This window comes from Sapajus apella, unplaced genomic scaffold (genome assembly GCF_009761245.1).
Source record: "Sapajus apella isolate SASKATOON/1434 unplaced genomic scaffold, GSC_monkey_1.0 scaffold71, whole genome shotgun sequence".
NCBI classification, from domain to species: Eukaryota; Metazoa; Chordata; class Mammalia; order Primates; family Cebidae; genus Sapajus; species Sapajus apella.
The window spans coordinates 5,305,988-5,450,166 of record NW_022437011.1 but is presented as its reverse complement, the minus strand read 5'-3'; the positions used below and the strand labels follow the sequence as shown (position 1 = coordinate 5,450,166).

Below are 144,179 nucleotides of genomic sequence, written 5' to 3'. Positions count from 1 at the left end.
AGTGATCCTTGATTTCCCTTCACATGCACGTTTCTTCCCTCCTTTGCTGGGCTCAGATGCCAGCTGTATATTGCCATGGTCCGAAGAAGGACCTGTGGGTCTCCCCTGGCAGATGCTGCCACTGTTTTAGCCTGAGGGCCCTGCAGGCAGCCCCTGGCAACATTTTTAATTCAACATCACACTGCAACTTGAAATTTGAAAAAGAGGGGGAAAAATGACAAGATGTCAATGTCTCAGAACCTGGCAAGCGAGGCTTGTAAGTGTACTCAATTTGGATTTCTTTGAGCTGGGGGAAGTTTCTCCTTTTTTTTTTGAAAGAAAGAAAGAGAAAGAGAAAGGGGGAGAGAGAACAGGAGTCTTGCTCTATTGCCCAGGCTGGAATGCAATCTAAAAATAGGTATTAAAAACCTCTTTTATGCTTATAATTGTGCTTAACAGCAGAGACAGGAAGGAATAAGGGAAGAAAATAACAAACAAACAGCCAACCAATATTTCATTTAAATCTGTGAAATGCTATGCAAATGCTGAAGAGTGATTTACTTCCAATTATGTGGTCACTTTCAAAATAGGTATGATACTGAGAAAAATGTATGTTCTGTGGACCTGGGGTGAAAAATTCTATAAATATTCACTGAGTTTACTTGTTCCAGGTCTGAGTTCAAATCATAGATGTCCCTGTTAATTTTCTATCTCATTGATCCATCGAATATTAACAATGTGGTGTCAAAGTCTCCCGCTATTATTGTGCGGGAGTCCAAGTCTCTTTAGAAGTCATTGGGAACCTGTCTTATGTATCTGGGTGTTCCTATATTGGGTGCATATATATTTATGATCATTGACTCCTGTTGTTGCATTGATCCTTTTACCGTTATGTAATGTCCTTCTTTGTTTCTTTTAGTCTTTGTTACTATTAAAGTCTATTTTGTCAGAGACGAAAGTTACAACTCCTGTTTTCTTTTTTTTTTTCTCTCCATTTGATTGGTAAATCTTCCACCAACCCTTTGTTTTGAGTCTTTGCATGTCATTGCTTATGAGATGGATCTGGATACAGCAAACTGATGGGTTTTGACTTTTTATTCAATTTGCCTGTCTGTGTCTTTGATTGGGGCATTTAATCCATTTAAATTTAGGATTAATATTGATATTTGTGAGTTTAATATTGTCATTTAATGCTAGCTGGCTATTTTGCCCATTAATTGATATAGATTCTTCATTATGGACATACTCGTTACCTTTTGGTAAGTTTTTGGGATGACTGATATTGGTTGTTCCTTTCTATGTATAGTGCTTCTTTCAGAAGTTCTTGTAAAGCAGGCCTGGTGGGGATGAAATCTCTGAGTGCTTGCTTGTTCACGAAAAATTTTATTTTTTCCTTCATTTATGAAGCTTAATTTGGCTGGATATGAGATTCTGGGTTGAAAATTCTTTTCTTTGAGGATATTGAATATTGACCCCCACTGTCTTCTAGTTTGTAGGGTTTCAGCTGAGAGATCTGCTGTGAGTCTGATAGGCTTCCCTTTATGGGTAACCTGACCTTTCTCTCTAGCTGCCCTTAGAATTTTCTCCTTTATTTCAACCCTAGTGAATCTAACGATTATGTGTCTTGGAGTTGCTCTAATTGAGGAATGTCTTTGTGGTGTTCTCTGTATTACCTGAAGTTGAGTATTTTCCTGCCTTACTAGGTTAGGAAAGTTTTCCTGAATAATATCCTGAAGAATATTTTCCAGCTTGGATTCATTCTCTTCATGACATTCAGGTACACCTATCAAATGTAAATTAGGTCTTTTCACATAGTCCCGTATTTCTTAGAGACTTTGCTCATTCCTTTTTGCTTTCTTCTCTAATCTTGTCTTCTTGTTTCATTTCATTAAGTTGGTCTTCGACCTCTGATATCCTTTCTTCTGCTTGATCAATTCGACTGTTAAAACCTGTGCATACTTTGCAGCGTTCTCATATTGTATTCTTCAGTTCCATTAATTCACTTATATTCCTCTCTAGATTGTCTGTTCTCATTAGGATTTCGTCAAACCTTTTCCCAAGTTTCTTAGTTTCTTTACATTGGGCTAGAATATGTTCTTTTAACTCACAGAAGTTTCTTATTATCCACCTTCTGAAGCCTAAATCTGTTAATGGAACACACTCGTTCTCCATCAGGCCTTGTTCCCTTGTTGATGAGGAACTGTGATCCCCTGTAGAGGGAGAGGCATTCTGATTTTGGGTATTCTCAGCCTTTTTACGCTGGTTTCTTCCCGTCATTGTAAATTTATCCACCTGTCGTCTTTGTAATTACCGACTTTCAAATTGGGTCTCTGAGTGGACGTCCAACTTGTTGATTTCCAGCACCAGAATCTGAGCAACCCACTGCGCCGGCCAAAACAGTGGCGTTAAGATTCGTGGTGCTTTTCTACCCGGGAATCTCCGGTCTGGCTTCCTTCTTGAGTCCCTTTTTCAATCAGTGAATAGGCGACTTTGCCTTCCCGGAGCTCCAAATGTCGACCAAAAGGGAACCCAGTCCCGTTTACTCTGAACCAAGAACCACCACACCGGCCACAAGAGTTGTGCTGGCGACCGGTGGGGCTCCTCCACTGGGAATCTCCTGGTCCGTGAGCAACAAAAATTCATCTGAAAATGTGGCGTCCTCTCGTTCTCTGCGCTTACACTGGGAGCTACAATCCTGAGCTGCTAGTAATCAGCCAACTTGGATCTCTCTCCGGAAGTTCCTCATTCTTTGCAGCCCCTGGGAGTGACTGAACCCCATCAAGGAGACATTAAAGGATGCTGGAAGAGCTCAAAGGGGATGGTCCATCTTAAGAAGAGAGCTCCAGATCGCGTCAGAGAGCCTTTTAAATAAGGCAGGTGGCATGCTGGCCAGGACACATTCTTAAATCAAAAAGGCAGATTGCAAAACAATAAAGGTCCCATCTTTCGGGGGAAACATACATGTGTGAAGGCACACCAAAAAGTTTGGAAGGCAATACCCCGTAATATTTAAAATCTCTTCTCAATTCTTTAGTGCCTGAACTTTTTGTTTACAAAGATCCTTTTCAACACTATCCTTTCTCTACAATGATCTGGTTATAGAAGATTACTTTTACATACTTTTATATTTTTGTTACAAAGATCTGGTTATAAAAATTTACTTTTATAACCAGAAAAATGCTGTTTGTATAACATTTAAAAATAAAACAGATAACAAAGCTGAGTTCCCATTCCCTCAGTACGCACAGGCTCCTGGAACAGAGCATAGCAAGTCCTCCATTGCCCAGGCAGCTAGGCTCAGTGCTTCAACCTCCAGATACGGTTCCAGGGGCTAGTTCATGTAACAAGGTACCTGGCACAACATGAGCAGCAGTTCTGCCACAGCTCCCAACTTCCATCTGAGCAGACCTTTACGCTACCCTTGCTTTCATCATTTCCTTTCACACCCACATCACGTCTGGAAAGTACACGGAGCCACTATTTTTATTCTCAACTTGCAGATAAAGAAACTGGGTCTCAGGGAACTTTAAGAGGGAAGCAGTGCACTTGGACTGAAACCTTGTCTTCTTGAAATCCACAGCTTTTACTGCCACATGCTTTAGGGTGTGTGTGCACTGGGAGTGATTTTGTGGATTTCTGACCATACACTGTTCATCCGGGTGGTGATGAAAAAACTTTTCTCTAGAACCAGAAATGTAAACTTGGGACTCATTCAGGGCTGATGCATCTCAAGGTAACACTACATTATCACCCCTGAGATTTACATTGCCCAATAAAGACCTTGCTGTTCACTGAATTGTGCCATTCTACCTGGCCACGAAAGATGATTTTGCAGGATTTTAAGGGGCTGAAATTCTGGCAGGGGCTGTTTCTTGTTCGCCAACCTAGCTCTGGTGCCTAGCACAGTGGGTGAAGCATTGTGACTCTCTGTTTTGAAGAACAAATGAGTTTGGATCAGAGCTTTGGGAGCATCTTCCTTCTCTTCTCTAAGCTCTGAGTCTGGTTCTCCCTGTGGCGCACTTCGGATCCTCTCTACTCATCTTCCACCACTGACAACCTGTCTGTTGATTAGAACTTTCACTCAGAAATAAGTGGAATGGATAGTAGAGGTGAAGGTTTGTGAGGAGTAGAGAAAAAAAAGCATTCTAAGAAGAGAGTGGTGGGTAGTAAATAAAAGAACCCTTTGCTCCCCATCCCCCTGAAAAGAAATGCAATTTCCCCTCAATTCTAGCTGCTCTGAGCACTAGCTATAAAAATAAAAAATGAGAAATAGGATCGGTTGTTGTCATTTCAAATACAAATGGGCATGTACATTCAGCCTTTATGGCTAGATAACTTCCACTTCCAGTGCTCAGTATTTATTGGCTTTGACTTATTGATAGAACATCCTGGGGCCTGAAGTCCTCCTTCCCACAGAGCAAAGACACCATCAGCAAACGCTTTCTCCTCTCAACCCATGAATAATAATGTGAATAATGATGACGGTGTTATTATTATCATTTGGTATTTAGCCAACGTCTTTCCCCGAAGTACTTAAAGCACTTTATAGGCATTGCCTTATTATTCCTCACAATACCTCCCTGGAGAGAGGGCAAGAACAGAGATTTGATTTCCATTTCACTGAGAGGAGAAGCAGAGACCCAGAGCAATGAAAGGGCTGCCCCAAGGTCACCTGGAGAAACTGGGCTGAGGTTAGGACAAGAACCAAGGGCTCATAATGGCTGTTTAAGGGCGCCTTCCCACCCACCACCGGGGAGGATGAGTCATTAGCCATTCTCTGAGTTTGATGTGTAACAAGACATTAAAAGGGAAAATTTGGCGAGGTACCCTCTAAAGGGAGTTGCTGGAACAAAATACAAACATTTTCAAAGTAGGTACTGAGAAACCCCTCACTTACCTCAAGGGTATAAAAGGGCCAGCAGTTGGCACTCAGAGGGTTTTTGAAGAGGATTTCTTCACCCCAAGGAGAGGGGTGGGAGCTGCACTTCATCTCAAGCCTAAGGAAAATGACTTTAAGCAGATCACTCAAAGGGCTTAAAATGAGTCATTTGCTGTTTGTGGTATACAGTGGACAAGTGTGAGTTGTGCCTGAGAAATTTAAGGATGGGAAATGAGGTTGGCTAGAGTGGCCTCTGGCCCCTGAATGGAGGGCTGTGGCTTGGGATATAATTCCTCTCCTGGAGTTTAATGGAGCAAAGAATGCATGAGTGTTTCCTGTGACCAATGTGGACCAAGTGCAAGAGAAAGCCAGCATGGGGCCATCTTAGATGTTACCCAAGAGGACCACCTGAAGAAGCAAGGGGAGCTTGATAGAAAGGAGCTGGAAGTGGAATCCAAGATGCCCGGGGGCTATGGTTGGAGCCACAAGCAATCAGCCAGAATAGGAATGCATTCATTCATGTCAAGGAAACTGAAGCGAGCAATCTGCATTGATGGGGGCCTCCCAAGAACCCATGAAAGCCCCTGCAGAGGACAGTCAGCTTCACGCTTCTGCCCACTCTAGGGAGCACTGTGCACCACTATTGGGAGTGAGAACTCTACTGCTCCCCTACCCTGAGGAGTTAGGGATGGAGTGGAGAATTAGAAGTACTTAAAGAAGCCTAGCACAACCCATTCCCCAAATCAAGGCCTAAGTGGGGGCAGTAGAGGTAAACATAAGGCCTGTCTAAATTGTCATCCAGAGGCCAAACTCTCTCCACAGGGCACATTTAAATGGATAGAGGAGGCAAGAATTAAACTGTACAGTCATGAAATATGTTCATTCAACTTATATAAGTTTTCATGGGGCTGGGTTGTGCCAAAAAACACTGAAATGTAAAGCTGTGTTGCTTGCTACCATTTATACCCAATTTTATTCGCTATCACAATAGCATCTACGTTTTTTTTGTTTTTGTTTTTTTGAGACAGGGTCTCTCTCTGTCACCCAGGCTGGAATGCAGTGGTGCAATTACAGCTCAGTGCAGCCTCGATCTCTCAGGTCAAGCGATTCTCCCACCTCAGCCTCCTGAGTAGCTGGGACTACAGGTATGTGCACCGCAGCCAGCTAATTTTTAAAATGTTTTCTAGAGACGGGGTCTTCACATGTTGCCCAGGCTGGTTTCGAACTCCAAGACTCAAGTGATCCTTCTGCCTCAGCTTCCCAAAGTATTGGGATTACAGGCATGAGCCACTGTGCCCTGCTCAGCTACAGTTTTTAAGCAGTGACTATGTTGGGCGCTGACAAAGCACTTCACATACACCATTTCATTTAGTGCTCTCAGTTACTCTATGAAATGGATATTTTCTCCAATTTTCTAGATGAAGAAACTGAAGCATAGAGAGGAAAATAAACTTGCCAGTAGGACACAGCTAGTAAGTAGTTAAGCTAGAGTTAAACTCAGGTTTTCCCACCTCCAAATCCTTGCTTCTAAGCCATGCTGTGTCCCCTATTTCAGAATCACACGAGCTGGTCTGTGCCCCCTTTAATGCCCAGAGCTCCTCTGGTCACAACGCATGTGTGACTTTTCCCTCCTCTGCATGTCTATCTCACAAAGTCTGATCCGCTCTGAGTACCCTGAGCTCAGTACATTGCCTTGGTACACAGCTGACAGTCAATAAGTAGCTATTGACTGACTGATAACACTTACATTAAAATGTGAGCTTTGGAGTCACACCAATATCTACTACTTATTAGCTGTGTAGTCATGAGTAAATTATGTTACCCTTTCAATCTGTTTCTTCATCTGTGAAATGGATTGATAATGTCTCCCCAGCAGGGCAGCTGGGTGGACTGAATAAGCCCACTATCACCCTGTATACCTTCAACAATTATTTGTTGAATGCATCACTAAGTCAAATTATCTCTTTCATTTTTTCTTATTCATACAGGTAAAGCCTAATTTCCAAACAGATCAGGGGCTTCTTAATGGCATGGGTCAGCTCTTAGCCTCTGCACAAGCATTAGCCAGACAGTGCTGGATGGACACCAGCTACTGATTGACATTGTCTTTGTCATGGAAGACTGCATGGTCTGGAGGCTCTCCTGTGGATGTAAAATAAAACATACATTTCTAATGTAAAATATGTATAAAAAATATACATTTTTTTACATCCACAGGAGAGCCTCCAGACCACGGAGGGGAAAATACATTTAAGGAAAGTAAAGTAAGGGCACATGGCTAATATTGGTGCTTAATTAAGTTGTTTGATGATTTAAAAAAATATGTTATGAGCTAGTGCACATTTTAAGTGCTTTATATATCATCTCATTGAGTCTTCATACAACCCTATAAAGTAGCCATTATTATTGCACTTTTTTTTTTGCTTGAGGAAATTGAGGCTTAGAGAGGTTAAGTAACTTACCCATAATCACACAAGTGTTACAGGGATGGTGGTATTGAAACCCACTAACTATTACTGGACCTAGGAAGTCTACCCTTGGTGATTCCCACTTCTTATCTCTTTTATACACCATTCTAGCTAGGGCTAGCTTAGCATGAGGTTAATCGTTTTGATGTCTTTTCTTACCTAGCATTTTGTAAGCATTTTTAGTGCAGGGACCGCGTCCTCATCTTTGTGTCTTTCCAGGGCCTTGCTCAGAGTGTGCACTCAATGAAGCCCTGTTAAATACACTTTTGGTTAGATCCATTCCCAAAAAATGTATCAAGTCTGGTCACTTCTCTCTAGCTCCCTTGCAGCTCCAATGCAAACTGCTAACACCTTTGCCCTGGAGAACCGCAAACCAGCTTCCAACTGGTATCTTTTCTTCTATCCCCTTCCATTTTTGCACTGCAATAGGAATGCTGTTTTTCACTATTTGTAACAGGAATAATAACTTTAAAATATTAAACTGGTGTGTCACTCTTTTCCCCATAAAGGAGGGTCTCAAACAGCCAATCTGCCCCTGCAGCCTCTGCTAAGAGTGAATGGTGATGTTACTTCTGGAGGAGGGAAAAAATGATGCAGGGAGTCCATACCAGAGGTTGAAGAATAGGGAAACCAACTTGTTTCACTCCAGGGGACTGAGGGCAGGATTAGGGGACATAGACAGTGAAGCATATGTGCTCCATCTTCCCTGTTAGGTAGATTAGTCAATTTTCTGATTTGGACTCTGAAAGGAGATTGTCTTGCAGTATGTCATCTATGTAAAAGTGGAACAGCCTCAACAGGGTAAAACTGGTGGCATGGCAAGAGTAGGTAGAGTTAAATCACAAAAGTCTACCCTTTCTTCCTTACAGCATGGAAAGTGGCCAGAAGTTCTCATGTGCTCTGTGGAGGGCTATAGTGGAACTGTTTGGAAAACTTACTGACCATGGAAAGCTGTGAGCTACCAGGCTGAGCCTCAAGTCAAGGGTTAAATGAGAGCCAAAGGCAAACTGCAGAGAGCTTTGTAGTTCTGGCAAGACCAAGTTTGGGGCAAGTTCATGGGGCTGGGGTGCTGGAGGTTTGGGAACACTACTAGGCCTAAAACATGCAGGCTCAATTGCTACAGCTTTCTCCAGTAGGGAAACAATGAAAGAGTGATAGGGACAGGAGGCAGGGAAATTTGGGACAGAAAAGGGTGGGTTCCTGGCAAGGGTACCATCCTCAAGCCTAGAACTGAGGCCCAGGTGAGAACTTGCATCCTTGTTTTCCTGCTCGAATGTTGCCTTTCCCAAAACCACTGATGGCTCACCACCCCCAATCCTGTGCCCATAAAACCCCAGGCTCAGCCAGAAGCAAAGGGAGGAGAAGCAGCTTGGACTACTATGGTTGGATGTTGGAGAGAAGTGGTCTGACTTCAGAGGAACAACTTGATGGTGTAGCTTTGGAGAGGAGTCTGGCCCAATTTCAGGGGAAGATTACTTTCTTGCTTCATCCCCTTTTCAACTCCCTTTCCCACTGAGAGCCACTTTCATAGGCAATAAAATCCCCTGCATTTACTGTCTTCAATTCATTTGTGTGATCTCATTCTTCCTGGACACCAGACGAGAACTTGGGTACCATGAGTGCAGTGCAAAAGACTGTCACACTGACCCTCCACTGAGCTGTTAACACTTAAGCTGTCCTTGGACAGCAAAGCTAAAAGAGTGCTGATTGTAACACTCCCTCTGAGTCTTCAGGGGTCACAGGCACCCTCCTAGACATTGCCACAGGGCCCCCACACAAAGTTCACCCTGGCCAGCACCTAAAAGTGCTCACCCATGCTCCTGCACCTGCTCACTTGTGTGCACCCACCTGTGAGGGGTTGAACACAGCAGTTTGAGTGTGGAGTTTGTCCCTGTTGGTGCTGAAGCAGCTGGCTAGTTTCAGTGCCCACACTTCAGTTCCCACCTGTGAAGGGGTCAGGGAAATATCCTGCTTCAGGAGGGCAAGGGCAGAGGCTAGAGGGGACTCTGAGACCCTCACAAGGACATCCACATAGGTCTAAGGCCCTCCCCAGGCCACCACAAGGACTCGTGTGTAAGTTCTGCATATCCCAGGGGCCATCTTGGGGGAGGAAATGGACCAAATCCTGGCATGTCTGGAAAGGTGATTGTGTAGACCAGAAGAAACTGAGATATGAATCTGGAAAAGTCAGGTTTCTATTTAAGTTGGGAAATGTCTAAGACTGTATCCATATGAGGAAGCCAAGAAACCACATTTTTTTTTGCACATATGAATGTGGTTGAGTAAAATTTCAATCCAACTGTATAACATTCAGCTGACATCAATGTCCTGCTTAAACATCTTCTAAGGTTTCTAGTTGCAAGTGAATTAAATCTAAGGGCCCTCCCATAGCCTATAAGACTTAGTATTAACTGGTCCCAGCCAGACACCCTCAACTCATCTCTGATCTTGCATCAGTCCTCAGAGCATACAAACCTCATTCCAGGGACCTGAATTTGCTGCCTCTCCCCCTGGAATCCTCTTCACCCTGCATTCTTACCACTGAATCCTCCTCTCTCTTCACTTCAGGCCCTAGCTTGAAAGTCACTTACTTAGAGAAGCCTTCCTTGACTACCTAACCTAAAATAGGTCTCTTTCCCCACCATCTGTTATCCTCTCCCATGGTACTCTATTTCCTTCACAATGGTCACAATTTAGAATTATTTTGTGTTCACTCATTTACATGTTCATGGCCTGTCCCCTTACTTAGACTCTAAACTCCAGGAGGATTGGTTTACTAATAAATGTCTGTTGAAGGAAAGAGGAGGGGAAGGGAGGGAGGGAGGTAGGAGGAAGGGTGGCTCATTAAGGGATGTCACTAGCCTGAATGGAACTGCTTAATCATTCCAGCACAGAGCACCCATCCCCCAGATGTTGGCTGCTAGCGGCTCACATGCTTGTTCATTTATTGAAAGCACTATCCTCAGTTACAAAGAGCTTCTTGGTGGGAGGTGCCTGGGACATTTTACCCTACCCTGGGGCAGCACATGGCACATTTGGTTGATCGATAGGAGAGTGTAATAGCCCAGTGTCTTTAGCTGGCCAGGACAACCTCTGAGATGCAGCAGATGCTACGGAACTCCCAGTGGGACCAGGTCTAGGCTAGACTTTTCCTAAACCCCATCTTTGCCAACCTCCTTCCCTTGCCCCATCCTGCTTCTCTCCACATCCTTACCCCCCTCACTGTAGGTTTCTTCTCAGGGCTTTCCTTCAATTAATCATTTGTGCAAGAATCTCATCTCAGTCTCTGCATCTAGAGAACCTAAGACAAGCCCCTTTCATGGACAGTGTGCTGGGCATGGGAGATGGAGGAGGGCATCCAGAGAAGAAGGGAACAGGGCTGAAGCCAGGACAGGGACCACAGCCGTGTCGCCTTACTCTACTCCGTCCTTCCCCCTGTGAATTCTACTGTGCAGATGCCATGAATGTGCCACTCAGAATGCATCAATTATTGAAGCAGCTCCAAAAGGAGGGAATGTAAGTGAAGATGAAAGATTCCAATGGAAGACAGACAGGTCCCACTGCTTGGGGAGCACCTAAGCTATCATGTCTGGGAAAAAAGCATTTTAGTTTCCTGCTGTGAGAAAGCTCCAAATGCTTTGGAGGCTGAAGACGCGGCTCTGACAAAGACAGGAAAGTGCGGGTGGGGCTGACGGGTCTTTTTCATCTCCCTGCTTTGCTGATCAAGAGGCAGTGCTGTAAAATGACGGCAAGGCCTGAGATGGTAGCAACCCTCTTTTCTCCCCTGTTGTTTTATTTTGGGGATGGGGAGGAGTGGGAAGCCAGTCGAGAAGGTGACAGCTTCCAGAATGAGAGGGGCCAAGCCCGAGGGAGTCTAGCCCTGGTCCTTGACGACCACAGGGAAGGATGGAAATGTGTGGGAGGCATGAGATGGCAGTCCCTTCTGAACCATCTTATGTTATGTCGGGCACTTGCAAGTGCAGGGAGAAGAAGAGCCAATGCAGATCAAGAGAAAAACCAAAGCTGAAATGCCATTAAAGGGCTGTTTAAATAAAGCGTTTTCATTGGAAGCAACTTTCCCCCTTTTCTCTTTTGAAGGCTTCACTGTCAAACAACAATTCCAAATACCTTTAAGGGACTTACAATGATTCAGCCACTACACTAGGCATTAAAATAAATCCCAGCCCCCAACTCAGAAATCCTCAGTGCTGATCTCAAACCAGCCAGGAAATCTAGTTATGCCCAAGACGTGGCCCTCCTACCACATCTGTGGGTGAAAGTCCAGGTTTGCAGTTCAGGTTTGATAGGGATGCTGGGTAGGTAATAGGCGCCATGAGACTGGAAGCCTGCTCTGTCTCGTTTCCCATGGTACTTCCACTGTGGGAAGCAGCACTCGGCACCTTGAGGGGCTCAGTAGATGTCTGTGGAATTAAGGAATATTTCAGCCAAGATTAAGTGTGTGACTTTGATTTCAGTGTATAACCCAATTCCTTTTCTCCTTAGCAAGATTTCTTGGGTAAGATTTCTTTTTTGGGAGGGAGGTGGACAGAGTCTCACTCTGTCACCCAGGCTGGAGTGCAACAGTGTGATCATCTCAGCTCACTGCAACCTCCGCCTCCCAGGTTCAAGCAATTCTCATGCCTCAGTCTCCCGAGTAGCTAGGATTACAGGTGTGCGTCACCACGCCCAGCTAATTTTTGTATTTTTAGTAGAGATGGGGTTTCACCATGTTGGCCAGGCTGGTCTCGAACCCCTGACCTCAGGTGATCTGCCTGCCTCGGCCTCCCAAAGATTTCTTGATCTTTCTGAGTTTCAGTTTCCTCATCTACAAAGTGAGGGGGAGAAATAGCGTCTGCCTTCTAGGTTTGCGATGAGTCTTGAACAAGCTGTGATGTTCATAGCACAGAGTAAGCACTACCAAAAGGCAGTTGCTCTTATGATTAAGCCTTGTATATTTCTTATGACAAATGAACAATAAAAACAGAACCCTTCAGGAATAAAAAGTGAGTTCCAGGAACTAAAACAAGGCATTGAAATCCCAATTTTCCTGACCAGTCATTGAAATAAATAAATAAATAAAACAATTTTCGGTTGTCAAGAAAACTAAAATAGCAATTTTGAAATAAAGGAAGTGGTAATGTGTTACAAAATCCACTGTGTCTATTCACATCTATTTCAAAAGACTGGGAATTAAATGATCATAAAAAGGTCTTCAAGAAATACCATTAAGGGAAGAAAGCAAGTTATCTAATTATGTATTGTATGAATTACATCTAATTTGAATACAAATTTAATATAAGTATATTCATTTACAATAAAAACCTAACGCTGATTTAAAAGCATCCTACTCAGCTTTGATTTTGAAGTGAAATACTTATTCTCTCACAGATTTGATGTGATATGTCTAAGAGAGCCTATGAATATTCATAGCCAGCATATGAACTACATGTCCACATCGATAAAGTAATACACTTCTTACCCAAGCTGAAAGATGCACCCTTTTTCTTCTGGAAAGAAAATAATGACAGTATAGTTGAAAAATGGAAAGGCCAACAGTCCCTTAAATAAAAGTTGCAGCATCCAGAGGGGCTGCCAGTCTAATAAATTGCTTGTTTAACGGGTTTGGGATGATGAGGTTGACAAGCCAACATGAAGCTTAAAAAGGAAATCTGCCAACGTGGCCAGTATGCCTGGGGCTCAGGCTGCCTCTGGTGCCCCCATCAGGCATGCTGAAATCCTCAGAAGCCCCACATGCTCTGCAGGAAGCAAAGGCACAATTCGCTGACCGGTGTCAGTCAGAGATCTTGCCCAGCCCCATTCAACCGCAGGCAATCCTGATCTTGGGGCCCAGGAGGTTCTTCACTTAATGCTGCATCTGGCTGCTCCATCTCTCAGAGGATCGCAGGTAAAGACGTCTCAGATAATAGTTTGGGGTCCTGAGCAAGGGCGTGCCTATACACAGGTGCCTATACACAGGTGCCTATACACAGGTGCACTACCTTGTATTCATTAGCTGTGGTCTTCAAAATACTTTGTGTGTCAAAATGATTTTTCTAAGTTGCCTATTGTTTTCCACACACAGGGGAATATAATGTAAGAGAATCCAATAGCAAATTCTGTTGTACAATAAAGAATGCTTTTGGATATCCTGGGCAACAATAAGAGACCCTGTCTCTATAGAAAATTTAAAAAATTAGCTGGACACAGTGGTGTGCACCTGTAGTTCCAGCCACTGGGGAGGATTATTTGAGCCCAGGAGTTCAAGGCTGCAGCAAGCCATGATTGTGCTACTGAACTTCTGCTGGGTGGCAGAGTGAGAATCGTCTGAAAAAAAAATATTTTTTTAAAAAAGGTATGCTGCTGGGTGTGGTGGCTTATGCCTATAATCCCAGCACTTTGGGAGGCTGAGTTGGGCAGATCACTTGATGTCAGGAGTTCAAGACCAAACTGGCCAACATGGAGAAACCCCGTCTCTACTAAAAATACAAAAATTAGCCGGGCATGTTGGCGGGTGCCTGTAATCCCAGCTACTTGGGAGTCTGAGGCAGGAGAATTGCTAGAACCCGAGAGGAAGAGGTTGCAGTGAGCTGAGACTGCACCATTGCACTCCAGCCTGGGCAAGAAGAGTGAAACTCCGTCTCAAAATAGACAGATAGATAGATGATTGATAGATAGATAGATAGATAGACAGACATAGATAGATAAAGGAATGCTTTTGGAATGCTACCTTCTTTTTTATAATTTTGGAGTGGAGTCTGGAATTGGAGTTTAGCACACAGTGAGCACTCAGCAAACACTGGGATGGCATAGCAGTGCAGTGCGTGGGCTCTGGAGTCATACAGCCTTCATTCGAGTTCAGGTTCTACCACTGAGCTGGGTAGGCTTGTTTGTCCCTGCTAAGCCTCTAAGTAGAGGAATGTGGGGCTAATTCTTCTGGCTCTCTATAAAGGAGCTATAAATGAGCAAGGGCCTAGTGGTACAGGCAGCACTCACTAAACGTTTCGGTTGATCCTCCTTGAAGTGGGAGGCACACTCATAGGAATGTCCCGAGCCAAGGCTGGGACTAACACAGGGTTGAAGAGGAGGGGAACCTCCAGGCAGATCTGACTACTCCTTTGCTAACTCCAACTGCCTTTGCTTAAACCTCTATGATCTATTGCACTCTCCCCTTGTTGTTTGCGTGGCTATTTTCCCATACAAACTGCAGCTCATCAAGGGTCTTATTAGATGCTGTATCCCTAGGACCTGCCCAGTGCCTGGCATATACTAAGTATGGAACTGACTTAGTTTAAAGTACAGTTTTAAATATCTTCAGGTGTGACTTTGGGCATCGTGAAAAGAGAAAAAGAAGACCATGTAAATTAGGATTCTTTTACTTGTCAGTACAATAAACCCAATATAAATGGGCTTCAACACAGGTAACTGAAAAGTCCAGGAGTAGGGTTGGCTCAGATGATGCCATCAGAGCTTGGTTTCTCTCCCTCTGTCTCTTGGCATTGCTTTTTCTGGTCGGCTTCATTTCAAACAGGCTTTTTGCTTCTAGCTAGCAAAATTACTGCATAGCTGTAGACCTAATGTCTTCCCAGTTTCCAATCTAATGGGGGAGAAAAACCATGAGGTTTTGTCCCAGGAAAAGACTTATTGCAACTTCAGTGTGGCCATGTGTCCATTTCTGAGACAATCACGATGTCATGTGTTGATTGGCTTATACTTGAGTTGTATACTTTCCCCTGAAATGCAGGTGAGAGCCACTCCCCTTTAATAATAAATCGAGATTAGAGTTGGGCTGAGCCCTCAAGGTTAGTACTTATTTTAAAATGTACTAGGGAGTTAGAGAAGGAATAGTGTAAACTGTTGGGCAGAATTAGGATTGCATGGTTTGAATAATTTGGGTGGCCTCCAGGTGAAATGGTAGTCCCTGGTTGTCTGGTACCTGGCCCTTGGGTGACTTAGGGCAGAGGGATAGTGTCCTGGACTGCAAGAGCCTAATAAAAGGAGGTAGGTGGGGAGATGGACTAGGGATTGGTTGGTTTGCATATCACAGGGGTGCTTAAGGCAAGTTTGCTATCTCCAGGAATAAGCTACCTCTGGGATGGCCAGTCCCTCCCCAGGTCCACCAGACCCCAAGATGCCAAAGCATCCTAAAACACAGAAAATAAAAAATATGATTAATACAGTGCTGGGTGGCAAAAAACTACAGATATCTATTACAAAGACCAAGGTCTAATATTAGTATCAAGAAGCAATGTCATTTATTTAGCCATTCACTAATTCATTCACTCATTCATTTTTTCATTCGACATTCTTTTAGGAGTGAATCATTCACCATGTATTAAAATGTGCTAGACACTGAAGTAGGTGCAAAGAACATAGAAGTGAATAAGCCAGACCTGGTTCCTGCTAATTAGAGCCATTGATCCAATAATTACACATACATATATCTACATCTCTATCTATCTATCTATCTATCTTTCTATCATCTGTTTTCCTATTTATCTATCGATCTGTTGATCGATCTATTTATTTATCTATTTTTTTCTGTTGCCCCAACTGGAATGAAGTGGAATGAACATAGCTCACTGCAGCGTCAACCTCCAAGGATCAAGTGATCCTGCTGCCTTAGCATTCTGAATAGCTGGGACCACAGGCACACGCCACCAAACTCAAGTAATTTTTAAATTTTTTTGTAGAGACTGGGTCTTGCTCTGTTGCCCAGGCTGGTCTCCAACTCCTAGGCTCAAGTTATCCTCCCACCTTGGCCTCCCCAAGCTTTGGGATTACAGGAGTAAGTCACTGCACTTGGCCTAATAACTATAATGCTCAAGGACCTATTCCAAATGATACAGGATCCAGTAATTCATTTTTAAAGGCTTTCGTTCACCTACTTATTTTAGGCTATGGTGATTGTTGGGCCTGTCAGCATATTCTGGGCCTTTGGAGAAAAGATCTGATGCTCATAAATAAAAATGCTCCACGAGTGAGAATGAGTTTTCATGACTTGTATGGCATTTTAGAGATTACAAGATGCTTTACGTATTCTCATTTATTCTTCACAATCCTTGTTAGATATAGACTATTATCATTCCATTTTTCAGCTGAGGAAGCTGAGGCTTTAAGGAAGTGCGGTGACTTGCTCAAAGATTAACAATCAACAGTGGCCAAGCAGGGCTCAAAACCAAGTCCAGTTCTTTTTCCACTTTATTGGTATTTTCAATTGTGGGGCCCCTACCAATGGCTCGTAGATTATCAAAATGGTGACCTCAATCAGTGAGAAATATATCTCCATTTCATAACTCCCTCAATCCTTTCAGCTCTGTCAAGGGCAAAGTCACACAGTTGTGCTAATTTGTCTTTAACGCTTTTTCACTTGCTAACTTCTCTCTCTTTCTCTCCTTAGAAATCAAGAAACCACAGGACTCTGGCTCAGAACCGTTGGCAGGCACAGCTGAGACGCTAGAAACTAATATCATTGTTTTGCTTTATTTATGACAAGCAATATTGGTTTTCCACTTATTGTTGAGATATTAAGTTTCCCTTTGAAATAAATGTATTTTTGAAGTTAAAACAGTGTTGATTGAAAACAAATACTAAATAAATAATAAGTAGCTTGTGGGTATGTGCAAGTCATGAAAACGGTGCCTGAATTACTGCAATGTGGGAACACCGCATAGACCAAGCAAGTAGGAAGAGGCTCCTGGAAGAAAAAATGTGAGTTCCTCTCTTTTCCTGGCCAGGGAGGAAAAGGACTGGTTTAGATCCTGCTCCAAATAAAAGATATGATCACAATCCTCTAAATGGTGGTTTTCAGTCCAAGGCCTAGAGACCGATGCTAATCCAAAGTGATATTTTCAAATCATTTGTGAGAAGAGAAAAATAAGGACAGTGTATATGTCAGTGCAAGAAGACCAATTGTTCTTTCTTAGGTAAGAAGGTATTTTATTCTGAAACTTTCTTATTATTCATTTATTCTTGTATGAGTGCATGCGTGTTATAAAACCAATGTAATTGGTTTATGATAATAGATGGCGATTGCTTATTGTGATTGTTCCAATAGCTTTACTTGGAAAAACAAAAAGCTAGTGACCTTATCCTACCAAACCCCCTCTTCCCTATTTTTTTTCTATCAGTGAACTTCTGTTCTAGGAGACTTCAATTGCAGGAAACAGCTTGCCTTCTATTGCTAGAGGAAAAAGATATTGATAGGCCCAGCATTATAATTGTGGTTACTAGCAATGCAAACAGCAAGCCATAAATCCTTATTGAACTCAGGCGCTGCTGTTTACCATTGAAGAGACCCTTCTTTCTCTCCAGTGTAACTAAATAAAGAAGAGAGGCCAGAGAAATAAGATAGCTGTTAAATTAAAGAGGAAAAACGTTCAAGTTTCAAGGAGGCTGTTACGAAAACAAAGAAGCATACAAACCAACCAACCCATAAACTCCTAGACCAGTATCTACCGCTCAGTGACCTTAGACCATCTTAATTGAGATGGGCAAGCTGACAGCCCATTAAAAATGACAGCCCCACCCCTCTTACATACTGATGATGGAGCTGTAAACTGGTATATCAGGCTAATTCTTTGACATAGCAATTTCTTTTTCACTCATTTGTCAGAGAAAATATCATAGTTGGGCACAAATAATGATTTGGTTATGAAGATGTCCGTTAAAATAATCATTTATTGTATAGAAAAGCTAGACACAAATATTGAATGACAAGGGGTTGGCCAGGTAAATCATAGCACATTTATATATTGGAATACTACATAAATGTATAACAATATATTGTAGAAAAATACACAATCTTATGCAAAATGGTAAGAATGCATTGTTAAATGAGAAAATTATAAAAAAGCAAAAGAATAAAATAAGAATATTGGATACAGGATTTTTTTTTTAATTTAAAAGATGGAGGATGGAGGATGGAAGGAGGGAGAGGATCAGGAAAAATAATTAATGGATACTAGGTTTAACCTGGATCATGAAATAATCTGTACAACAAACCTTCATGACACAAACTTGCACTTGTACCCCTGAACTTACAATAAAAGTTAAAAAAAAGTCTCTTATAAACAGCAAAAAATAAAAAATAAAATAAAAGATGTATAATATATGATAGGTCTGGGTGGTGAAATTATCCCTCTTTTAGTGTAAGGGTATTTTTTTTTTATGTCTACAATGAAAACATACTACTTTTACCTTAAGAAAAAAAAGAATTCCCTTTAAACTGGCCCCATTTAACCTGTTTAAAATGGGTCAGCAGCCCTATGCATAAGCTTAAAGTGTGTATTTGTGGACTTGCATTTTGCAGTGCTGACGTGCTTCCCCTAGAACTGAAGGGAGACACGAAACCTCTCTGCAAACTCTTTGTAGATTCCCATCTGTGACTTGATAAATATTTGATGCAGTGGCCAGTCAACATCCCTACATTAGTGAAACTTCTGCCCAGGAGCAACTGCACAGCTCTCAGCAATGAGATCGGAGTAAGTTAAAAAGAGTGTATTCATTAGCCACTTCAAAGGCTTTGGTTTTTTTTAGCTGGAAATTTTGCAGGCTGAATTATTGGCCCTGCTGTCTACCACATGACGACCAAAAAACATACTACTGCAAGGAGGAGCCTGCTTCTTTCCTTAACAACATTTTCTTTCCTTTGTGTTTACAGCCCAGGAGGCAAACACACTATGAATCACCCTCCTCTCTTCCCCTTGGTTAAACAGCTGTGAATATCTTAAGAAGTGAGTTTAAGATCTGCCTGGTAACTTTAATGCCAAAAACCTGGAGTCTGGTTCACATAGCCTGTGGTGTAGTTTTGTATAATGGGGATGGACCCCTTGTCCTCTCTACATCTCCAGTGATTACCGTTGATAATTATAAATCCAGCCTTTTGTCCTGAAATATCCTGAATCGACAAGAAGAATGGATGTGCAACATATAGCAGAGCAGAGAGGGGATCTGATGAAACCCACTGAAATTAATCCTGAAGCTAGCTGCATTAGTTTTCAGGAGGACCTGAGTAAATTTCTACTCATTTTTCAAATCTTGATTTAAATGTCATCTCTTCCTAGAAAGCTACCAAGATCCAAGCCTGGTGCCCCTCCACAGAGCTTCCGTAACTTCTGTACTTCTGTGAGAGCCCGTAAGCTGTACTAGAATTACCTGCTTGTTTATGTCTCTCCTCAGCAAACTATGAGTTTTGGGAAGACTGTCCTGTCCACTACTGCCTAGCATCTGGCACTTAGAAAAGTGCTGAATAAACATTTATTGACTTGAGTACATTTTTTCTTGACACTCATGCTTCAGAGGAGTAACAAAATTTCAGGATTATAGGGCATCACATTTGATAGTTTCTGCCATTCATTGATTGAAGCCCACCGCCCCTGTTCCCGACCCATAGCTCTCAAAGCAAGCAGCTGTCTCATCTGCTTGCACATTTCTAATGACAGAGAGTTCACCTCCCTTCAAAACAGTCAAAGGTAGAATTTGAAATGACTAAGAAAGTTGAGTAAAATAAAAGACCATCAGGGCAGGTCCTCAACTAAATTGACTAAATTGGTAAATGCAGGTAACCCAGGTGCCTTGTTACTTCTAGTTCCTCCCCTCTCATCATTATTGCCAATCTTATTTTTATTTTTTTTAAATAGAGACGGGATTTCACCATGTTGGCCAGGATGGTCTCCATCTCTTGACCTTGTGATCCACCTGCCTCTGCCTCCCAAAGCACTGGGATTATAGGCGTGAGCCACCATGCCCGGCTCATTATTGCCACTTCTTGAGGCCTTTATTCTCTTTCCCATTTTCTGCTGGGCCTTACTTTCAGCTGAGGGTTAAGGAAACTCCATAGTGGTGGCCAAACGTGCTTCACAAACCGGGAGACCAGAAAGTATGCCACGGAGTCCTTGAACTCCAAGATGAACATGGAGTCTATTGTGAAGCATCGTTTTTATTTGAAGAGCTAACATTTTTATGTTAAATATATATACAGTACGGAAAAGCATATAGGCATGGTTTTAAATAGCACAGGACTTTAAAGAAATTGATCAAAATCTTTTGGGCTGAGTCCTCAGACTCCTGGGGGTTAAGAATTCACTCTTGGTTTGATGAGTTACTTTGGTGGAAAATACAGGAGAAGTAATACTGGCTTAATATGCTGTCGTCTTATACCCCCGGGGGCATTTGCATTTCTATTGGTTTCTTTTGGAGACTGAAAAGCCTTTAAAGCCAAGAGGAATCAATGCGTAATGGTGGAGTTTCAGGCTGCATGAATTGGGGTAGAGGGACAGATATTATCCAGCAGAGACATTGCATTCATAAAGAACATTTCCTAGTGATCTGTCAGCCTTTAACGAGCAATCCCATTTCAGGATAGGTATAGTAAATGCTTTGACAATGTTTGGGCAAGTAACTTAACACTTCTAAACCTCAGTTTCCTTAGCTATAACATTAAATTAACTCATAGAGGTGTTGTGAGCTACTGTATAGAAAGTACTTTGGGCTGGGCGCGGTGGCTCACACCTGTAATCCCAGAACTTTGAGAGGCCAAGGCGGACTGATCACGAGGTCAGGAGATCAAGATCATCCTGGCCAACATGGTGAAACCCCATCTCTACTAAAATACAAAAAATTAGCCCGGCGTGGTGGTGTGCGTCTGTAGTCCCAAATACTTGGGAGGCTGAGACAAGAGAATTGCTTGAACCCGGGAGGGGGAGGTTGCAGTGAGCCGAGATCATGTCATTGCACTCCAGCCTGGCAGTGCATATAATAATGTTTATTATATGTTGGGCACTGAGCAAAGTGCTTTTTTTTTTCAAGTACTTTGCTCAGTGTCCAACATATAATAAACATTTAATAAACAGCAGTTCTTACTAGCACTAATCATAAAGTTAACATATGTTTAGTCAGACCTACCCCTACATCTGTGGGCCTAGTGCAAAAATATAAATGGAGAACCATAAGCTCACAAACTGTTAACTTTTTTGTCAACAAACAAGCTAACAGACTGTTAAAAAATCATAAAATATGATGTATACTTCTACTTTTGAAACAAAATTGAGAACTAATTTTTCTATGACCGAATATCAGCAAATTTTAAAGTTGACTGATCTTTAATTTTCTGCACATAATTGGCAGTTCTGTTGTTTGGCTGATGTTTGGATACATAATAACAAAGGCATGCATAATTTATACATGACTATATGTTTACTATATAAAAATTATTTTTTATTGTGTTTATTTTTAGCAAAATTACAGTTATGCTTTTACAATCAGGATTTTTACATAATTTATGTTCAAAGATAGTAATACCAAATTCGACATCCTTTCTCAGCCATTGTATTCTTATTTTTAAAGTAATTTCAACATGGAGAAAACTTACTGAATAGCAGCCGAAATTGTCAAAGTTATTGTAACATTTACATCCAGAAATTGGCAATTGATTTTACATATAACGTTCAAATACTATGATGGGATCTTATAATAAATTATTGTTATAATAGAAAATACTACAAAAATTTTTAATTTCATGATATAAATCTATCCTTTACATTGCAGTTTTCACCTTCTCTAAAAACAATATCTAGATCCACGAACTATTTTTGATAAGTTCTTTTTTTTAATTTTTAATAACCCTAAAGTGATCACAATAGAAATCAGTTTAGGGATTATTTGTATGTGCACATTCTCTTTTATAGTGATGTAACACTTTTTTAATCTTTTTTTTTCTTTTGTTGTGATATAACACTTTTGTTTACTTGTTCTGGTTTTTAAATATTTTATAGGAGAAATGTCACATTTGTTACATATTTTACATGCAGTTTATTTCAATTTAGAGTAACTATTTTCTCTAAATAAAAAAATTTAATCGTAAAAAGGTAAAATAGACAAGCTCATTATTTGGTTCAAGTTTTTGGTGTTTCCACAAGCTTTTGTACCATCATTAAAAACAACAGTTTCTATGAAATAATTGTAGATAGTGCAGATTCAAAAATAATTCTCTACCAAAGATCATTTCTTTTTTAGCCAACTAATGCAGGAACAGAAAACCAAATACTGCATATTCTCACTTATAAGTGGGAGCTAAATGATGAGAACTCATGAACACAAAGAAGGAAACAACAGGGACCGGGAGGGGTGGCTCAAGCCTGTAATCCCCGCACTTTGGGAAGCTGAAGTGGGTGGATCATTTGAGGCCGGGAGTTCAAGACCAACCTGACCAACATGAAGAAACCCTGTCTCTACTAAAAATACAAGATAAGCCAGGTGTGGTGGTGCATGCCTTAATCCCAGCTACTTGGGAGGCTGAGGCAGGAGAATCGCTTGAACCCAGGAGGCAGAGATTGTGGTGAGCTGAGATTGCGCCGCTGTACTCCAGCCTGGGCAAGAAGAGCGAAATTCCATCTCAAACAAAAAAAGAAAACAGCAGACACTGGTGGCTACTTGAGGGTGGAGAGTAGGAAGAGGAGCAGAAACGATAACTATTGGGTACTGAGCTTAATACCTGGGTGATGCAATAACATGTACAACAAACCCCCATGACACGTTTATCTACATAACCTTTACATGTATCCCCAAACCTAAAATAAAATTTCTAAAAAAAGATCATGATTCTTTTTATTTAAGGATTCTCTTTTATTGCTCATACTCTTCCAGTGCATCTTGTTATCTGGTGTAAATAAAATTTTGTTGTTTTAATAGCTTTTCGTCACCGTTCCTTCTGTGTGCCCAAAAGTGTTTGTAGTGACAAATATAACAGGGTTTTCAAGTTGTTTCATCTTTGGGCAGATACAGAAAATATCCTATGTAATTGTTGAATTGTTTTAAAGATGCAATCACCTATTTGGCCCAGCTGAGAACATGTCCTTTAATAAGAAATTCAAACTATGCATCATACATGGCTCATAATAAATGGTTGTTTCTTACCAATTGCCATTATCATTAGCTTGCCGTCATTATTCTTTTAAATCAATGCCTAATCTTCAAAGTTGCATTTTCAATTCTACTTTTTACAATAGGTATAAAACCAGTAACATACAAAATTTTGACTTCAATTTTTATCATTTGATGGTTCATCAGATGACAGTTCATCAGATGATAAATATTAGTTGCTCAGTATGATTTTGTCCTAATATAATTTATCTAAATTGGTTACTATTAATTTAAAAATTGTATCTATAATTTCTTTTGTCACTTTTAATAATATTTTGAATTCTCCATTTCAAGAAATATGATCTTTCAAAATTCAATTCTTTTTTTTTTTTTTTTGAGTCAGGGTCTTGCTCTGTTGCCCAGGCTGGAGTGCAATGGTGTGATCTTGGCTCACTGCAACCTCTGCCTCCTGGGTTCAAGCGATCCTCCCGCCTCAGCCTCCCTAGTAGCTGGGACTACAGGCATGTGCCACGATGCCCAGCTAATTTTTTGTATTTTTTAGTAGAGACAGGGTTTTGCCATGTTGATCAGGCTGGTCTCGAACTCCTGACCTCAGGTCATCCACCTTCCTTGGCCTCCCAAAGTGCTGGGATTACATGTGTAAGCCACTGCACCTGCCCTAAAATTCATTTTTATCTATATATGTTTGGCTATTTTAGCATCAAATTTGAAAGTTATTTTTTCTACCAGACTAGAACATTTCCATTGTTTTCTATGAATATTGCACTGTTACTGTTCCATCCAAGGCTTGCCTAAGTATGGCACATCTGAGACTGTTCTCTTAAGAGTATCATAGCAGGCTTTGCAGATGCCACTGCCTCCTGGAGACTTGTAGTATCAGCCATGGTCAATCCCACCGTGTTCTTCGACATTGCCATCGTCGGCGAGCCCTTGGGCTGCATCTCTTTCGAGCTGTTTGAAGACAAGTTTCCAAAGACAGCAGAAAACGTTTGTGCTCTGAGCACTGGAGAGAAAGGATTTGGTTATAAGGGTTCCTGCTTTCACAGACTTATTCCAGGGTTTATGTGTCAGGGTGGTGACTTCACACACCATAATGGCACTGGTAGCAAGTCCATCTATGGGGAGAAATTTGATGATGAGAACTTCATCCTAAAGGACACAGGTCCTGGCATCTTGTCCATGGCAAATGCTGGACCCAACATAAACGGTTTCCAGTTTTTCATCTGCACTGTCAAGACTGAGTGGTTGGATGGCAAGCATGTGGTCCTTGGCAAGGTGAAAGAAGGCATGAATATTGTGGAGACCATGGAGTGCTTTGGGTCCAGGAATGGCAAGACCAGCAAGAAGATCACCATTCCTGACTGTGGACAACTCGATTAAGTTTGATTTGTGTGTTATCTTAACCACTAGACTATTCCTTCTGCAGCTCAGGAAAGCAGCCCCCACCCCATTTGCTCGCAGTGTCCTAGATTCTTTGTGCTCTCGCTGCAGTTCCCTGTGAGTTCCATGTTTTGCTGGTTCGCTTCCATGCCTAGCTAGGTTGCAGAGTAAAGTTTATGATTATGAAATAAAGACTAAATAACAAAAAAAAGAATATCATAGCAATATTGTATATTAGTATTTACTTATTTGTGGAATACTATTGATTATTTGTGTTGTTTCAGCCTTTTTTTTTTCCTGTTCTAGTATTTGCACGTACATTTTTTGGGGGCAGGATGCAAATAACATTTTGTATTCTTTTGAAAACCTAAGCATTTCCAGTCACAGATTCTTTCACTGGACAAAGCTGACTGTGAAGATAGACTGAAATATGTAATAATAGTGACAAAATATTTTGTCTTTTAATGCAGAATATTTTAAAAAGTTTATACAGTTTCTTTCTCTATGGGGGAAAAAACTTTACAATAATACAAAATATTAACTTTTCTGCCCAGTTTGTTCAGTGAAAAATTTATAACCAACAACTTAAATCAACTTACATTTTTCTGGAAATGTTCTCAGATTTCAGGAAACTGTGACAAACTTTTCTAGGATCCCCTTCCAATAAACAGTAAAGAGGTAAAAAGTTTTTAATCCCTCTTGTCAAATTTGCCAATTTCCCAATTTCTTTATCGTCCAATGGGTAGGCCACACTTGCCCATTGGACTTCACATCCCATATTCGATATAAAAATATGAGTTGTGAATTTGATATATAAGTATCTTTCTCATTGTCTTGTTTTCATCATGAAAGAAACTTCATGTAAAGAACATGAAGTTACAGGTGTTTTATCTGATCTGTTGAAGTTGTAGATTTGCTCGGCACACTTTTCTTGCTTATTTTTGCTGTTTTTCTCGGTAACTAAATCTTTCCTGAACAAGGAATTTGTAATGTTTGTTTGTGAATTGTATGTGGGCCATGCTCAGAAAAAAATTAAAGCTGACCGCCTTCGTGAATATGTTTTTTCTTTTCCATCCTTATTTTTCTAAGCTTCACTTTCATATTTTGTAGTTCTATCACAATCTTGTTTTCAATCTCAGTGATCTAAAGAATTAAGATAAAATGTAATCATGTTCAAAGGGTTCCAAATTTGAATATATTTCATCAAAAATGTAATTAGTGTTAAAATACTAGAAAATTAAAAACATTTCCTATATTGTCCAAAAAGTTATTTTTCTGCTAAAATAGCCAAAATTATTGATTCAAGCTTAAAAGTAAAATACAAATAGTAACTAATGAATACTGATATTTAAATAAAAATTTCAAATAAACTTAGTTTTTACTTAGCTTTAAATTTACTCATTATATATTTTCATAAACATTATCTGCTATTTTTACATTTAATGTTTGATGCTTCATTTATGCTATATCTAGACAATGTATAAAAAATTAAAAGTAGTATTTTTTAAATTGCAAAAGGTTCTTTAGCTGCCATGTGTAACTGCTGCAAACACTGCAGTAATTTATAAGTACCCACAAACTGGAACTTGAAGAAAGCAAGAAAATGGATGCTCATTACTCCTGGGAAACGCTACATTATTTTCTAAGAATCTACAGCATTCATGACATCTGAGAGGAAAGGTTTGACAAATATTATTAATTTGTCTTTTCTCTTCCCTAAGTGCTTCCACAGCTTAGACTCTCCTTGCACTCACATTCCTCAGCAATGTCCTTTCGTGATGCTGGCAGCAGCACAGCCCGTGATTCTTGAGGACATTTGGGTAGTCACCTTTTGTTTCTGGGACAGAGGAACATTTTCCATGGTTTGAATGGTGTTAGTCACCAGAGTGGCTGTTTAGGGTATCTTCAGTGGCCACCTGATTTCATATATTCTTTAATACATTTGTCTTTTTACGTGTCTTTTCTAAACATGAGGTCTGAGGTAGGGCTTCCTGCTGATGAGACCTAGGGCTGCCCTGAGCTCAGTAAAAAAATTCAACACTGCTTATACGTACAACCCACATGTATAAAATAGAAATAGGTTCTCCCCACAAGTACTTGAATAAATCGCTATGTAAACAGTTTGTTGTTTATTTTTCCAGACTTAAAAAAATACTAACACACACACACACACACACACACACACACACACACACACACACACATATTTTTTGAGACAGAGTCTCACTCTATCACCCAGGCTGGAGTGCAGTGGTACAATCTTGGCTCATTGCAACCTCCCCCTCTCGGATTCAAGCGATTCTTGTAACTTAGCTTCCAGAGTAGCTGGGATTACAGGTGTGTGTCACCACACCCGGCTAATTTTAGTAGAGACAGGGATTCACCATGTTGGCCAGGCTGGATGCACATATTTTACACAAAATTTTAAAAAATATGTAAATGAGATCATGATATGAAAACTTGGGGAAGTTTCTTTCCCCATTTAACAATGTATTATGCACTGTTTTCTGTTGCTTCATGCAATTTATTAACTTTATTTTATTCCTAACTAAAGATTACGCAATTTTTTTTTTTCTGAGACAGGGTCTTGCTCTGTTGCCCATGCTGGAATGCAGTGGCATGATCTCGGCTCACTGCAACCTCTACCTCTTGGGTTCAAGCGATTCTCCTGCCTCAGCTTCCTGAGTAGCCAGGATTACGGGCACCTGCCACCACGCCTGGCTAATTTTTTGTATTTTTAGCAGAGACGGGTTTTCGCCATGTTGGCCAGGCTGGTCTCAAACTCCTGACCTCATGATCTGTCTGCCTTGGCCTCCCAAAGTGCTGGGATTACAGGTGTGAGCCACCGTGCCCAGCCAAAGTTTTGTACTTTTGGTAGAGATGGGGTTTTGCCATGTTGGCCAGGCTATTCTAACTTCCTGACCTCAGGTGATCTGCCCACCTCGGCCTCTCAAAGTGCTGGGGTTACAGGCGTGAGCCACTGTGCCCAGCCTGATTACACTGTTTTTTAAGCCAATTCCTTTCTGATTGTCATTTGGTTATTCTCTATTCTTTAAATTTTTGTCACCATAAAAACCCTACAGCAAATGTCCTTGGATAGGTTACTTGGTTTTCACTATGTTTAAATTCATGACTGCATTTGGTCAATACAGCTAATTTATGTGTTAGAAATAAACTACACGTATCTTCTATGGGATCACTTAGTCCCTACTTCTATTTTACATATTCTGAAAGTTTTCTTAAAGATATTTCTGGGCAATCTAGAAAAAGTTCTAGATGAAAATTTTATACAAATGTGCATTGTCTGCAATCCAACCCAAGGCAGTTTGATACATTAGTGTATTAAGCTTTCTTGCTCAGAAACGGCAGAAAGATCTATATTAGTTAGGAATGGCAAATGGAAACTCAAGTATATATATTTATACATTTAATTATTTTTCTTTTAAAATAAATATAAAATACCTTCTTTTATATTTATTTTAATGTATTATGAGATATAAATCCATCTTATTGTCATATATATGATCTACATGAACAATTAAGATGGATACATATACATCTCCGTATCTGTGTGTGTGTGTGTGTGTGTGTGTGTATACAAGCTTTGTTTGGAGCTAGAAAGTAGCAGATCCAGGATTCAAATTTGGATGTGCCTGTTAGTCTTGCCAACATACCATGCCAGTCGTCTTGCCACCATATCATGCTTTGTAGTAGGTATTAGAGCTTGGTGGTAGAGGGCAGGGGTGACTTCAAAGAACATCTAGTTTTTTTTCAATGTAAGAAAAAATATTTATAAACAGCAAACTTATCACAGTCATTACATTTAGGGAGTGGAGAGGCATTGACGAGAAGAGAAAAGGGAATTTTGCATTTCTATATTGCTTGACTTTTTAAAATAATGAGAATGAGTTCGTGTTGTATTGTCAGATTTCAATAATTAATGAAAAATAATCTTGTACATAGTTGGTGGCAATGGCAAATAATCCAGCCATGTTTGAAAACAGTTTGGAAGTTCTTTGTAAAGTTAAACAACCCATATGACCCAGCAATTAAATTCTTAGACATTTACCCAGGAAAAAATGAAAGCATAGTCCGCAAAAAGATGTGTACACAAATATTTAAAACAGTTTTATTCATAATCACTGGAAACAATGCATACATCCATCAATTGATGATTTGATAAATAAGTTGGGGATACGTCTAGTCCGTACAATGGAGTATAACTCAGTTATAAAAAGTAACAAACTGCTGATATATGCAACAACATGGCTGAATCACAACAGCATTTTGCTAAGACTGACACAAAAGATTACATGTGTGATTCTACTTATACGATATTCACTGAAAGGGACAGCTAAAGGGACAGAAATCAGATCGGTGATTGCTGGGGTTGGAAGAGGGTTGGAAGAGAGCTTTGACTACAAAATGGCACTAGAGATCTTTTCGGAGTGATAGAAATATTCTATATCTTTATTGTAGTTACACAACTGCAGACAATTTTTGTTTTTGAAATGGAATCTCACTTTGTCACCCATGCTGGAGGGCAGTGACGCAATCTCGGCTCACTGTAACCTCCACCTCCTGGGTTCAAGTAATTCTGGTGCCTCAGCCTCCCGAGTAGCTGGGATTACAGAAGCCTGCCACCACACCCAGCTATTTTTTGTGTTTTCAGTAGAGATGGGCCAGACTGGTTTTGGACTCTGACCTCAGGTGATCCACCCACTTCAACCTCCCAAAGTGCTGAGATTACTGGCATGAGCCACCATGCCAGGCCAACTGTAGACATTTGTTAAAACTTATTAAACTCTAAGTCGAAAAGGGATTATAGTTTGTCATAAATTATAGCTTGCATTATTACTATTATATAAATATATATTACATAGTTCTTTTCTATCTAATTTTATTATATATGTATTATCTGTTATTATATTACCTAATTATAGGTAAAATGCAGGGCATGTAGCTATTCAGTATGGCTGTACAGAGGTAGCTGAGAGGAGGGTTCTTCAACTCCATCCTCCCCAAATACTGAATGATAGGCCCTAGATGGTAGAATCATATAGGTATAAATGGAATCAGTTAATTACAGTGGCAGCTGAAGCTGAATAATCAGCTGGGTTCTCAAAGTTAATGGTGACAAGAGAATCTGAAGAAGCATATGATGTTCCAATTCAGGGCTCAAAAATATTTGTTAAATAGATGAATGAGCAAATGAATCAATGGAGGAAATTATGAAAAGATGAGAGCATTGAGGTTTTAAAATCTTCCCCAATGCCCCTGTCCCCATAAAAAAAAGAAAAAAAAAGAAAACTCTAAAATCTGTCCCAAAAAACAAACAAAACTCTAATAGCAAAATCCAAGGCCCAATGTCAACATCTTAATAAAATCTAAATGAACAAGATGTTCTCATGAACCCCAAAATATGAGCAGGAGGAGAAAAACCACCAATAATAACTAAAGATCCACATTGTCTATGCAGGAGAGAGGAATGAGGCATCTGACAGACCTGAGACAAGAATTTTAAAGCTGGTAGTAGGTACTCACTAAAAAGCAAGTTGGACCAATTTGAGAAGAGGAACTGAAACTGGGAGGGGTTTTTGCATACTCCAATGAAGATGTGGGTGTGTGGGGCCTAAGGTAAGATCTAAAGGAGCTGAAGCTTGGCTTTGTGGACCTTTATAATTACAAAGCTCTATTGGAGAAGAAAGCCTTACACCAAGAGTAGACTTCTGAGAGCAGAATCCGAATGGAAAAGCATGTGGTGACAGAAGTAAAGAGAAAAGAAGGTCTAGATTAAAGAGCAGAAGAACCATATGTCAAAATGCACAAGGCCATAAAAATACATTTTTTGGCTGGGTGTAGTGGCGCATGCCTGTAATCCCAACACTTTGGGAGGTGGAGGTGGGCAGATCACTTGAAGCCAGGAGTTTGAGACCAGCCTGGCCAACATGACAAAACCCCATCTTTACAAGAAGACAAAAAAATTAGCTGGGCATGGTGGCATGCAACTATAGACCCAGCTACTCAGGGGGCTGAGAGGGGAGGGTCACTTGAGCCTGGGAGGTTGAGGCTGCAGTGAGCCATGATCACACTATTCCACTCCAACCTGGCGACAGACCCCGGGAGGTTAGGGCTGAAGTGAGCCATGACCACAGCACTACATTCCAGCCTGGGCAACAGAGTGAGGCCCTGTTTCAACAACATCAACAAAAAAATATATATATATATATAAAGAACATAGAAGAGTGAGTTCTAGATCAACGAAGCTAGAAAAGTTATTAACCCATGCTTCCTTCATAAAAGAGAACAAATTTATATAAAAATGAAGACTAGAGTAAGATTGTGTTCAAATTCAACACTAAGTTATAAAAAAAAGGTGGAATAATAATAAAAGCATGTCAGAAAGACATGCTTTTGAAACTGTTGAAATAGTATGACTTACTATTTCAAAATGAGCTAAAAGACTCACAAAATAACATTAGATAGAAAAGAACTATACACATCAGAATTAGAAAATCTTAGAAATGATGTAGGAGAATCCAGAATTAGAATTAATATTATTTCAGAAATAGAAACTAAAATAGAAGATACAGAACAGTGAACAAATTCAACAGATAATGCCTTACATAGGAGGTAAAAATAAGAGTTTCAATACATTCCAGAGAAATGAAGGATTCCAAAGGAAGTGGTTGATATAGAAAGTAAGCAAAGAATATTCAACATATGTATGATAGAAGAGCCACAAAGAAAAATTAAAAATGGAAATATAAAAGTAATTTAAATTCAAAAAACTGACACTCAAGAAAATTTCCTAAAATAAAAAGAGATTGAAGATGGGTGCTGTGGTTCATACCTGTAATCCTAGCACTTTGGGAGGCTAAGGTGGGAAGATTGCTTGAGCCCAGGAATTTGAGACCAGCCTGGGCAACATGGCAAAATGCCATCTCTACAAAAAATTAAAAAAGGAAAAATAGCCAAGCATGATGGCACACGCCTGTAGTCCCAGCTACTTGGGAGGTTGAGGTGGGAGGATCACTTGAGCTGGGGAGGTAGGTTGAGGCTGCAGTGAGCCGAGATTGAGCTGCTGCACTCCAACCTGGGTGACAGAGTGAGACCTCATCTCGGAAAAAAAAAAAAAAAAGGAGAGCGAGACTGACATGAGTACCTAGCAAAATCAATCCAGAATGACCAAGGTCAAGATAAAACAATTTGAGCTTTATAGAAAAAGAAAAAAATATTTGGGCATCTAGTCAAAATCTCAAGTCACTTACATAGGAAAGAAAATAAGATTATTATTAGACAGTATTCCAGAAGGAATGAAGTAACATTCCTTAAAGATACTCAAGGAAAGAAAATATGAGCCAGAGATTTTATAGGTAGCCAAATGCAACAGGCTTTTATTTATAAAAGAACCAGAGAACACTGCTCCCATGCACCTTTCCTGTGGAATTTACTAAAGAAAGATTTTTTTTAGGCAACCAAAATGGAAAGGCATTGGCCTAAGAATGAATGCTGAACATTAGATGTACTTTTACTCATAAAGCTATGATGGTTATAAGAAGGGTAGACACCCAGGCAAAGTAGACACTGTATAATAATTTAAAGGAGAGAATGGTGAGAGAGATAAAAAATAAAATATTCTTGTTGACTGTTTTATAGTTACTGATGTGGTAAAAGGATGCTTATTCAAATTAGATATTGGTGGATAGGGATGAGAGAGTAAAATAATTAATTTTGATATTGCTGGAGAACCAATAGATAACAAAAATAAGATGGTGGGAACTAAGGTTATTTTAGCATCAGTATAAAAGTAACCACTAAAAATAAAACCCTTCCAAATACCATACACTGAGAAAACAAAATAAATCACATAATGAAAAACTAGTGCTATAAAAGGCTTGCATATTTATAACATAAAACAATATAAAGTGAAAAAAGTAATGTGGAAAAAAATGCATAGATATTTGCGTTTAAAAAGGCAAAATAGCAATATATGTGTGTGTATGTGATGGTTAATTTTTTTTTTTTTTTTTGAGACAGAGTCTCGTCCTCTAACCCAGGCTGGAGGGCAATGGCGTGATCTGGGCTCATTACAACCTCCGCCTCCCGGGTTCAAGTGATTCTCCTGCTTCAGCCTCCTGAGTAGCTGGGATTACAGGCACATGCTACCATGCTTGGCTTATTTTTTGTATCTTTAGTAGAGATCGGGTTTCCACCATGTTGGCCAGGCTGATCTCGAACTCCTGATCCCGTGATCTGTCCACCTCGGCCTCCCAAAGTGCTGGGTTTATAGGCGTAACCCACCGCATCTGGCCGTGATGGTGAATTTTGTGTCAACTTGACTGTGCCACGGAGTACCCAGATTACACATGATTTTTGTGAATGTCTCTGTAACAGGTTTTCTTGGACGAGATTAACATTTGAATCAATGGACTCAGTTAAGTAGATGGCCCTCCGCAGTGTAGGTGGGCATCATCCCATTAATTCATTGAGGGCCTTCCCAGAACAAAAAGACGGGGAGGCCAGGTGCTGTGGCTCTCGCCTCTAATTGCAGCGCTGTGGGAGGCCGAGGCTGGCGGATCACCTAAGAACAGAGGTATGATTCCCTGTCTGGAGCAAAGAAAGTGAAAAATAAGCCTGGGGCTTCCTCTGCTAGAGAATCATGAAAGAAGTAAAGAAGTACTCAAAATCAGTGGGGTATGTCAGAAGGACACAGAGACCAGCTGGAAGGGGCTCCCGTTGGCCTAATTTGGGACAAATTGAGAATCCAAAAGAAAGCCGATGGTAATGATTGTTCTTAGTTCACAGTGATACTCGAGAACATTCAAAGGTGAGTATGAGAGAAGAGAGAGCATTTTCTTAAACAGCAGAATGCCAGCTTATAAACGTGGAAGAAATGATAGGAGTAGAAAAATTGTGATTTTTGCAATCACCAACAATATAATTGATTCAGTCAAAATTTATTAATGGATGCTAGCACATGGGATAAAGTTGTGGGGGAACAAAATATTTTCATATTGTCCCATCCCAGAGATCACTTATTAATTATAAAGTGGGGAAATACACCTTTACAGTGAAGAATTCTAGCAGATAACACCTTAATCAGAGGATGAAATTTAGCATCACCTATAATAGGGCACAGTGATATCATGTGCCTCTTGTGAATGCTGAGAGGAACCCAACATCACTTCTGTAGAAGATTTTGCTAAAAGTCTTTAACTAAATTGTATTCTGAAGAAATAGCCAGATAATCCAATTTGTGGGACATTCTATAAAAAGAACTGACCTGAAGGCCCTCTCCCCATTTAGGCAAGAGAACTGTTTTAAAACAAAATCAACTATAGAGATGAGACAGCTAAACCAGCATGTGATTCTTGATGAATCCTGGATAAAAACAGATACAAAGGCAAAACCAAGACAAGACAAAACAAAACAAGTAAAGCTCCAAAGGACGTTACTGGGGGGAAAGCTACATATATTTCATAAGACTTTAAAAAAATTAGATAATACATCAATGTCAAATCTATTATATTGACAATTTGGTTATATAGGAGAATGTCCTTGTTTCTTTGGAGATAAATGCTGAAGTACTCTGGAGTGAAGCATCATAGTTTTTAATGTACTTTCAAATTTTCTGCCAAAAAACCACCATCCATCCATCTATCTAACATCTATCTATCTATCTATCTATCTATCTATCGATCGATCGATCGATCGAAAACACCCATATATGTATATAGAATTATGTACAATAAACAAATGTAGCGAAATGTTAACAATGGGTGTTGTAGGTGAAGGATATTTGAGAGTTAATTGTATTTTCTTTTGAAAATTTTCTGTAGGCTTAAACATTTTCAAAATAGAAGGTTGGGAGTTAGGGAGGCATAAACATGTGGACTGCTGGCAGGTGCCTGGCCTCGAGGCAGTCACCTGCAGACTCACAACTTGAGACCCAGGACCTAAGCCACATGGCCTGAAAAGATGAGCTATTCTGTAACAGTCAGGATCCTGTCGGCTTCAAGTAACAGGACACCCTAGTCAAAGTATCTTAAACTAAGGATACCTCGTGTAACAAGAAGTCTGAAGGTAAATGGCTCGAGGGCTGGTCAGTTTGTCAGCTCAAGGATGGTGATGCCCTCTTCCGTCAGTTTCTCTGTCGTTCTCTTGGTTTTGCCTCATGATTGCGCAATAGTTACAACAGCGTCATGCATCGTGTCCTCATGTGACATATCCAAAGCAGGTGGGACGTGGTGGGCCAGCTCCCCTCAGGCTTTATTCTCTTGTATCAGGGATGACACTCTTTCCCATAATCCATCCCCCAGCAAAGGTTCCCTGACATCTCAGCGCTCTTACAAACCAATAACATATTCACCACTTGGAGTTGTTCACCTGAACAAACCTGATGAGGAGGGTAGTTGCTGAGCAGGCAGTGTTTGCCACATGAGCCAACCAGACTCCCTCACTTGGGAAACTGAGCCTGGACACCCAGCTTGTGTTAGCAATCCAGCTGATGGTGAATGGACAAGAAGTTGAGGACATGAGCCACGTACAAGCCAAGGTTAAGACAAGAGAAAACACTCTTTCTCTATCCCTATAGTGATAGAGGGTGAGGAAGCCATTTGGCAGGGAATGTAGAATAGAGCACATGGGCTGTGAGTCAGTGAAGCTGCCCTAGAAACAACTCCGTCAACTGCCTGGATCCCTGATGTCTTCTGGTTATGATTTCGGTTCCAGGACACACGGAATGGACCAGTGAGAACTCCTCATTTGCTAGTAACAGAAAAAAATACTGTCACGGCACCAAAGGCCAATGAGTCACAAATGTACAGGAATGTCTTCCTATCCAAGGCAAGAATTGTAGGAAGGGTCGCCAGCCTTAGAAAGTGCTAGCACCAGGTGGCTTCTCTTTGACTCTTGTCTCTGTGTTTCTCTACTGAGCGTTTTATTCCTATCTCTGCCGTAGATAAGCGGATATCTTTGCATCTGGTCTCCATGTTATTATCATACATCCACCCACATCTCCTGAATTCTCATTAAAGTTTTGACCCTGCTAAGAGCCCATGTGGTAGTCACTCCCTCAGTCCTACTTTCAAAGTCCCAGAGGAGAGAAGCTGAGAGGTCTAAGTTGGGTCAGATGTCCAATCCATCACGTCTGTGGGCTTCAGGTCACAACAGGTAAGTAGGGAGTAAGGAGGAGGAGTATTAGGGGAAAGAGGCGATTGACGTGAGACGGAAAGATATCCCAGTGGCAACCACTATGATCCTCTTAAAGTACTGGTTCTCGAGATTGGGGCTAGAAATTCCTCCCTGCCCCCTCTTTTGGCAATGTCTGGAAGCATTTTTGGTTATTACAACTTGGGGGGGGTGGATGCTACTTGCATCTAATGGGTGGAGGCCCAGGGTGTTGCTAAACATCCTAGAATGCTCCTATGACAGAAAATTACTTTGTCCAAAATGTCAATAGCATTGAGGTTGAGAAACCATGCCCCCCCTTTTGATTCTGTAACGGGCCTTTCCACCAGATGGAGCATCGGTACTTTGTCGGACAGAGGGTGAGTGAAAATACCATTCTAAAACAGGGTGGACTCTGACTCTACTGCTGGCTACCTGGGTTCAGGGTGCACTCTGGGTGAAGCCATCATGGGAGCTCACCAAGGCAGGGGATGGTGAAGTTCTTGCTCTGGGGAGTGGAAGGTGGGGGTGTTTAAAAGACAAGATGGAATAAGCAGAAACAGATACAGATGACAGACCCGTAAACGCACGCACAGCTTGCTCTTGCAAGTACTTACAACACATGCAGCAGCTGCTTCTCTGGTGCCTGCCCCTCCCACACACCATAAGGGAGAGCTGTCAATCCTTAAGTCCTGAACAGCTGTAGGCTATGATGTAAGCATCTTTTCCTTACGAACTCGCTGGGCAGGCAGGTACAGGCTCCAGGCCACTGGGTTTCTTTTTTGGTTTAGTAGATATACCTGCTTTCATTTCTTAGGGAGCATTGTCAGCCTGAAATCTTAAAAAAACAAAAATACCTGTTGATGATTCAGAGTGAAGACAACTCCAGAAATAAGGAGAATGAAGAGTTTGTAAGGCTGAGTATTTCCCTAAAATTCTGATAACCAGAGTCTACTACTACTGAGCAAAGGGGAATATGTTTTCTGAAGTTTTTTGGCGGAAATGCCAGAAAGGTTAGATAATGCAAAGTCTTTGCTGCCCTCTACTGATTAAAATGAAGACTAACGTGTTGTTTGAGAGAGAGGTTTTTCAATTGACAATGATTCCATTTCTTCCTTTCCTTTTTCAGCATCTGTTTACTCAGCTTATACTCGTGCAGGTGATGTGCAAAGCATTGAATACAGTAGCAAAAAATACAGACCAGGTCTCTTTTGTCGTGAAACTTACAATCTGGCAAAGGAGACCAATTTTGTATGTCAACAAACAGGAAAAAATTTAAGGTTTTTGAAAGTAATTAACAGGGTAATGTGGAGATGGGGGTGGGGGCCATTTAACAGTGACCTGTGAGCTGAGAATGGAACTGTGACAAAGCCAGCTGTGCTGAGAGCGGCCAAGAGCTTTTCAGGCAGAGTGAGAAGTGGGTGCAAACTCCAGAGGCAGGAAAGCTCCTGGGTCCTTGAACTCAGTGAGGGAGCAGAGAGAGGGCTGTGCGGAGGGGAGGCCAGAGAGGAGGGCAGGAACCAGTTCACAGAGGGCTCTAGTATTTTGCCCAGGAGCTGGAATTTTGTTTGGGATAAATTTTATTCAGAAGAGGAAGCTATTGAACATTTACTATTTTTGTCTTTAAAAAACTATTCTCTTTAGTAGCGTACACTCGCTGCAGGGTATCAATAAAGATTTTTTTCCCAGAAATATCAGAAATTTTAAAAAGTGCATACATTAAATAACTGTATTAACATCTAGAGAGGCTGGGTGCAGTGGCTCACGCCTGTAATCCCAGGACTTTGGGAGGCTGAGGGGGGTGAATCACTTGACGTCAGGGGTTCAAGGTCAGCCTAGTCAACAGGGTGAAACCCTGACTCTACTAAAAATACAAAAACTAGTTAAGTGTGGTGGCACGCACCTGTAGTCCCAGCTGATAGGGAGGCTGAGGCACGAGGATTGCTTGTACCTGGGAGGAGGAGGTTGCAGTGAGCGGATATCGTGCCACTGCACTCCAGCCTGAGTGACAGAGCGAGACTCCATCTCAGAACAAAACAAAACAAAAAAACCATCAAGAGGATTATTCTGTCTCCTGTGTGGATGACGGACAGTAGAGCAGTGGGGCAAGAAGAGAAGACAGAACTAGGTGGCACTGTGTAGGAGTTAGTGAGGGAAGATGGACAGAAATGAATGGGTATGAGGTGGCTTTGGTGATCTCACCTTCAGGACCCGCTGGTGGGTTGGATGTGGAGGACAGTGACATGGAGAGAGCTGCCAAGGCTGTGAGGATGAGAAAATCAGCTATGACACACGTTTAAAGAACAGTGGCACCTGCAGTGTTCATTCCCGGCTCCTTGCTGGCCCATGGGCCAGGGCCATTTGTCTGGGCACCGTGCTCTCTCCTTCTGCTCAGTCTAGGTGATTACACCTGACAGGGCTCAGAGAGGCATCCCTCATAAAAATGGCCATAAAGCCTTTTGCTAATATGAAGCCTCCCATAAATGTCAGGTGATGAGAATTACAGCCCCGCAGGCTCATAAAAGAGAGAGCGTGTCATGGCTTGAGGAAGCCACAGCGACGATGAGGGCACCGGGCTGTCTTTCCAAACTGTATTTTAGTTTCAGGGAAGATATGACTGGAGGAAATGGAGTGCTGGCTGAGGCCAAAGTGCTTCAGAACCTTTAGTGAAAGGGCCAGTTATCAAATCTGTCAGCAAATCTTCCTTCCCCTGGCCCAGGGCTCCTTCAAGGTGAAGTGGAGTATATTCTGAGCTTGTAGAACTCAGCCAGGAGGAGCAGGGGCATTAGTGAACCTGGCCTCAGGCAGCCTCTGATTCCAGGGAATAAACAACATACTGTGTCTTACTTTTTCCAATCCTTGACCTACCTGTCAGCTAATTAGCACATAGCCCAGGTGTTCTCTCTGCCTTGAGCTGCTCCCCTGCTTACCATCTGTCTAGCAATCTTTTGTTGAACCCCATATGTCTCATAGCCCTGACCCCCAACCTCTTTCTTTCTCTCCCTTTCTTTCTCTTTCTCTTTCTTTCGTATGTAGTCAACATTCAGCTCAAAATCCCTGGTATCCTATGATAAGCATGACATTGTGCTGGGAACCTGGACTCTAGGCTGGGGGCAAAGAAATATGATACGAAGACCCCATCGAGAAGAAGTTATACATCTAGCTGACAGGCAGCTAGGTAAGTAACCTCTTCTGGGAGCACATCCACACCTAAAAAGTAAAAAAATAAGAAATAACTGTGGCCAGTATCTATATTGAAGGCTGACTGCATCCCAGGTACCTGCCAAGAAAGGGCATTAGCTCCTGTGGTCCTCGTGATAACCCAGTGAGGTGAGTACTACTGTGATTCTCATGTTCAGATCAAGAGGCTGAGGTTGGGGAGGTGGGGACTTTTGCAGGGTGACATAGCCTGTGACCTTTTTACATTCAGGTTGGCATGATCCTGAAGCCTGTACGCCGCTCTGCCCTGGCACATCAACCAGGATAAAACGAGACTCCTAATAGCATGGGCATATCCTGCATGCTGCTCCAGTTCTGGGGCCACTCTGCCTTTTGCTCTCAACTTTTCTTTGGCACATACCACATACGCATGTGCACACACGCATCTTGATCCATAGCCCCATCCTGACCCCTATCCTTTGGACCCTAATGACATTTTGACATTGAATAAAAGTTATGCAAAATTCTTGCCTGTTCATTGAGAGAACAATTTCAGGAACAAACACCGAGAACCCCAATAAATTCCAATAAACTCAACATAATAATCAGCCTTAATAAATAATAAACACCAATACATTTTTGAATCAATTTTTATATTACGTAATATTGTTTAATTTGGGAGATTAATTATTTTTGGTTTCCTAAAATGATTTCTGTTTTCCTTTTTTTTGAAACAGGGTCTCACTCTGTTGCCCAGGCTGGAGTGCAGTGGCATGATCATGACTCACTGCAGCCTCAACCTCCTAGGCTAAATTGATCCTCCCTATTCAGCCTCCCAAGTAGCTGGGACTACAGGTGTGTGCCACTATGCCAGGCTAATTTTTGTATTTTTTGTAGAGATGGGGTTTCACCATGTTGCCCAGGCTGGGTCTCAAACTCCTAGGCTCAAGTGATTAATCCACCTCAGCCTCCCAAAGTGCTGGGATTTCAGGCATGAACCACTGTGCGTGGTCCTAAAGTTATTTCTGACCATTCTTTATTTAAATTTTACAGTGAAAATTTAATCATCTAGAGTTCTTTCTGCATAAAGTTTTACCAATTTTAGTATTTTTGTGTGAGGTTTCTTCAGTGACTTTTTTTCCTACCAGATCCAACTTTCCTGGGTCAAATTTTGCACATCTGCATTTCAAGATTTGCTCTTCAGTCCATTTTTAGTCAATATCGCATTTTTACCACATGCAGTCATAGCCATTTTCAATTTTAATTTGTGTGGGTTATTTTTGCCAGAACTATCCATTATCAATTGAACAGCAGATCATATGGTTTATTTATTGATTTCTCATTCAACCAATGAGAAAATTGAACAACATTAGGCAACAGAGAAAGCTAGGCAAAACAGAAAGACTCAGAGATAAAGATAGCAAGAGGAAATCAAATTTTAAGGGTGAAAATTGTATTTATGGTAATGGTAATAGCTAACGTTTATTGTGTGCTTCCTATGAGCCATGTTCTAAACACTTTAAGTGAGCTTATATTCATTTAATCTTCACAGTAACTCTTTTCTTTTAACTTCTAAGTTCAAGGTATAAGTGCAGGCTTGTTACATAGGTAAACTTGTGTCATGGAGCTTTGTTGTACAGATTATTTCATCACCCAGGTATTAAGCCTAGTACCCATTAATTATTTTTCCCGATCCTCTTCCTTTTCCCACCCTCTACCCTCTGAAAGGCCCCAGTGTGTGTTGTTTCCCTCTATGTGTTCTCATCATTTAGCTCCCACTTGTAAGTGAGAACATACAATATTTGGTTTTCTGTTCTTGTGTTAGTTTGCTAAGGATAATGGCCTCCAGCTCCGCCCATGTTCCTGCAAAGGACATAACCGCCTTCTTTTTTATGGCTGCATACTACTCCACGATGTATATATACCACCTTTTCCTTATCCAGTCTATCATCATTGTGCATTTAGGTTGATTCCATGTTTTTGCTATGTGAATGGTACTGCAATGAACATATGTGTGTATGTATCTTTATAATAGAATGATTTATATTCCTTTAGGTATATACTCAATAATAAGATTGCTGGGTTGAATAATATTTCTGTCTTTAGGTCTTGGAGGAATCACCACATTGTCTTCCACAATGGCTGAACTAATTTACACTCCCACCGACAATGTATAAGAATTCTTTTTTCACTACAACCTTGCTAGCATTTGGGTTTTTTTTTTTTTTTTTTTTTTGACTTTTTAATAATAGTCATTCTGACTGGTGTGAGATGGTATCTCATTGCAGTTTTGATTTGCATTTCTCTAATGATCAGTGATGCTGGCTTTTCTTCGTATGATTGTTGGCTGCATGTATGTCTTCTTTCAAAAAGTGTTCATGTTCTGTGCCCACTTTTTATGTTTTTTTTTGTAAATTTGCACAATAACTTATAATAATAATTGTGCAGATGTAAGTATTTCTACTTTAAGATGGGGAAACTGAGTCACAAAGACTGGAAATAACATCAAATTATACAGCTAGTAAGAGGCAGATTGGGGCTTCACACCCAGGCAGTCTGTGACGGAGAGGCTGCAGCTGTGCTTGTATACTGTTGATTGCTTACTTCTTGGTACTGCAGCATCCAAATGTCCTCTGGAACAAAGTGGTGAGGTGAGTCAAAATGTTCTTTCATTCTATGCTTTTCTGCCACCTGAAATGCCCTCCCACACCTTCTGTGCCTAACACCATTATATGCTTCCTTAGGGAAGCCAGACTGACCTTGAGAAGGAGGGGACCATTGCCACCTCCTTCTGACCTGGGTCTCTTGGCCCTCTACTGGGCCTCCCAGCATCTGACCTGGGTCTCCTGACCCTCTACTGGGCCTCCCAGCATCTGAGCTAACTCCTGTTGGAATGCTTATCATCTGTGCTGGAATTCCCTTTGCTTCTTAGTCTTTCCCATTACAGCCTAAGATTCTTAAGAACAGGAGTTGGCTCTTATTGCCAGTGTTTCCATTTCCTACTATAGGATTGGTACAAATTAGGAAGGGTATGAGAATTATTGAATAAATGCTTCTTGGCTTTTTGGCTAAGATCAAGTGAAAATTATTGAATAAATGAATGTGCAGTTTCACTAATAAGGAATTCCTCTAATAGTTACTTGCTTTATTATTTACTTTTAAGTATGATTACTTTGGCCTAACAGGTTCTTCTGCATTAAAAAAACTTGTGATCTTTCATGACAGTTCTGGAAATTTATTCAAAGCTCATGAAGTTTTGATGTTTTGATGCAAGTGACTGAGTTATGGATAAATCATTTAATTTCTACATTTTTCTACTTTGTTCTGTTTTCTAACAATCCCATAATATCTGGTGATAACAGAGTTCACCAGAAAGTGAGTTTGGATGTGATATAGCATAAGCCAAAATTAAAATCAGAATAAATCCATATAGACTATGTCTTGATTGTATTAGGTTGGTGCAAAAGTAATTACAGTTTTTGCCATTAATAACTGTAGACTTGACCTATAAAGTAGATAAGTTATCCTAATGTATTAACCCAGGCTGCTGAAGTCAGAAATCTTAACACTGCCTGTTCTACTCAAATCCAATCCATCACCCAGTTTTGTTGATTCCACCTTTTAAATAGTTCCTGAATCTGTCTCCTTTTCTCCATCTTCACTGTTATTACCTTTGGTCAAGGTCTCATCATGGTTAATCACATCAACTTTCTACTATCTCCTCAATTGCAAGCTTGCTCTGTTCTAATTCATTATTCTCACTATAGCCTCTGTAAGAAGCAAATCTAATCATCACTCCCATACTTGAAACCCTTAAATAATAACTTTGTATCATCTGCAGAATAAAATATAACCCCCATCCAGCTTTCTAGGTCCATTTCCTGCCCCTCCCCTGTACACCAGTGCATTAGTCTTGGCGACGTCCTTCTAAGTTCCTACAATTACTTCCAAAATGCTGGCCCTGATGCATCCTTTCTTGGTTCTTGTTTACTTCCTCAGTTTCCACGTCTACAATGGAGTCTCCCCTTAAATACAGTCCCTGCTTCTGTGTTTCTGCCTAACAAAAAATGTGACATAAAGATTCAGAGCAAATACAGTAGTGTGGGATTGCCAGACTACGCCACCTAAATTGTGTGAGTTTAGGCAACTCATTTAAGCTTTCTAAGCCTCAGTTCCCTCATCTGTGAAGTGGATCTAGTTAGTAGCTATGATATATAGGTCGTCATGAGGAATGAAATGAGAAATTCCAGGTAAAGTGCTTGCATGTGCTAATCACTTAGTAAATACTAGCAATTTGTCTTGGCTTATATTTAATTTGTTTGTTTACTTCTGCTAGTCTGTGTGCTTCATTGATAAAGACTTGTGTCTTTAGCAACTATGATAGTAACTGACACAAAATAAGTGCTCCTTAAATGTTTGCCAAATGAACAGATGAATAGATAGAGGATTACCTTCTAAACCCCAAAGTGGAACACTTGATCTTACATGTTTGAGTAATGGAGAAGAGTTTAAATAACTTCTAAAATAGTGAGTTATTGCTATAGCAGTGAAAAAATTATTACCCTACCCCATGTCCTGAGACTGGTGTGGTTAATGACACACTGCAGGTGTTGAATTTAGAAAATTGTAAGAGACAGAGAACACTTTCAGTCAAATTTAATTGAGGAAGCACAATATTGTAAGGGCCTGGGTTCTGGTCCTGTCTCTGCCACTCACAGGATGTGTGACTATGAGAAAGTTAAAAATTAAACTCTCAGTCTCTCTTTCCTCATCTGTAGACAAACAATGATGGACAAGATGATCTCAAAGATTCCTTTCACCTTGTCAATCAACTGAATTTGTAATTTCTCAAGGTGATAAGTTACACTTTCAATTTGGAGAAATGGTATATGAAAGTATATGAAAAATTGCATTATAATAGTCTTAATGGCTTCTGTTATATAATATTCCTGAGATTTTATTATTATTGTTGCTGTTTTTAACTTTGAGAAACAGCAAAGTTTTTTTTTTTTTTTTTTTTTTCCATTTATTTATTTTATTGCATTTTACATTTTGGGGTACATGTGAAGAACATGCAAAATTGTTGCATAGGTACACATGTGGCAGTGTGATTTACTGCCTTCCTCCCCATCACCTACATCTGGCATCTCTCCCCTTGCTATCTCTTCCCAACTTCCCACCCACCACCGTCCCTCCCCTATTTCCCCACAACTGACCCCAGTGTGTAGTGCTCCCCTCCCTGTGTCCATGTGTTCTCATTGTTCAACACCCGCCTATGAGTGAGAACATGCGGTGTTTGATCTTCTGCTCTTCTGTCAGTTTGCTGAGAATGATGGTTTCCAGGTTCATCCATGTCCCTACAAAGGACCCAAACTCATCGTTTCTGATGGCTGCATAATATTCCATGGTGTATATGTGCCACATTTTCCCTATCCAGTCTATCGTCGATGGGCATTTGGGTTGGTTCCAGGTCTTAACAGCAAAGTTTTAATGGTAGGAATTTATAATTGTAATGAACCATGAAAGAGATAATTGTTGTTGATACAAGAAGGTGAGAGAGAATCCCAACCAACTGCCCCCGACCTGGCCATGTTCAGTGAAAGAACTAGCATCGGCTTTATACAGTGGATATGATTAACTGTATATGTTAATAAGCAAAGAGACTATAAATGTATCATTCGTTATTATGGGACAAATTCAAAGTTTCTGAGAGTTGAACTAGTAAAATGCATCACACTGTACTTAGATATAATCATCTATGTTAGTAAATGAAGAGATTGCAAATATGTGGTTAATTATTCTGAGAAAAACACAAACTAGGGTAATATTAGAGAATATGATCACTGTTTAATAAGTGGAAACCTAAATAATCATATGGTATTTTATACGGAAAAAACGATGGAAACAAACACAGATGGTCAACCTAAAGCAATGTACTCTAATCTATGGTTCAGAGATTCCAGGTGGTACGTGACATTGCTTTAAGGATCTACAAATTCATGAGTTTACTAATCATTCATTGTCTGTTGACTGAACCGGGCAATGGTGTTAATAATAAAAACAATTGCCTCCCTTTGTTTCCTATAAAGCACAATAGAAAAGAACACACCTCTTTTTTTTTTTTTTTTTTTTTTTTTTTAATCCTCCTCATTGGGAAGTAGGCTTAGCTATCTATGTAAGGAAGACGTTCTTGGGTAGGACAGAGTTCCCCAGTGCAAAGGCAGGCACAGTTGGTCCAAGTAGAAGGTTTATCTTTATTTTGAATAGTGAATCATCAGGCTATCATGGCCCAAAGCTATTAAAAATTCAGATTAAATAATGTTTTGCCCTTGCTCTGCTTCTAATCTCATTGAACTGCTTTCTGATTATTTTGCTTGCTATATGTTTGTCCACAAGAGGACAGGAATGTCTGGTCCACCTGACAGTTATAATCCTTTTCATAAATTAATACATTGGTATTCTGGTTTATGAAGATAATTTTTTAAGTGTTCAGTTTATATATATATACATATATATACATATATATATACACATATATATACACATATATATATATACATATATATATACATATATATATATATATATATATATTTTTTTTTTTTTTTTGAGACAAGTTCTCCTTATGTTGCCCAGGATGGTCTTGAACTCCTGGGCTCAAGGGATCCTCCTGCCTCGGCCCCCCAAAGTGCTAGGATTACGGGTGTGAGCCACCACACCCCTGCTACATGTTCAGTTTACTGTGTATGTTAGTGACTTTGTTTCCAGGCTCATTTTGCCAAAAAAAAAAAAAAAATCTATTCAGGGAGACAGGAAAGAGTTAGGAGTGTAATCCTTAACCGCATGTGTTTCTCGAGGTCAAGGGTACCTTGTGAGCTCTCTTGGCACTCATACAGCCAGCTGAGTCTTTTCTGAGGATGCCTTACTGGGTACTGCTTGCCCTTATCATTGGATGAGCATCTTGTCTGATCCTCTCATTTTGCAGATGGACAAGCTGAGGCATACATCATAGTATACCTGTGGTTTTTACCCTTAGTACTTGGCATCTTTGAGAACTAGCTATCCAAACACTTAAAACAGTTTACACTGTAAGTGTAAACTCTATTGGTTGTAAGCCAGTCACTAAGTTCAACCCACTCCCAAGGAGAAGGAAATTAGACTCTATCTTCTGGAGGAAGGTGTATTGAGGACTTTGTGGACTTACCTTAAAACCATCACAGTATTTTATAAATTTTGGGTGGGAATATTTTGAGGCTATGAAATGTCCTGTTTCTCCTTAAAGTTTTATCCACCACTTTTAGCCTTAATCTGTAGTAATCTTGCCTGAAGCAATACTTGCAGTGGTTGTTCTAATAGTGATTAAAAAAAATGTTTTTTCTCATTTCTTCTTCTTCTACTAGAAACAATATTTTAAATAAATATCTATTTATACCCCAGTGTGTTTTGTGAGCTTGCACCTTTTTTAATCTGGCTCCTCAACTTAGTTAACTTGGATAATTCATTCTTTTGCAGAACCTTTTTTTCCCCTTCCTGCCTCCTAAACATTTTTTTAGAAGATGGTTTTCCCACCCTCCCTGTTGTGGTCATCAGATTTTCTACAAATGCTAGCATTAAAAAAAAAAAAAAAATCACAGCTGGGCGCAGTGGCTCATGCCTGTAATCCTAGCAATTTGGGAAGCTGAGGCGGGTGGATCACCTGAGGTAGGAAGTTCGAGACCAGCCTGACCAACAAGGAGAAACCCTGTCTCTACTAAAAATACAAAATTAGCCAGGTGTGGTGGCACGTGCCTGTAATCCCTGCTACTCGGGAGGCTGAGGCAGGAGAATCGCTTGAACCCAGGACACGGAGGTTGCGGTGAGCTGAGATCACGCCATTGCACTCCAGCTTGGGCAACAAGAGTGAAACTCCTCAGAAAACAAAAAACAAAAAACAAAACCACATCTACCCCATCATTGTCAGCTTTCCAACAAAGTCAAACATGAGATTTGTGTTATTTTAATCTCCATTATAATCCTTTCATTCTTTACATACTGTGATGGTTAATATTGAATGTCAATTTGATTGGATTAAGGGATGCTAAGTATTATTCCTGGGTTTGTTTGTGAGGGTGTTGCCAAAGGAAATTAACATTTGAGTCAGTGGAGTGGGAAAGGCAGACCCACCCGCAATCTGGGTGGGCACAATCTAATTAGCTGCCAGTGCAGCCAGAATAAAAGCAGGCAAAAGAACGTGGAAAGACTAGTCTGGTTTAGTCTCCTGGCCTACATCTTTCTCCCATGATGGATGCTTCCTAACCGGGAACATCGGACTCCAAGTTTTGCAGCTTTGGGACTCGGACTTGGACTGGCTTCTGTGCTCCTCAGCTTGCAAAAGGCCTATTGTGGGACCTCACCTTGATTGTGTGAGTCAATACTCCTTAATAAACTCCCCTTTATATGTACATCTATACTATTAATTCTGTCCCTCTAGAGAAACCTAATATGCATATCTAATTCAGCTTGTATTGAGACAGCTGGTATTATAATTTATCTTTACTTACTTTTGTTTTTGGACGGAGTCTCGCTCTGTCACCCAGACTGGAGTGCAGTAGCATGATCTCGGCTCACTGCAACCTCCACCTCCTGGGTTCAAGCGATTTCTCCTGCCTCAGCTTCCTTAGTACCTGGGATTACAGGCATGTGCTACCATGCCGGGCTAATTTTTGTATTTTTAGTAAAGATAGGGTTTCACCATGTTGGTCAGACTGGCTCGAACTCCTAACCTCGTGATCTGCCCTCCATGGCCTCCCAAAGTGCTGGGATTACAGGTGTGAGCCACCATGCCTGGCTTCGTTTTTTTGTTTGTTTTTTAGACAGATTCTCACTCTGTTGCCCAGGTTGGCGTACAGTGGCAAGATCATAGCTCACTGTAGCCTCAAACTCCTGGGCTCAAGCAATCCTCCTTCCTTAGCCTCCCAAGTAGCTAGGACTACAGGTCACCATAACAACTGGCTAATGAAAAGGGTTTTCTTTTTGGTAGAGATGGGGGTTTCACTATGTCACCCAGGCTGTTCTCAAACTCCTGGCTTTAAGTGATCCTTGGGCCTCAGCCACCAAAAGTGTTGGGATTATAGGCATGAGCCACTGTGCCTGGCCCATCTTTACTTCCTTATTTGCTGTCAGAATATAGACTAGTAATGTAAGCAGATACATTCTGCTGTGTATCAGTTTAAATACTTTAATGCAGTACTTTGCATAAAATGTCCTTAATCACATTGTAAAGTTTCAAGGGCCTAGAGTGTTTTATTAATGCAAAACTTCAAATATTAAAAAGTCAAGAGGGCAGTATCATAAACCCCCATCTTCTCATCATCCAGCTTCAACAATTGCCAAGATATAGTCAACTATACCTTACTTCATTTATAACCACCTCCCACTGCCTCACACTCTCTCTCCTTCCTGCCCCAGATCCTTGTGACTTTTGAAGCTAATCCCAGATATTGTATTATTTCATCTGAAAGTCTTTAGCAGGTATTAGAATATTTTTGGTACTAATTAGAAATAATAATCATTAATTAGTTTGTGCATTGACTTATTGATGGACTGGCATTCAGCTATATTCAGGGGAAACAGTGATTAAAAAATAGGAACACATTTCTTACTTTCTTGGAGTCTGTGTTCAACTGGACATATACTGAGTTAATTAAGAAGTTAAATAACTACTGACCTTAGTTATTTAACTTCTTAATTACATAGTTACATACTTTCTCTTTGTCTCCATTTCTTCATATGTAAAAAGGGGAGAGTAGCAATGCCCGACTTAGAAGATTATTATGAAGAGTAAATGGATAGTGTTTGGAAATTGGAGCATTACAATGATTGATTGTATAGTTGATTGAAACATTTAATCTACTGAAAATCCATGAGTCTTTAACTATACTTAAAGAAAGGAGAAACTCATTTGCCTCCAGTTGAGATGGTTAGCAAACAATAGTTTATTTATTTATTTGAGATAGAGTGTCACTCTGTTGCCCAGGCTGGAGTGCAGTGGTACGATCTCGGTTTACTGCAACCTCTGCCTTCTGGGTTCAAGTGATTCTTGTGCCTCAGCCTCCCAGGTAGCCGGGGTTATAGGCATGTGCTACCACATTCAGCTGACTTATTTTTATTTTTATTTTTAGTAGAGATGGGGTTTCACCATGTTGGTCAGGCTGTTCTTGAACTCTCAACCTCAGGTGATCTGCCTGCCTTGGCCACAATCTTTTTATGTGAAAGTTGATAAGTAAAGAAACATAATTAAGCATTTTTTCACTTTTAAAACAGAAGTGATTTTCAGGTAACTAAATAGCCTCTGCTGTGGAAGAAAATATCTAACTTACAGAAGACTGTCAGCGAGCAAATGTGGAAGGTAACATATAATCGGAAAATCATTAGTTTGCCGCCTGTAAGGAAAGTATTGATTCAGGAAAGGATAAAATCATTAAATCATTAGGTTCATGGTTGACAGGTAGGTTGAACATTCATCCCATTTTGCCAGAGATGATCCTAGTTTATGACTATTGTCCAAATTTAACTATGAACAGTGCCCCTTTTAGTCTCAAATCTGATGGTTTGGATTATAAGTGATAGGGTCACACTGTTGACAGGGTACAAACATTTGTTTGGGGCCAAAATAATACCATGCAGATAATATTCTGATTATAATAGAAGGACTGAGCTGCCATCACCTTTAACTCAGTGCTAATCTTAGCACCACTTAGGGTGGGACAGCCAGATGTGTCTCCTCCTGTGATTGAAACTGGAATATACAGCATTTCCTATGACGTTCCCTTGGTAAAAATGTTCAATTTAAATCTGGTCAAATATTCAGAGCTATCTTTTTGCTTATAGGAAATACAAGAGTTAGAGGAAGGAATCAGACAGATCCAGAGGGGAAACAGGCCTGGTCCTCAGCAGGTCCATATCATAAAAGGAACTGTTCTAGGTTAAAAGTGTCTGAAGAGACATAGCAACCAGATGTACTGCTTGGTTCCGAATTTGATACTTGTTTGGCCAAACCAGCTGGAAGGACATCTTGGGGACAGATGGGGAAATTTGAATATGGATTTGCTATTACTGTTCATTGTGTTAGGTATTAAAATATAATTTTTTGCAATGTAGCAATGTAGAAAACTGGGCATTAAAAAAATAGATGCATTCCAAAATATTTAGGGTTGGAATATTTTGATGTCTACAATTTACTTTAAAATACTTCAGGGCCAGGCGCGGTGGCTCACGCCTGTAATCCCAGCACTTTGGGAGGCTGAGGCGGGTGGATCACGAGGTCAAGAGCTCGAGACCATCCTGGTCAACATGGTGAAACCCCGTCTCTACTAAAAATACAAAAAATTAGCTGGGCATGGTGGCGCATGCCTGTAGTCCTGGCTACTCGGGAGGATGAGGCAGGAGAATTGCCTGAACCCAGGAGGCGGAGGTTGCGGTGAGCCGATATCGCGCCATTGCGCTCCAGCCTGGGTAACAAGAGCGAAACTCCGTCTCAAAAAAAAAAAAAAAAAAAAAAAAAAAAAAAAAAAAAAACTTCAGGGCTGGGCATGGAGGATCATGCTTGTAATCCCAACATTTTGTGAGGCCAAGGTGGGAGGATCTCTTAAGCCCAGGAGTTTGAGACCAGCCTGGGCGACAAAGCGAAACCTGGTTCTAAAAGCAAAAACAAAAAGAAAAACAAAAATATCAAACGAAAGTAAAAAAACACACACAGACACACACACACACACACACACAAAAACACAAAAAAAGCAAAAAACCCTTCAGCATTAATGACAATAAATGGAGTTAGCAGGAAAAGAAATAGATAAAACATGTAAAACATTTCATAAACTTACACCTGAAAGACAGTGTCATAGGTAAGGCAGCCCCAATGATCCCGCCTCCTGATATTTAGCCCCTCCTTGAGTGTGGTCTATATTTTTCAACTTGCTTCTCTCTCTCTCTCTCTCTTTTTTTTTTTTTGAGACAGAGTGCAGTGGTGTGATCCTGCTCACTGCTGGGACTACAGGCATGCGCCACCACACCTGGCTAATTTTTGTATTTTTAGTAGAGATGGTTTTTCACCATGTTGGCCAGGCTGGTCTTGCTCCTACCCCAGGTGATCCACCTGCCTCGGCCTCCCAAAGTGCTGGGATTACAGGCACGAGCCACTGCACCGGGCCTCAACTTGCTTCTAATGAATGGATATGGGCAGAAGTGATGGAATTTCACTCCCAATATTATTGAAACATTGGAGGTTACAAAAGGTTACAAGTCTGTGGCTTCCATTCTGAGCATTCTCTCTTTGGTAGATTGCTTGTGCTGGGAGAAAGACACTGTCATATTGTGATCAGCTCTATGGATAGACCCATGCGTGGCATGTCTTCTGTCTAGTAACCTCTGAGGAACTGACCTGCGTCAAAAACCAGGTAAGCAAACTTGGAAGAAGATCCTTCAACATCAGGTGAGTCTTCCATCTCGGCTGGCAACGTGACTGCAACCTCATGACAGACCTTGAGCCAGAGGCACATAGACTGTCTGCCTGGGTTCCTGACCCCCAGAAGCTGTGAAGTAATGTTTTGTTGCTTTAAGCTGCTAAGTTTCGGGATAATTCGTTATGCAGCAATAAGAAACTAATACAGGTAGGAAAGCATTATTTGGGTAAAAGAGGGTGAGAAGAAGATTATAGGCAGAGAGAAAAACCCATGAGATAAGTATCTAAGGTAAGACACATGACTCTCTTTGAAAAATGGAAAGAAACCAAGTCTGATTAGAACTTAGAAGGCAATGAGGAAAGATGAAGCTGTAGAGATGGGCATGATATACAGCTGCAAAGGCCATGTCAAAAGTCTGTTGTTTATCCTATTGGGCAATAAGAAGCTATTGAAAGGATTTAAGCAGAGGCTGTTTTAGAAGTTTGTTTGGCTGCTTTGCAGAGAATAGAGGGAGCAAGGGTGGAAGCTAATCTGGGAGTAGCACTGAATCATCCAGGGCTGGGTATGGAAAACGGATGGCATCATCTTTCTCAACTCAGACTCTGAAAAGGTTAGCGCTCCTCTGGGCCTTACTCTGATTACACAAAATTGCCACAAGGATGGCCATACAAATCAACATCAGTTAATACACTGGCTACTCAATGACCAGTCAGATTTCTTCTTGGAAGACTTCTTAGCTATAGATATCCAGAGATGTGGTAGTGATATGTGGACACTAGGCTGTGAGGTGAGCCAGGTGCTGCCTTTATATCTGTGTTGAATAGGATGAGTGAGTGGAGAAAGTGAGTTTACAGAAAAAGGAGACTAGAGCAAACAGGCAAAGATAACCAGAGAAGAGGAGCCATGCGGCCCCTGAGAAGGAAAGGAAGAGAGTGGGAAACTCTTCAGGTCCTCAAAGCTTTCCAGCCACTATAAAGGTTAGGGCAACTAGACCTCTTGTCTATAGAATTGATTAGTTCTGTTTTCTCACCAATATTCATTTCATTCATGCTAATTTGGGTCCTTTTCCTTGTAACCAAATCATTTTCGTGACTAGAATAGATTTCTGCACCATGATTGAATAGATTATTTGACCTTTATAGATTTAAAAAAAGGTATGCATTGGGAGGGTGAATAGAACGCTATTTTTAACACTTACATATTACTGAAGACATACTTTTGAACTCAATATACTCACAAAGATGCAATTATTTACTTCAGTTCAGGAATGTTCAGCCCCATCCAGGCAGCCCATATGCTGATACTACTTAATAGCTGAACATATAACATCAATTTCCAAGTTCTTTTATATCCTAGATCCAACTGAGATTAGGGGATAGGAGGTTAGAATTTGTTCTACATTCCATAAGTAAGTTACAGGCTAATGAAGTGACAGTTTGAAGGTAGATGCAATGGAGATGCCATCTGAAGAAGAATTACCTGCTGCCCTTAGACATCCATACAGAATGGCAGAAGCCCGGGGAGACTTTATGGTCTAACTGCCGATTGGGTGTAGAGCAGATTGGTTATGAATGTGAACTCTCTAGCCTGGAGGCCTACATTTGAATGGCGGTTGTGTCATTCACTGGGTGCCTGACTCTGGATGCATGACTTAATCTCTCTATGCCTTTGTTATCTGTACAATAGAAATAATAGCAATGCTTACCTCATAGGGTTTTTGAAAAGGTTCAAATGTATTAATACATTTAAAGTACTTAAAACAGTACCTTGCATGTAGGAAATGATGGATAGATATTACTTATTAAATGACCTGCTTATATAACGTGCTCAGCATATTACAAGCTCAGGAAATGTAAGCTACTATTATTATTTTCTGCTGTAACCCTGTATGTTGATTTAGTATGACATTTCCTGTTTGTAGAGTAATTGCATTTATTTAGTTCTTGTTTCTTGGCTATCTCATTGTCTTCACTTATATGTATTCAAAAAGGTGCACCCTGTCTTGATTCTGACCTCGTGGGTACAGCACTAGCTAGCAAAGTGCCCTTTTTTAGCAGATTCTGGTTGCCATCACAAAATACCGTAGACTGGATGGTTTATAAACAATAAAAATGTATTTCTCACATTCTAGAGACAGGGGAGTCCAAGATCAAAGTGCCGGTGGATTTGCTGTCAGGTGAGAACTAGCGTCCTCACAGACAACCTTCTCACTCTAACCTCATGTGGCAGAAGAGGGTGAGAGGTCTCTCTTAAATCACTTTTACAAGTGCTCTAGTCATACTCACAGGGTTCTGCCCCCATGACCTAGTCACCTCCCAAAGTCACCTCCACATCTTAATACAATCACCTTGTGGGTAAGAAATTCAAAATATGCCCGGAGAACCAAATGGACGATTAGGAGCAGCTCAGGATTGCAGCTCCCAGTGAAAGCACAGAGGGTGAGTGGACGCCGCATTTCCAGATGGATTTTTATTGCCCACACACCAGGAGATTCCCTGGTGGAGGAGCCCCACGGGTTGCCAGTGCGGCTGGTTTGGCTGGCGCAGCTGATTGACCGGCGCCCCAGGGTGGTGGTTCTCCATACAAAATACATGGGCTGGGGCACCATTTTAGCTGGTGATTGGAGCTCTGGGAAGGAAGAGTCGTCCATTCATCTGATCAAAAAGGGGACTGAAACAGGGAGCCAGGCCAGGAGATTCCCAGGCAAAAAAACGCTGTGAATCTCAGCGCCACTGTTTCAGTGGTGCAGTGCATCACCGCATGGGAAATCACACAGATCCTGGTGCCTTTTCAACAGGCGATTGGAACACCTGGGAGAGAGTTGACCGTTCAACTAAAAAAAAAATGCTCTGAGTCAGGTAGTCAGGTGATCAGGCTCGGTTGATCCCATCCCCACAAAAAAACAGCAACTGGAAATGCTCTGGGTTGAGAGTTTCACAGCATGCACAGCTGAACCCAGGAAGGTTCAGCTCTGTGGGGGAGGGGTGTCTGCCATTGCCGAGGCACTCCACCTCTACGGAGGTAGTCTGCCATTGCTGAGGCAGCCCTCCATCACTGTGGCAACCCACCACTCTACACTACAGTGTAGAGAGTCCGCCACTACAGAGATGGGCCGGCTTTGCCGAGGCAGTTCTAATTACATCCGAATAAACAGGACTGCAGGGAAGTTCACACAGCAGCTGGCCAGAGCCCACAGCAGCTCAGCAAAGCCTCTGCAAGCAGACAGTGACTAGGCTGCCTCCTCGCTGGGCAGGGCAGCCCAGATAAAAAGGCAGCAGCACAACGGAAGCTCATAAATAAAGCCCTAACTACCTGGGACAGAGCACCTGGGGAAAAAAAAAGGGGGTTTATGAGTTCTGCTGCAGCAGACTTAAACGTACCTGCCCAGCAGCTCTAAAGGAACAACAGAGATCACAGCTCTGCACTTGAGCTCCTATAAAGGACAGACTGTCTCCTCAAGCAGCTCCCTGACCCCCATATATCCAAAGAGTCACCTGACAAATGAGAGCTCAGACTGACATTTGGCGGGCATCCTACTGGGACAAAGATAGCAGGAAAAGAAACTGGCAGCAACCCTTACTGTTCTGCAGCTGCTGCAGGTGATCCCCAGGTAAGCAGGGCCTGGAGTGGACCTCAGCAGTCCTACAACAGAGGGGCCAGAATGTTAGAAGGAAAGCTAAGAAACAGAAAGAAATAACTTCATCATCAACAAACTGGACGTCCAATCAGAGACCCAATCTGAAAGTCAACAACTTCAAAGACAACAGGTGGATAAATCCACAAAGATGGGAATAAACCAGCTCAAAAAGGATGAAAACACCCAAAACCAGAACATCTCTCCTCCTACAAGGGATCACAACTCCTGACCAGCAAGGGAACAAGGCTGGATGGAGAACGAGTGTGATGAAATGACAGAATCAGGCTTCAGAAGGTGGGTAATAAGAAACTTCTGTGAGCTAAAAGAACATGTTCTAACCCAATGCAAAGAAACTAAGAACCTTGAAAAAGATTTGATGAAATGCTAACGAGAATGGACAACTTAGAGAGGAATATAAGTGAATTGATGGAGCTGAAAAACACAGCACGAGAACTTCGCAAAGCATGCACAAGTTTTAACAGCTGAATTGACCAAGCAGAAGAAAGGATTTCAGAGGTTGAAGATCAACTCAATGAAATAAAACGAGAAGGCAAGATTAGAGAAAAAAGGGTAAAAAGGAATGAACAAAGTCTCCAAGAAATATAGGACTATGTGAAAAGACCTAATCTATGTTAGATATGTGTACCTGAATGTGACAGAGAGAATGAATCCAAGCTGGAAAATACTCTTCAGAATATAATCCAGGAAAACTTCCCCAACCAAGAAAGGCAGGTCTATATTCAAGTCCAGGAAATACAGAGAACACCACAAAGATATTCCTTAAGAATAGCAACATGAAGGCACATAATCTTCAGATTCACCATGGTTGAAATGAAGGAGAAAATGCTAAGGGCAACCAGAGAGAAAGATAGGGTTACCCACAAAGGGAAGCCCATCAGACTCACAGCAGATCTCTCAGCAGAAACCCTATAAGCAAGAGGAGAGTGGGGGCCAATATTCAATATCCTTAAAGAAAAGAACTTTCAACCCAGAATTTCATATCCAGCCAAACTAAGCTTCATAAGTGAAGGAAAAATAAAATCCTTTGCGAACAAGCAAGTACTCAGAGATTTCATCACCACCAGGCCTGCTTTACAAGAGCTCCTTGAAAGAGGCACTGAACATAGAAAGGAACAACCAGTACCAGCCACTCCAAAAACATACCAAATGGTAAAGAGCATCAACACAATGAAGAAACTGCATCAACTAATGGGCAAAACAGTCAACTAGTATCAAAATGGCAGGATCAAAGTCACACATAACAATATTAACCCTAAATGTAAATGGGCTAAATGCCCCAATCAAAAGACACAGACTGGCAAATTGGATAAAAAGACAAAACCCATCAGTGTGCTGTATCCAGGAAACCCATCTCACATGCAAGGATACACAAAGGCTCAAAATAAAGGGATGGAGGAAGATTTACCAAGCAAATGGAGATCGTAAAAAAGCAGAAGTTACAATTCCCATCTCTGATAAAATAGACTTTAAACCAACAAATATCAAAAGAGACAAAGAAGGACATTACATAATGGTAAAAGGATCAATGCAACAAGAAGAGCTAACAATCCTAAATATATATGCCTCCAATACAGGAGCACCCAGATACATAAGGCAAGTTCTTAATGACTTACAAAGAGACTTAGACTCCCACACAATAATAGTGGGAGACTTTAACATCCCATTGTCAATATTAGACAGATCAACCAGACAGAAAATTAACAAGGATATCCAGGACTTGAACTCAGACCTGGACCAAGCAAACCTAATAGATATTTACAGAACTCTCCACCCCAAATCCACAGAATATACATTCTTCTTGGCACCACATCACACCTACTCTAAAATTGACCACATAATTGGAAGTAAATCACTCCTCAGCAAATGCAAAAGAACGGAAATCATAACAAACAGTCTCTCAGATCACAGTGCAATCAAGTTAGAACTCAGAATTCAGAAACTAACTCAGAACCGCACAGCTTCATGGAAATTGAACAACTGGCTCTTGAATGTTGACTGAATAAACAATGAAATGAAGGCAGAAATAAAGATGTTCTTCGAAACCAACGAGAATGAAGACACAACATACTAGAATCTCTGGGACACATTTAAAGCAGTCTCTAGAGGAAAATATATAGCAATACATGCCCACATAAGAAGAAAGGAGACATCTAAAATTGATACCCTATCATCAAAATTGAAAGAACTAGAGGAGGAAGATAAAAAAACACTCAAAACCTAGCAGAAGACAAGAAATAACTAAGATCAGAGCAGAACCGAAGGATATAGAGACACAAAAAACCCTTCAAAAAATCAATAAATCCAGGAGCTGATTTTTTGAAAAGATCAACAAAATAGACCACTAGCCAGATTAATAACAAAGAAATGAGAGAATAATCAAATAGATGCAATAAAAAATGATAAAGGGGATATCACCACAGATTCCACAGAAATTCAAACTATCATCAGAGATTATTACAAACAACTCTATGTACATAAACTAGTAAACCTGGAAGAAATGGATAAATTCCTAGACACTTGCATCCTCCCAAACCTAAACCAGGAAGAAGTTGAAACCCTGAACAGGCCAATAACAAGGTCTGAAGTTGAGGCAGCAATTAAGAGCCTACCACCCAAAAAAAGCCCAGGTCCAGATGGGTTCACAGCCGAATTCTACCAGACATACAAAGAGGAGCTGGTACCATTCCTTCTGAAACTATTCCTAATAATCCAAAAAGAGGGAATCCTTCCCAAATCATTTTATGAGACCAACATCATCCTGATACCAAAACCCGGCAGAGACTCAACAAGAAAAGAAAACTTCAGCCCAATATCCATGATGAACATAGATGCAGAAGTCTTCAATAAAATACTGGCAAACCAATTGCAACAACACATCAAAAAGCTTATCCACCATGATCATGTAGAACTCATCCCAGGGATGCAAGGCTGGTTCAACATATGCAAGTCTATAATCGTAATTCACCACATAAACAGAACCAAAGACAAAAACCACATGATTACCTCAATTGATGCAGAGAAGGCCTTTGACAAAAATCAACAGCCTTTATGCTAAAAACCCTCAATAAACTAGGTATTGATGGAACGTATCTCAAAATAATAAAAGCTATTTACGACAAACCAACAGCCAATATCATACTGAATGGGCAAAAACTGGAAGCATTCCCTTTGAAATCTGGCACTAGACAAGGATGCCCTCTTTCACCACTCCTATTCAATATAGTACTGGAAGTTGTAGTCAGAACAATCAGGCAAGAAAAAGAAATAAAGGGTATTCAAATAGGAAAGGAAAAAGTCAAATTGTCTCTATTTGCAGATGACATGATTGTATATCTAGAAGACCCCATCGTCTCAGCCCCGAATCTCCTGAAACTGATAAGCAACTTCAGCAAAGTCTCAGGATACAAAATCAATGTGCAAAATTTACAAGCATTCCTATACACCAATAACAGACTTAAAGAGAGCCAAATCAAGAATGAACTGCCATTCACAATTGCTACAAAGAGAATAAAAGACCTAGGAATACAACTAACAAGGAACGTAAAGGACCTCTTCAAGGAGAACTACAGCCACTGCTCAACAAAATAAGAGAGGACACAAACAGATGGAGAAACATTCCATGTTCATGGTTAGGAAGAATCAATATCATGAAAATGGCCATACTGCCCAAAGTAATTTACAGATTCAACGCTATCCCCATCAAGCTACCAATGACCTTCTTTGCAGAACTGGAAAAAAAACACCTTAAACTTCACATGGAACCAAAGGAGAGCCCACATAGCCAAGTCAATTCTAAACAAAAAAACAAAGCGGGAGGCATCACACTACCGAACTTCAAACTGTACTACAAGGCTACAGTAATCAAAATAGCGTGGTACTGGTACCAAAACAGAGATATAGACCAATGGAACAGAACAGAGGTCTCAGAGGGAACGCCACATATCTACAATCATCTGATCTTTGGCAAACCTGACAAAAACAAGCAATGGGGAAAGGATTCCCTGTTTAATAAATGGTGTTGGGAAAACTGGCTAGCCATGTGCAGAAAGCAGAAACTGGATCCCTTCCTGATACCTTACACTAAAATTAATTCCAGATGGATTAAAGACTTAAACAGAAGACCTAACACCATAAAAACCCTAGAAGAAAATCTAGGCAAAACCATTCAGGACACAGGTGTAGGCAAAGACTTCATGACCAAAACACCAAAAGCATTGGCAACAAAAGCCAAAATAGACAAATGGGACCTAATCAAACTCCACAGCTTCTGCATGGCAAAAGAAACAGTCATTAGAGTGAATCGGCAACCAACAGAATGGAAAAAGATTTTTGCAGCCTACCCATCTGACAAAGGGCTGATATCCAGAATTTACAAAAATCTAAAACAGATTTACAAGAAAAAAACAAACAAGCCCATTCAAAAGTGGGCAAAGGATATGAACAGACACTTTACAAAAGAAGACATACATAGGCCAACAAACGTGAAAAAATGCTCCTCATCACTGGTCATTAGAGAAATGCAAATCAAAACTACATTGAGATATCATCTCACGCCAGTTAGAATGGCAATCATTAAAAAATCTGGAGACAACAGATGCTGGAGAGGATGTGGAGAAATAGGAACACTTTTACACTGTTGGTGGGAGTGTAAATTAGTGTAAATTAGTTCAACCATTGTGGAAGACAGTGTGGCGATTCCTCAAGGACCTAGAAATAGAAATTCCATTTGACCCAGCAATCCCATTACTGGGTATAAATCCAAAGGATTATAAATTGTTCTACTACATGGACACATGCACACGAATGTTCATTGCAGCACTGTTTACAATAGCAAAGACCTGGAACCAACCCAAATGCCCATCAGTGATAGACTGGACAGGGAAAAAGTGGCACGTATACACCATGGAATATTATGCAGCCATCAAAAATGATGAGTTTGTGTCCTTTGTAGGGACATGGATAAACCTGGAAACCATCATTCTCAGCAAACTGACACAAGAACAGAAAATCAAACACCACATGTTCTCACTCATAGGCAGGCGTTGAACAATGAGAACACATGGACACGGGGAGGAGAGCATCACACACTGGGGTCTGTTGGGGGGAAATAGGGGAGGGACAGTGGGGGTGGGGAGTTGGGGAGAGATAGCATGGAGAGAAATGCCAGATATAGGGGAAGGGGAAGAAGGCAGTAAATCATGCTGCCATGTGTGTACGTATGCAACAATCTTGCATGTTCTTCACATGTACCCCCAAACATAAAATGCAATAAAAAAATAAAATAAAATGCTTCTTAAATCATCCTATGTGGATAAGGCAGTTACCTGCCTACATGAGAAAGCATAACTTTCAACTCCATTATAATAGATGACAAAATTTTTTTCTATTATGTTCCAATGATAACAAAATCAGGACTTTAAATCACCATCTTACAAGAATATATCATGTTATTTTCTGCCGTCTTGGATATGAGATCCTAAGTGTTGCTGGTCTTTCTCTGGGTAGTGCAGGGAACAGTTCAGTGTCTCAGGGGGGAAAATGGCCTTGAGGGGAAAACCTATGCTCTAGTCTTATTTCTCCTCTATTTAGCAGGCAAATGACTCTCAGGGTCTCACTTTCCTACAGTAATATGTAAGGGCATGGCCTATGGAATCTGAAAGATTCTTTCTACCCCTGGCGTTCTAAGGTGTTGAGAAGTCAACAACTCATAATTTAGGTATTCTTACAAATTAAAAAAGCCTCACAAGGAAATGTCAGAAACCATTAAAATTTACTTAAAAAAAAAATTTCAACATATGAATTACAGAGGTGGTGAGGGGGTAGAGGGGACGTAAATAACCAGACCACAGCAGCCCTAAAGAAATTCTGGAAGCAAATATTACCGCGGTAAATAGTTTACTTATAAACCTCAGGGCACCTCTTTGTTTTCCAGATAAAAAGGTCAAAGCTGTGAGAAGTGACTTGCCCAAGATTATACAGCCAGTAGCTGATAGAGCCAGAACTAGGATCCGGACCTAATTTACCCCATTGGCTCATTAGCAACTGCTATGCATACTGCCTGTGAGGGAGCTAGCAGATGTATCCCGTCTGGGATTCTCTATTTCTAAGATCTCTTTAAATATTTCAAAGATCAATACTTCCAGTCAGGAATAACATAGCTGCACAGATTATGGGTTAATAAGTATGTTATTAGGATCTGAGGCTTCAGCCAGGAAAACAGTCTTTGTAAAGCATTTATAGTCTAGAGGGAAGAGGAAGAAATGCTACATTAGCCATGCTATCTTTGATTTGAGTGAGACTCAGGATTTAGTGGTCTCCTACTGGCTTTGCTGTTGGACACACACGTTTGCATTCTGGCTTCCCCTCTTTTCAGCTATCTGAATGTCACCTTGCATCAGTCCCATCATCTCTCTGAGCCTCAGTTTTCCGATTTATAAATTGGGGACAATACATCCGCCTTGCAGAGATGTTGAAGGGACTGGAAATAGTGTATGTAATGTACCTCCTATGGATTTAAGATAAGTTCTCAAAAATGGCAGATATATATAAATATATTTAAAGCCTGATTCTGCATTGGAACCAGTTCTCAAGAGTCCATTGTGATGAGTGTCTTCATAGCAGAACCTAAGCCCTGATAAATTTGTCTGAAACCAACATTGTCTCTTCATTTCATCTTGATATGCTAATTTTGGGGGGGGGGTTCCATAATTCAATGGTTACCAGTGGAGCAAGGATGGTATTTGCCAGTCTGTTCTGTATAGTTATGTACATTATCAGTATCCTAAAAGTTATGAAGCTTTGACTACAGGTAAGTCCATTTGGTCTCTTAAAAGATAAACTGAGGCCAGGCACAGTGGGTCAGGCCTGTAATCCCAGCACTCTGGGAGGCCGAGGAGGCAGACCGTGAGGTCAGGAGTTCAAGACCAGCCTGGCCAATATGGTGAAACCCCGTCTCTAGCAAAAATACAAAAATTATCTGGGCTTGGTGGCCTGCGCCTGTAGCCCCAGCTGCTCAGGAGGCTGAGGCAGAAGAATTGCTTGAGCCCAGGAGGTGGAGGTTGCAGGTTGCAGTGAGCTGAGAAGGTGCCACTGCACTCCAGCCTACTCAACAGAGTGAGACTCTATCTCAAAACAAACAAACAAACAAACAAAAAAGGGTGCACTGAATCTCTTCAATTCTTTTTTCATTTTGATTCAATAAAATGGTTCACTCTGGAAAAACTGCGTAGACATAGTTCAGGTCAAATATTTGCAGTATGTTGTATACAACTATTGAGCTCAAAGTACCTGAATTTCAAGGACATATTTATGGGGATATACTATACCAATGAAATAATGAAAAAAAAAATATATATATATATATATGTATATACGTATATATACACACACATAAATGATTATCATATATATGTGATAGATTTACATATGTATACACTTAATCTATTTAAAAGATTATACAATAATATAAATATCTCAAAGTATATTTAGATATAAATAACATAATAAAAACTATCAGATAATAAAATGTTTAGTACCTGCAAGGAGTTCCTTCAGACTGACAGTTTGTTTTCATCTTTTTTTTTTCTTAGACGGAGTCTCGCTCTGTGACCCAGACTGGAGTGAAATGGTATGATCTTGGCTCACTGCAACCTCCACCTCCTGGGTTCAAGGGATTCTCCTGCCTCAGCCTCTCAAGTAGCTGGGACCACGCCAGCATGGTGCTTGCCACCACGCCCAATTAATTTCTGTATTTTCTTTTAGTAGAGACGGGGTTTCATCATGTTGGCCAGAAGGGTCTCAAAATCCTGACCTCAGTTGATCCACCTGCCTTGGCCTCCCAAAGTGCTGGGATTGTAAGCAACCATGCCTGGCCTATTTTTATCTTTTATATATGCTAGTGACTCACTTTCTATGAAGTATCCATTTTGAATTTATTTTTTCAGTAGGAACTAGTTTGTAATGAGCCATCTATACCAGTATTATCTTAAGAATAGTTGGCCAGAACTTGGGGATACATGCTGACATTGAAGAAGGGATCTAACCCCCCACTTTTAATGAAACTGTAGTTTGTTCAAATGTCATATCATTTTTTTCTTTTTTAAGACAGTGTCTCACTCTGTATCCTAGGCTTGAGCTGAGGCTCACGGTAGCCTCACCCTGCCGGGTACCAGCGGTCCTGCCACCTCTGCCTCCCAAGTAGCTGGGACCACAGTCATGCACTACAACGCCTGGTTAATATTTTTAGTTTTTTTGTAGAGATGGGGTGTCACCATTTTGCTCAGGCTGGTTTCAAACTCCTGAACTCAAGCAGTCCTCCCCACTTAGCCTCCCAAAGTATGGGGATCACAGCCTGAGGCACTGCACCCAGCCTCAAATGTCATATCTTTAACAAAATTTTCACCATGTTTTCCTTGTCCAATTACTCATGCTCAGAACTGTGTGAAGCCTTTATCGAGATTTATCATAATTGATTTTGAATATTTAGTATTCTATATTCAGTATAGAGTTCAGTATAGAATGATGTTTTTAAATTAAAATATAATTCACATAAAATACAATTCACCTTTTAAAGTATACAATTTGGCTGTGTGCAGTGGCTCACGCCTGTAATCCCAGCACTTTGGGAGGCCAACGTGGGCAGATCACTTGAGCTCAGAGGTTCGAGACCAGCCTGGCCAACATGGCAAAACCCCATCTCTACCAAATATATAAAAAATTAGCTGGATGTGGTGGCGCAGGCCTGTGGTCCCATCTACTTGGGCGGCTGAAGTGTGAGGCTCGCTTGAGCCTAGGAGGCGGAGGTTGCAGTAAGCTGATATCATGTCACTGCACTCCAGCCTGGGCAACAGAGACTCCTTCTAGTATACAATTCAATAGGTTTTAGTATATTCACAAAGTTGCAGAACGATCAGCACTAATTCCAGAACATTTTTATCATCCAAGAAGAAATTCCATATCCATTAGCCGTCACTTCCAATTCCTCACTCCCCTCTACCTCCTGGAAACCACTGTTCTAGTTTCTGTCTGTATGGATTTGCCTGAAATGCAATGTAATTTCATCATGTTTCATGTAAATGGAATCATACAACAGGTGATCTTTTTGCATCTGGCTTTTTATGTCTGGATAATATTTCATTGTACAGTTATACCATATTTTTTAACCATTCATGAGCTGATGGTCATTGGGTTATTACAATACTTTTTGGCCATTATGAACAATGCTGCTATGAACACTTGTGCACACGATTTTATGTGGATCCAATTATTTAGGCTCATAGTATTTAAGAGTGGTGCTTTGCTACTATGCTGCCTGCAGTTAAGACCAGCCTCTGCTATTTAGTAGCTGTGTGACCTTGGGCAAGTTAACTCCTCTGTGCCTCAAGCGCATCTATAAACAGTAACTATGTTACCCACCTCTTACTGATTTTTGAATCTTGAAAGAGCTCGCATATGGGAAGTACTTAGATCAGCGTTTGCTACATGGTTAGGTCCAAGTAAAATTTATCTATTAGTATTATTTTAATATTTTGAGGACTTTAAGAGAAGGGCTTATTTTCGTTGTGCCTTTGAAACTCCAAGCCTACACTTTTATTTTTTTTATTATTAATTAGAAAAACGAAATAAATATTCAGAATTGTTTGGTATTCCAGGTGTGCTAATTTCAGAAGACAGAGGCTTGCCTTCTCCAACTTATCTTTCTTTCTTTCTTTTTTTTCCTCCGTAGTCTCGCTCTGTCTCCCAGGCTGGAGTGCAGTGGCTTCATCTCTCTTGGCTCACTGCAACCTCCGCCTCCTGAGTTCAAGCAATTCCCTGCCTCAGCCTCCCAAGTAGCTGGGATTACAGGCGTCCACCACCACGCCCGGCTAATTTTTGAATTTTTAGTAGAGACAGAGTTTCATCATCTTGGCCAGGCTGGTCTTGAACTTCTGACCTTGTGATCCACCCACCTCAGCCTCCCAAAGTGCTGGGATTATAGGCGTGAGCCACCACCCCGACCCAATTTACCTTTCTTAATGCAGCAACTTAGAACAGCTATTCGCTTGCAACTATTTAGTATAATTTGGGAGATATTCTTGTAATGAATAATATATTATTTAATAACATGGATATAGAGCTCAGTGGTGACTTAAGACTTCTGTGTAGCTAGGATATAGCTACTGTATAGCTAGGATATAGCGGCTTTCCACAGCAACTGTGCGATTGGGTCAGGGGCGGCCCAGGTCGATTTTGATTGGCTTGTCCAGTGGAAATGCTCTCTGACTGGGCTACTACTGGCCAATATGGCTCCACAATTGGCTGTCCTGGAAGCCGACAGACACGTGGCTACCGCAGGCTGAGATGAACGTGGGAGGACCTAGTTCTGCTTACCGCGAGAGGGCGCCGGCGGTTCCTCAGTACTAAAATCTCATTTCCCATAAAGCCCCCGAGCCACCAATCAACTAGCTGTCTTCATACCGCTTTCAAAGTCGGCGGGCCCCTTGCCCAGTAGCAAAAAGGATACCGCCCCCATCTCGAAGATTGATGGGAAGATTGACCAATCATATCCCACATCCCTGTTCTCTCAGCCGCTCTCGTTGGGGATTGACGATTTTTCTAGCCAATAGGGGACGCCGGGTCGGCGGGTGGATGAACGCGGCCCTCTGTAATGGCGGAGCGTGGTGGGGACGGGGGCGACGGTGAGCGATTCAACCCGGGGGAGCTCAGGTAAGGGACGCTGCCCACCCTCACATCTCGGGTCACGAGGGCCCCAGAGGCTAGGCCTGCTGTGTGGAGATCCGGGGCGGACGGTGGGCAGCGGAGTCGCGGCGGCCCTGGGTCGAGACCGCATGGGGTTTAAGAAGGGGGAAGGGGAAGGTGGCTTGAATGAGAGCCCGGCCGGGGCTGGGCCACGGCCTCCTGGGCGTTCTCGGGCTGCTCCCTAGTGCTTTTTCGGGGCTCCGCTGCCCCTCGCGGCCTGCAGCCTGCCGGCCGGGCCCAGTACTCCCGCCTTTGGGCCCCGCCTCAGCCGCGTGTCGCCTCTGTCTCGGCCGACCTGAGTCCCGTCCTCCGGCGGCGCTCCGCTGCGGGCCTGGTTTTCCTTATCGACTTCCCTGCACTCCGCAGTTACTTTCCCGGGACCCCTCGCTAGTTTTGGCTAATCCTTCTCCACGCCCTCCGCGGCTATTTGGGTTCCCCACGTTTGTCCTTTCATTTCATTCCCTACGTCGCTTGTCTTTCTTAACTGAGGGGGTTTTTCTTCCTTTTTTCATCCCTTTATTCCTTATTCTGTAGTTGTAACAACAACAGTAGCAACCGCTTTTTAGGCACTTACTGTGTGCCAGTAAACCCTTTATTTAGATTTGTCTCATTTAATCCTCACAAACACCCTTTGGAGTAGTTGCTATTTCCATTTTGCAGGCCACAGACCAGAGGGGTCTTCAGTTGTTATTCGCCCATCTTACAGATGAGATAACTGAGCCTCGTGGAGCTTAAGTCAGTAGAATAAGATTGCATAGGTGGATTTGTGGCTCCAGGAAGTGGCTGGAACTCAGGCAGTCAGGTTTCAGAGCCTGCAATCTCGATCGGCATTCTATTCGTCTGCTACTCATGCCATTTCCCTGAACAGTGCAGTGACCTTTTTCCCCCTGGAACCTCAATGCCCATGAATTTGTAATTAAAATTTGGTAAAATAAGAGTGACCTGGAGACATCTGTTGGTCAGTGGTTTTTGTGGAAAAGAGTAGTTATGTTTTATGTGTATTTGGTACTTTGTTTTTTCTGGATGGGAGAAATGGCATTTCAGATGTTCAGTTCCCATTCTGAATTGTGCTATTGTCAACATTTGAAAATGAAAAAGAGCAGTGTAGATTATGAAGACTCTGTTCATACTGTCTAGAGCTTAAGATGAAATTGTGTAAGGAAATGGGTATTGTTATTCAGGGTTTTAGAAGAAGAAAATGCCTTTCAGATTCTGAATGGTCGCACATACAAATCCCTACTTTAGCAGGAATGAAATGTCTTATTTCAGAGACTAATCTGAAATCCTTTAAACTCCATATGTATACAGTATTAATGAGTGATCAAGCTAAATTGTCAGGATCTTTCAATATTAGTGATGCCAAGTTTATTCCTGATTTCGGTCTTAAAGGGAGTTTACTTAGCTAATGTCAGATGAATTTGTTAGGGAACATTATTTCGCATTTTAAAAAGTATCTTTCTAAAGCTTTACAAAAAAGCCTTATTAATAAAGCTGTTTATACTTTGTTAATAGTCTAGACACTGTCGCAAAACTGATTTGAATAGGGCTTCAGTTTGCAAATGAGTTTGCCCTGTAGCAAGTATTTTATACCATAGCCTCTTGGATTGGAAGTTGCTTGCAGAGCATACTGTACAGATCCTTATTTTAACATTTCTCATGAAATTAGGTGTTTATGTGGCCTCTTTGATGGCAGAAGTTGGGGCTTAATCTTTGTCTTATATTTGTATCCTGAATGTACTTTATGGTGTGTCTGTCATAACTGCCTGGCAAATGAGATGTTCAGTAGTTATGTTGCAAATAAACGAAGACAGGAGATTTAGAGATACTTCACTTACTGGGCTGACGTTTGTTAGTGCTGCTCTGTGTGACAGTTACTGACCTAGGTGCTGGCAGTAGCGCCCAGAACCAGACCAGAAAAAGACGTTTGTCCTGAAGGTGCTTCCGGCTTAAGTAAGAGCCATCTAAATTGTAAATGAAATCAACCCCATCAAATGATTAAATATGCCTGTAAGTGTGAAGTGACTTATACAAGGTCACTGGGTAGTTGGCAGGGGCTAGACTAAATCCCATGTCTCCTCACTCACAGTTTATATGATTTGCCCCCCATATATCAGTAGCATTTTTTAGATTTCTTGCCCCTCCAATTATAGTATTGTCTTTACCTTTAAAGAGATTGCATATCTGGAAAGAGTACTTCTATTATATAGAAAAATATGTTGTTTGCATTTTGATGATCTTGTGAAATATTTTTGTTCTTTCTATTCACGCAATTAGGCTTTTGTTTTTCAGAAAGGTTGTAAGTAGTAGGAATGCAAATCACAATAGATGGAAAATTTATAGACATTCCAAATGCCATTAAAGTAACTTCCAGAGTCTTTTGTATAGATCCTTTACCTAGGGCCTTTGTTTACCTATTAATACTTAAGATACTTTTGCAATCTAAATTTCCTCTGTAAAATGAGAATAAGAATATTCTGGTGTTATCAGTGACTAGCTGCCTTAAGAGAATTATTTTTCTGTGGTACCATTTCCTCTGTAAAAATGGTGCCAAACTTACCTTACTGAGCTGTAGTGAGGATTAAGAGTTAATACAGATAATGTCTCTATAACCATGCTGGTATATAGGAACTTTACTGTCATTATTAAAACAATAATGTGTTTTAATGTGTTGCAACAGTATACTAAAGGGAACCGTGTACTAGTGGCTAAAGATAATACAGAAGTAAGTGAGAGATTTCTTCATAGCATTTATCATAATTGAAAACTCAAATTGGGGATAATGAGCCTGAGAGGGCCTGGAGAGGCTAGAAGCGGGAGAGCAGTTTGAAGTGACATTTGAACTTGAGGCTGAATAATGAGAAGGAATAATGTGAAAATCTGGGGAAGAACATGCCAGGCAATGAGAACAGGAGCAGAGGCTTCAAAGTAATAAACTTTGTATTTGTATTTAAAGGAAAAGACTAGAGATTGTGGAAAGGTTAACATGGGCCAGGTAATACAGGACCTGATAATAATTATAGTAATAATAGCTAACATTATTACTAAAATACTTTTTAACACCAGTATTATTACTGTACTAATGTTACAGAAACAGTAATAATAGCTAATAACTTAGATAACACTTACGTGCTAAGCACTATTCCAGGTACTTTATTGGCTCATTTAATCTTCACTGCAGGTTCTGGTGAGGTGGTTGTGATGAAGCAGTATAATATAAAGAGCTCAGCCCATGTTCTGTGCGTAATTAAGAAAATGGCAACTTACAGGCTATTCAAGAAAGAAATTATGTGAATTTTGTCACCATTTTAGTATCTGACTTTTGAAAAACATCACAATTAATAGTGAAATGGCTTTTACAGATAAACACTGCTAGGTTTTGTGGGGGAATGAAAGTAATGATAGTTGAAGTAGTTTACTACGTACCGGGTGCCACCCTAAATGTTTCACCAGGATTATCTTATTGAACAGAGCTATCAGATACCTTTTATTTCTGTTCCTTACTCATTCACATCTGAGGAAACCCAGACTCAGAAATTATGTAACTAGCCTGACAACAAAAGGCAGAGTCCTAATAGGGCTTTTTTATGGTTCTGGGTGTTAAATGCTTAACTTTATGCTGTAACCAGGAAGTATGAAATTGTACAAAAATGAATACTGTAGATTTTTTGAAAAAAGGAGAGGCAGGTGGAAGGAAAATCTAAGAGTAGGGTACATGATTAACTCAAGCCTGAAACAGAGTATCTTTCATTGGTGGTTAACTCTTTTTTTTGCCCCAAAAGGTTGGACATTCCTTCAGTAACAGTGGCCACTGTCTTTTGGGGTTGCATATAATTTGAAAAAGACCTTCTGATTATTTTGATACAATCCATATTCCTCTTTTTTTTTTGAGACAACCTCTTGCTCTGTTGCTCAGGCTGAAACGTAGTTGTACTCTCTCCGCTCAGTGCAGCCTCCATCTCCCAGGTTTCTTCTGTTCTCCTGCCTCAGCCTCCCAAGTAGCTGGGATTACAGACATGCGCCACCACGCCTGGCTAATTTTTGTATATTTAGTAGAGATGGGGTTTCACCATTTGGCCAGGCTGGTTAACTCCTGACCTCAGGTGGTCCGCCCACCTTGGCCTCCCAAAGTGCTAGGATTACAGGCGTGAGCCACTGCGCCAGCCCATATTCCTTTTTAACTCATATTTTCTAACCTTTGGATTGTAGAACCATTTGCAAATTTAATTAAATATACTTGGTTTAGTAGTTCTGGACTTGTTTACAATCCTGGTGTCACAAGGATTACATTTGTATCCCTAGCGCATAGATCTGTAGCAAGGATTACACCAGGACTGTAAACAAGTCCAAATTCATTTTTTTTTTTTTTTTAAATTTTTAAATTTTTTTAAGAGTCTGCTCTGTTGCCCAGGCTGGAGTGCAGTGTTGCAATCTTGGCTCACTGCAACCTCTGCCTCTCAGGGTTCAAGTGATTCTCATGCCTCAACCTCTCAAGTAACTGGGGCTACAGGTGTGCACCACCATGCTTTGCTAATTTTTGTATTTTTAATAGCAACAGGGTTTTGCCATGTTGGCCAGGCTGGTCTTGAACTCATGGCTTCAAGTGATCCACCTGCCTCTGCTTCCCAAAATGCTGAGATTACACGTGTGAGCCACTGCTCCTGGCCTAAATTGGTTCTTTATTAGGATTTTTTTTGGTGTGTGTCAGAATTGAACTATGTAAATTTAGAGAAAGTTCAAAGGGTAATCTATAAGCCGAGGGTTGGATAATGTCAGAAAGTTGAAATGGCCCAATAAGGAGAGACTATAAGAATGATTATCTTCAAATATATGAAGAATATAGTTGTTAATTCCTCTCTTGAGGATAGAAATGCAGATTTTATGTATAATGTAGATGTATAGTAGCTGCTGGGGGTACCATGATAGGTACTCAGTAAATGAGTGAAATTGTAAAAATAATTTTTTTAAGATCCTACATATCCTACTTGGTAGTTTGGATACAGTATCACCTAGGTATTCATTGGTTTATGCAACAAATAGTAATAATATTGAGCCCTACTGTGTATAGATCTATGTGCTAGGGATACAAGAATGAACAGAATTCCTACTTTGAAGGAGCATTTGCCTGTGTTTGAATTTATTTTGTTTATTTATTTATTTTTGAGACAGAGTCTTGCTCTGTTGCCCGGGCTGGAGTGCAGTGAAGCGATCTTGTTTCACTGGAACCCCCACCTCCTGGGCTCAAGCAGTTCTCCCACCTCAGCCTCCCAAGTACCTGAGATTACAGGTGTGTACTACCGTGGCCGGCTAATCTTTTTGTATTTTTCTAGAGATGGGCTTCCACCATGTTGGCCAGGTTGATCGCGAACTTCTGACTTCGAATGATCCGCCTGCCTTGGCCGCTAGAGTGCTGGGATTATAGGCGTGAACCATCGTGGGCAGCCTGAATCCTGGCTTTAATACTGAACCAGTTGTGTGGCCTTGTGCAAGTGACTTCTTTGCTTTAGTTCTCTATCTATAAACTGAGATTAATAATAATATCCATCTATGAGAATTGTTTGAATGATTAAGAGAGTTAATATTTGAAAGGAGCTTAGGGCACCGCCTGGCTCATAGTAAGCGCTTTTAAGAGTTAATAATTCTCTTACAAAAGCAGTTGGGGAAAGAAATAGATAATACTATCTTGTGTGATATTACGTATTTGCTTAAATGTTGTGGAAAAAGTACATTAGGGTGATGAGAATGAGGGGTGGTGGGGCAGTGTGCCCTACAGGAAAAGGCTTTCCCTTTAGATGGAGACTACTAGTGATTGCCTAAGGTATCCCCTCCCTCGTTAAAAACTTTGTATTTGCAAGTAAGTTCAAACTTACAGAATGTGGCAGAAATAAAGCTATGTTAATATTTTACCTCTTCTGCTTTACCATTTTCGTGCATACTCACATCCTCTTTTGTTATTCTGAACTGTGAGGGTGGGATACATAGACCTATGGCTTTTTATTCCTCAATACTTTAGTGTGTATTTTCTAAGAATAGAGATATTATTTTGCTTAACTACAGCCCAATTATCAACTTCAAAGATTTGTAATGATAGAATACTTTAATCTGTTGTGCATATTCCAGTGTCATTAGTTGATCCAGTAATGTCTTGCAAGGGATTTCCTCCTGTTAGTACAGAATCCAATCTAGAGTTAAAATTGTGTTGTTATAGGCCTAGCACAGTGGCTCATGCATGTAATTCCAGCACTTTGGGAGGCTGAGGTGTGCAGATTGCCTGAGGTCAGGAGTTCGAGATCAGCCTTGCCAATGTGGCGAAACACTGTATCTAAAACAAACAAACAAACAAAAACAAACTGTGTTATGTCTCTTTAACCTTCTTTAATCTGGAGGATTTCCACAGCATTTCTTTGTCTTTTATGGATAACATTGACATTTCTGAAGAATACACATCCCCCCCTTTGCTAGAAAGAACATTTCTTCCTTATTCTGTGTGTGTTTGATATTTTCCTCATTATTATATTGAGGTTATACATTCTTGACTGGAGTAGGTGATGTTGTGTCCCTCTCAGTCACACATTATCTGCCTGTCCTTCATAGGTGATAATTAGCTTTGATCACCTGGTCAAGGTATTGCCCAATTTCCGTATTACGTAGTGTTTGTTTCTTTTTCATCCTCCCTTGCAACTTTAAACATCATGTAGGTAGATACTTTAAGACCCCATCCACATAACCTTCTTGCCTAAGTTTGTGCCGAGATTCAGCATCCATTGATCATTCATCCAAACTAGGTCATCCATTGGTGTATTTTTTTTTTTTTTTTGAGATGGAGTCTTGCTCTGTCGCCCAGGCTGGGGTGCAGTGGCACAATCTTGGCTCACTGCAACCTCCATCTCCTGGGTTCCGGTGATTTTCCTGCCTCAACCTCCCGAGTAGCTGGAATTAAGGTGTGTGCCTCCATGCCTGGCTAATTTTAGTATTTTTAATAGAGATAAGGTTTCACCATGTTGGCCAGGCTGGTCTCAAACTCCTGACCTCAGGTGATCGCCCACCTCGGCTTCCCAAAGTGCTGGGATTACTGGCATGAGCTACCACATCCGGCCCATTGATGTAGTTTTTATCGTGATGGTTGCAAAATGATGACTTTCTAAATTCCACTTAGACTTAAGAAACTTTTAAATTTGATGTAATTAGAAATCAGTAGCAACACATTTGTAATTTTAAGAAAGAAAAATTTTTTTACTGCTTTCCCATACAGGATGGCCCAACAGCAGGCCTTGAGGTTCCGAGGTCCAGCTCCCCCACCAAATGCAGTGATGCGAGGCCCACCACCTCTGATGCGGCCTCCTCCACCTTTTGGTATGATGCGAGGCCCTCCTCCACCACCACGGCCCCCCTTTGGACGTCCTCCTTTTGATCCTAATATGCCGCCAATGCCTCCTCCAGGAGGGATACCTCCACCTATGGGCCCTCCACACCTCCAGGTAAAGAATGTAGAGGTTGCCATTTCTTTGTTGGCATCATTATCAATATTATATATGGGTTTTGACTTAAAAGCTTATATTCTTATATAGTTTCAGTTTATAGGAAAATGGGGAACTAAAGAGAAGATCCATATATTGATATGTTGCTTCTAAAGCAGTGGTAGCAGTAATTACTTTGGAAATTCAGAATAGGACTTTAGACAGTGATAGAGAAGTAAGTGTATAAAACCAGGATTCAATAGTTTTTACCTACCTCTCTGAATTGGCTTTGGTAATGTGTCTTCTTTATGGGAAATGAAGTTTGAAATCTTAAGATATTTTTGAGTGGAGAAAATGTATTTTCAATGTGTATGTTGCCAGCAAGTCTAAAAATATGTGTATATATATTCCTGAGTAATTCTTCTCCCCAGAAATGATGCCTAGGATAGAACCTGGAAAGTGACAGCAAACACATTTTGTAAGCACATAGTTGATTTTTTTTTCCTCCCCTGAGAGGGGGGCGGAAATAGGTTTATCTTACGATTTTTGAGAAATATTTATTATGGGATTTCTTTAAATAAAAATACTTGTGGTATTTTAATCTGGAGCATATATCCCTCTCCAGTGTATCTAGACTTTTTGTCTGAAGTGAAGTCATGAAAGTGTCAACTGTCAGATATCTCATTTTGGGATTTTATTCTTTTTATTTGAGTATATATCTATGTTTTCTTAGTTTAGCCTGTATAATTCTGAAACCAAATAAATACAGTGGTATCGTCTGCCTTCCATTAGTTTAGACAATGAAGAAAGAATTATACTAAAAATAGAAAAAGGCAGTGCTGTGCTATTTAAGTGATGTTAACTCAGTTTAGACAGGGTTGTGGTTATGGAACAGACAGGTTTTAATACTTTGTTCAAGAATTTTATGGCTTTCCTAATAATGAATAGCCTCTCCTTTAAACACACTGTTAAATGGTTTTATACTTGATTCAAGGTTAGAATAAGAAGTAGCTTTTTAATTTACTCATTCTGGTATAACCTGTAATGTTTGAATTTGTTCTGATTTGTGCCTTGAAGAGTTAAACATACTTGTGGAATATTATAAAATGTAATGGACTAATGTAACCCTCTCATTGAAATATGTTAAATGTTGTGCTACTCTCTTATGTCGTCATGCTTTTCTTGGTCTTAGATAATTGTGTGGCTTTATATTAAATCCAAGTGATTTCCAGCTGAGGGCTCGTGAAACACATTTAGAATAGATATTTTATATAACATGGATCTAGTGTGCTGACGCTTGAAAGGTACTCAACTGAATCCAATACATATTAGAGTATGGGAAAGAAATTTTTAGGAAAATAAAGTACAGCTTCACATTGCTAGCATAGTTTCAGTTCCATTATCCAGATTAAGGTGCTTTAGATAATTGAATTTTAATGTTACCTATAGATTATAGAGGAAATCTTTTAAATCCCTGCTCAAAATGTTTTTATTATGTCATAATGTCAAATTTTTAATTTTGAAACTCATTTTTATGCACAGTGAAAACTTTTCCTTGAAGGATTCTTCAAGAAGCTGTGGAGACATTGATGTGCCTGCTGTTAAAACAGGATATAAAAATCAATTAAAAAAAAAAAGTAATCCAGCATTCTGTGTGTGAAAAGCAGATCATATAGAAAGGAGAAAGCAAAATTCACTGACAGTGTTATAACCCAGAGTTGACCACTGTTAGGAGTTTGATGTGTTTCTTTCTAGTTTACTTAGTAATTTTTGTTGGCGGTATTTTGATTCTATGACAGGTGAATATATTTGAACAGACCATAAAACTAGTTTTTCTTACAGTGTTTTACTTTTGAGTAGAATTCAGTGATGCTTTGGAGGAAGAGTAATTGAAGTGACCATTACTGTTCTTGTGAATTAACAGAGACCACCTTTCATGCCTCCACCCATGAGTTCCATGCCTCCTCCTCCGGGTATGATGTTTCCACCAGGAATGCCTCCTGTGACTGCTCCTGGTACTCCAGCACTACCTCCTGCGGAGGAGATATGGGTTGAAAATAAAACTCCAGATGGGAAGGTAAATTATACGATATTTTTAAGCTGTCATCTTGTTGACAAGAGTAAAAGTTAAAGAGTTCTGGCAGATTGAGATCAGTGATATTATTTTCAATGAAGAATGAGCCTTGGGTAAGCAGGGAATGGGGTAAGACTCTAGGAGAAGCTGACTGGATTAAACTTTTTTCGTGCAGCAGATACAGGGGTGCCTGGACTGCTAACACACATTTACCTATGATTCTGGAAGCTTCTGGTCACACTGGTACCATCTGCCTAGCACATACCAAATTCCAGGCTCCTAGAAGGAAAGCAGGTGTTCAGCATAAACTTCATTGTTTGCATAACTGGTTTAGGCACACTGAGCCATTCTTATCAGCAAGGGAATGGCAACAACCTTCCGGAAATCCAAGTTCTGAGACTCCTGATAAGGGCCAGCAGGGCTTTCTACAGATAGCTGTCTCAGGTCTGTTATGTTAAATTTCTGCATATGTAACATTGGTTTTCTTTTGTGTGTGTTAAAAATACAATGTGCTCATTATAGAAAATTGGTCTGTGGGGTGGAATTACTTATTTTTTGTTGTGGTTTTTTTTTTTTTTTTTTTGAGACTAAGTTTCACTTTGTTGCCCAGGCTAGTGTGCAGTAGCGCAATCCACTGCCTGGGTTCAAGTGATTCTCCTGTCTCAGCCTCCCAAGTAGCTGGGCATACAGGCACCTGCCATTATGCCTGGCTAATTTTTGTATTTTGAGTAGAGATAGGGTTTCACCCACCTCGGCCTTCCAGAGTGCTGGGATTACAGGCATGAGCCACCATGCCCAACCGTAAGTTATTTTAATTTTTTAAATTTAATTAAAAAAATTTTTTTTTTGAGACAGTCTTGTGCTGTCGCCCAGGCTGGAGTGCAGTGGTATGATCTCGGCTCACTGCAGCCTCTGCCTCTTGGGCTCAAACAATTCTTCTGCCTCAGCTTCCCATGTAGTTGGGATTGCAGGTACCCGCCATCACGCCCTGCTAGTTTTTGTATTTTTTAGTTGAGACAGGGTTTCACCATGTTGGCCAGGTTGGTCTCGAACTCTTAACCTCAGGTGATCTGCTCGCTTCACCTTCCCAAAGTGCTGGGATTATAGGTGTGAGCGACCGCACCTAACTATTTTTTATTTTTGAGATGGAGTCTCCCTCTGTCGTCCAAACTGGAGTGCAGTGGCGTGATCTCTGCTCACGGCAACCTCCACTGCCAGGGTTCAAGCGATTCTTTTGCCTCAGCCTCCCAAATAGCTGGGATTACAGGTACCTGCCACTACACCCAGCTAATTTTTCTGTATTTTTAGTAGAGATGGGGTTTCATCATGTTGGCCAGACTGGTCTCAAACTCCTGGCCTCAAGTGATCCACCTGCCTCTTCTTCCCAAAGTGCTAGGATTACAGGCATGAGCCAGCACTCCTTGCCCTAAGTTATTTTTAATAGCTTTAAAGAGAAAATATGCTTTCATTATTGCTTTTAATAATAATTGGCAGATTTTATGATACCACTGATTTTTGCTTCCTCTGCAGGTTTATTATTACAATGCTCGGACACGTGAATCTGCATGGACCAAGCCAGATGGAGTTAAGGTTATTCAGCAATCAGAACTGACACCTATGCTTGCAGCCCAGGCACAGGTTCAGGCTCAAGCCCAGGCCCAGGCTCAGGCCCAAGCCCAGGCCCAGGCTCAGGCCCAGGCTCAGGCTCAGGCCCAGGCACAAGCTCAGGCCCAGGCTCAGGCTCAGGCTCAGGCCCAGGCTCAGGCCCAAGCCCAGGCCCAGGCCCAGGCCCAGGCTCAGGCCCAGGCCCAGGCTCAGGCTCAGGCTCAGGCACAAGCACAGGCCCAGGCCCAGGCCCAGGCCCAGGTCCAGGCGCAAGTGCAAGCACAAGCAGTTGGAGCTTCCACCCCTACGACCAGTAGCCCAGCACCTGCAATATCCACTTCAACATCATCATCCACCCCTTCCTCTACCACTTCTACCACAACAACTGTTACTTCAGTTGCACAGACAGTATCAAGTGAGTACCATCCTGCATGTGTTTTCATATAGGGACTAGAGACATGAATAAGTAGGGGACTGCATTTCATATTGATCCCAGTGTTTCTGCTATTATCCTTTAATGCCAGAATTACTTGAAATACATTTTTGACATGAAAACTTTTGGGTTAGAGAAAAACAGGAATTTATATTAATAGGAGAAATTATTTGCCCAGTTGTAGTTCATGAAGCTAAGTTGGGAAAGTGCAGTTTGCTATTCTGCTTGGCCAACAGTAATGCCAGGCATTGTGGGTTTGCAAAATAAGTGTGAATCTTGGTCCCTACCTTACAGAGTTTCCAGTGTTCCTAATCGAGAGGCAAGAATAACACATGTGAAACAGTTAGAAAATGGTGTGCAAAACTATACAGTGAAAAAGGTGTAAGAATTTGAGAAGTGGAGAAATGAGTGGGTGGAGTATATGGGTATTTATCATGAAGGAAACGGAGTAGGGTTCAAGTAGGTTCACAGGTAAGGAAAGGATTTTCAGACAGGAAAAGCAACATGACTAAAGGTCAGGAAAAATGATAAATGTAGTTTATGGGGTTTTACGAAACTTCTGAGGTAAGAGGGTTTTATTTTGCAGGGTCTTAAGAACTAGGCAAATAGGTGAGACCTACTGGGGGCCTGTATAAATGCAGTATTTTGGAAGGGTTTTTTTCTTTTGGTGTTGGTTTTTTGGGTGGTGATGAAATCGGGGGGTTTATTAGGAACTTCTCAGTAATCTCTTTTGGAGCTGGGGTAGTTTCTAGAATGGGATGTGGTGGGTAGGTGAATCGTTGAGCTGCCATAGAAGGGAGCAGTCAGAAAGGCAGGAGAATTTCCAGATATAAACTCATAGAGGCCCAAAAAGGAGAACTTTTCTGAAAAGGAGAATTGATTAATAGATTTCAGGGATGAAGAGAGGGCCACAACTATTAATTTGCTTTAAAGATTGTCATTAATATGGCAGTATTGCTTCTTTTTTTTTTTTTCTTTTTTTGTGTTAATATATGGATGTTGCTCCTTTTACTCTGCATGTTGAGACTAAGCCCAAAAGTACTTAAATAATGATTTTTTCGATTTGATTATTTGTTATGGCACTGGTCTGAAGATACAGCTATCCTAACAATATGATTATAATTTATGTTGCTTTACTACCAGGATAATAGATAAGAATAAAGAAAAAAAATTTTTTTTTTTTGTGGTTACTTCAGGGACTGGGAATTATTAGTGTGTAAGAAATGGTATAAGAGAGAAATTAATTCACATGGGCTTCAAATTTGAATTTATTTTATTGATAAAAAAACAACTGAAGAAGTAGAGTAAGGTACATATATGGGGATAGTCTTTAGTGATCCTTTTAATGGTTTTTAGATATTTTGGAGTGGGAAATGTACTGAACAGGAAAACGTAAATAGTGTCTTACAAGTCTGTTTTCTTTTGTAGCTAAGGTGAATTTTGATATAAAAATTTGACACCTGTACTAGCTAGCTTGTTAAGGGTCTTTAACTTTTTATAGGCTTAGTGCTTCCCAAATGTCTATGGCAAGGCAGGAGACTGCCAGTTTTTATGGGGGAACTGTGGCAGTAATGGGAAAAGGGTATTTATAAAAGCAGTGTAGCTTGTGGAGGCTCTGTGTTGCTTAATTGGATTTTCTTTCCTGCATTCTTAGGAGAAATAGTAGTGGTTCATTTTGTTTCAAGAAAGGTAATTAGCTAGATAATTTAACCATCCTAGATATAGTCCATTTCTGTTTTCAGAGTGGTGTGTCAGTAAGCTCACAGCTGTCTTATGTCCTGTTTTGTCAGTTTTGCTCTGTTCTTCAGTATTTGGGAGGCCTTTATTCCCAGAACTATAAAATAGAAAAATCATATCCTTTTTACTGTTTTTAAACATCAATTTTGATGTTGTCTACGTATTCCAGTGTCTGTTTTTATATTACTTCAGTATCATTAAGTGTTGTGATACTGCAGTCTTAATATTTCTCCACCTATTATATATAGTCCCTTGTCTTTTTTAGTTAAGATCTGAACCCGGGTTAGTATAGTTTGAGGCCTAGTGCTTCACTAGTTACTTTAGCAAATGAAGTTAGTAGGAGTTTACCCATTAAAGTCTTAGATACCATTCTTCCAGTTTCCCATTTAATTACTTTATTGCTTTTGTCCTTTTCCTCTCATGACTCATGGCTACTAACCAAATTCAGAAAATGCTGTGCTGGAAAGTAAGAGGAATGAGTTGAGTAAATATTTTTTGTCATTTCCACTGGTGTTCTTTTCCACTTGAAATCTGATGCCCTTATTTATTTTCTTGGCTATAGCACTTTGGGTCATAATTTTAGCAATTATCTGAATATTATTATTATATTTAAATTTTAATTTTCTGAACTGCAGTATAGATCTACGGGGTAAGTGGGACTAAAAATTAAGAATTTCTTTTAATCCCAGTTGAGCATAAACTCATATTGTGCAAGTTTGTGAAAAATGAAGACATCCTACTTCTCAGGGAAGTTGGGAACAATAACTAGATATATTTTCAGCCATTATAGTAGATTACAAATGCTAAATGGTATATGTATGGGACTGGGCAAATGTTGCATGTACTTTGTATTTTTCACACTGTTATAAAATTATATTAATATGATACTGTACCCTAAGGCTAGGTCTATGCTAGACCAACAATTCATTCCTGGGCCCCTGAAGATACTTGTTTGGCCCTGCTGTCTATTTAGCCAAGGTGAGTCCGTCATTAACAAGTATGAAATTGCTCACATCTTCCCAGCCTAAGTGAGTTTTTCATTATTAGAAGCTAGAAAAAGATACTGAGAGATTTTGTTGTCAGTTGGATTATTGGGTGGTTTTTATTAAACAGTGTGCTTTTGTTTAGAATAAAATTGGCATAAAGATTGGGAAAGCACTGTTTTCATTTTATTTCATTTGACAGATTCATTCTTAGTCCAATACAGGTAGACATTTTTTTCTTTACATCAAAACAAGATGAAGTATTTGTTACCAGTGAAATACCAAAATGAATTTTATTTTGGAACTAGGTGTGTTATGAATAAATAACAAAATTATTTTGTAATATGTGAGAATTGAAACTTTTTAAAAAGTGTGAAATAAGGATTTTATTTGGGGATGGAATGTTTTATTTTTGATATTTAAAAATAATGTGTTAGCAGAACCCAAATGATCCTGAATTTCACATTTTCCTGGTCTCTCACAATGGAAACCTTAGTTTAAAAAACTTTCATTTTTAAAAAATAATGAGAGAAACCTGAGTTGTTTTTGACTCCGTTCATTCATATCCAGTAAGTCGTTAGTTAATTGCTTATCTTTTTCACTCTGTTCTTCGTTTTCTTCCTATGCATCTATGAGGTTAATTCCTCAAACGAACACGGTTTACTACTCTTGCATACAGGAACCTTGAGTTTGCCGTATACCCCTTTTACTTTCATGAAGTCACACAAATGTGAATGAATGCATTCTTTTAAAAAATTTAAACTCTAACGACACGTATATATGAATAGTAAAATGCGAAATAGGCGTACACAGAGGGTAACTAGTGTTAATGTATTTATGCTTGTATTCTAGATCATTTTCTCTACATTTACATAAGGTCTGCCCTTTTCCTACCCAGTTAAGTGCATATTCCTTAGCCTTTTGTTCAAGGCTTTCCAATTTTTGCTTCTGGCCTACCTTTCCAGCCACACAACCCCCTGGTTGTTGGTAGGCCTAGTGTTTCATTAACTGCTTGTCTTCAATTTTCTGAACAATTCCATTTTGTTCTTTACTCCTTGCCTTTATTCATGCTTTTCTCACTAGCTTCACTAGCTTAGTTTTTTCTTCTATCCCCCTCCTGCTATTTTCCTTGTTGAAATCTTAATCTTTCAAAGCTCGGCATCCCAATGTAAAATTTTCTATACCATCTCACGATTACAAATGTTCTTTGGATCTTGATTTATACCCCTGAAACCTATGTTTATCCCATTTTACTTTGTATTTATTTTTTATGTTTCATTTAACTATTTTCAAACTTCTTGAAGATGAGACGTTTTGACAAATTTCTTGCAGTGCGTAGAATGGTCCCTTACATATTTAAATTACTGAATGCATGAATGATGAATGAATACAGTAAAATGATTTATGAAGGAGTGATACATGTTTTTGTTTTATCTTTTACTAGCACCCACAACACAAGATCAGACCCCAAGTTCTGCTGTTTCAGTTGCCACGCCTACAGTTAGTGTTTCAACTCCTGCTCCTACAGCCACACCTGTGCAAACTGTTCCCCAGCCGCACCCTCAGACGTTACCTCCTGCTGTTCCGCATTCAGTACCTCAGCCAACAACAGCAATACCTGCTTTTCCACCAGTAATGGTACCTCCGTTTCGTGTTCCCCTTCCTGGCATGCCAATTCCACTTCCAGGTAAACCAACAGATTATAATGGTCTTTCCAGCTATGTTTTCATATTGTCAGTTAGTTTGTTCTCATGTGTCTGTTGCGTTTGAAATTTGCCTTGAATCTCACCTGTTTGAAAAACGTTTTTGAAAGATTCATGGCTAACTGCAATATTTTCTCTTAAGTTTTGGTAAATGTCCTTTTTTTGTTGTTGTTTACATGTCCTAAAATTAGAGCCACATTTAAAGCTACATTTATTTTGGATGATGGCCTCAGTGAGTTAAAAATGATCATCTTTTCATGTAAATAATGTTCTAAATGCAATATTTTTGAAGGATTGAGTCTATGAAGTTGAGAAATTACGTCATAATAGCTAACAGAAGTTGGATGATTTATATACAGTGCACTGTTGTAAACACTTTACATGCATTAACTCCTTTAATTTTCACAACCATCTTATGAGATAGGTACACAGACAGGTTAAATAACTTGCCTAACGTCACATAGCTAATAAGTGATGATGTTGACATTTGAGCCTGTGCCCTCCACATCCAAATAGTAAGCTCTTCTAACTATGTTAATACTGGAAAGAAAATGTGAGTGACTTAACTATAAAACAATTCATGTAAAACAGAAGCTAGAAAATTTCTTTGTGACAATTATGAAGTAAAGCATAATGTATATCATTTAAAAGTTTAAGTTGTTTTGGTGAATTAATGTGTTTTATTATCTTAAGAGAAATCGTTAAAACTAGAGAAAGAATTAAAAGTTTGTGGAGTGGAATTCTTGCCCTAGGTTTTAAACAGTGATAGTGCTGAGCATTCCAAATTTGAATGCATTAGTTTTTGTCAAGCACATTTAATCCCTGATCCATGGTTCATCCTCCTTGTGTTACAGTTGACAATATTGATACCTTAGAGAAGTCAGGTTCACAGGGTTAATTTGTAGCAAAAATGAATAGAACCTAACCTTCTTGTCTCTCAAGTTCACATTCCACCCACTTATTGCTACTTTTTTATGCTAGTTTCTGTGTAAGAATACAGTTGTGATGCAGCTGTTTCTTAGATTAGCACACATCTTAATTATCACTATTACATGAGTTGTCTTTTTATTTGTGACCACTCTGAAAAGGACACACTCAGATATACCTTGTCAAGAAAGAAAGAAAAAATTTCTGGTATTTTTTTGATTTGGAAAACCTATTATACATTGTCGAGGTAGTGTTAGATAATTAAATGCCCAACATGTGATGTTTAAGAAATTCAAATCGGCCGGGCGCGGTGGCTCAAGCCTGTAATCCCAGCACTTTGGGAGGCCGAGGTGGGTGGATCACGAGGTCAAGAGATCGAGACCATCCTGGTCAACATGGTGAAACCCCATCTCTACTAAAAAAATACAAAAAATTAGCTGGGCATGGTGGTGCGTGCCTGTAATCCCAGCTACTCAGGAGGCTGAGGCAGGAGAATTGCCTGAACCCAGTAGGCGGAGGTTGCGGTGAGCCGAGATCGCGCCACTGCACTCCAGCCTGGGTAACGAGTGAAACTCCGTCTCAAAAAAAAAAAAAGAAATTCAAATCATTTAAAAATAAGAAAACAAAAAATGTTTTCTCTGCTATTTGGGATTATCTGTTTTCTAGATTAAATTTAAGACAAGCAGCTGGATACTTTTCTTGGTATGTAATTTTTCTGAGAAAACTAAGTGATAGTTGGAGAATAGCTTGGTATTTGTCACAACCTCTTGTAATTTTGGTCTCCTTTAGGGTTAAGACAGTATTAAGACCAGATCGTGGAGTCTGAGTGATCTGAAGGAGTTGGGGTTGTTAATTTTGTAGAGAGAAGATTGAGAGGTAGCATGATAATGTTGTTGAAGTATTTTGAAAGGCTGTCATTTGAACAACTTTTGCTTTTCTTTAGAGGTTCCTATTAGGACTAATGGATGAAAGGTACACAGTAGCAAAATTTATTTCCATAGAAAGTAGAAGTTTGTCACAATAAAATGCCTCTGGCTCTAGTTTCATTTTGATGTTATATTTTCCCCTGATCCTTGCTCTATCATTAAAAAAATTCAGACAGGTGGTGGTGACCATTTGAGTCACCAAATGAAGCAATGCCTGTGAAGTTTGGCAGTAGAGGGCATTCAATAAGAGGCAGCCATTAGTGACATTTTGGGGGCCAGTTGGAAGAGAACTTGAATTGGATAGTCTAAGACTTCTTTGGAGAGAGTGAGTGCCGTAGAAAGTGATATATTAGTATCAAATGTTAGTTTGTTAAGATTTTTTGGTATTAATATTTATTCACTTTTCTCATTTTCCTTTTTAATTGAGTCCTACAAGGTGTTTAATAAAAAACAAGGACAAGGAAGACTAGTTTTTCTCCTCCCAAATCTTTGGTTATATGAACAGTGAGATCTGTGTCTTTCTGTTTTTCTCTTTTAATTCAACTCAGAAATAAGGTGAACAGGAGGCAGTTGTATGTGCTTTGTCTTGGAGGCTTAATTTCTTTTTGAAATAGAATTGTCTGGCTCTAATGAGGATGATTAAGAAAGGGATAGTCAAGATGAAGGGAGGGAGTGGAAGAATTAGGTAAAATACAAGAGTAGGAGGTGGAGTTTGGGGATAGATGGGTCTAGGATTATAGGAGTTCTACTCTTATTTTTTATTATTATTATTTTTTTTTGGAGGCAGAGTCTCGCTTTGTTGCCAGGCGCCAGGCTGGAGTGCAGTGGCGCGATCTCGGCTCACTGCAACCTCCGTCTCCTGGGTTCAAGCAATTCTTCTGCCTCAGCCTCCCGAGTAGCAGGGACTACAGGCGTGCGCCACTATGCCCAGCTAATTTTTCTATTTTTTTTTTAGTAGAGATGGGGTTTCACCATGTTGGCCAGGATGGTCTAGATCTCTTGACCTCGTGATCCGCCTGCTTCGGCCTCCCAAAGTGCTGGGATTACAGGCATGAGCCACTGCGTCCGGCCAGGAGTTCTATTCTTGAAACTATAAAATCTTATCTGGAATTTTAAGAAACTCAACTGTCAGTGACATCAGAGTCATCCAAAATGCTGAGTGGAATTTTCTAATTTCTTATTAGAGGATAATTTGAGGACAGAGTTGTAGAAAAATTGAACAAATGCTCCCTTTAAAAAAATAAGTTAAAAATTTAGATTTGTGGTTATTTTGTAAGTATTCACAATCTGCATGTAATCACCTTGAGAGAAACTTCAGTGCGTCTTTTTTTTTTTTTTTTTTTTTTTGAGACAGTCTCTCGCTCTGTTGCCAGGCTGGAGTGCAGTGGTGCGATTGTGGCTCACTGCAACCTCCGCCTCCTGAGTTCAATTGATTCTCCTGCTTCAGTCTCTTGAGTAGCTGGGACTACAGGCGCGCACCACCATGCCTAGCTAAGTTTTGTAATTTTTAGTAGAGATGGGGTTTCTTCATGTTGGCCAGGATGGTCTTGATCTCCTGTCCTTGTGATCCGCCTGCCTCAGCCTCCCAAAGTACTGGGATTACAAGCATGAGCCACTGCTCCTGGCCCAGTGTATCTTTTTAGCATGAGAAGAAACATGAACTTTCTATATGGTCTGTATGTTGATAGTCAAATAGAAGAGTTGTGTTAGCCCAATTGGTTTTTAATAATGGTGGTTAAGCCTACTTATGAATAGATTTTGATTTTATTCTTTGTAAGTTGTATAGTTAAAATTATTAATTGGAAGATGGTTTTGCAGAACAGTCTTGGAGAGTAAAGTTCATATATTCATAAGAATTGAATTTCCTGTGCTGAGTTCAGTAGGTTCAAGTGCTCCTGCAGATGGCAGCATTTATACTAATTAAACTTAATATATGCTATAACTAAATGAATTTTTCCATTGCTTTCTTTCAACATTAGGGAAAGTAAAATTATACATACAGCTTTATTCAGCGTGCTTTCAGATCCAATGTTCTTATTTTAGTTTAAAAGTTAATAGAAAGTTTATTCTGTATATAACATGGTAATTAAGAAATGAAGGTATTTGTCAATAATTGACACTATTTGTGTGTGTGTGTGTCAACATAGTTAAATTGTATACAAGCCCAGGAGTTTAATTTTACTTTTAGTCTCAGAGGTAGGAGAAATTTCTTTCCTGTCCTTTAGTGGGGACAATAGTTGATTTTTAAAATTTTTATGGGGTACCAAACTAAGCTTAGTTTTTTTCAGCTGAAAAAAAGTAAAAATTATTGTCCCTATACTTTTCTTCGGACTTCGGCCTTTTCCTCTAAAGTTTTTTTGAATTCACTTTTAATTTTCTCAGTTAATCAGTCTTAGTTTTCCAGCTTTTCTCTTCATTCCCTTTTAAAAAATCACCATTGTAATGCATCATGATGACACTTCATTCTTCCAAGAACTGTACATAATTTTCATTCTTAAATGCAAGTACTACTTCGTTAGTCAGCTTAAATGATAGTTTCTGCAGCTATCAGCCCATATAGTTAGTGATATTAAAGGGGCTGTGTGTTTCTTAATGTTTGTTTTAGCCTGCTTCCACAGTGTTCCAAGCCCATGGGGTTCTATAGTGCAGGCACTAAACATGGATATTTTGTCATTAGTGAAATGCTACCTTTCTCTTCATCTTTGCCTTTTTTTATTTAAAGTATTATTTGCAGTGGAATATTTGGATCCATCTCATACCTTACTTTCTTCTCCTCATCACCCCTCTTTGTCCTATATTGTATATCTTATTCCTTTTCTACTTCTGCATGGTTGTACTCCATGCCTCAGCTCCTGCATGTAGTTTCAACTCAGCAGCAGCGTAGAGAAAGTGTCTTGTCAGTGTCATGCTGCATCTGCCTTTTACTGGTATCTAAGCAACAGCAGCATGGGTTTGATACCCTGTGGGAAAATGTCCCACATGAGAATTTGTTATGTATGTGTAATGAAGGGGCTTTCTTTTGTTGAATTTAAACTCTTGAGACTCCTTCAGTACCTTCAGAGCTGGTTTGATATAAAGGTAATTGATGCTATCATTTAGAATTAGTATCATTGGATTTGGCAGCACTTCCCGCAAAATGTCAAACAAAAAGAAATTTTACTCCATTCTTGTTCTTTTTCATTGGAAATAGCATTCTAAATTGTAGTGGTAAATTATTTCCCTGAATCCCAGTGGTAGCCGACATACAATGGCAGCTTTCCAACGTATGCTTGCTTATCCATTTTACAGGTGTAGCAATGATGCAAATAGTCAGCTGCCCGTATGTAAAGACAGTCGCTACCACCAAGACCGGTAATTTTTAAAACCATCTTAGTTTGTTTTGTCTGTAAGTTGGCATGGTAGTGAATGTTGTTGTTTATCCTTTTATTTATTTTTTTGCCCAAGTGAGTGGATTTTTTTATATTTTTCTTTTTAATGAGCAGTATAATGCAGTTGTCATATTTGGCCAACACTTAATTTTCCCAATTGCCTGTAGTATTAGCTTCTTTGGTTCACAAAAACAAATAAGGTCAGATCACTTTATATCTTAATTTATGTAATAAGTGTAAACAACTTCATTCTCATATTCATAACGTTTAATTTTATTTTTGATGTATGTTTTTAAGTTAAATATAAAAAAATCATTTCCATGTGTAAAGTGATGTGATTATGCTTGCATGCTAGTGAGATATGTGTGTGAATACATGTGTATAGTATACATTTACATTTTAAAGTTATTGAAGTAAGATAACTACCTGAAACTTAAATTTAAGTATAGGATTTGAGGATTTTTTTTTCCCAGTTTTGATTCACATATCCTTATTTTAATAGTATTTTGCTTATATATTACCAGCTTATTTAGCTGTTTTGCAAAAAATTATAAATCTTGGCTTGTCTTCTAAAAAGCAGAAGAGCTTTCCTTTCTCTTAAGAAAAGAGTAAACAAAGAGTATAAGGGTATTTGAGTTAGTCATTTAGAATTGATAAACTCAGTCATTTGCTTTAAAACTGAGAATTTTATTCATACCCTTTTAGTTATCTTAAAATTAAAAAAATGATTTTCCTCAGGAAATATGTGTAGTAAATAACATTTGCTGTCTTCATTAGACTTTGAGAGATTATCTTTATAAAAATACATTTCTATTCATAAGTAGAGAATATACCATGTTTTTAAATATTTATTATGTTAAGACTTTGTCATAGGTGAGTCCCAAATTTCTGACTGTTTTTAAGGATTGAATTTCTGTGTCTAATTGAGTTACAGGCATTAGAACTAAAAATCCAGGGAAATAGAATTAAGTAGTATTTATGTAATTTTTGTTTTGTTCCAACTGGTCCATTCATTTATTAATATTTAATAGATTTAGCTTGTATTGTAAAGTTTTATTTTGCATTGCAGTTTGATACTTGGATCTGATTTTTTATTATTCTTTTTTTAGGTGTATTGCCAGGAATGGCCCCTCCTATTGTACCCATGATACATCCCCAGGTTGCTATTGCAGCTTCACCTGCTACCTTAGCTGGAGCAACAGCAGTTTCTGAATGGACTGAATATAAAACAGCAGATGGCAAGACATACTATTATAATAATAGAACATTAGAATCAACCTGGGAAAAACCTCAAGAACTAAAGGAAAAAGGTATATAGTGGTTTTAATGACTTGGGACATAGTATAAACTATAAGTAGAATGGTGTTTGAAATTCTCACTTAATTTCTTTTTAACATATTTGAGGGATTTTCTAATTACGCAGTTGTTGGATTATTTATTTTTACTGAATTGATAAATATGTATTTATTTTAAAAACTAGTTCTTCTACTTACACGTTTGTCGTCATTTTTTCCATCTGGAGAAATTGTTATACATATGTACGTATGTACGTACATATTTTTACTGTTAGGAATTTTCTAATTATCATGTTGCATAATTGTAATCATTTTTGAGATTAATAGTACAGATCAGGAAGGAATGTATTTTTTGTATGTGTTCTGACAAAAAATTTAGGCCCTTAGAGTCTTTGATGTAGACGATTCATAGTTTTCTATATTACAAGCTCTTACTTTTATTATTTTTAAAATTCAGGACAGAGTCTCACTGTGTTGCCCAAGCTGATCTTGAACTCCTGGGCTTACACAGTCCTTCTGTTTCAGCTTCCCTGTTAGTTGAGAATTACAGGTATATGTCACTGTGCCCAGCTTACCAAACCCCTTTTTCTATTCCTAAGTATCCTTAGTATCTTACCCCATTTAGCAAAATGAATGATTGCTACAAATGATATATGAATGACCTGAAAGATTTAATGTCCCTTTGTAGTCAGTAGGTCTTCTTCAAATCATATACTTACCTGATTGGTATAGCAAGGTATTTGAAGTTGAGCATTACATAAGAGTCAAGTCAATGATATTATAAGGAAAGATATTTTATCTTTATGGTTAATACTTGGAAATGGAATATCTTAATTGCTTATTCTTTGAAAGTTCTTAGAAAATTACATCAAAACCTTTGACATTATCTTAATTTTTTAATAGAAAAGTTAGAAGAGAAGATTAAGGAGCCAATTAAAGAACCCTCTGAAGAGCCTCTGCCAATGGAGACGGAGGAGGAGGATCCTAAAGAAGAGCCTATAAAGGAGATAAAGGAGGTAAAGGGCCATGGCCCGTTAACCTGGGAGCCACATTAATTGTTTCCTGCAGCTTACTTGTATCTGAGTATCTATTTGGTAGACTTAAAAAATCTGATCTCTGAAATTTTAGGATTCTTGGAAGTTGTTAATTCAGTTTTTTCTTTGAAAGTATAATTAAATTACTTCTTGTACTAAACTGAGATGTGTAGAAAGAAGGGCCTTGGACCAGAGCTTGGACTTGATCTCCAACCGTCTGACTTACGAACTGACTGGTATATGTTAAAATTATGAGTGTAACTTCATATTTGGGGAATGTTAGATATATTTTTCCTTTCTGCTGTTGTGTTCTTGCATAGCATGATCCATATATAGCACTGAGAGTTTTTTATTCAGTGAAGGACCAATGGTACTCATGTTTCAGTACTAGGAAAGCTAGCAGAAATGAGAAACAACCTTAATTGAAGAGGTCTGTTCTGTATTTCTCCATATCTGCTCCTAAGCACATGGTTAGTGAGTCTATAAAATAGAACCAGCTGCTGCTGCTGGATTCTGCTATTGTGAAATTCAGATCTTTCTGTGGGATAAGGATTTAGAACTTCCTTAGAAATTTCTACTTGAGTCCCCCGTCTTCATTCTAGCAGCAGTTTTCATGTTGATTGTACTTTAAGCTGTTTGCATTCATGCTTTTGTGGAATAATCAGATATAGTTATGCAATATTAATTAAATAGGAGTAATATCATTTCTTGTAGGAGCCCAAAGAAGAAGAGATGACTGAAGAAGAAAAGGCTGCCCAGAAGGCAAAGCCGGTTGCTACTACTCCTATTCCTGGTACTCCATGGTACGTATTTGGCTCAATTAGTAATTTTTAAAAATCATATTTGATTGTTACTTGTTTTTTTGTAGAAAGAAAAAGTACTTCAAAGTGTATGTCAAATATGTTTTTATCTAAATACTTTGGCCTTTGTTGTATCTGAGTTATTCAAAACTAAAATTCAATTACTATAAGTATCTTCCCTCCTGGCACTACTCTGCATTAATGTGTATTGTTCACAATCATAGATATGACCACTGCGAGATCCTGAATCTACTTTTTGTTTAAAATATTTTAAATTTGTTTTTGCCTGTTTACTCACTATGTGATTACATTTATAGAATTGTGTAAATTTATGTCTTTTAATCTAAGTGTGGCATACCTCATTTTGTAGTGCTCTGCTGTCTTGTGCTTCATAGATACTGTGTTTTTAAAAATTGAAAGTTTTGTGGCAACCCTGTGTCTGACAAGCCTATTGGTGCCATTTTTTCAACAGCACATGCTCATTTTTTGTCTCTTTTGTCACATTTTGGTAATTCTTGGGATATTTCAAGCTTTTTCATTATTATATCTGTTATGGTGATCTGTGATCAGCGATCTTTGATGTTACTGTTGTAATTGTTTTGGGGTACCACAAATCGCACCCATGTAAGATGGTGAACTTAATTGATAAGTGTGTGTGATCTAGCTGCTCCTCTGACTGGCTGTTCCCCATCTCTCTTTCTCTCCTTGGGTGTCCATTTTCCCTGAGACACAACAGTATTGAAATTAGGCCAATTAGTAGCCCCATAATGGCTTCAAAGTTTCAAGTGAAAAGAAGAGTCACATACCTCTCACTTTAAATCAAAAACTAAACATGATTAAGCCTAGTGAGGAAGGCATGTCAAAAACTAAGATAGGCTGAAAGCTAGGCCTCTTTGGCAAAACGGCCATGTTGTGAATGCAAAAGAACTTGAAATGAAAAGTGCTGTTCCAGTGAACATAAGGATGATAAGAAAGCTTTATTCCTGATATGGCGAAAGTTTGAGTGGTCTGAATAGATAATCAAACCAGCCACAACATTTCATTAAGCCAAAGCCTAATCCACAGCAGGAGAGGCCCTGCCTCTCATTGGTTCTATGAAGGCTGAGAGTGGTGAGGAAGCTGCAGAAGAAGAGCTGGAAGCTAGCAGAGGTTGGATTATGAGATTTAAGAAGCTGTCTCCATTAACAAAAATGCAAGGAGAAGCAGCATGTGCTGATGTAGAAGCCGCACCATTTATCTAGAAGATCAAGTTGAGGTCATTGATGAGGGCAGTTACATTAAACAGCAGATTTTCAGTGTAGATGAAACTGCCTTCTATTGGAAGAACATGCCATCTAGCACTTTGATAGCTACAGAGGAGAAGTCACTGCCTGACTTCAAAGGACAGGCTGACTTTCACCATCTCTCTGGTGACTTAAGTTGAGGCCATTGCTCATTTACCATTTTGAAAAATCCTAGGGCCTTAAGAATGATGCTAAATCTACTCTGTTTGTACTTTATAAATAAAACAGCAAAGCCTGGATAACAGTACATCCGTTTATAGCGTGGTTTACTGAATTAAGCCCACTGTTGAGATTTACTGGTCAGAAAAAAATTTTTTCCCCTCAAAATATTACTGTTAATTGACAAACACCTCTTCACCCAAGAGCTATGTTGGAAATGTACGAGGAGATGAATAGTGTTTTCATGCCTGATAACAACATCCAATCTGCAATGGATCAAGGAGTCATTTTGACTTTCAAGTCTTATTATTGAAGAAATACATTTCATCAGGCTATAGCTGCCATACATTGTGATTCCTCTGGTGGATCTGGGCAAAGTCAATTGAAAACTTTCCGGAAATGATTCACCATTCTAGATGCCATTAAGAACACTGGTGATTTATGGACAAGGTCCAGATATCAACATTAACAGGAATTTGGAGGAAGTTGATACCAACTCTCATGGATGACTTTAGTGAAGGAAGTCACTGCAGATGTGGTGGAAATAGCAAGAGAACTAATATCAGAAGTGAGCCTGAAAATGTGCCAGAATTGCTGCAATCTAATGAGTACACTTTAATGGGTCAGGAGTTGCTTCTTATGTATGAGCAAAGAAAGTAGATTCTTGGGATAGAATCTGCTGTTGAAGATGCTGTAAACATTGTTGAAATAATAAAGGATTTAGAATGTTACCTCAACTTGGTGGATAAAGCAGCAACAGGGCTTCAATTTTGTTTGATCCCAAACTTTAAGGAAGTCCTACTGTGGGTAAAATGCTATCAAACAGCATCACATGCTACAGAGAAATCTTTTGTGAAAGGAGGGGTCAATTGATGTAGCAAACTCCATATTTGTATTATTTTAAGAAATTGCCATAGCTACCCCAGTCATCGGCAACCACCAGCCTGATGAGTCATCAGCCATCGAGATTGAGGCACGACCCTCCACCAGCAAAAACATTATGATGGGCTGAAAGCTCAGATGATTGTTAGCATTTTTTTTTAGCAATAAAGTATTTTTAAATTATGGTATGTACATTGGGGTTTTTTTTAGACATAATGTTATTGCACTCTAAATAGACTACAGCATGATGTAAACATAACTTTTGTATGTGCTGGTATACAAACATTTTGAGATTTACTTTATTGCAATATTTGCTTTATTGCAACATTTGCTTTATTGTGGTGGTCTGGAGCTGAGCCCACAATATCCAAGGTATGCCTGTCTAATTCTTATTTTCCTCTCATCTTGTTTTTCCCTTTTCTTCCTTTTACCATATCAGTGCTGCTTTTCTAGTTCCTGTTCCAGCTTATTTAATCTGTATATCATCCACACATTGCAATGATTTGGCTTGTTTCTGAAGTCTTGTAATCTGTAGGTTCCCTTCTAACTTTTCCTTGTTTTTGTTATTGAAGAAATAAATGTTTTTCCTATAGTGTTTCCAAATCTGGGTTTGTCCCCATGGTACTATCTAATAGGGTCCTCCATGGTACTGTTTAATACAGGGTGTTCCATTCATGAATTTCCTACAAACAGGCAAGCAGATATAGAAGTGTGATCAGATTCATATTTAATCTTTTTGGCAAGCCTAATTCATAAATGATGATGATTATTGCGTAGATCAGAGGTTTTCCACTAGGAGTAATTTCACCCCCAGTGGGCATTTGGCAATGCCTGGAGACATTTTCAGTTGTCAAAACTTGGAGGGTGTAAGTATCATCTAGCAGATAGAGGCCAGGGATGCTCTAAACATCCTGTTTATGCACAGGACTGCTCCCAACAAGAATTATTTAGCCCAATATGTCAGTAGTGTGAGATTGAAAAACTCGGGCCTAGATCAATTGAATCATTAGCCCATTTATGCCTAAGATTGCACATTTTTTTTTTTTTTGGGTGAAAAATCAGATCTTGGCAATGAGCCAATATATTAACTCCCACAAGCTTAGCATTCCAGTAATGGAACACTAGGCATAAATGGGTTAAGGGTTGAAAGTAGTGCTAATATATCTTTTATTCCCTTTTAATTTATTAACTGAGATGCTTATAGAGAGATACTTTCCCTTATCAGCATTGGTCGTTTAGAGGTACAAATTGTATAGGAGGGGAAGGACTTAGCAGTTTTCAGAATAGTGAGTTGGTTTGAGTGTTATTAATTCATAGATTAAATATATTTTCTGTATTTTTAATCTATTGCAATTTTTATTCTTATTGATGTTTAAAATCGTCTCATCTTTAGTCAGGAGAAGACTCTTGCAGTGACTCTTCAGGTCTTTTGGTTACAATCCTGTATTTTATAGGTTCCCTGTTTTCTGCTATGACGAGGTGTTCTAGGCTTATTTTGTATATTTCCTGTCTCAGACTTAAACTCAGCCATTTTTCTAGGGGTCCCTGGGCATTTTTGTGGGAAGTGGATAGTTTGCAATTGAATTAGTCATTATTTTTAGACTTCTTTGGTAGACACAGCTGGAAGATACACACAATCAAAGGTACAGCATGAGTTCATACCATTAATTGCCATTCAGATCTACCTCAAGATTTTTATTGAACTTCATCATCTATCTTACTTCAGTATCTCATTTCTTGCTGAAAATTCTGTTTCTCAATGATAGTGATCTAATTACCCATTTGCTTTTCTCACACACAAGTCACTGAGTAACAGTACCAAAACTATCACTAACAATATGATTACTGAAGATAGTTTTTTAAAAAATTATGTTTAGGGCAAGTTGCTCTAGGAATGCATAATCAAATTACTGTGTTTTAAAGGCATTTGGAATAGTTGTTTCCTGTATAATTTCTGTATAATTATTCCACTGACTATTACACAGGCTCATTTAAAAAAATAATTATGGAAAATATTTACTTAGTTTCAAAGTCAAAGTTATGAAAATAGTCTGTATTCCCAGAATATGTTCCTGGGTTGTGGTTTCTCTGTTTGAATATTATGAATGAAAAGTTAATAACCAACTCCAAACCCCATTGATTTGGAGCTTCATGGTCCTCATTAATTTTCAGACTTGGGTTCGTCCCCACCTCCTGTTCTTCAAATGAGATAATTATTGATTTTTTTTTTTAAGTGACAGGGTCTTGCTCTGTCACCCAGGCTGGAGTACAGTGGCACGATGATAGCTCACTGCCTTAGCCTCCTGCCTCTTGAGTAGGTGGGACTACAGGTGCATGCCAGCATGCCTGGCTATTTTTGTATTTTATTTTTTATTTTTTGTAGAGATGGGGGATCTCACTTTGTTGCTCAGGCAGGTTTCAAACGCTGGCTTCAGGTGATCCTCCCACCTCAGCATCTCAAAGCGCAGACGTGAGGAGTATGGGTGTGAGGAGTATGGGTGTGAGCCACCATGCCCAGCGGATCCATCGTTTAATTCAGATTATTTCCTGGCATCTCCATTCTGTTCTTGAGCCAATCCAGTAAAATTTAATTTCAGTTATTTTTAATTTCTAAATTTTCCTTATGGTTGTTTTTTGAATTTTATATTTCACTACTGAGAACGTTTTTCATTTAAGTGTGTTTTTCTTTATCTCAGGGAAGCCTAGTTATTGTTGCTTTAAAGTTTTTGACTTCCTTAACATAGGAGGTTTAGTCTGATCATTTCATCTTGTAAGTTACCCTGGGCTTGACAGCTGTTGAATAGCTTGATAATCAGGCCATAAAGACTTAGTTTCTATTGGAGTTTTAGCTGCCATCCTACTGCAACCGTGCCACTCTGCAACCAGGGATCACCCTCAGGATAGAGCTGTGAGGTGGGAGGTGGGTGAAATGGAGAGATTTATTCCCTTGCAGTTGTTTCTCTAAATTTTGACTGTCCTCCATATTGCTTTCTGTTTATTTATTAAGACTGTACAGAGTCTGAATGTAGTTGTATTTTGTTTTTTTCCTTTGAGTTTTCTAATTGTAATTTATAGGACCAGTGGGTTGTAGTGGGCTGCAGTGTATGATGCATAATACAATTGATACTTTACTTTGTTTTAGGGGGACTGGGTCTCGTTTTGTTGCTTAGGCTGGAGTGCAGTGGTGCCATCACAGCTCACTGCAGCCTTGACCTCCAGGGCTCAGGTGATCTGCTCACCTTGGCCTCCTGAAGAGCTGAGACTACAGGTGCATGCAACCACATCCAGCTAATATTTTTAATTAATACTTTTTGTGGAGATGGGGTTTCGCTATTATTGCCTAGGCTGGTCTCAAACTCGTGAGCTCAAGTGAGCCACCATGCTGGGCCTTCTCTTTACTTTTGTTACAGATATAATTAGATCTTAAAATCTTCATAGGTTGTATTTGAGTACGTAATTTTGGTTTTTTAAGAAATATTAAGAACTATAGTAGGTAGGGTGCTATGTCTGTTGTTCTTTAGGTTTAGAACTGCTTAATAGTAGTATTGTTAGTTGCCATTAAACTCAATCTTGTTGATAGTTTATAATTTAGTACTCTCAAATTAAGTGTGCCAAACCAAGTTCCTAAGCATTCTAATCCTTGATCACAAATTGCTTTGCATTTCTTGGTTTTCTTAATATGTTGATCTGGTATTTTTGAGTCATTGAGTTCTCTTCTAAAAACCATGTTTGGTTCTCTGCTAATAATCATTGGTAATCAGAACATGTCCTTCTTCAGTACTCTCATCTCCCCACTTGTAACAGGTTGAAAGTAGAAGTCCTAGCTATAAAATATGTTCTATAATATTAAAAGAATGATATTTTGAATCAATCCTTAGGTGTGTTGTTTGGACCGGTGATGAGCGGGTCTTCTTTTATAATCCCACCACTCGTCTTTCTATGTGGGACCGACCTGATGATCTGATTGGCAGGGCAGACGTTGACAAAATTATTCAGGAGCCCCCTCATAAAAAAGGAATGGAAGAATTGAAGAAACTAAGTAAGTTTTAAATTAGGAATTTATCCACTGATTTTAACATTTTTTTCATATTTTTTATAGAAAATGTGGGGGTTATTTAGAAACCCTTTTTTTCAAAGAATATAAGCAGTGTTAGAAAGGAAAAAATAGACTGGTATGCTAGTTTGAGTGAAATAATAGAGATTTAAAATATGGAGAGAATTTGGATAAGATTGTGCATTGGAAAATGTGTGTGTCTTTAATTTATTGTCCTACTCAAGATTTTCAGTTAGATCAAGATATGGTTGGCACAGTTGCTGCTTGCTTAGTGCTTATCAATACTACTAAAATGCTCCTCAGTGGGCCTTTTAGCACCTTTTGCAACTTGTAATATATTTCTTGAAATAATTCAGCATAAATTTTTTAAAAATACAAAATCTCAGTCTTTTGCAGTAGATGGTAAGACCCTTATATTCCTGAGAATAGACACCTAAACCTTACTAAGAGATTATCTTTTAGTCTACCTCATATTCAGAGGACATTCTAATATATTGAGTACAAATATTTATACATAATTTTTGTTGTGTATTTCTTATTGGTAATTTGCTCTTGTATTGACATGATAGTGTTTTTATAGAACTGTGGCCCTCATGTGGTGTAGAAGCAAGATAAATGAATTATTTAATACTTCTAATGAAATAAATCCTAGTGTGTATCATTTATAGTGATTGAGACATTTTCATGCATTGTATATATGTACTGACATTTGCAGTTTATAAGTAATTTCTGAATCAGTGCAACTTTGCCTATCCGGTGCTGAAGGTACTAGGCTCACCTTCAGCAATATTTGTTTTATAGATATGATAATAATACTTGATAGCTATGGTATTGAATGATGTTGAAAAAATATGTGATTTGCTTTTGTTTTTCATGAATTTGTTTTTAAATATGTGATTTATTTCTTTGATAAATATGTTAACATTGCATCGTTAAAAGGTGATGTAAATCCTGAATCAAGACAGCTTTATTTTATATATTTGTAAATTTAAGGTTTGGGCAAGAAACATTTCAAAATGAATTGAAAATTTAATGTAAAGGGAGGATAAATAGAGTATAGAATTATGCTTTGTTTAATGTTTTATAAAGGGGTGAATATTAAGAGGTGAATATTTTATGTAAACAGTAACTTTTAAAAAGAAGAGTTTGTGAAATAGATGCATATGGCTTTGTAACAGTATTTGAAATGTTTTTGCCAGGGCACCCAACTCCAACAATGCTGTCGATCCAAAAGTGGCAATTCTCTATGAGTACAAGTGAGTGAACTAACTATAAATTGCTTTAATACTATTCAAGTGTTCTGGTAGTGATTAGCAGAAGGATTCATGCCTAAATATTGTAATTAAATTTTGTCTTACAGTTAAAGAAGAACAAGAATTAATGGAAGAAATTAATGAAGATGAGCCTGTTAAAGCAAAAAAACGGAAGTAAGTAATACATAGAGTTTGATTCAGGTAGATTATATCTTTTAAAAGTTTATTTGGTAATAATTTGTGATTGGAAGGGACAGGTAATGTGAATATTGTTAGGAGACAGCAGTCATGGTTGCTTGCTTAGGCCTGATATTAAATAGCTTTTTTATTGTTGAAAATGTGCCCCTTCTGTTGCTAGATTTGTAGAAGATTTTGGTATTCATGTATGTATTATGAAGCCAGGTGATAGTTTTGGAATGAATTCTTTTTAGAAATTTATTAGGTCTCAATTTTATAAAAAATTAGTTTCCTCCCTCAGGTAGACCCCAGTAGATACCATTCCAGAGAGCTCATAAAAACAGACACAGCCTTCTCCCTCTTTGTGTAGTTATCTTATGACTTATTGTCATTACTTCTTGCTGAGGAGTGAACCCATAAGCTTAGGAAGTGCTCTGTGAAAAAGAGACTGCTAAGAAGTAGAGGCATTATTAGCTTGGCCAGTGCTCTAGAGTTGGGTAAAATGTAAATGTTATGGGAGGGGGAGGGTGGGGTAGAGGGTATGCATGTGTGGGGAATGGGACCATTATTTAGCAGCAAAAAGGAAAGTTTGAAGACATTAATAGGAACTGGTTAATCGTAGTCCTTATCTGAAAAGGACAGATTGAATGCAGCCAAATTAATGGCAAGGAAATCAGTGAGACAACCCCTATAAAGGGTAATTCTTTTTAAAAAAAATTTTTATTGGCAACAACATAAAAGAAAGATATGAAAGAGAATCACTCATAATCTATCAGCATAACATAGCTATTCTCATTTTTGCAATTGACTTTTTAGTTCTTGACCAAATGTAATTTTTATTAGTTGTGATTAACTGATTTTGTGCTTGTTTTAAAAAAAAAACCAAAAAACCTAGAATAAGACATTTGTTTTCTTAATTATTATAAATGACTGTATTCATTCTGTTTATGTATCATAATTTTGGATGTTCCTACAATGTTAAACTTTTAGGTTGTTTTTAATTGTTTGTTCTTATAGACAACTCTGTAAGGTTTTTAACTGCTTTTATCAGGAGAATGTCAAAGAAGTCCTTTATGTGGATTGCCCGAGCTTCTCTATTTAGGTACAAAGCTAAAAGCCTATTTTTCCTGGCTTAGTTTTTCTTTTATTTCCTTAATTGAGATAGATAGTGATAGTTTGTATTGTGACATTTTCATTTAGTATAGTTTTATAAAGGTTATTTGTTTTCATTAGTTATTATATTTCTTGGATGTCTTTTAACTCTTTAAACAGTTTAAAAATTATTATTATAAGAGGGTATATTGTTTGGCAAATTGCTTTTACCTGTTTGTTTTGTGCATATCTTAGGTCACAGACTATCTCGCTAAGTTCCTGCAGGTCACGGACTATGCCTTCTATTTCTTTTGATTCATTCCCTAAGTTGCTAAGTACCTCTCACTTGCATTTGTGGGTTAGCCTTAGTCCTTTTAAATCTCCAGGGCTACCTACAGTTCCCTGTATAGCATGCTTTTGAATTTCCACATGTTCTCTTTTCCTGATTCCATTAAGTTTGTATAGGGAATAAGAGCCAATTTTAAAAATATACTCAGCAGATCATATTTAAGAAGGAAGATCTGCTGAAATATACACAGATATTATTGAATTACATACTTTTGTGGATTATTTACATGCATGGGCCTTTTTCGTAGTGCATATATTTGGGAGGTGCCATGATTCCATGTTTGCAATCCCGCTTGAGTACCACACAGAAACAGGGTTGCCCTTACACCTGAGGTGCATTTTTGGAGGAACAAGAAGTAGGCTAGTCATTGATGAACAGTTCTAATTCCACCTAACTACTCCTGGGCCCATGTTGCTCTCTGGGACCTGTCCTTCAACTTAAATCTCAACTTATCACCCAGAAAGTGAGTAATAAAATGTCAGGTAGGTAAGGTATATATATATATATCTTACATATTCACTTGGCCAAGATTGCAGATATTTTAGTTTTATATTTAAAATAAATGAGATTTCTAAAACATAATACCACTTAATACCAATTTTTATTAGATTTTACAAAATATTTTATGTACTTATAATGTAAAACATTTTGGAAAATACTGTTCTTTCTGTATTTCAAGAACTAAAAAAATTATGTTCTGTGCTGTTTGATTCTGACACATAGAGGGTTACTTCAGAAACTGTTTTTTTTAAAGTAAGATTGTTGACTTTTTGTGTTATTAACCAGTGTCAGGGAGAGACAGCACATTAAAGGTGTAGCTTTTTTTCTAATAATGAAGCCATTGTAAATCATTAGAAGCCCATTTTAACTTTGTTATTATGAAAGTTGTTTATCCCTTAGAGTTCATTTGAAACCCTCAGTATAATCTGTTTTTGCCAAAAATATGCTGCTCAGTAGTGAGTCTTGAAAATTCCATTGATTTTAAGATTTCTAATAAGATCTGTTAATTGATATTTTGTCAGTTGATGTCTTATATTTTATTTTTTATAGGAGAGATGATAATAAAGACATTGACTCAGAGAAAGAAGCTGCCATGGAAGCTGAAATTAAAGCTGCCCGAGAAAGGGCCATTGTCCCTCTGGAGGCTCGAATGAAGCAGTTCAAGGACATGCTGCTAGAGAGAGGGGTCAGAAAACAATCTTTGGGGGAGATATTTCTGTTTTGTATAAGTAATATAAATATGTCTTGCTAAAAGGTCAAATCTAAGGTTAGTGCTCATGTTATGGGGGGGCTAAGGGGGCTGTATCAAATTACTGTACATTTTTTCCAACAGCCTTTTTCTTGGCTAATCTTATATTTAACTAAGTGCCATTTTACTGTCCTTTTAAGTACAAATAACACTTAACATTTATTGGGTCATTAAATTGTGGTGAGTAATATGACGAGTATTAACATTACAGAATGGCGGACTACTTGGGATAGGTAAGGTATATATGATTATTCTTCCTTTAATATCTTCAGAATGGCTTTTGTTAAAGGAGAACTGATATTTTGTGATATTATTAGCAACTTAATTGAGAAAGGATTTCAATTATTTGGTTATATTCACAGATTCATTTGAATAAGTAAAATTGTTCAATTTTAAATCACAACATTGTTCACAAGATTGGAGCAAGCATGAGAAATCAAAATACAGATCTTCAAGGCTTTTTCTGATGTGCTGATTTTTAAAATGTCACACAGTAGTGGTTATTTTAATGAGTAATTAAGTGTGTTATTTCTATATAATACAGGGACATTCAGAGCCAATTAGTGTGGAAATTTGCTGTTGCTAGCCTCCCACTGCTTGTCATTTATTAGTGATGGAAACTTCAGTATGGTTTTATGTCTCCTTTATAAACAGATATCCTGTAGATTTCAAGCAAAATTATGACCTTTAAATTTTTCTAGCAAACTTAATTATGAGGCAATACATTTTTATTTTAAAGGTGTCTGCTTTTTCAACATGGGAGAAGGAGTTGCACAAGATAGTTTTTGATCCTCGGTACTTACTTCTCAATCCTAAAGAGAGAAAACAGGTAAAAGGAAAATGGCATTATCTAAGAATGTATATCACTTGCCAACATAATTTTAAATTATAAGGAATAAAGTACCATTCCTTTTTTTTTTTTTTTCTCCAATATAGCATTTCAAAAACATAGTCTTGCATATTATGTGTCTACATGTGGACATTTCTATCTCAGAATTCTTGGATATTTTTGCTCTTATGAGCATGGCTTTTGTGTTGTAAACATTTTGTCCTTATGCCTCATAAACCTAGGTTCTGTGTAGTATGATTTTAAAATTCACTTCAAATGCATTTATTAATTTGCTTTTTTTTTGGCAAATAGTACAAATTTAGAGTAGAAAAATGCAAAATACAGATGAGTAAAGAGGAAAAAAACCCCACTGTAATCCTATCCAATAGGTATGACTACCATTGAACACCCTGGTTTATTATTGAATACCAAACAGCCTTCTTGATCATTATGTCAGTATGTACATATACATGTATATGTGTGTCCTATGGACAGTACTTGAACATACGTTTATGTCTAATACACAACTACACAGACAAAGTTCACATCTAAGTAGCACCTGTTAAAATATCTGTTTTCATCATAATCTCAGAAACAGTGGATACATCAGGGTCCCTGTTGAATTAGTGTTGCCTTGTTACTAAGTTGCCATTTATTCTCATGATGATTCAGTAACACCTATCATTTCATGAGTGCTTCTTCTAAAGCATTGCACACTTCCAACTTACATAATTTCTGAATTACCTGAACTGTCCTGACACTGATCTCCGTAAAATGGTGAGTATGTGGAACCACTTGCTATAGGGCTGTTAAGCTGTAAGATTTCTTTTGATAACAGTAGTGCCCATCTTTGATATTTTTAATGTAACAATTGGAATAATTCTTCAAACTGTGTGTGTCATTATGCATGTAGGTCTGATCATGGACTTGAATGAAGGGAGAAAATTTACAATGTGCCAGATACATATTTTAGTACTTGGAATAGAAAGACATAACTTTCTCAATGTATTTGAATCTGCAGTTTAAGCTTTGTACTTTTTTAAAAAAAAACAAACTCTGAGTTTTTAATTCTCATTTCAGTTTATGGCCCTACCAAAATTTATAAACCAGCCTTGATTCTTTACTTTCCCCGCTACCTGTTTATCAGCAAATCTACAATCTACCTTCAAAAATATTTTCAAAATCTCACCTTTTATTCATCATTCCCCCCATTAACACCCTAATCCAAGCCACCGTGAACAACCCTTATCATCTGGTGTAGCCTCTGGTTTATGTCCTTCATTCCATGTGTTCTTGTTTCTCTTTAGTCAAGTTCTTTTTCCACACAGCAGCCAGACTAATTTTAAAGTTTAAATGATATTAAATTAAGTCACTGTTCCCTTGCGTAAAACAATCTAGTGCTTTCCATTTCATTGAGGATAAAATTGAAGCTCTTTTCACGCTCTCTTCTGCATATACTTATCCCCATATACCTCTTGAAGGTCTTTTTTAATGTTTGTTGATTATAGCCACACTGTCCTGATGTTACTTGAACATGCCAATCACATTTTGGTATTTGCTATTCCTTCTGTCTGGAATGTTTTTCCTCCAGGTAACAGCACAGCCAGCTTCATCATTTCATTAAGGTACTTGTCCAAGTGCCTTCTAATGAATACAAGTATTATCTCTGTGCCTTTTCTAATTTCTTCATAGTGGTCATGGCTCTAATTATATAAAATCATGTTTTTATTATCTGTCTCCTCCTCCTGCAAAATATAAATTGTATAAGGATAGAAACTATGTCTTCCTTGCTTTATTTGTGGTGCCTAGAACAATGTCTGTCTGATCTAAATATCTCTGAAGACGTTAAAATTTTTATGACATATTCCTCATGGTACTGTTACAGTGAAATTATAAATAACATTGAGAACTATAGTTCTTTCCCCAATTTTTGAAGCATTCTATAAGCTGATGGTGGTATCTCCTTAATAGAATTTCACTTGAAAAGAGAAAATATTATTCTAGTGTTTTCAATAAAACCTTGAGTTAAAAGTTCTCATGCCATTTATTTATTTATTTTAATTTTTTTTATTTATTTAGAGATGGAGTCTTGCTCTTTTGCCCAGGCTGGAGTGCAGTGGCGCCATCTTATCTTACTGCAACCTCCGCCTCTTGGGTTCAAGTGATCCTCCCACTTCAGCCTCCCAAGTAGCTGGGATTACAAGCGTGCACCACCATTCCTGGCTAATTTTCGTCTCTTTAGTAGAGACAGAGTTTCACCGTATTGGTCAGGCTGGTCTTGAACTGCCGACCTCAACTATTTTGCCCAACTTGGCCTCCCACAGTGTCTGGATTACAGGCGTGAGGCACCATGCCTCGCCTCTCATGCCTTTTATATGGAATTCTTCTTTTAGCAATCAGGATGTAAGAACTAAGACGAAGTAGTAGTTAACATTTGGCATTTAAATTTAAAAATAAACACTTTTTTTTTTTGAATACTTGGTTTTATTATTTGCATAGGAGTATAAAATAAAGGAACAACCAGAAAGTTGCTAGGTTGCACATTACACATTTACACTTTGTAATTTCATACTGCAAAGAGATTGACTTAGAAAACACTAATAACTTCATTGGAAATTCCTCATAATATAAAATTATATTTGAGTTGTCCTTTTCTAGTTATTTGTAGATTTATGTACATTCTGTATCATTATAAAAGATGTATTTTATGGCCACGTGTGGTGGCTCACTCCTGTAATCCCAACACTTTGGGAGGCCAGGGTGGGCAGATCGGTCAAGAGTTCGAGATCAGCCTGGCCAATATGGTGAAACCCCATCTCTACTAAAAATACAAAAATTAGCTGGGAGTGATGGCGGGAGGTGAGGCAGGAGAGTCACTTGAACCCAGCAGGCAGAGGTTACAGTGAGCTGAGATCATGCCACTGCACACCAGCCTGGGCGACCCCCCCCCAAAAAAAAAGATGTATTTTATATCATTGTAACCATACATTTTAACTTAGAATTTTCCTTTGATAAAAGGCCACTTAAGGGGTCTGGCATGTTTTTGTTTTATTTGTTACGACGTTTTAATTGAATAACATTTGTTTTACAAAAACTAGACCATTTACATATAGGATACTAGTAGGTTCTGACAAAGATTGTAGATATGCTAATGACACTTTAAAATAAGTTCTCTCTTATTTCAAAATAAACATTTTAAAAGCTTTTCCTATAAGAACTGGAAGAAGACAGGAATACCCACTCTCACTGCTCTTACTCATCATAATACTGGAAGTAATCTTAGCCAGAGCAATTAGGCAAGAGAAAGAATTACAGGATATCCAAATTGGAAAGTAAGAAGTCAATTTGTTTCTGTTTACAGATGAGATGATCTTAATATATAGAAAAACCTAATGACGCTACCAAAAATCTCTTAGAACTGATAAACAAATTCAGGCTGGGCATGGTGGCTCATGCCTGTAATTCCAGCACTTTATGAAGCCAAGGCAGGCGGATCACACGAGGCCAGGAGTTTGAGACCAGCCTGGCCAAAGTGGCAAAACCTCATCTCTAGTAAAAATATAAAAATTAGCTAGGTGTGGTGGCTCATGCCATTCATCCCAGCTACTTAGGTACTGAGGCACAACAATCGCTTGAATCCAGGAAATGGAGGTTACAATTAACCGAGATTGTACCATTGCACTCCACCCTGGGTGACAACAAGACTATCTTAAAAAAACAAAACAAAAACCTGACAAACTGATTCAATAAAATTGTAGGATATTAAATATCCAAAACAGTGTTTCTGTACCCAAACAATGAACTACCTGAAAAATCAAGAAAGCAGTTCCATTTACAATAGCAAATAAATAAGTAAATCTCTAAGAATAAATTTAACTGAATAGGTGAAAGACCCCCATAAGGAAAACTATAAGACACTGATGAAAGAAACTGAATGGGATACAAAGGGAAAAATATCCTATGCTCATGGATCAGAATAGTTAATATTGTTAAGTGGCAGTCCTCCCCAAAGCAATCTACAGATTCAGTACCATCTCTATCAAAATATCAGTGACATTCTAAACAGAAATGGAAGAAAAAAATCTGGCTAGGCGAGATGGCTCACGCCTGTAATCCCACCACTTTAGAAAACCAAGGTAGGAAGATCACTTGAGGCCAGGCGTTTGAGACTGTCATAGTGAGATCTCGCTACAAAAGAATACAAGAACTAGCCGGGGTGTGGTCATGTACCTGTAGCCCAAGCTACTTGGGAGACTAAGGTGTGAGGATCACTTGATCCAGAAGTTTGAGATTACAGTGAGCTATGACTGTACCGCTGCACTCCAGCCTGGGCAACAGAATGAGACCTCGTTTCAAAAAACTAAAATTTGTGTGACACCAAAAAAGATCTGGAATAGCCAAAGCAATCCTAAGCAAAAAGAACAAAGCTGGAGGTATCGTAGTACCAGACTTCAGAATATACTAGAAAGCTATATTAACTAAAACAGTATGGTACTGGCATAAACACAGACACATAGACCAAAGGAACAGAATAGGGAACTCAGAAATCAATCCATATATCTGTAGCCAAGTTATTTTGAGAAAGGTGCCAAGAACACTCACTGTGGAAAGAACAGTCTCTTCAATAAGTGATGCTGGGAAAACTGGAAATTATGTTCAGAAGAAATGAAACCAGAACACCACCTTTTGCCCTATCTGAAAGTCAACTCAAAATAGGTTAAAGACCTAAATGTATGATCTGAAATGATAAAACTACTAGAAAAAAGCTATAGGGGAAATCCTTCTGGACATTGGTTGGGAAAAGATTTTATGAATAAGACATCAAAAGCACAAGCAAAAATAAATAAATGGGGTTATATCAAATTAAAACAATTCTGCATAGCAAGGGAAACAATCAACAGTGAAGACATTCTATAGAATGTGAGAAAATATTTGCTAACTACTTATCTGACAAGGAATTAGTGTCCAAAATGTGCAAGTAACTCAGTTGTCTCAACAGAAAAAAAAGTCTAACAAATGGGCAAATGATCTGAACAGACATTTCTCAAAAGAAAACGTACAAATAGCCAATAAATATAATGAAAAAATGGTCAACACCACTAATCAGGTAAATGCAAATCAAAACAGCAGTGAGGTAGCTCATTCCAGTTAGGGTGGCTTATATAAAAAAGACAAAAATAATAAATGCTGGCAAGGATGCTCAGAAAAGGGAACTCTTTATACATTGTTGGTTAGAATTTAGTATATACACTGCAGAGAACAGTATGGAGGTTCCTTGAAAAACTACAAACAGAACTACTGTATGATCCAGCAGTCCCCCTACAAGGTGTGTATTGAAAGGAAAAGAAATCATATTGAAGAGATATTGCACCCTCGTGTTTGTTGTAGCACTATTCACAGTAGCCAAGGTACAGAATCAACCTAGGTATCTAACAACAGGTGACTGGATAAAGAAAATGTGGTTTCAGCTATGAAAAAGAATGAGATCCTGTCATTTGCAGCACTGGAAGTCATGTTAAGTGAAATCAGCAAAGAACAGAAAGATAAACATCCTATGTTCTCATATGTGGAAGCAAAAGAAAGTTGATGTCATAGGAGTAGCCAGTAGAACAAAGGCTACTGGAGGCTGAGAAGGGTAAGGAGAAGGCGGGAGGATAGGAAGAGATTTGTGAAAGGATACATAATTACAACTAGATAAGAGGAATAAGTCCTGGAGTTCTGTAGCACTGTAGGATGACTATGGTTAACAATAATAAGTAGTTTTGAATAGCCAGAAGGAGGATATTGAACACTTAACACAAATGATAAATGTTTGACATAGATATGCTAATTACCTTGATCTCACTCTACATGATGTGTATTGAAACACATTTCAGTTGCACATGTATCAAAACACGAGATTGTGTTTTGTGTACAGTTATTTGTCAATTAAAAATAAAAATAAAGCCCTGCACTTGAACCCTAAGAGAAAAAAACACCAAAATAAACTTTTTAGTATCTCATTTGTTATTCAGTGCTTTTTAATATTGACCATGCTACAGTATGGTAATACGTAACCAACATGATTACTCAGAGTTGTCAGTCCATCTAGGCCACTGTTACCGAATGGTTTGTCATTGAATCAGTGTCAAATTAAAAATATGAGAATCAAATAATGGAGACTCATTTTTAGTAAACATATTTTGAAACAGAAAAGATAAAATCATAAGTGAAATTGCACAAAATGAATATGTTATGCTCCAAAAAATGGAACATTGCAAGCACTGCAGAACTGCCTTGAGGCTTAAAGGATATAGCTCTATAGCCTATATTTTTGCTCATGCCTATAAAAGTACACTTAACAGAATTATTTTTAAAATTTACTCATTTTCGTTGTATTATGCAATGTTTTTCGTGAGCTGAAGTTACGAGAATATAACCACTTAACAAAGGGAAACATAAAGCCGAGTGTATTGGGAAGCATGACACAAATAATTAGGAGCAACTTGGAAGCATAACACAACCTCTAATTTTCTGTGAGATGTTTATCTTAGAGAGTGATTCCTAACCTTGGTCTGGAGTAGCCCAGCAGAGGGAATATGAAGTTCTTTCTAGATTCTCAAAGGAAAGTTAATATAAATTCCCTTGAATTTTATGTATCATTTAATACTTTTTAAGTAAGAATGTATATACTGAGAAAGGAGTTGGAAACAACTTTATCCCTCACTTCAGCATACAAGTACTTTCAAATGTTTTCTGCAATGCTATACTAGAGGAAATTGAAGGTGACTTATATGTTTAGCAGGGGACTGGTCAGGTAATCATAGATACAGTAGTCCCTCCTTACCTGTGGGGATAGTTCCAAGATCCCCAGTGGATAAAGATTGGTAGATATGTGTGGACTGACTTGGGAAGATGTCTGAGGTATTTTGGAACATTTTATTGTTACTTGTTATAAAGATGTTCATAGACCTGTTCCCTATGCAGTAAGTCTTTTCCTTTTGGTAGCTTCTTGAGAGAATGTGCAAGGAAAATTTATTTGAGGCCTAACATACTTGGAAAAACCTTTATTGTACCCGTATTTGGAATTGTTTTTTAACTAAAGGCATTGCTCTGTTTCTAGTGTTCGTTGATTTTGAAGCCATTCCTGTTCATTTATACTTGAAACTGTTTTTCTTCCTCTATAAGCATGTAGATCTCTTAGTCCCTAGTATTCTGAAATGCCATGGTATGTTTTTTAGAGGAAGGGTCTGTTGTGCTGGGTACTCGGCTGACCTTTTCAATATGGAAACTGAGGTCTTTTAGTTATAAGAAATTCTCTTGTGTTACTTTTAAAAATTTGCTGTCAGCTGTTCTCTGTTTTTTTTCATTCTGGGACCGAATTTGAATTTGTCTTCATGAATTGCTCCTCCAAGTTTCTTCAATTACCTTTGTCTTCTTCTTTTTCGTTTTTAACTTTTTGGATAATTTCCTTGCCTTTAGCAGCCAACTATTTAGATTTTTAAAATTTATTGTGTCTTTTAATTTCTAAGAGTTCTTCTATGTTTTTTGAGGTTTTTCTTGCTTCATGGGTGCATTATGTTAGCTCTGCGAGGTTGTTTTTAGGAACGTGTTTTTTTTTTTTTAATTTTTGTTTTTCTGTATAGTTTCTGATTCCGCTAAGTTTGTTCTCTTTACGACTCTATTTTTCATGTGAAACACTTAAATACTTAAGTGAAACACTAAAATGCTGTGTGGGTGCTCTTTTTTTTTTTTTTTTTTTTAATGGAGTTTCGCCATGTTGCCCAGGCTGGTCTTGAACTCCTGAGCTCAAATGATCCTCCCGCCTTGCCCTCCCAAAGTGCTGGGATTACTGGTGTGAGCCACTGCCCGGCCTGTTTGAGTATTCTTAGCATCTTGGTGGGCCCTCATGCTTTGGGGCTATATCTCAGGGTGGTGGTTCTCAACCAGGAGCACTTTTGTCCCAGGAGACGTTTTTGTCATAATTGAAGTGAGTGCTGCAGACATCTAGTGGGTAAAGGCCAGGGATGCTGGTATACACCTTGTTCAAAGCATCATTGTGCCAAGGTTGAGAAACATGTGGTAGGGTGAGTTAGGCTGGTTTGTTGAGAACCCCTGGAGCCATTGTTTTAGGCGGGTCAGATTCCTAATAAAGATTTCTAATCTGGGCCGGAGGGCACAGATCTCTCTGCTTCAGTTCTGAGAGACTGTGTCTTAGTATTTGGTATGTGTTTGGTTAATCTCCACGTTTTTGGTTTGCCTTATTCCCAGTTCAGTTTTCCCCAATTTAAAGACACACTCTTTTACTTTCTAGAGGGGGAGGGGATCAGCAAATTTCTAAGAGTCAGATAATTAGTATTTTAGCTCTGTGGGCCATATGGTCTCTATTGTATCTTTCTAACTGCTGTTTAAGTGTCAAGTACCCATAGACATATGTAAGGATATATAAGCATGGCTGTTCAGTTAAAGCTTTATTTATGGATACTGTCATTTGAATTTTGTTTAGTTTTCATGTGTCATGAAATTTTGTTTTTCCCCTCAATCCTTTAAAAAATGTAAAAATATTCTTGAGCTGTATAAAAACAACCTGTAGGCCATAGCTTGTCAATTTTTTGCTTTAGAGAATAGTCACTGGCCTTTTACCTTCTGGAGTGGCAGCGCCCAGAAACATTAAGTTGGTGAGGAGATCTAGCAATTTAACAACTTATTAAATAGCCTTTCATCAAGTACTTCGGGTACTCCTTATTTTAGCTATGCCCCATCCTCATCCCCATAGGCATCTGGTGCTGTCTTTTCTTGCATTGTTTGAGGAGATTCTGGTTTCAGAAAAAACTTGAGTTGCCTCTTTGTTGTTCTTGACTGCTAGGTTGTGTCACATCCTTTTCCACTTGTCCTATCAGCTTTGCAAGTTACCGGTTCTTTTTTTCTCAATTCCTTTTTATTTTTGGTTTATGACTTAAAAAAGTTTTTCTGTCATTTTATAGGGTGTGAAGTAGGCGGGAAATATTTTCAGTTTATTATCTTGACTATTAAGTGGGGGAAATATAGAATAGCTATAAAGCATGATTACATTTTAGTGAATATACTTACGTCTTAAGCATGGAAATAAAATTATACAGATTCCATACTATTGACATTTCTTTCTAAAGGCGATTTAGGAAGACTGTGATTTCTCTTATACATTTCTGAATTGCTTGAAATGTTTATAATAATCACCTATTTAATTTATAATTAGGGAAGAGAATTAAAGAGGCTTTTTACTGTTTTCTTTTGTTCTTGGCAAAACCTAAGTAGAGAGCTGTATGCTTGTGTAATATTTCAGTGAAGCTTTAAAGTGAATCTTGGTATAATCTGTGTATAATTACCTACAGTTAATATATTTTTCCTGGTATAGTTTGGACAAAGACATTGTCCAATAATTTGGTAGTTAAATTACCTATATGAAAGATTGACGTGTCAAATTTGTTGGTTTTTATAATAGGTATTTGATCAGTATGTAAAGACCAGGGCAGAAGAAGAACGCAGGGAAAAGAAAAACAAAATAATGCAAGCCAAGGAAGATTTCAAAAAAATGATGGAAGAAGCAAAATTTAATCCAAGGTATGTGGTTCATTTCTCTTAAATGTCAAAGTGTATTTATTTTCTCCTAAGGTCAGTTTTTAAAAATTAAAAAAAAATATATATATATTTTGGCCCTTTGGTCATTAAAAGCTCCTTATTGGTTTTTGCCAAAATTTCTGATCTTTATTTTTACCATGTTTCCTTTAGAGGAATCCTGAGTACTCTGAGAAGAATACCTTCAAGTGCTTCCCTGTGGGAATAAGTTCTTTAGAAACCAGTAAATGATAGAAAATCCATGCCCCATCTTTGTAAAGTTTTATGCATAATAAATTGCAGAGGAGAAACATTACTTTGATTAAATTGAAGTGGTGAAGGACCTTTTGCCACTTCAGTTTCAGAATTTTCCAAGTGTCTAGTTAATGGTTGTGTCTGACATTTTCAATTGATTGATAATATATATTAAATACATGTAATGGGCTGAAGAAAATGAGACATTTTAAATTAATTTGCTTTATACTAACAGTAATAGCAGTTATTGAGAATTTTATGTGCTAATTTACATTTAAAACATGCATGTATGCATTTATTCATATATATAGACATGACTGAAAGGATATAGTTTTACATATATGCATACAGATATTCAGTCTTCAGAACAGGTTGTATGATTTAACTTACCTGATATGTATTTTACATGAAATAAGCAAATTAGGTAGCTTACCTAAGTGAAGCTAGGATTTCAACTAGATTTCAGTGTTGCACAGAATTGTATAGGCAGGGGTAATTACTCTTATTTATGATTTAGATGTAAGAGTAGTGGTATTAGGTTACTGTGAATATGTAAGTATTCTAAAACTGTCGGGTAGAATCATGGAGTGTGTGGGTTAAATGACACTTATTATAAAGGTTTACCTCATTTAAATAGTTTTGTCTGTGGAGGTAGGAAAGAGTGATGTTTAAGAAGATGTGTTTAGTATTATAGTTTTATATTTGAAATATGATATTAATATTAAGTTTTAGAAAATAAAGCCAATTGAGTATTTGTGATATAAGAATATAGTACTCTCTCTTGGCGGTAATAGAGGTTCAGACTTTGGGGTAATAGAGGTTCAGACTTTCCAGGGAGTCCTGAGCTTTTTCCGAGTCAAAAGAGTGAGATTATGGGTCAAAATAGTTGAGTCTGCATTATAAAAGACATTTTGGGGGGCAGTTGAGGAGGACACTTGTTAAGAATGGGGCATTAGATGTTGTTAGAGAATTAGTAATTTTCTTGAGTATTGTGGTTATGGAGGAAAAGGCTTTACTCTCAGGAGTTGCATGTCAAAATAGTTCTGTTTTTTTAAATTATTTATCTTGCATTGGAATGAAATAGTTCTAAGTGAAGTCTTAAGAAGTCTGCAGTTTATTTCTGAATCATTCAGCAGAATATATTTATTAAAACTCCATATGAGTCTGTAAATAATTGAAACTTCAAAGAGGTTTCCCCTTTGGAGAGTACAAAAGGGAAGCTATGAGTGATACATTTAACCTTCAGTTGACGTTTTAAGTTCTAAATTCTGAGATTAACTGGGCGATTTTTTGTTTATTATTAAAGCTATAACAATCTTTAACACAAAAGAGAATGTGTTTTATTTTTGCATTTCAATAGGTAAATAGTTTTAAAATGGTAGAATAAGCTTTATTTTTTCCTTCTAAAAGCATGCTAAGTATAGGATTATTAATTATAAGAGTAAATTCCTGGCTGGGTGCTGTGGCTTACGCCTGTAATTGTAGCAATTTGGGAAACTGAGGTGGGCATATCATGAGGTCAGGAATTTGAGACCAGCCTGGCCAGTATGCTGAAACCCTGTCTCTACTAAAAATAAAAAATTTAGCTTGATGTGGTGGCATGCGCTTGTAGTCCCAGCTACTTGGGAGGCTGAGGCAGAAGAATCACTTGAACCCAGGAGGCAGAGATTGCAGTGAGCCGAGATTGTGCCATTGTACTCCAGCCTCAGGCAACAGAGGGAGACTCCATCTCAAAAAAAAAAAAAAAAGTAAATTCTTACTATATAAGGTGAAAGCTTCAAATATTTAAAATATATACCAAATATGTGAAAGCTTTATAATGTCTTATTTATGGAGAAACTTCTTTTTTAAAACCTATGCTCATTAGCCCTCATAGGACTTATCCTTTTATTTAATCTGTTTGGAGTTTGCTGAGCTTTTTGAATTTATAAATTGATGTTTTCCATCAAATTTGGGAAGTTTTTTGCTAGTATTTTTTTCTGCCCTCATTCATTCTTTTCTCTTTTGTGATTCTTATCACACATATATTAGTGTTTGATATTATCTCACATGTCCTTGAGACTGTTTCCCCTACCTCAGTCTTTTTTCTGTCTCCTGTTTGGATTAGATAACTGTTAGTGATCTAACTTCACATAATTGACTCTTTATTCCATTGTCAGTGCTCCTGTTAAGCCTATCCAGTTAATTTTTCCTTTTTAAAACTTGGTTCTAAAAAGAAGAACCTAGTTGTAGGTTCTTTTTAATACTTTATATCTCTGCCAAAGCTCCTTGTTTGTTCATTCATTAGACCATGCTTTCAATTCTTCAAGCCTATTTTGTTTGAGTCTTTCAGTGTAATAATAACAATTTTGTTTATTTACTTATTTTTTTAGGAGACAGAGTCTTGCTCTGTCGTCTAGGCTGGAGTGCAGTGACTTAACCACAGCTCACTGTGGCCTCGTACTCCTGGGCTTTAGGAATCTTCCTGAGTAGCTGAGGCTACATGCGTGTGCCACCATGCCCAACCAATTTTTAAATTTTTTATAGGGACAGAGTCTCACTATGGTTGTTTTGTTTTGTTTTGAGACAGAGTCTCACTCTGTCACCCAGGTTGGAGTGCAAGTGGCACTCTGCTCACTGCAACCTTTGCCTTTGGGTTTTTCTTCTGCTTCACCCTCGTGAGTAGCTGGCATTACAGGTGTCCACCGCCATTTCCAGCTAATTTTTTTGTGTTTTTAGTAGAGACAGGGTTTCACCATGTTGGCCAGGTTGGTCTCGGAACTCGTGACCTCAAGTGATCCACCTGCTTTGGCCTCCCAAAGTAGATTACAGCCATGAACTACCATACCCAACCACACTGTATTTTTGTTTTGTTTTGTTTTTTGATACAGAGTCTTGCTCTGTTGTCCAGGCTGGAGTGCAGTGGCATGATCTCGGCTCACTGCAGCCTCTGCCTCCCAGGCCCGAAAGATTCTTTTGCCTTAGCTTCTCAAGTAGCTGGGATTGCAGGCTCTCTTACAGTGAGCCACCCTGCCTGGCTGGAGTCTCACTGTGTTGCATAGGCTCTTCTCAAACTCCTGGCTTCAAACGATCCTCCTACCTGGCTTCCCTAAAGTGCTGGGATTGCAAGCATGAGCCACTGCACCTGGCCAGTAATAGTGGTTTTAAAGTTATTGTCTACTTAGAACATCTGGACATCTTGGGTTCAGTTTCTGTTGACTTCAAAAAAAATTTTCTGTGGATCACGTTTCTTTGTATATTTACTGATTTTTGATTGAATATTGGACTTTGTGGCTAATATATAGAGACTCTGGATTCTGTTATCTTCCATTGAAAAGTGTATATGTTTGTTTTAGTAGGCATTTTATTTACTGGTTGCCATCTTAATTTTAGGCTTGACTATGTTTTGTTAATGTGAATCTCTGAAAATATCCTATGTTTCTTTTAGTCTTCCATTTCTGTTTTCCTTGTGGATCTTTTGTGGACTTTGTTAGCCTAATCCTATTCTCCCTTTAATACTACTGACTCTCTGTTATCTCTTTGCTCTTAATCCTGTAGTAGCTTGATATAGAGAGTGATCGTCCCCTGCTGTTATACAGCTTGGCCTTGGCTGTGTACTCATGGGTAATCCCTAAGTGGGATTTTTCTTGGGTACCCTCTCTTTAAAAGTTCCTCTTCACCCAAGCTCTAATCTTTGCTTCTTCCAGCTCAAGATTTTAATACTCTATTTGGACTTGAGCTCTGCACCTCATGAATTTCCCTTCTTTCAGGCTTTTCAGTCTTACTTTTTCTGTTGTTTACTCCTTAAAATCAGTTGCCTCATGTACTTTTGTTCAGTTTTATAGTCGTGTATGGAAAGAGAGCTAATCCAATAAGAATTTTCTGTTGTGGCTGGAGGCAGGACTCAGCTTAATCTTAGAGTGGAAATTGATGAGCTCTTGTCTCTTGAGGCATGCAAATTCTTTACTCTGTGATCTGTTTTTATATAATAAATGTATGTTCTTCTAATTCTGTGCTGATAGCATACAAATCCCTTAACCACACTTTACTCATTACCTCTTTTTACTCCTTTCTGTAACTTACTATTCACTGTTAGTTAGGTGTTGGGTCCCAGTGTCTCTTTGTCATATATTCTTGGAAAAATGGTATTTTCTGCTATGCCTTTATATAAGAAGAAGCAACTGCCAAAGTTAACACACTTGTAATTTTGTTCCAGAGCAACTTTTAGTGAATTTGCAGCCAAGCATGCTAAAGATTCAAGATTCAAAGCAATTGAAAAGATGAAAGACCGAGAAGCCTTGTTTAATGAATTTGTGGCTGCTGCTAGGAAGAAAGAGAAAGAAGATTCGAAGACCAGAGGTGAGAAGGTAAGATGGTTTTAGTTCCAGTGGTGTGATTGATGGGAGTGTGAATGGGAAAGGACTGTGCTGTTGCTATGTTTGTGACCTCATTCATGGGCATAAATAAGGACCTACATTGACTGTTCTTTTAACTTTTATAATTATGTATGTATGTATGTATTCTGTCACTTTACTTACATAATGCTTATTTTAGTAGCTTCACTAAACTGTATAGTTTTGCTTTAAATTGTGTTAATACTAAGATACCTGGTAAACTCAGAACAGGCTGTTAGAGCTGCCTGCTCAGTGACACCTTCTAAGATTTCAAGATTCTTTATAGGTGGTAATATTTGAATTTAAAAGAGCTTCTCTGTCTTTTTTGCCCTCTAAAAGATGGCATTTTAGTGACTTTCTAATCTTTCAGTAAACATATCTTGCATATAAATTATTGCTTATCAGAATTAAAGGTCAGCTATTAAAGATTAATGAATTCCAAATGTCATTTGATAGCAGTGTCAGGAGTGGAAAGGAGCTTACCACTGGGAAGGCAAACTAGTAGGGAGATGACCCCAGTGGTGTGTGAACCATCAAAACATGCAGCCACTCTCCTTAGTGCCCAGTATGCTTTGTGAATGTAGGAAAATAACCTCTGCAGCCTAATCATTCTTGACATTTAAAATTGCCTCTTGTCCTAGAAAGTTATAATATTACAAGTTCTATTAAGAAATGCTGTTTGAAGTAATACTACTCCTATTGGGAAGAAGTCTCTTTCATTCAAAATAGTAACAGTATGAGCTGAAACAGCTTTTATCAGAAATATCTGAAACTTCCTGATTATCTGATTTATTGGGCTTCCAAGTGAGTTTTTCCAGAATTGTTTCACTGTTAAAAATAAATGATTATGCTTCTCAGAGGATATGTATAAAATCAAATTCTACTACATAATTTCATATGTTGAATTAGAATTGCTACTTTTGACTTTTAGAATGACCTATTTGATTAAAGAAAACCAAGTAAATAAGTGATTGTTTGATTTTGTATGATTGCTTTTATACAAATTAAATGTATTTATCTTTGCATTTGTAACTGATTTTCTAAACACTTTTTTTTTTATAACTATTTTATGTATTCTGTTTCATAACAAGTGGATAGACTTTACAGTTTTGTGCTGTGCGGCCTGTCAATCAGTTCAGTGACAGCTGTCAATCACTGACACGCAAAGTGTTATGGGATTCCCTAGTGAGGAAAGAATTGGTATCTCTGTGTGGTGACTTTAGCCTCCCGCAGCTCCGGTACTTAACATTTTTTTAGTCTTTTTCCTTATGAAGTGATGAGAATTGTGCCCAGAATGTGTTAATTTTAAAAAAGAAATTAAATAGATATGACATCTAAATTAAGTAAATCTAATATTTAATATATTCAGCTTTATTTTACTTTGACTATAAAATCTTAATTCTCTAAATTACAGGTTTGGCTTTATACCATTACTAGATTAAAAATAAAAGGCAGGAAATTGCTAAAGTGAAGCTTTCTCAGCCAATTTAAAGAATGCAGTATCAGTGACTAGGCCATCAAAGCAGAAATCTTTAAAGTAAGGGTTTAAATATAGTGGGTTTTATATTCACATTTTGAGCACATGTGATTAATGGGGCTTTATCATTTTTCTTTCATGACTTCCACTGTATTTTTTATACTGTTCTTAAGTATATTGTGTATACTTTAAAAAAAAATCACATTGTAACTGTGTAATTGAACAGCAAGAGCAGTTCCAGTGGCATGGTACTGGAGTCTGTTACCTTGTTCTTAAAATTCTCTAGCTGGTCTTTGTAGCATTGTGATAGTTGAATCAATAGCTGAATACCTTTTTAAAACTAATTTTGAAAACCTGTGAAGAACATTGACTTCTGGTGAAATTCTTGTATTTCTTAAGTAGCATTTTCATGGTAAAGTCATTTTTACAGTAAGATAATCATTTTCATGTAGTTTTTACTGCTAGTTTTCCATTTTATTTAAAAAAATACCTTTAAAAGTCTACTTATTGGCCAGGCGTGGCGGCTCATGCCTGTAATCCCAGCATTTTGGGAGGCTGAGGCAGGAGAATTGCTTGAGACTGGCCCAAGCAATATAGCGAGACCCCCATCTTTACAACAAAACAAAAAAATGGCTGAATGTGGTAATGTGCTTCTGTAGTTCCAGCTATTCTGGAGTCTGAAGTGGGAGGATCACTTGAGCCCAAACGGTCAAGGCCGCAGTGAATTGTGATGGTTCCACTGCACTCCAGCCTGGATACAGAGTGGATCCCTGTCCCAAAAAAAAAAAAAGTGTACTTATTTTGTTTACCAAAGTAGCTGTTCTCAAGCTATTTTATTGTAATATAATAACAAATTTTTATAAAATTGTGGTTCAAATAATTTACCTTTTAGAATAGCACATTTGAAGTTATATGTAATAATTCACTGTTATGAAATTGACATATTTTTCTCTTCCCTGTCTTTAAAATTCCCTGAGAATAAATTATTTTTGTTACAGTAAGGAATGGGGAGAATAATGAGGCCTTGAATTGCAGAATGGTAAATGACACTTTTTGACATTTATGCAGCTGTCAAGACAATTCTTCTCATACGGATAACAGTCTTAGTAAGCCATTTATAACCTGTCATGGTAATATCCACAATGAAAGGAAGTTGAAGTTTAATTTTATTTAAAGTTCACTTGTTTATACACCACGCATTTAAAAACCTATATGATAATCCTTACTTATAAGGTTTCGTGTCTAATTTATGAAAACTATTTTAAACTAATATAAATTCCTGTGGCTTAGAAAGATTCCTATTTGATATAACTTGCATGTTTTATTTAACATAAATTTTGTAAATTTTGCCTTCCAGTTGTCAGATGCATCTAGGAATTTCGTGTTCATCATGTCAGATACAAAGTAGACAAGATGAACAGAAAAATTTCAGTTACATCATTACATCAGGTGGTTTCTTAATCACTGTCTGGAAATACTGGGTTGATGAGTATTTCTTATTAATTCAAAGTCAAAAGCCAAGTTTAATAGTGGAGAAATCCACAGCTGATTAGCTCTTGTCTTTAGAAACATTTCTGATGCAAATATTCTGTTTCTTATAACTTTAAAAGTATTTTCCAGAAAAGACATCAACCTCTTTTTTTTTTTTTTTTTTTTTTTTCCTTTTTTTTAAGATGGAGTTTCACTCTTGTTGCCTAGACTGGAGTGCAGTGGCGCAGTCTCGGCTCACTGCAGTCTCCCCCTGCCGGGCTCAACTGATTCTTCTGCCTTAGCCTCTCTAGTAGCTGGGATTACAGGCACCTGCCACCACGCCCAGCTAATTTTTTGTATTTTTAATAGAGATGGGGTATCACCTGTTGGTCAGGCTGGTCTCGAACTCATGACCACAGATGATCTACCCACCTTGAAACTTTGCCTCCTAAAGTTATGGGATTACAGGCGTGAGCCACCACACCTGGCCTCAGCCTCACTTTTAATCCTCCAGTAAGAGAAATGAAGTTGTAGGGGGAAATGATTGTGTTAGACTAGGCAGAAGGAATGATTCATATATTTTTGTTTACACACATTAAATCCTGATTCCCTTGATCAGGTGGGAAGGTACCATATTCAATTCCTACTGGAAGGGAGGGATTCTTAATATGGTCAGAATCCTTTGTTGAAATGACCTTGGTTACCTTGGGTATCTTCTATGTTAGGAGTGCAAAGTAGTATACATAGGATTTTAAAACTGTTAGGCCCTCAAATGTACATAAAGATAACTATCTCATTTACTCCTTTCCTCACCTATTTAAATAAAATAAATATGGTTTGGAGAGGGGTTTTAAGTAGTTGTATATGTTGATACTGAAGGAATAATATTTAATACCTTTGGTATAATATTACTAACTTTGTATTTCAGTTGTTGAGTATAATACTGGATAAACACTTACACTGAGTTTTAGAATGGTAAAGGCATACATGTTTAATGCTAAAAAGTATAGAAGATTTGAATGCAGTTCTTTAGTAATGATTATGAACATGGAAATTATATAATTTTCTCACATACCAAGGTGTACAGCTGCCTTTTTTTCACCAAAATACAAATTTTTACCCTATTTTGATTTTAGACATTTGACAGTATAAGTTTGTAATGACTTGCAATGATTTCTAAATGTCCCAATAATATCAGTGACCAAAATTTTTACCCATTTAGTTTTTTAAATAATTTTTACCATGTTGATAGTATTGTCAGCTCATAAACCTGACTCTTAGCTAAAAATAAATGCAGCTCATTGTAAATTTATATTCCCTATGAATTCATGGTGGTTCTGAGATCTAAAATTATAAACAATCTGAAAAAGCCTTTTTCTATATTTGAATAATTTCTTTATAAAATATGATTTATCTTGAATGTGGCAAATTTTAGATGAAAGCCTGTATGCTTATTGATGTTTACATTTCTAGTAAAAGAGAACTTCTGATCTTTTCTTTTTCCATGATTCATTCTACTCTAAATGTGTGCATTTTAAAAGTTATTATTCTTATATTTAAGGTAAGTAAACTTTTTTCTAGTTGTAAATATTTAGATATGAATTTCTCATGGTACATTATTTTCCCTCCCATCCCACTACCTGTTTTAAAATACAGATTAAATCGGATTTCTTTGAACTATTATCTAATCATCACTTGGACAGTCAGTCTCGCTGGAGTAAAGTAAAAGATAAAGTAGAAAGTGATCCACGTTACAAAGCAGTAGATAGTTCATCAATGAGAGAAGACCTTTTCAAACAGTACATTGAAAAAATAGCCAAGGTAACTGTTGTGTTTACTTGTATTGCTTTCATCGAATATTAAAATTCTTACTTGTGTTTAAGGGTATGTGTTGTTATTGGGAATTCTTCTATTGGGGGGTTTGGAATTTTTCTTGTTAGTATTAACGTAAGAGTCCCTAGTTGATTTGGAGATGAAAGGTACACAGTGTTTAGGTGTATCTGGGCAAAAACTAGATTTGGAATTTTTTTACAAACTATTCTGTGAAAACATATTTTGATGGAATTGGTAAGAAGGATAATGTAATTTTTACTTTTACAGAATTTAGACTCAGAAAAAGAAAAGGAACTTGAAAGGCAAGCCCGCATTGAGGCAAGCCTTCGAGAACGAGAAAGGGAGGTTCAGAAGGCTCGTTCAGAACAAACAAAAGAAATAGATCGAGAGAGAGAGCAGCACAAACGAGAAGAAGCTATCCAGAATTTCAAGGCTCTTCTGTCTGACATGGTATATGTTCATCTTTTACTTTTTTTCTCTAAAGTACCGGATATTACAAATGTATTATATTACTGTTATAAACATTTTAATGTTCTTTAAATTCCAAGGGAGATAATTTGCTAAATTATAAAGCATTTAAAAATTGAATACTTGGCATTAGTACTGTTAGTATAGGAAAAAACCCTAGTTATTTAACAATTTCAGAAGTTAGGCATTTTGCATATATGGAAAGTCATAATCATTTAGTCTCATAACTTTAGTATTTATTGTTTTTGATGAAAGTCACCCTAAACTATTACACACTTAACTGCTATAGTGATGAACAAAATGTGCTGAACACAATTTAATCTTCTTGTTGGTGATTTAGGGCCATCATTGTGATGATCAGTTATTATACTTGTAGATGCTATGCGATATAGGACTGGAGATGTAACTGACCCCAGAAGATACCCTGAAACTTTGTTGAAAATCTTTCTTCCTTACCCCTCAGAGTTGTTGAGGTATGTAGGGCTTTTTGTCCCTACAGTGAATGCCCCCAGACTACTGTCCTTGCTTGCTAATACATGTTTTTTGGAGTTGGGGGTGGCTTGGTTTTGTCACCATCTCTCCTATGCTATTTTTCTCTTTTTCAATGGAGCTTGTTACTCTTGTCATTTCTGACTTCTTCGCTTGCATCTGTTTCTTCTTCTACCCAGGGGTGTCCAATCTTTTGGCTTCCCTGGGCCACATTGGAAGAGGAGAATTGTCTTGGGCCACACATAAAGTTCACTAATATGGCCGGGCACAGTGACTCATGCCTGTAATCCTAGAACTTTGGGAGGCCAAGGTGGGCGGATCACTTGAGGTCAGGAGTTCGAGACTAGCCTGGGCAACATGGTGAAATCCCGTCTCTACTAAGATACAAAAATTAGCCGGCATGATGGCGTGTGCCTCTAGTCCCAGCTACTTGGGAGGCTGAGGCAGGAGCATCACTCGAATGTGGGAGGCGTAGGCTGCAGTGAGCTGCGATTGTACCACTGCACTCCAGCCTGGGCAACAGTGAAACTCCATCTCAAAAAGAAAAAATACACTAACACTAGTGATAGCTGATGAGTTAAAAAAAAAAAAAAAAAAAAAAAGACAAACATCTCATAATGCTTTTAATATTTTAAGAAAATTTATGAATTTGTGTTGGAGTACGTTCAAAGCCATCCTGGGCTGCATGTGGCCTGTGGGCCACGGGTTGGACAACCTTGTTCTATACCCTGGACAATTACAGTAGTTTACTAATTTCTCTCCCTACCTCTAACACTTCCTCGAATTTATCTGTTCTATTGCAGTCACAGAACTCTTCATAAAAAACTAATCTAACTTTTTCACTCTTCTGGTTACTAGCAGGGGATGAGGTTCTCTGTAATCCCAGCAGTTTCCTACAGGTCACATTCAGTCTCCTTAGCATAATATAAAAGATTGTTCATTTCTTAACTCTGCCTTCATATTTCGTTAACACCTTTGCTTTCTTCACTTGCTTCTTGAGATATAGCCTTGCTGAACATGCTTAATGAAGCATACCATCCTTCCATTGCTCACGGCAGTCCCTCCACCTGAAATGATTTGTAAGTGTTCCTCCTGCAGTGACAGACTTTCTCATTCTTCAGGGGTATAATCAAGTATCTCCTCTGTGAGGCTACTCCTGACCCATCTAGGCAGATTTGATCTCACTGTTCCTTAGACCACTCTTGTGCTCAGCATACACCTCTGCAGCACTTATTACATGTTTTTGCAGTTATTTGCTAACATGTTTATCCTTTTTATTTGTTTGAGATGGAGTCTCGCTCTGTCACCCAGGCTAGAGTGCAGTGGCACCATCTTGGCTCACTGTAAGCTCTGCTTCATGGGTTCAAGCACTTCTCCCGCCTCAGCCTCCTGAGTAGCTGGGATTACAGGCATGTGCCACTAAGCCCAGCTAATTTTTGTATTTTTAGTAGAGACAGGGTTTTGCCATGTTGGCCAGGCTGGTCTCGAACTCCTGACCTCAGGCCTCCCAAAGTGCTGGGATTACATCGTGACCCACCACACCTGGCCTGTTTATCTTTTTTTTTTTTTCTTCTTTTTTAAGTGATCTCTTTGAAGGAAGGGATAGTGTCTTACTTATTTTTAATTTTATTGGAAGCACAGTATTTATCTGACTTGTATTTAGAAGCTTGGTAAGTGTTGGTTAAATAAATGCTTTTATAATTTTTCTTTTCTTACCTTTCTGTCGTTTTAGTCTCTTATGTTTCTTCACATTGTCAGTAACTTTTAATACCATTACCAGTAACGAAGGATGTCTTTTTGCTGGTTGGTGAGCCAGCCAGACCGGCTATGCCTTCTATTATTATATTGTCTTCTTTTTAAAAATTGTTTTAATTGAGAAGTCATAATTGTATACTTACGGGGTATAGTTGCTGTTTTGATATAGGTAGGTAATATGGAACGATTAAACCAAAGCTCTTTAACATATTCATCACTTTGTTAACCTGTAATTTTTTGTGGTGAGACATTTGGAATTTACTCCCAGTTATTTTGAATCTAGAATACATTATTGACTTTAGTTACCCTGCTGTGCACTAGATCTCAAAACTTATTCCTGCTGTCTGTGTGAAACTTCATTATCTTTGACCAGTAACTCCTCATTCTCTCCCTTGTCCTGCCTCCCACCCCCTAGACTCTGGTGACCATCTACTCTATTTCTATGAGTTCAACTTTTTTCAGACTCCACAAATGTGAGACTATGCATTATTTGTGTTTCTGTGTTTGGCTTATTTCACTTATAATGTCCTTTTGGTTCATCCATGCCACCAATGAAAAGAATTTTCTTCTCTTTTTTTAAGACTGAGTAGTACTCCATTATGTATATTTGTTACATTTTCTTTATCCATTTATCCGTTGTTAGACTCTTAGGTTGATTCCGTATCTTGGTTATTGTGATAATGTTGCAGTGAACATGGAAGTGCACATAGACATTAAGATAAATCTCTTTAATGATACCTATAATTTTCTCTCTTCAGGTACGTTCTTCAGATGTGTCATGGTCTGATACTCGTAGGACTCTCCGAAAAGATCACCGCTGGGAATCTGGATCTTTATTGGAAAGAGAGGAGAAAGAGAAGCTTTTTAATGAACACATTGAAGCACTTACCAAAAAAAAGAGGGAGCACTTTAGGCAACTTTTGGATGAAACTTCTGCGGTAAGAGTCTCTTATTTTTCTCATTTTAATTTGAATGAATCTTGTTAGTAATTTCTTAAAGCAAAGCATTGATATGATTTTTAGTGTCATGGTATTTAGATTCATTACTGGAATTCATTTTATGACAGTTCTCTGATTTAAAAAAAAAAATATGGTATTCTTAACTATTTAGAAATTCCTATTCTTTGCAGTTTTCACATTCATAACTGCTCCTATAGTAATTCAAAATGATCGATGATCCCTCCTGATAATAGATTTAGCACATTTCTTTTGATCCATTTTCAATTTGGTACTATGGCCTCTTGTTCGGCAGTTTGTACGCTTTGTTATCCCGGTTTTGTTCCTTTTTATCTGCTCTCTTTTTGGTGATGGTTTCTTCAGAAGTTACGATGTTTGCCCATGTAAATACAGGGTTTGCAGGTGATTGTCTTAGGCCACCTTGAAAGTATGGCCATGAAAATAACTCTTGTGGCAAGCCAACAAAAAGAAATTGCATTAACGCTGCTTCCCTGTCCCTAACTAGTCCAGTTACGCTTGGGCATTACAAGAGATCGCAGGTCAGTGTGTAATATTATGTACCATATGTGCTGCAGTTTGACCCCCTAAGTAAAAGTGAGTTGTATTTATGTTTTTTATTCACGTCTTTTCAAAGATTACCTTAACATCTACGTGGAAAGAAGTTAAAAAAATCATTAAGGAAGATCCTCGGTGTATTAAGTTCTCCTCCAGTGACAGGGTAAGAAGATTTTGTGTCGAGATTTACTGTCAGTTTATAAATACTTAATCGGGTGCCTGACAGCACTACTGTCTTAAGCAAAATAAAGTCGATTGTTTTAAGTGAATTACTTTTAAGTTTATGGGAAGTGAATCTGAATTTTGAGTTCATGTTTTGTTTCTTGCATGATAAATTAGCAAGAGAGCACAGTAGAAGGTTTAAATTTTAGTACTTGGGGTGAGCTTGTATTTTGGGATCTTAGAGATTTAACGAAGCTGCAGTTTTATTTTAGTTAGGTACAACTAGACAGACATATTCAAGCTGGCAATTGGTACCAAACTGTCAAAGCATTTGATTCTTTTTTTTTAAATTTTTTTAAAATTAAAAAAAAAATCTTGGTGACTTTCATTTAAATTTTTAAATTTTTTTAAAATTAAAAAAAAAAAAAAAAATCCTGAGCACTTGATTCTTAAGCCTGACAGAATACTGTAACAAGATCACTAGTTCTCATATGCTTCAAGGTCTGAAACAGTGAATGATGTCAAGAAAAGTGTTGTTTACTACAGTCCGTTTTATCTCTAGGCCTTTTATTTGTTTTTTGTCATTCCCCTTTGCTGGTTGGTTTCTCTAGGTCTGGGCATCTATTATAAAAACTAATATTCCCCCCTAAGTCTATTGAATTGTAGATGTTTGAAGATATACATGACTGGGAAATCGTGGTAGACCCAGTCTCAGCTCCTAACTTTTCTGACTGTTTAGAATTGATAATAAAGTCTTTTTAACTCCAAAGAGTTTATTCATCTCATTACTTTTGCCTTGCCAGAAAGCTAAATGCTCAGTACTATGTAAGTTAAGTTCTGAGTGTTATCTTACAGTTTGTATATCCACAGATTACTGTTTTTGTTCTTGAAGTTAAAAATACAATGTGTAGGAAGTAAACACTGAATCATTAATATCCTTGTTTTGATGTGTCCACCTCATGAGGTTGTTAGGAAAATTAAAATAGATGATCCCCATAAAATGCTTAGTAGCGTAGTGCAGCAGATTCTCAAGTTTTAGCCATTATGAATTTATGATTCCTCATTCTTTCTATTTGCTGTAAAAATGAGCATTGCAGATGTGATTTAATGAATTTTATATATGAAGAAAAGGTACCCTTTGCCTTTTTCTTTTGCATTTTAAATTTTATTATGTGACTTGCACATTACTGTTTAATAAATAATGTTTATTTTGAATTGGGTTTCATTTCTATAATTTTTTTTTTTTTAACAGAAAAAACAAAGAGAGTTTGAAGAATATATCAGAGACAAGTATATCACAGCCAAAGCTGACTTCAGGACGCTTTTGAAAGAGACCAAATTTATAACATATAGGTGTGTGCAATGAAATGTTTCATACTGGCAGTCATTATCTTTACTAGTCTTTACTCTAATGGTCCGAGCATACTTTGCATTCACACACATGTTGACATTATTAATTTTTAGGGATAAGATGCCAGCTTCTATCCAAAGTCAAATACAGCCCATATCTACCATACTTTTTTTTTTTTTTTAAAGAAAGGGCCCAGATGTCAAGTCTTATTTTGTGTTACCCACCCATCCAGTTTTTAATACATATCTTTTTTTTTTTTTTTTTTTAACTTCACTGCTTTTTTTAGGAATACCCTCAACTACATAAGAGTTGTATTTCATGGAGAAACTTTTAAAATAATCTTTCACTATCAATTATCTTTGCCTCCTCTGAAGACTGTTCAGTGTGGTTAGATTATTCTAAAGCATGAAATCATCTATTTAAGCTCAGCAGAAACATTTTTTTTTTCCCTCAGAGGAAAGCATTTTGCTGGGTACATTTAAATAAAAATTGTAAATTATGAAATGAGAGCCTTTAAACAAGATTTCTCTGTAGCAAATCCAATAGTTCTTCACTAACAATTCATCCTCAGGAAGACAATTTTGTATTGCTTACCAATCAGTAATCTGGAAACCATTTTTGTTTCATGCTCCAGCTTTTCTTCTTTAAGAGAGAAATTTGAAACATCTTAATGAAGGGTATGTGCACGGGAGGCTAGATAGTGCTGAGGGTGTGGTTTTTAGATATTTTGTCATTTGGATTTTTTGGTCAGGATCCTTAATGTTTTGCATCAGCTTGGGCTTTTAAATTAGATGTGAAGTAAGACTTCTTTCTACATTTTTATAGTTAATTTAGTGAAAGATGTGAAAGTGAAAGCTTGTGAAAGATGCTGGGATTGGCAGCCCCGCAGACTGAAGTCCTCTGTTCATCCACAGAACAGGTACAGCACGGGCAAGATTTACCTACCCACCCTCAGCCCTGATCTGGAGGGACCACCAGTAGGGGTGGGAGGGTAATTCAGCTTCTGAGGCCCTTTCGCTCTTTGGAGTCTTTGCTGAGGTGACTTACAGAGGTGACCACTGCAGTGAAATTTTTCTTAAAAAAAAAAAAAAAAAAAAATGGAAACACAATTAGGAACTAGATGGACATTTCCAGCTCACTTCTGAAAGACCTGTGAACAGCAGTCAGTAATTCTTGGACTTCTTTTTCTTATTTCAGATCCAAAAAACTAATCCAAGAATCTGATCAGCACCTGAAAGATGTAGAAAAAATTTTACAGAATGACAAACGGTATCTAGTACTGGACTGTGTGCCAGAGGAGAGGCGTAAACTGATTGTGGCATATGTTGATGACCTGGATCGCCGGGGTCCACCCCCACCTCCTACAGCGTCAGAGCCCACGCGACGATCAACAAAATAATTCTAAATACTCTTCCACAGGGGTATCCATTCAAAACGCTTGCATGAGCCAGTTTTCAGGTTTTTACATATATGTGCATTAGTCAACCTATTGCAAAACCATCTGACAAACAGAAGGAGAAGCATTTGTGAACAGTTTCTGAACAGAACACTTTGGAAATATTTATGCTTTTCTTTGTGTGGCATGACTGACATACATACTCAAATATAGGCTGTCTCTAGTAAATCTTAAAATCTCGAAGCTAAAATTCATCCTTTTATGAGGTGTGGAAGTCAGTGACTTGGTGGCGTTCTTTCTAGCAGTGTTAATACATGCAAGAAGTGAGAGCATTTGTGGCTTGAACTTGCCAGATGCAAATACCACAGACTCCAAGAAAACCTGAGTTGGGGTTTGTTTTGTTTTGATTTTTTTTTTTTTAAAGCGGGTAAAAGAGAAAACACTGAAAATCGAATTCTTCCAGAGGCTATGATTATTATAATGGACAATACTTTTACCTTTGTCTCTAAAGAACAGATTAGTTTTATTTGTTCACTTATGTGCTTTGATTATCCCCTCTGAATTATAGACCAAGTCTTGTTGTTTAGCCTAAGAGAAGATTAATGTAGTAATTTCTTCTCAGGTATGGAACCATGGTCATAACTAACATGTTGGCCAGAATAGAACCACTGGTTAAACATATTTTATTCGCCAGTAAGTGATCTTTATCAATATTCTGGATTAGACAACAAATTACCTTTCTGGATGTCTCTTGTAAACTATACTCCTGTTTGAATGTTAAACTTCTGTTGCTAAAGTTTAATTTTAAGATGTTTGAATGTTCAGTTTATGTATTTGAACTACAATAAACCAACCCTTTTTATATATCTGTACTGTATATGATTATTGTTACTTAATTTTTAAGAGCTTATTTTAACCTGTTTTTAAAAGAACCAGCAAATAGAATTTTCCACAAAGTAAATTGACTTTAAATAGTTTTTAAAGGTTTGAATGTAATCACTATTTGCAGTATAAAAAGGAAGGAGTTTGTAGAGAATCCTTTTGGTGCTCAGTGTCTTAGCAGTGCCTTATTGCCTTATAGCAAGAAGATGCTGGGTTTTTAATTTTTTTGTCTTTTGTATTAACGTATGATGGTTTGCGCCTTTTTGGCATTCTTTCAGCCTGTGTACATCACACCATGAATCAGTTCCCAATTTATATATCAACTTTACCTCCCGAGTTAAAAAAAATCTTTTTATTTTATCCCTTCATAAGTTGCCCGCTTCAGAGTGCCACATAAATAAAATGTTTAAGAAAATATATATGTTAATAGAATAATTTATTTTTCATTATGTCATACCTACTATGATTGTAACAAATCCTAGAAAGGAATACCAACAGTTCTTTATTTATATGTTGTTTGTATACAGTCACAGACACACATTCACATCCATGTTATATAGTTCTTAGCTTAAATCTATTAAGTGTCACAAATTATTTATGTAGGAACCTGACATTGATCAGACTAAGGTCTCCAGCTATAAAGCTGATACACAGGGTATGTTTTTTCATTTTATTTGTACAAAGGCTCCAACTCTGTCTCCTAGGCTGTAGTGCAGTGGCACCATCATCGCTCACTGTAACTCTGGGTTCAGTGATCCTTCTGAGTAGCTGAGACTGCAGGCATGCATTACCATGTCTCCCCCTCCAGCTTTCTTTTTTTAGTAATTTTTTTTTTAGAAATTATTTTATTCTTTTGCTCAGGCTGGCCTCAAACTCCTGGCCTCAAGCCATTCTCCCGCCTCAGCCACCCAAAGTGCTAGGATTACAGGTGTCAACCACCACACCTGGCCGCCTTTTGTTTCCATTTTTCTCTTTGAAGTTCATTTTTATAAGTTCATTGAGTGATTTTTAAGTACTGTGAAGAATGAAATTGAAGTGCTTGCCAAAAGGAGCACAGCTATTATGTAGTATGTAGAAATATGACTGTCTGGGAAGGTAAAGTTTCTAGAATGTTTTAATTTTGTTATTCTGAATTCCACATAGTATTTGTTTGCCCACTTACTACATTGTTTTTCGAAGTAGAGAAGTGAGAAGAAAGATGGTGATATCTGTTCCAATTTCCTGCTTTTGTTTTAAAGTATCTGGGTTTGATCAGATAAGGTGCAAATCAAACTTCTCTTAGCAGACTTTTTAAGGGATCAGGTCAGGACTTTGTGTATCAGTTTCTTAATGAGGTTTATTGTAATTGCACTTTGTTCCAGTGTCTGCATCTTGATTTGGTACCTGCTAGCAAACTCCGAAAATCAGTTTGCCCTGTGTTAACGTCAGACAGTCCCATAAAGCTCCATTGTTCTTAATATGATTTTGAAATAATTCAAGACAAAGACAGCTTTAAATCTCCAAAAACTGTCTGAAGTAAAACATAATTATTTTTACTTCTTTTCAAGTTAAAGTGTCAAACCCTGGAAGCTTACATCCTACATTTATGACATATAATGAACATAAAAATTATTAATTCAAATAATCAGAGACAAGGAAAATCCTTTTTATAACTACCATACCACAAAACAATATTTTGGATTCTTGGGTTAGATTTTACTTTGTTTAAATCCATAAACTTCAAATAAAATTTATAATAAAGGAAGTAAAAAGAATATATCCCTACCTCCTGTGTCAAAAAGCAAACTGTGACCACTTAAGAAAAAGCAGAGAATCTGGAAACCCATGGACAACATAAAAAAGAAAATCTTTTTTTTCCATAATATATTCTTTATATTTCAGATTCTCCATTGCTTGGTTTGCCCTAAAGGCATTTCTATTCTTGGGGAAATCTTTCAGTGAAAATACCGCAGAGTTCCATAACAAAGTAATCAAGAATCATGGATGAATGTCATTATACTTAAAAGTGGAAGAAATGTATCATAATCATGTTTTATTGGATATGTTTTACCTTGCTATAAAATGAATGGTTATTGCCTGTTACTCAAATTTTACCATATGTCTGGGTATAAAACTTTACTGCTTTTCTTTCTGCATTGCCCTTATGCTTTTTATTTTGCATTCTTAACCAAATTCTGTGTTGAGTTTTCTCTTTTTGATATTAATCTCTTTTCCCAGGTTGCTCAATTATTTTTATAACTTAGAAATCCTATGATATTTTAAAAGTTGAGTAGGGTTCAAGTTCAATGTTATGGGTAAGTTTAGTACTGTTAACAAGAAAGATCACCATCCCCATCTTCTATTTATATTTGAGGAGTAACTAATACCTATATCATTAACTATGGTTTATCTTGTGAGAAAGGAGATATGAGGAGGCTCAAATTTCTGCTTATGGAAGAGTGTTTCTCACATTTTGAAAGTGAAGAGAGAGCATTTTTTAAGTCCTTTTTTTTTTTTTTTTCCCATGTCAGACTATTGAATGCCATTGGAAAGCTGCTAAAATTCTCAGACTTTGAAACTGAAGACTCATTCAGGTAGCTTTAAAAAGTTCATTGAAGCAGACTTTCATATAAGTTTGAATTTATTTAAACTTAGCCAAAACCAGCCATGGCTTGAAATTAGTCCAGAATTGGAATAAGGTTCTTTTTCGTTTTCTTTGACCCGTCACAAACATAATGATATGGACTTTCATCAAGTAAATTAGCATTTATTAAACAAATGAAGATGACTCATTAAAATTTATCATTAATGTGTTAAAAATCTCAAGTGAAAGTAGATTTTGAGCTTTGGTTATGTGAAACACAATTTGGCAGGTGAAATTAGGACCAGTAGGTTCAAGATGAAACTGAAGGTAAAGGGGCTCAGCCTTTGACAGAGAGAACCTCTACTTGAGACTCCAGCCAGTCCACTACAGGGCTGGTCCTAAGGGGTACCTAGTAAAATCATTGTGAACAAGTGACAGAATAGCTGCACTGTCTAATCACTTTGACAGCAGCATCTTTACACGGTACTACTTAAATACTGTGGGAACCCGAGTTCTAACTCTGAAACAATTCTTACTTCTAACATGGTTCTCTACTTACCACGTTGCATGTTTGGTAGGTGTAGATTGTGAAGTATTTTTGTAATTCCTAATGGTAATAATTTTATCACAGTTTGTAAAGGCAGCAATACTGATAAGCAGCAGTACAAGTAAATACAATAATCACAATTTGTTTTGCTTTGAAACTTAAATCTATTTAACACATTCCCCTGTCTCTTGATCTTCATGTTCCCAGGGGATAGGGTCATTGTCCTGTACAGAAGGGACTGTGTCTCTCTCATGCCAAAACTGCTCTACATCAGGAAGGATGGGAATCTCTGCCTTCTCAGCTTTCCCTTTGCCAGAGGAGGGAGAGCTGGGTTTCTCTTTTTCTGGTGTGGATGCTGGGGACTCTGGAGATGGAACCTTGTCAGGAAGGCCCTCTGAGTTGCCAGCTGGTGTTTCCTGAGACTCTGAGACAGCTGGAGGTTTTTTGGTTATCATCCATTTCCATAAGCCTTTCAAGCCTTCTCTGAACTCCTCCGACATCACAAGAAAAATGAGAGGATTTGCTGATGAGATGGAAAACATCAGGACTTGAGACAGGGCTATGAAACCTTGCGGTGGGGCCGGACCTGCAGCCTTCAGATGCCATACCCATAGCCAAGCTACCCACTCAGGGAGCCACAGGAGAGCAGACGTATTGGCAATGCTCAGCAGCATCACTGTGACCTGCTTTGAGCGTATCTGGTTTCTAAGATTTTGAGTCTTAGTTCCTCGTTTTTTACATTGGCCATAAGCTCTCCAGAAATAAAAGCTGGCAAAAAGTAATGGAAGGCCAAATGCCAGGAGTGGGTAGAGCTTACCAAACATCGACATAAACTCTTTGGCCACGGCTGGTACATCTACGAGGCACATCTCCACACCTGCATGATGCCTGATGGTGCTAAAGAACACTTCCGGCAGGGGTAACAGGCTAGCCGCAGTCCAGATGGCCACCAGCACTGACCAGATGGTGCAGTTGTGGATACTCACTTGCTTGGCTGGGTCACTTGCGTACATGAAGCATGCTTTGGCCACCACAACGATTGTCAGGCTCTTGGCTGCCATGCATGTGTGGATGAACCAGTCAGAGGACTTGCAGACAAACCAGCCTAGATCCCAAACACTTTTGGAGTATGCTGTAGCTCGGACAGGTGCAGAAAACAGCAGGAGGGAGAGATCAGCCAGACTGAGATTCAGAATCAAGGAGTGGATCATGGATGGCTTTCCCTTCCAAGCATTGTGAAGGAGGATGCCAGTCACACACAGGTTTCCCACGAAGCCCACCAGGCAGACAGCCACCAACACAGCTGGGATGATAGTTCTCCAGTCCTCGGAATCAGAGGGCAGGTACCCTCCGGCAAAGTGGAGGTGAGCAAAGGACGTGTTCATGCTGCTGGAGTTAGAGTCTGCAAAGGCAGCAGCCAGCATCACCCTTTCCATCCAGTTTCTCCTTACAGAAGTTAGCTTCTTATTTAGGTTTGTCTTGCTTCCTGGGCTCTTTTGCATAGGAAATAAGTACTCTGTCGTCAGTGTCAAATGACACCACTGGATCCTCCCCTTGCTTACTTCCTGAGAGCAGAACGTGGAAGGAGGCTGGCTGTTAAGCTCTTCTCTGCTGCGTACAATATGCTTGTGACAGTACTGACTGTCAGGCAGCAGGAGCACATGGCTGCTACTCATTAGCAAGTCTAATACCAAATCGTCAGCCCTGTGGAGTAATACAAATATACCCATAAATGATGAATGAAGAAAACATACATGTAAGTGGTGTTACGTTCCTGGGGGTCACTAGAGCCGGTCAAGGCAATTATTTTCAACCATGTGTTCCTAAAATCTTGATTGCAGTCTTTAATTTAGTGAACACTTCATCTGAACCAAGTTCTTTGAACTTCGCCTGATGGCCTGATTCAGTGAGTCTGAAGTAGGGTCCAAGAAATTATTTCTAACAAGTTCCCACGAGACTTTGATGCTGCAGGTTGGGAGACCACACTTTGAGAACCACTGTTTTAAACTGAGAATTGATGCTTCCCCCACCCACTCTGCAGAGATGAGCTTCCTCTTCTTTTCCCCAACTCTTGCAACCACCTCAGTCCCATCAACAGCTGGCTGAGATCAAACACAGCTGGATAATGAAAAAAAGTTGGAAAGAAGTCCTATTTTAAAAAAATCTAATTATGGATGACTCTAAGTTTAGTCAATTGTGAGTTTTTAGAGGTAATTTTAGATCTCCAAATTAGAACTGCTTTACATCCTAAAAAGACTTCAACAAGTGATGGTGATGAAGGCAACTGCATGATGAATTAAGCTGCTTTTCAGAGAGCATTCCTAGAGGATTTACCAAGACAAGAGAAATGAAAGAAAAATCAACAATTTCTATGTGGAAGGCATTTAAGATATATATATATAAATTATATTTTAAAGTTGGTAAAAAAAATTTGGGCTGGTCACGCTGGCTCATGCCTATACAGTAATTCGAGAATTTGGGGAGGTGGAGGTGGGAGGATTGCTTTAAGGCCAGAAATTCAAGACCAGCCTGGGCAACAAAGTGAGACCCCCTGCCCCCACCTCTACCCAACCCAACAAAACCAAACAAAGCCAGGCATGATGGTGTACACTTGTAGTCCTAGCTACTCAGGAAGCTGAGGTGGGAGGGTTGCTTAAAGCCCAGGAGTTCGAGGTTGCAGTGAGCTATCATTGTGCTGCTGCACTCCAACCTGAGTGACAGAGTGATACTGTCTCTAGAAATAAAAAGTTCTCAGATAAGATGAGTTGGTGGAACTAGTCCTGAAATTTAAAAGTAGGCAATGGATACTCGGGGGGGATTAGAGGAGCTCGAAATGTTCAGAGAATGGGGTTTGTGGGATTAATTTGAAGATACATGCTACATTGAGTGTGGCTAGACAGAAAGGCTAAAACATGATATAGAGGAGAGTGTCCTGCTGCATTTGGATCTCTGGGTTCTGGCACTATGCTTTCACCAGTTTTTTGCAAGTAAGGACAAGTCTGACATTTAAAAATTGTCTCAGTGTTCTAGAACTCTACATAAGTACTACAATAAAACTACTGGGACAGCAGTCAGTGGTGTTGGGTTTCTTTGTTTCCAATTCTGTTTCCTTTTGCTTTCCTTCCTTTTACCTCTGGAAAGCAGTCGTTCCTATGGAACAGTATAGGTATTGATTGACTTACGACCTATGCAACTTACGACCATTCGACTTTACGACCACAATCGCTAGCCACGACTGCTCCGCGTCTGGCAGTGCAAACGTTGCCCAGCTGGGCGTACGACAGTGCGGACCAGCTTCCGGCAGCACTACCATCTCCGCGTGCACCATTTCAACTGTTATCCCAGACTCGGTACAGCAATTTGTGTTTTGTGTCTTGGATATTTTTCATCAAACCCCTCCCAATAAACTTCTTATACATTTCGAAGCAATGGACCCAAACATCAAACGATTTGCAAGGATTGAACGGATGGCGCACGATGTGTTTTGTCCGTATCGTGAAATTTATGAAGCAAAAAAGAAACATACAATTCAGACAAAGCTCACCATGTTTATGAAAAAACCAACTCCGGTAACCCCAACTGCTGCCTCAGATGACGAATCAACGATCCGCAGCCAAGCACCAGTGGCCAATAAAATGTTTCGTACATGTTTATATATTTTGATATGTTTTGCAATGGGGAAAATGTTTCCTATGGTATTTTTTACACCTGTATTTTGTATTTTTGTATGCACCTGTATTTTGTAGTTTTGTATGTTTTGCAAATATTAAACCAGTTGCACTGGTAATGCAGTGTTTTACGTAAACCTGACGAATGTAAAAATAAGAAACAAAATGGTGTAGAGATGATACAAATGGCATAAAATGAACAAAGAAAATTATGATATATAACAATAATGAAAGAAAATTATGATAAAATATGACTTAAAGATTTTTATAACATCATTTCACAGTACTGTACATATAGCCTACTCAACTTACGACCAAATCATGTTACAACTGGTCTGTCGGACCCAATCATGGTCATAAGTCGAGCACTAGCTGTAAATTGGGACACCTTATGCCAGCAAGGCACAGTAACTCCCAGTAACAACTTAAGGATGAAATATCCTTAAGTCTCAACAGCATGGGTGTGAAGAGGTCCACTCCATCTTATGGGGAAGGAAATGGGGGAGGGAGCAGAGTAACATTTTGCAGATTATAGGCCATATATGTGGAAGAGATTCCTTCAGAACCAAGAAACAAATATACTACTTCACACTGTGGCTTATATAGTCAAGCTTATGATATTCAAGTCTCCGGAAGCTGTATAAGACAAAAAGCTAAATGAGTTCAAGCCACCTTTAATACCATGGAAATTTGATTCTTAATTGAGGGAAACTAAAGACTGTCCTGTGGTACTTCCCAAATCTATTGGCACTGACTCAGGGAAGCACCTCCTGGTGCACCAGCTAGTGACAAAGTGTTTGGAGAAGGAGAATGAACTTTCTCCAGTCTTTTGGGGGAAATTGAACTTTTTATTTAAAAATAATTGCTGCTGGGCACAGTGGCTCACACCTGTAATCCCAGCTCTTTGGGAGGCCAAGGTGGGTGGATCATCTGAGGTCAGGGGACCAGCCTGGCCAACATAGTGAAATTCCATCTCTACTTTAAAAATACAAAAATTAGTCAGGTGTGGTGACATGCACCTGTAGTCTCAGCTACTCGGTAGGCTGAGGCGGAAGAATCATTTGAACCTGAGAGGCAGAGGTTGCAGTGAGCCAAGATGGTCCCACCACATTCCAGCCTGGGCGACAGAGAGTCTGTCTCAAAAAAAGAAAAATAATTGCAAATGTACAGAAAAAAATGCAAGAATAGCACAAAGGATTACCCTGTATACTTCATCTGGGCTCACCAATTTTTTATTATTTATTGAGACAGTCTCACTTTGTCACCAAGGCTGGAGTGCAATAGCGCAATCTTGGCTCACTGCTGCCTTCACCTCCTGGGTTCAAGCAGTCCTCTTGCCTCAACCTCCCTAGTAGCTGGGACTAGAAGTGTGCACCACTGCGCCTGGCTAATTTTTTTTTTTGTATTTTTAGTAGAAACATGTTGGCCGGGCTGGTCTTGAACTCCTGACCTTGGGTGATCCGCCTGCCTCAGACTCCCAAAGTGCTGGGATTACAGGCATGAGCCACTGCACCCAGCCCAGGTTCACCAGTTATTAATATTTTGCCACATTTGCTTTTTCCCCTCTTTTTTTGTATATACACATATAAATATACATACATACACATATGTACATATGTATTATAATTTTCTGAATGATTTGAGAATTACAAATAAGTTTTCTTCCTGGATTATCATTAACCACAATAATCAAAGTGAGATTATGTGCTTGTCGCAAGAAGGAACTCTCTTGGCAAACCTCATTACTCCCTTTGTCTTAGTACATTCATAGTGCCATAACAAAATCCTATCAATTGGGTGGCTTAAACAACAGAAACTTATTTCTCACAGTTCCGGAGCCTGGAAAATCCAAGATGAATGCACTGGCAGATTTGGTGTTGGTGAGGACCTATTTCCTGGTTCATAGATGGCCATGTTTTCCTTGTGTCCTTACAGGGTAGAAGGGATAGAGGGGTGGTGTTCTCTTGGGTTTCTTTTATAAGGGAGCACTAATCCCATTAATGAGTGTTCTGTCCTTATGACCTAATCATCTGCTAAGGGACCCACCTCCTGATATCATCACTTTTGGCCTGAAAATTTCAACATATGATTTTGGAGGGCACATACTACCCAAGTTTCACATTTACTTTGAATATTAGCACTTGTACATCTGAGTATTTGTTGGTTGTTATATGTGGCTTGTATCTACATTTTCTTCATTTTAAAATTATTTCCACATAAAGGATAAATGTAATTAGCAAACATAAAAGACGTTTTTATTTGCATTATAAGTGGAAGTTATTTAATCTTTGTTTATAGCATATTCACTTAAAATACAGAATTCAATTGTAGGTGTTGTGAACATTTGTCAGGTTTTCTGATTTTTATTTATTTTGGGGAGGTGCCTAATATCTGAACCTCTCCTGTTGGATAGAAGGGATTCTGGGGAGAAATGATATGGATGGGGTGTTGAGAGCAGAACAATGAAAAACAGCTGAGAGTGATTTCAGATGGAAACTGCAAACAGCCTCGTCCCCCCAAAATGCCAGAAACAATCCAAATGTTTATCAGCTGGTGAGTGGATAAACAAGTGGCTACCTTCATATCCTAGAACGCTATTCAGCAACAAAAAGGAATGATAAGTGCTATAATACGGATGAACAAAAGCACTTTGCTAAATGAAAGCACCCAGACAAAAAAACTACATACGGTAAGATTCCATTAACAGGAAATGTCCAGAAAAGGCAAATCTATAGAAACAGGAAGTAGAATAGTGGTTCCCTGGGTGGGAAAGGGGAATGGCCACAAATAGGCACAGAGGCCATGTTTGGGGTGATGAAGATGTTCTACGATTGCATTGGTGGGATGGCTGCGCAACTCTATACACTTACTAAAAGCCTTGAATTGAATACTTAGAACGAGTGGATTTTATGGTATGCAAATTATACTTCAGTAAAGCTGTTTTCAAGAAGGGAGTTATTTGGGATGGAGAAAAGGTAAAGAGCAGGTTTCTCTGCTCTTGAAATGCTCAGTACCCTTCAGTCAAATGGATATTCTATTCTGAGACTTTTTTTTTTTTTCCCCTCTCAAGACAGCGTTTCGCTCTGTTGCCCAGGTTCAGTGCAGTGGTGTGATCTTGGCTCGCTGCAAATCAATCTCTTGAGCAGCTGGGTCTACAGGCACCTGCCACCATGCACGACTAATTTTTTTTTTTTTTTTTGTATTTTTAGTAGAGATGGGGTTTTGCCATGTTGGCCAGGCTGGTCTCAAACTGTGGTCAAAAGTTATCTGCCCATCTCAGCCTCCCAAAGTGCTGGGATTACAGGCATAAGCCACAGCATCCAGCCTATTCTGAGACTGACTGAAAAAAAGAGTTTATGAAGAAGGAGATCATGCTCTAGAGAGACCAAGCGAAAGGACAGTGCTGCGTGAGAAAGGGTACGAGCGGAGCAGGGAGAAAGGGAAACCCAGAATGTTGAGACACAAAATCTGCTGTGTCCCTCTGATGCCTGTTGTCCCTGGCTTGAAATGGCCTTTCAGAAAAGCCTTCTCTCTCTAATTCCACACTTAAGCTAAGGCTGTAGCCACAGAGCAGCTGCTAACCCCAAATGCTTCAGTGTGTCCCTTTCCTGACACACACACCACTCATAGTGATGTTGCCAGGTCAGCCCTGGACATTGAGAAGCAGTAATCAAGCAGCTGAACATCTGAGCTGAAGATATATAGATATATATATACAAAATTCTGCTTTATATTTAAGTTACAGGGGACCTCAGCCAGGGTAATCTTCAAAAATAAAAAAAAAAAAAAAAAACCAGAAAAAGCAAATTTGTGGCCAGGTTTTTAAGTGGCTTCTGATCAAAACAGAGCCAAGAGTGACCTCTTACTGGGGCTGGGCAAAGTTTACCCTGTAGGTTATTTCCAGAGAAGGGCTAATAATCATGGCAGTCATGTACTGAGTGAGTCATAAGCTCCACCTTCTGAGCTAAGCATGCCAGGCACTTGGACCTTCACGACAACTCCTGGAGATGGGTACGACGCCCCCTATCTACAGATGATCGTATAGAGGCATAGAAAAATGCAATAACTTGTCTGTAGGTCTGTAGATCACACAGGTAGTAGATGACAGAGTTGGGATGGAAACATCTGGGGTCGGATCCCAGGGCTGTTTTCCCAGGGGTTTCCATCACAACTCTGTCATTTACTACCTATGTGATCTCCTCCATTATCCTGCCCCACCAAAGAAGTTATGGGAAGTAGGGTTCTTTAAGCAATGCAGTTCTCAAATTAGTGTAGTTTAGTTCAACAAGCATTTACTTAGCCCTTTGACACTGAGAATATAAAGTGCATGTACCTTCTTTCTTAATGTGATACTTACTGAGCCATTTTCTCTGTGCCAGGCATGATACTAGACCCTGGGAGCCCAGGATCATAAAGGGGCCCTTTATTTGAGGAGCTACAATCTAGTGGGAGAGATGAATAAACAAATAAGTCATTTCAATGATAGTTAAATTGTCACTGAAGAGTACTGACCGCTGTGGCTGCCTGGAGGGACGCCTGGTCTGAACCAGGAGCTGGGACGGGTGGAAGGGTCAGGCAAGGGCTCCCTTTTAGAAAAGATATCTAAGCTGAGACCTTAGTCATGTACCCATTTTCTCTTCTCTGTTGTGTACTCAGTACCTCTGTATTAGATGCACCAGAAAACAGCCACTGCTTATCAAAGGTTTAGCATTATTTATTACAGGCCTTTGAGCACTAACCTCTTTTTCTACCTATAAGGTTTCAGGCTCTGAACATTGCAGGTGAAGCTCCTGGTGAAATGGAGTGGATCCGGCTGGGCTTCGCCAACCAGCTGTAGTTTGTTAACAGGCTGAAAAGAACGCGCTCAGCTCCCTCTGTGGATGCTGCACGAGTGAGCCCTCAGCTTTGCAGTTCTGCACGTTTCACTCCTACCTGCAATGTTGGAAAGGTCATAATATACAGTTAGAGTTTTTTTTCTTTTTAGACTGCTTTGCTTTGCTGAGTCTCCGTTTTTCTAGTCCCCAGGTTGTGCTCCTTTTCAGACTACAGTTATTTTGTTTTTGTGGAATATCTTTGGCTGTGGGGCCTTCATGGGTGACATGTCTAGGATTTAGTTTTTGGTGTACTGGAGTGCCGTTCCAGGATACAGGCGCAAGCCGAGTGATACTCATCTCTAAGGTAAGTGTCTGCGTGGGTATGGCTGGGCCTGACTGGCTGCTCCTACAAGAGACCCCCCCACTCCTATTTTTGCTGTTGGTTACATAGCCCTGAAGTCCTGCTGTAGGGAAGATGATGGAAGAAGATTGATTGTGCTGATAGTTATGCAGCGGCTGTCAAGTCTGGAGATGTAGGTTATAATTTTATCATGTTATTTTATTGATAAGCCACTTATTATTGATTTGCTTATGTTTTCAGACTTGATGGTCAGCCTGTATATTCTAAATTTCACAGAACTGGGTTTGTGAGAGCCAGGCACTGTGAGTTAGGAGATCTGAACGCTGTTTTTAAGAAATGACTGTTAGATCAGAAAGAGGCTCTTTTGAATGATTTGGGTCAAACTTTTATTTTCCAAATGTGGAGACAGATGCTCTGAATGTGTGAGTGACTTGTCCTGTGTCAGCAAGGCACAAGCTGGTCCAGGAATCTCAGCTTCCAGGTGGGTGCATCTTTCTCTTTACCCTGTCTTGCACTTTTTACTGCCAAGTTTTTTTTTTTTTTGGTCTATGTTAATAACTGCTCATTTAGACTTTATGGAGGACAAAATTTGGACATAGATGTGATGGCTTTTTGGAAAGCAAAAGGATGGTAAGAATATAAGGCGATGGCTGTATTGTGTCAGCTTCGGTAGGACGTTCTTTCTTGAAAAAATCCTTGTTAGTCATATCCGAACACAACAGTGGTTGATATTTTGATGCACTGTATTCTTTTAGCTCCCTCTTTTTATTCCAGAAAATTTTAAAATTGTAATAAAGTAATAATTGCTGGTATAATTTTTGTTACAATGCAATGAGGGGCCCTAGTCAGCCAAAAAGACCCTAGAGAGCTAGTGGGGATTGATTTCCTCCGCCATGAAGACGACGTGGTTCCCTAAAAAGGAGTATATTGTTTTAAAAAAGAGAGTTTTCAGCAAGTAAAGCGCTAAGATAGGGTCTCGGGCTTGTTAAAATCTACTTTAGAAGTAATAAGCCAATCCCTGGCTTCAGGTGTTTTGTTTTTGTAGAATATTACCTGCTTTGAGTTCTTACTAAATGACATGTTCTATTATTTAGGGAAAAACCTCGTTGTTGAAAATCAGAGTTCTGTTGTCATGACAACCTTGTACAATGAATTTTGTCATGTTCTTGTGTTTAAAAACAGCTGTATTGTGATATAATTTATATACCACACAATTTACCCATTTAAACTGTACAATTCAAAGTTTTTGGTATATTACTGTTTTCATACCTTGCCCACCCTGCGGGGCTGGTGTGCTGGTCATGCTGTCTTCAGCACCGACTACAAGAGCGGTTTCCATGGCTACAGAATCCAGCAGGTGGAATGGCCTTTTCACATATGTTGCAGACATCATAGGACCAGATGAGCTGGGGAAGGAATGAGCAGTGTTCCAGCTCCAACACTGACTTCATAGCTTGGAGGCATGCTAAGAAAGGTGCTCCACTGCTTTCCCTGGGCCCCAAACTTCACCTGCCTTAAGTGCAAAAATGCGTCTGAAAAGTAAGTGTCTCTGTGAGAGGGAGTAATAGTAAAATAAGATTTTAGGTGTCATGTGAGGAGCCAATGGGAATTTGTAGGCCAGTGAGTCTTAGTCTTTGGTAGAAATATCTGGAGTGTTGGGTAGTCTGACAATCTCCTCTAAAGATAAACGTCCAAACTGAGGAACTCTTCAAACATTCAGCAAGAATCTATGAAGCCATTCTAGAAGTTAGGGGAAATCAAAGATGTGGGATGAAGGTCCTGTCAAGTCTTCAAAGCCACTCTGGGGAGACAGGATGGGCTTTGGTGAAATTGTCATCTCTCATGTTACATAGGAGGATACCATTAGAAATGTTGTACAGCAAGTACCAAATTCATGTCATGGACCGGAAGTGTTCATACTTTAGTGGTCAAAATTTTTTATTTTTTTCAGATCAAATCTCAGGCAGAGGTCCAGTGTCTGTAAGATATAAAAGGAGAGCTATATGGCTTGAAGCAAGCTTTGGAGTGGAATCATGATCCCATTTTCCAAAGCTCCATCACTTGCCATTGTGGCCCTTGAGGAACCTCCCTGAAACTAATTAATATTAACATGTTAATGGTATATGAATCACTGATAGAGTCTAGGAAGAGGTTTAAAAGCTCAGAAGCAGGAGTTTGTGAATTGGTCAGGGAAGGCTACATGGGAAAGGTGAGATGTGATATCTCCCAGATACCTCTCTGCATATTTTCAAATACATTTTATATACATATGTAATTTTGAAAGGATCCTATTAGATGCCATTGCAAATTTGGTTTTCTTCTTCATATTATGTCATAAGTAACTTTATGTGTTATCAATATAGATCTACATCTTTCAAATGGCTGTTGAGAATTCTTTTTTATGAGGAACAGAGTGTAGGCTGGGAAGAAGGGGCATGCTTTAGGATCTCATGTCTGCTCAGAACCAGCCTCAGCAATGATGTTTTCAAAAGAGCTATCCTTGCTGTAAACACCAAATGACACTGGAGATCATCCAGTTGGGTTTAAAACTTACTATAGTGTTTGCATTTTCTATGTATGTGGGCACAGGAGCTACATGGAGGGTTGAATCATGTTCAGGCTTTGAGTTATTTACATAATCTAGTTCAAGCTCTTTTCTTACCCAGTCTTGAGCAAGTGATAAATATGACAGCATCTACTGTTGGGCAGGGAACTGTCAGTAGGTCTTCAGCAGTCTCTTAAAATTATAGTTGCTGGTTTTTGTGTGTGTGTGTGTGTGTGTGTGTTGAGAATACCAAAAAAATATGGGGGTAACTATGTGAGTTGATACGTTAGTTAGGTTGATAGTGGTAACCGTTTCACAATGTATAACATATGTATAGTCTGGTTTCTGTATCTGTGGGTTCCTTATATGTAGATTCAACTAGTCATGGGTTGAAAATATTCAAAAACACTTGTCTGTGCTGAACATATACGCACTTTTTGTCATTATTCGCTAAACCTACTTTTGTGTGGTGCTCACTGCTATTCCCTAAATAATACAGTATAACAACTATTTGCATAGTATTTCCATTGTATTGATTATTAAAAGTAATCAATAGAAGATTTAAAGTATATGGGAGGACGTGCATAAATTGTATATGATTACTATGTACTAGTAACTGCGATTACTTTTGCACCAAGCTAATACACCATTTTATATCAGGGACTTGAGCATCCTCGGATTCTGGTATGTGAGGGAAGTCCTGGAACCAATCCCCAGCAGACACTTAGGGATGGATGTATATTAAAACATTATTTTGTACCCTTTGAATAGATACCATTTTTGTCAATTACACTTTCATAGAGCTGAAAACAAATATTTAAAAATTATTAGTAATGTAGTTCAACTAGTAATCATAAATAGCCTGGACTTACGGAGGGCTTACTAAATACCAGGTCCTTTGTATACCATTCACACAAGCTCTAGGATTTAAATGCTTCCACTGTGTCCATTTTCTAGATGAAAAGAAGTAAATGCAGTAACTGATTCCAAGTTGTACGGCCTGCAAGTGATAGGCCTCGAATTTAATCCCAGGCCGTCAAGTTTTGGCATTTAAAGGACTAACTCGTCTCCAAAATAGAACTTCTTATAAACATAATACTAGTGAATGAGTTATCAAAGGCAGGTATGAGATCAGCCACTGGGGAGTGGTAGAAATGTATATAATAGGATGCTGTCTGCATTTCTCATAGAGTGGTTATTTCGCTGCTTGTACTGACTGCAACCCAGACATCTCATTTGAGTTTCTTCTCATTCACAGCCTTGTTTACT

The 144,179-nt window shown here is 38.8% G+C and overlaps 3 protein-coding genes across 7 annotated transcripts; 2 read left to right on the top strand and 1 right to left on the bottom strand.

Annotated features, from left to right (window-relative positions):
- The first annotated feature begins 24,048 nt into the window (after nucleotides 1–24,048).
- Nucleotides 24,049–24,712, top strand: LOC116531682 (peptidyl-prolyl cis-trans isomerase A-like). The gene has a single exon (XM_032250574.1). The coding sequence runs from the start codon at nucleotides 24,088–24,090 to the stop codon at nucleotides 24,583–24,585; it is 498 nt and encodes a 165-aa protein (XP_032106465.1). The 5' UTR covers nucleotides 24,049–24,087; the 3' UTR covers nucleotides 24,586–24,712.
- Nucleotides 24,713–65,428: 40,716 nt separating this feature from the next.
- Nucleotides 65,429–128,397, top strand: TCERG1 (transcription elongation regulator 1). Of its 5 annotated transcripts, XR_004260467.1 has the most exons (24): nucleotides 65,635–65,718; nucleotides 73,001–73,226; nucleotides 75,130–75,282; nucleotides 76,810–77,299; nucleotides 81,482–81,724; nucleotides 86,882–86,944; nucleotides 88,071–88,271; nucleotides 89,160–89,272; nucleotides 90,005–90,093; nucleotides 96,293–96,453; nucleotides 97,668–97,724; nucleotides 97,829–97,895; nucleotides 98,950–99,000; nucleotides 100,390–100,525; nucleotides 101,328–101,417; nucleotides 110,878–110,996; nucleotides 115,441–115,591; nucleotides 120,222–120,386; nucleotides 120,666–120,848; nucleotides 123,869–124,048; nucleotides 124,701–124,784; nucleotides 126,036–126,136; nucleotides 126,960–127,053; nucleotides 127,332–128,397. XR_004260467.1 is itself a non-coding variant. In XM_032250332.1 (23 exons), exons 1-23 carry the CDS (start codon nucleotides 65,660–65,662, stop codon nucleotides 127,531–127,533), a joined length of 3,384 nt encoding a protein of 1,127 aa, XP_032106223.1. In that variant the 5' UTR covers nucleotides 65,429–65,659; the 3' UTR covers nucleotides 127,534–128,397. The 5 variants fall into 5 exon arrangements, 4 of the variants coding, with proteins under 4 accessions (XP_032106223.1, XP_032106226.1, XP_032106225.1 ...); XM_032250332.1 differs by lacking the exon at nucleotides 126,960–127,053 and having other exon boundaries at nucleotides 65,429–65,718; XM_032250334.1 differs by lacking the exons at nucleotides 86,882–86,944; nucleotides 126,960–127,053.
- Nucleotides 128,398–130,896: 2,499 nt separating this feature from the next.
- Nucleotides 130,897–133,896, bottom strand: GPR151 (G protein-coupled receptor 151). The gene has a single exon (XM_032250331.1). It carries the CDS (start codon nucleotides 133,250–133,252, stop codon nucleotides 131,687–131,689), a length of 1,566 nt encoding a protein of 521 aa, XP_032106222.1. The 5' UTR covers nucleotides 133,253–133,896; the 3' UTR covers nucleotides 130,897–131,686.
- Between the last annotated feature and the right edge of the window lie 10,283 nt (nucleotides 133,897–144,179).

Excerpts from the sequence above, each read along its gene's own strand:
- LOC116531682 (XM_032250574.1), top strand. The coding sequence starts at position 24,088 with ATGGTCAATCCCACCGTGTTCTTCGACATTGCCATCGTCGGCGAGCCC.
- TCERG1 (XM_032250332.1), top strand. The coding sequence starts at position 65,660 with ATGGCGGAGCGTGGTGGGGACGGGGGCGACGGTGAGCGATTCAACCCG. Across the intron at positions 124,049-124,700 it reads TTTTGGATGAAACTTCTGCG|ATTACCTTAACATCTACGTG; the intron begins GTAAGAGTCTCT and ends GTCTTTTCAAAG. Across the intron at positions 124,785-126,035 it reads AGTTCTCCTCCAGTGACAGG|AAAAAACAAAGAGAGTTTGA; the intron begins GTAAGAAGATTT and ends TTTTTTTAACAG.
- GPR151 (XM_032250331.1), bottom strand. The coding sequence starts at position 133,252 with ATGGGTATATTTGTATTACTCCACAGGGCTGACGATTTGGTATTAGAC.